We start from the raw sequence: 124,187 nt of genomic DNA, 5'->3' as shown, positions 1-124,187 counted from the left end.
GTCTCTGTCCCCATATCCGTCTTCATCTCCATCCCTGTCCTCTTGTCCATCTCTGTCCCTGTCTCCGTCCCCGTGTTCGTCCCTGTCTCTGTCCCTGTATCCATCAGTCTCCATCTTCATCTCTGTCCCTGTCTCAGTCAGTCTCTGTCACCGTCTCTGTCCCTGTCTCAGTCAGTCTCTGTCCCTGTCACTCTCCACGTCTTCATCCCAGGCTCCGTCCCTGTCTCTGTCCCCGTTTCCATCCCCGTCCCTGTCTTTGTACCTGTCTCCGTCCCCATCTCCATCCCTGTCAACATCTCCATCAGTCCACGTCCCTGACTCCATCCTTGTTTCCATCCCTGTCCCTGTCTCTGTCCCTGCCTTCTTCTCTGTCCTCATTTCCATCCCTGTCCCCATCTCTCTCCCTGTCTCCATCCCCATCCCCATTTCCATCCTCGTCTCCATCCCTATCCCCATCTGTCCCTGTCTCTGTCTTTGTCCCTGTCTCTGTCCCTATCTCTGTCTCTGTCCCTATCTCTGTCTCTGCACCTGTCTCTGTCTCTGTAGCTGCTGTGTGGTTGGAGGTGAGTGCTGTTCTGAAGTTGAAGCTGAATCCTCGTGTTGTGTCTCCTCTTTAAAGCAAAGTTTCTGAATTTTGAAGGAAATCTCTGGAGTTGAGCATGGAGTTGAAAGTAGAACACAAACCTGGTGTGGATTATTAATGAAGGCAAGAGAAGAGTGTGAGCTGAGAGGGAACGGCCTGAAAAACTTGCCCACCATCAATTATTCACAAGCAAGCTTTAGGCGCTGACAGTGCACCACACGCTTTAACCCTCCTCTCTCAGCACCACCCGCTGTCTCCCTTCCTCCCTCAGCCCCACCCACTTTAACCCTCCACCCTCTGCACCACCCACTTTAACCCTCCACCCTCAGCACCACTTGCTTTAACCTTCCTCCCTCAGCACCACTCGCTGCCTCCTCGCCGCCCTCAACACTACCCACTTTTTCCCCTCCACCCGCTTTAACCCTCCTCCCTCAACACACCCTGCTTTAACCCACCACCGTCAGCACCACCCGCTTTCTCCCCTCCACCCTCAGCACCACCCGCTTTAACCCTCCACCCTCAGCACTACCCGCTATCTCCCCTCCTCCCTCAGCACCACCCGCTGTCTCCCTTCCTCCCTCAGCCCCACCCACTTTAACCCTCCACCCTCTGCACCACCCACTTTAACCCTCCACCCTCAGCACCACTTGCTTTAACCTTCCTCCCTCAGCACCACTCGCTGCCTCCCTGCCGCCCTCAACACTACCCACTTTTTCCCCTCCACCCGCTTTAACCCTCCTCCCTCATCACACCCTGCTTTAACCCACCACCCTCAGCACCACCCGCTTTCTCCCTTCCACCCTCAGCACCACCTGCTTTAACCCTCCACCCTCAGCACTACCCGCTATCTCCCCTCCTCCCTCAGCACCACCCACTTTCTCCCCTCCACTCTCAGCACCACCCACTTTAACCCTTCCCCCTCAGCACCATCCACTTTAACACTCCCCCCTCAGCACCACCCACTTTAACCCTCTGCCCTCAGCACCACCCGCATTAACCCTCCTCCCTCAGCACCACTCGCTGTCTCCACTCCACCCTCAGCACCACCCACTTTCTCCCCTCCACCCTCAGCACCACCCGCTTGAACCCTCCTCCCTCAGCACCACCCGCTTTAACCCTACCCCCTCAACACACCCTGCTTTAACCCACCACCCTCAGCACCAACCGCTTTCTCCCCTCCACCCTCAGCACAACCCGCTTTAACCCTCCACCCTCAGCACTACCCGCTGTCTCCCCTCCTCCCTCAGCACCACCCACTTTCTCCCCTCCACCCTTAGCACCACCCACTTTAACCCTTCCCCCTCAGCACCATCCACTTTAACACCCCCCCTCCAGCAACACCCACTTTAACCCTCCACCCTCAGCAACGCCCGCTTTAACCCTCCACCCTCAGCACCGCCCGCTTTAACCCTCCACCCACAGCACCACCCACTTTAACCCTCCACACTCAACACCACCCCCTTTAACACTCCTCCACTCCTCCTCCTTTAATGACACTGTAATATAAACCTGTCCGCGCACTCTGTGATTCTCCTGCAGCTCCCACTCAGCGCCAGACCTTTCACACATATTAAATATTTACATCTTTAAGCAGAGGCAGGGGTAACGGGATGGACCCTGGGACCAGAGCAGAACTGAGTGCGCCATCCGGAGCACACACACACACACCTCCGGACACTGGATGCTTACATTTTCTGTACATGTACACTTTCCCAAAACTAAAACTATGAATCTTTCTCGTCTCATTTATAAAAGTTTACACACGGCACAACTTTCAAGCCTTAAACACATCAGAGGGGAGTTCTTTTCCAGGAAAATATCTCAGACTGTAGCACTCCCTCTGCTGTTATTGCCCCCGTCAATTTCATAATGTCAAGGGTTTACTTTGTCCTGTGTCCTGCATTTATTCTGCTACGGTTTCTAAGGTTCCTTGTGTTTTGTTTGTTACATCCCATACTAGACTCTCTAAGCATTTGTTTGTTTTGTTGTTGTTGTCTCTCAGCGTTTGGTTTATTTCTGTCTTTGTTTGTTATTAAAACACTGTCCCCTCTTAGTGTGGCATGGCTCCTCTCCACTCTTACACAGCACCATTAGCTGCTCTCTTTTTTATGTAAAAGTGACTCCTTGCTCGTTTATCTTTGACGCCTCTGGTTTGAATTGATTCATGTTATTGATTGATGATCAGATAAATCTGTGCAGCAGCTGCTAGTCGTCAGTAGAAGATGGAGCTGCTTTTATGAGCTGTAATTTTGTAAAGAAACCACAAATAAACAATAAACAAACATGTCTGCTACTTACCCCCTCCTCCTTCCCCCTGGCCCTCCCCCTACCCTTTCCTCACCCCTCCACCCCGGAGAACTGGAGAACGCTGCTCAATAAAACATAGCAGTGGTAGTGAATCTTTAATGGCTCTGTCTTGGAGCATTAGCCCACATGAGTGCACATTTAGGCCATCTTCAGTCCATAAGGCAGTACAGCCCCCCCTCCTCCACCTCACTGACATCATCACCTCCATACAGGCTCCACCCACTTGTCAACATCATCACCTCCCGCAGTGACATCCCCCAACTCCCCCTCTAACATCACCACCATAAACATAAAAAGAAATGTGCCTAAGGTCACTGCACCCAATGCCAAGAGTCCACCAGTCCAAAGTGGAACTGTGTTCTCTGAAGAGATGGAGCTCCATACGATACACTGATGTTTATGGGAAGGCTGAGGCCATCAGATCCTCACAGAAGTGTTCCCAGAAGTGTAGAGAATGTTATTAAAGGAACAGTCAGCCATTTTCTCCAGTGATTATCCTTTAGGATATACAGCAGCTGTTATACTCACACCTATTGTCCTACTATCAGAGACTGTAAACAACAGGGTAAATAACTGCTTTCATAAATGTTTGCTGGGACTTGGTATTAAAAACCACAGACTGCACCTTTAATTGCAGCCACTGCAGATTTTATGGGTAATGCTATATTCAGGATTAACTCCACGGCCCGTAGCCCCTGGCCTGAGACAGTGTGAGGGATTAACCCTTAATCTGGCGATGGGGCTCTCAGTAAAAACACAATAAAACAGAACAGAGCTGGTCGATTAAATCAGCTTTCCTCTCCACACAGAGCCCACAGACCGGGACTTTCTGCTCTAATGTGCACTTAAGTACCTCTCACTCCTGAACCAGGCTCCGTTCACTAAGGAGCTTAAGCCTTTCCATCCACTCAGTGAATTACATCCCATCTGGTCCTCAACCGTTCACCAACTTTCACTCCTGAATTCCTCAGTGATGAAGAGGAAACTCTGAGCACACTGAGGGTGGGGGGTGGGGGGGGGATAGTTCTGTTCCTGTTCAGCGTGAGGAAATAAATAAAGCTGGAACATGTTCTGTTTTGTTCATTTGCTGAGCTTAAATAAAGGAAACAAATATTCTTCTTCACTGAGTAGTGCACCATGTTTAAAAACATACAAAATGAAATATACCATTAAACACAACATGTACGGGGCATCATGGTGGAGCAGCAGGCAGTGTCTCTGTCACAGCTCCAGGGTCCTGGAGGTTGTAGGTTTGAGTCCTGCTCCGGGTGACTGGCTGTGAGGAGTGTGGGTTTCCTCCCACACTCCAAAAATAAATGTTGATAGGTGGATTGGCGACTCAAAAGTGTCCGTAGTGAAAAGTGAGAGTGTGTGAGTGAATATGTGAGTGTGTATGTGTGTCGCCCTGTGAAGGCCTGGCGCCCCCTCCAGTGTGTGTTCACGCCTTGCACCCAGTGATTCTGGGTAGGGTCCGGACCCACCGCCGCCCTGAACTGAATAAGCGGTTACAGACAATGAATGAATGAATGAATGAACAACATATACAGGGCATTATTCATCTTTAATACAGGGTAATTCTGCATTATAAAGTGTGTGTGTGTGTGTGGTGTTGTATGGAATTGTTGTATTCTTCTCAAGTGAAAAATCATTTCAAAACAAAAGATGAAAGGACAAGGAGTCTAAGTGACATTCATCACCCGCTCTGTCACAGACAGTAGCTCATCTGTCTCTGCACCGTGTGTTAGATGTAACGTCAAAGACAGTAGCTCAGAGACAGTGTGTGTTTGTGAGTGGAGCTGAGGGAGGTGACAGTGGACAGTGAGGGGACCGAGTGTAGAAACAGGGAGGTGGCTTTAATGTTTGTGGTGTGAAAGAGTGAGGGGATGAGTCCAGCTGTGTGTGTCATTACTGCTGCACTGTTGTATGAACACAACTGCTGCGTGTGAGACTGTAATATTAATAGAAGGGAGGTGTCCAGAGTGAAATGAGCAGTGACCGCTCCTTCGCTCCCTCAGAGGCTGTTTTTAGATGGAGGAGGTTAATAATAGCTCTGCGGTGACTCTCTGACTGATCCTATTTAACTTTCCATCACACACTCTCTCTACGGTGACACAGCATCATCATCGCCATGGTGACACAGCATCAGCATTGCCACAGGAACCACTTCAGCACCAAAGGCAGAGGAGTCAAAGGCTGCCCTCCAATGTCCTCTCACTGCAACATCACCACAGACATCACCAACACATTTACACAGTAGATATACACACAATATCAACATAAACATGAACACAATAACAAAGAAATATGTACACCTGTAAACACAATTATAAATGCAAATATAAACACAAATACAAACACAGTCCCTGTTTCCACAAAAAAAACTTCGCAATTTTATAAACTGCAACAAAATAGCAATCTGTGCTGTGTTGTTTTATTTAACAAAAGCTCAAATAAATGTCCAAAGTTGTCTCTGAACAATTCCACTGTATTCTGTAAACATCAACGCATTCCGAATCCTGACGCCTGCCCAATCCTAAAAGTTATTATTTACTATCCATCCATCCATCCATTATCTGTAACCGCTTATCCAATTTAGGGTCGCGGGGGGTCCAGAGCCTACCTGGAATCATCGGGCGCAAGGCGGGAATACACCCTGGAGGGGACGCCAGTCCTTCACAGGGCAACACAGACATACACACATTCACACCTACGGACACTTTCGAGTCGCCAATCCACCTGCAACATGTGTTTTTGGACTGTGGGAGGAAACCGGAGCACCCGGAGGAAACCCACACGGACACGGGGAGAACACACCAACTCCTCACAGACAGTCACCCGGAGCTGGAATCGAACCCACAACCTCCAGGCCCCTGGAGCTGTGTGACACTACCTGCTGCGCCACCGTGCCGCCCTATTATTTACTATGTTTATTTTAAACAGTTCATGCTTCACAGAGCATGTCTCCCACATGGGGGCGATCATGTTTAATCTAGTTTTATTGCAGAACTTCTGGCACATCCAGTCCACTAGGGGTCAGTGCACTGGCGGCTTCATTACATGAAGAAAATATGTTTCCTTTCCATGACGGTGGAGCATCACTTCATATTCCACAGATTCCTCAGCAGACCCTGACACCCTCTCGGCCGCTCTCGGCTCGTCACAAACTCACAGCTTCCCCAGTGTCCCTTGTCTGGGGTCTGATCTCAGCCATGTTTAGGAATGAAGGGACATGCTGTGTTCTGGTTGCTGATTTGATCTCAGTGGTGTTCGGTGTTAGCACTTCTGAACCAGAAAATCAGTTTCCAGCTGGAACCAGAGAACAATAGGATTCTTAAGCAGGAACTGTGAGGGCATCCGTGGGTCAGTGAAGATAAAGAAGCTCCAGAAAGAGGCTGAAATAAAGCGTGATGGCGTAGTGGAGCTGGGCGGTCTTTTACAGAGGGTTATAGAGATAAATTAAAAGGAAATAAAACAGGAACCTGCTCCGTCTGTGAGGGTTTCTCGGGCTGAGTTCAGTGCCACTCCAGGAGCATCTCATACTTTTCTCCACTGGTTGTGCGTCTGATCTGAGTGTTTTTTCTGTGTGTGGTCTGATCTCAGATGTGTTTGGAAGTGAAGGAAGATATGGTGCTCTGGTTGTGGTTCTGATCTCAGATGTGTTTGGGAGTGAAGGGAAAGGCGGTGCTCTGGTTGCTGAGCTGCTGTTCCAGCAAGGCTCTTTGTGAAAGTGCTGGAAGGTAGAGGAAGGCGTAGATCAGCACCAGCAGCAGCAGAGCGATGACCAAAGGAAGACCCCAGTCCGACGTCATGACGGGCTGCGCACAGCGAGCCTGAAGGAAGGAGCCTGGCATTGTGATCTATCAGACCTGAAACACACACACACAGAGTACAATTTATTTCGGGAAGCAGAGATCAAGTTGCAACTCAACTAGACTCATGACTCAACCCTCACTTTGAATCTCATAACACAACTCATATAATGAAGCTTACACCTTGTAACTCTAACTCAAATCTCAGTGACTCCTGACTCAACTCCAACTCAATTCACAGTGACTCCTGACTCAACTGAGACTTGATTCACAGTGACTCCTGACTCAACTCAGACTGAATACACTGTGACTAAAAACTTGACTCAGACTGCAGATCTAAAAGTTACTAATTCAAATCTCCTGATTTGAGTCATGGAGTGTTATAACTTGAAACGCAGATCTAAAAACATGTGAACTATCTAAACTCAACTAAAGCTAAAGCAGCCCGCCTCCAGAGTCCCTCCCTCCCTCTCCACACCTGACACGAGACTGAAGAGAAGGTGGAACCTGTGCGTCTCTGTTTTAGAGCTCACCTTTTGGTTTGAGCAGCTTTAGAGGGGTCCTTGCCTGCACTTCTCTCTTTTCTCTTCAGGAACTCAGGGACACTCAGCTGCTACCTCAATATTAGAGGTAAGGTTTTGTCTTTAAAATGTCACTGGAAGCACAAAATCACTAAGAATGAGAAATCACCCAGGTTCAGAAGAGACCAGGTTCGTCTCTGTTCCGTCTCAAGGTGCTGTCAGCTGTGCCGATTAAGAACCTGGACAATCACAGACGTATAAGGAGTCCTATTTCACAGCAGAGTTCAGTGTGGCTTCCAATCACTTCTGGAAGCTCTGGAGATGTTCTTACCTCCCAGAGACATGTGGGAACCAAAAATCCTTTGTTTAAACTTCCTCTATTCCCTCCACTCCCAGATTTTCTGTTGTGATGACACCTTTCCAAAATAATCAGAGAATAATTTGAGTATCCCGGTTAGCTCTGGACGAGCCGAGTGTCCGAGTGTGTATCCACATCCCTCTGCTTCCTCTAAACCTGGAACACCTGCTGGCAGTGTGGCACGCTTCCCAAATTCCATCAAATCAGGTCCAAACCCTCACCACTGAGACATCCCAGCGTACAGTTAATCTCTAAAGGTCATTACAGAGTCATCGCTGACCACAGCCATCCTCAGCACAGCGGCAGGTTCCTGGGAGAATACAGCCCACGCCGTGCCTCGTGTTACATAAGAATACAGACTTATCACTCAGAGAGAATTAAAACATCATTACTGTATCACCATCACCTCCAGATTAACACAGGTTACCCTTACATAATACACAAACACAAACCCAGCACTCTCACTGTGTGTGTGTGTTCACTGCCATGGACTAGTTGAATGCGGTGGTCAGTTTCTGTTGTTCTGCTGTGCCCTAATGTACAATACACACTTAACAATGAGGGTTCTACAAGGGTTCTTTATTAAAGGAAATGGTTCTATATAGAACCCTGTGCCTGATTGAAGGGTTCTGCATCATGAAGGGGTTCTTCAGATTGACGAGAATGTGCTGTAGATGGTTTTATAGAGCACCTTTTACAGAACGGTTCCAAAAATTGTTCCGTATTGTGCCGTAAAAAGCTTGACATCATAACAACCGAGGAGCAGTTTTGGTTCCGTACAGAACCCTTTTCTAAAAGGTGCTGTATAGAACTATCTACAGCACATTCTCCATCAATCTGAAAAACGATTTCATGATGCAGAACCCTTTAATCAGGCACAAGTGTATTTTTCAGCTTCCCTCATCAAAGCTTTCTACTTGTAGCTGTGCCTTAAAGCAGCACTAGGTAAGATTAAGTGTTTCCCAACTTACAGCGGCAGAGTGTGTACACTGTCCTGAAATGAAGGAGGAGGGGGAAGGGAGGAGGGGGTGCCACTCCAGTTCCATAGTGCAGTTTCTGCAGTGCTGAGCTCTGATTAGCAGCGACAGAGGCTCTATTCTGAGTTACAGCTCAGTGGAACATCACAGTGATTTTAAAGCTGGAATTTTAAGGTAAGAACATTACCTAGAGTTGCTTTAATGGGGCGTTCTCTATAACTTTGAATAACAGTAAAACAGTGTGTGTACGATAACAAACACAAAAATATGAACACAGTCTCCCAGTGTTTTTTTGTCAGAGTGTGAACTTGAGAACACACACACACAGAGCAGTAGCACCCCATGACTAGGCAGGAATAGGCATCTTGCTCAAAGGCACTTCATCTGTGGATGTTGAGGGAGGAGACAGTGGTGTCCTTTTGCTGCCCCCTGCTGGTCATGGGGATAAAACTGGTGCCCTTCCAGTCCTAAGCACACCTCTCCTATCATTAAACAATTGATGCCCAATTCTGCGTACACCTTTACATTTTACCTACAACCTCAGAAATGATCTGTACATTTATGGGTGATGATAAACTTCTGTAAACATCAGGAGACATTTCCTGAAATCTGTTTCTAACTCCACCGCTGTGTGTACCTTCAGAACGGGATGTGTCACAGGGGAGCGGTGTGAGGTGTTCCCCCGCTTGAGGGCAAGGTATCCCTCTTCCTCCAGGATGGAGGTGTGTGTGTGTGTGTGTGTGGTGTGTAATGATGATGATGAATAGCTGGTTTATTTTCATATGAGTGCAGGGCATTTCCGCTACCCCCAGTCAGTTTCTGTAAAAGCAGCATTCCTCTGGGACTGAGACAGCGGAGAAGACAGAAAACTAAGGAACGCTGTTCCATCACCTGCACTGAGGGAGGTGTGTCCCAGGGAGGACGAGAAAACAGGTCGACTCATGGTGGAGAGTCAGAGAGGACAATGAAACACACACACACACACCATGCAGTGGAAACGTGATATTAGACTAATGTGCAGCTGCTCCTGAGTGCCTCATTTCTGTTGGAGGTGTTGTATAGAGGTGTTCACACTGGGAGCAGATGCAGAGGGGTGGACAGCGCGCGTGTGTGTGTGTGGGCTGTACAAAAACAGAAACATGACTCAGCGTGGGGGGCTTTTTTAAGCAGAACATAGAGAGATCTTAAAAACGGAAGATTACATAACGGCGCTGTTACAAGAAAACCTCATATCTCTAGCTTTCCCTTTATTTTTATTACCGTTTCACACCAGCACCAGCTTCCTTCTGCCTCCTTTCAGCGTTTCATAACAGTGCTGCAGCTCTCAGACAGCTCTCCGCTGTGCTAGCTGTAACTTGTAGAATGTACTCACTTTAATATGAGGGTTCTACAAGGGTTCTTTAGTAAAGGAAATGGATCTAAATAGAACCCTGAACACTCTAACAACCGTTTGCATAATTAAAGGGTTCTGCAGCATGAAGGGGTTCTTCAGATTGGAGAATGGGCTATAGATGTGCACCTTGGATAAAAAGGTTCTATATGGCACCAAAAATGGTTCTGCTATTGTAACAAACCTGACATTACAACAGAAGAACCCTTCAGTAAAAGGTGCTGTATAGAACCATTTCCTTTAATAAAGAACTCATGAAGATCCATCATTTTTAAGAGTGTATCATTAGTAATATTACTAGTGTTTTACATGCTCCACTGAGATGTAAAAGGGAGAAGAGAGTCTCTGTTGCTGCTGTTCTTGGCTCAGCACTACAGAAACTGCACTGTGTAACTTTAGGAGAACGGTAACTTACCACCTCACTTACCAGCCCCTCCACTTGATTTCAGGACAGTGCTGTAAACATGAATTATAAATTTATAATTATAAATTAATAAATGAGCCACACCCACAATTCCTTATATGGGCAAGATATGGGACGTCAGTGTAGATATTAGGTGTATATATATATATTTATATATTAGACATAATCGTAAATATTATCAGTGAGCTGTCGACATAGAGAACATTTTACATCCCAGTGAGGGCTCTCCCAACACGGGGGCTGTCTCAGTTCTCAGACACATTAAATATGCTGCCTAGTGAGATACCTTAATCTGACAGAATTTTAAGGCAGCATCGAACCGTTCCTCAACCTCGAACACATTGCCATGATGCACCACAAGCACAGCTCCAGTCTATTTCTCCCTTCTCTCAGAGCAAAAATAATTAAATTGTGATTAACGTGAAGAGCAGACTCCACTGCGCCGAAACGCTGAGTGGAGTAAACTGTGTGCAGTGGGCGGGAACAAGCCGTGATATTGTCGCTCTCTAACTACAGCGTCTCAATAATCCGCCTCATGAGGACGGACCACCGTTAGAGCGCCGCCAACTTCTACATCCGCCTACGGAGTCACTGCCTACTCAGGGAGCTCAGTGGGGTTTGGGACAGACCCACAGATATTATTAAAGAAATAATAATAAAGGTTTATAAAATAAGCCACTGGTGTTTGTTCGTGTTTGAAACCAAACGAGATGCAAGCTTTAAGCTGAGAATAAGACGCAGCCGAAACTGAACCTGGTTCTTATTTTCACTTCCGTTCTGGTTCAGATCAGGATCTGTTCCGGCTTCACTCTGGTACCATACTGGTTCTGTTCTGGTTCGAGAGAGAGAGAGAGAGAGGGGGGGGGGGGTGAGTGAGTGTCAAGTCCATCTGAAGCATGTCCAGTGTGTGGTGTTTGTGGTTATCCATAATGGTAATGGAAGCTTGTACCCCAGTTATTAGCATGGTGCTAAAATAATTTTATCCTGCAGTTTTTCCAGTTATTCACCTTCCCAGTTTCCCCCATTAGCTCTTACCTCCCAGTGTCAGCTCTTATCTCCCAATGTCAGCTCTTAGCTCCCAGTGTTAGCTGTTAGCTGAACTCTCCTTAGCTGTTATCTGAAGACCCTCTCGTTAGCTACTAGCTAAACTCTCCTATCCCTCACAGAGCCCCAACATTGAAAGGCCAAGGCCCAGTGGGTTCTTTTTCTGAATGCAACTGTGAGGGGGACCCACTCTTTGGAGCGTAAACTGGATCATTTAGGGGTGATGGAGCAGCTAATTCTTCATTTTTAGACTTTATATAAACCTGTGTGAAATAATAATTACAACACTGGTAGATAGGTGTTGAGGGGAAAAGTGACTGATTGCACCATTAACAGTGTGGGATTAAAGCTGAAGTGTGAGGACAGTGAAACAGAGCCGAGTCAGATCACAGCAGCTGCCATAACGTTAACACACACATTTAACACTGCAGCTTTACACACACACACAGAGTATGTTGCCACCTTAAACATTGCTGTGAGGGTCTAATTGCATTCAGCTTTCACATAATCATGACTGATGCCAAGTTAGAGCCTGGTATTACCATGTGCAATGTTAAAGACACTGAAGTTCAAGGTGTAGAGCTGTTCACATTAAAAATAGATACAATACAAACAACACCTAAACACACATGAAATATAGCTGAGCGTCCGATGGGCGGGACAAAGCCCAGCATTTATCAAATGACTCGTCTCGATTCGCTGCACTTCGCTGCTTCGCTATTGAACTCTGTGGACGCTCAGCGTCCGCACTTTTTAAAGAACTGTGAGGCTGCGGATTGAGAGGAAAGCCGCGTCTTTACCAGTGATAAGAAGCTGATTCTGAACAAAAGTTGAGCGCGTTGTAGTGCATATTTATTCAATGACATGTACACCCAACGGTATATATTTGATCACTTATTTTTTTTGACATTTTAGGGGAAGCTGAGCTTCCCTTGCAGTCTTAGAGCAATCGCCTCTGGTCCACACTGGGAGCTGTTCAGTCTCCACGAGAGTAACACAAGTTGAAAAGAGGTCTCTGACTACAGCTGTAATACAACAGCAGACATTCTCTCTCTTTCTTTTACTTTCTGTCTCACTCACTCTCTCTGTCTGTCTCTGTCTCTCTCTATTCACCACTAAGAAAAAAAACCCAAAGAAAATAAAGCCATACACCAATTAAATTGGAAACACATGGATACAGACAAAGGAGAACATGAACAATTAAAATGGTCCTAAAGCGCCACTTGATGGCTTCACATATATACACACCCTCTAATAATCAACAGCCGATGGGCTCTGACGAGATGCTAGAATAAAAGTTCAGATAAAATGCATTAAAGAAGTACTTAAAAATATTAACATGAAGTGATGCAGTAAGAGTGCCGTTATAAACAGCAGATATATATATATATATATATATATATATATATATATATATATATATATATATATATACACGCGTCTAAAGTAGTCATGCAAAATTTGAAGAACAGATCAAGACGATCAGTTTTCTCACTGACCCAGCCTGATCTGGCTCGGCGTTTCTGTGCTCTGTTGGTCTGGTCTGTGCGGTTGTGTTAGCCTTTGCTTTAGTGTTCTGCTCTGGGCAGTAGTGTGTGAGCTCTGTGTTCTGTTGATCTTGTCTGATTTGGGCGGATGTTTTACTTCTGTGTTCTGTTGGTCAAGTCTGAGCTGCACTATGGAGCTGTGTGAGATTCTGTACAATAAAGCGGAGTACATAGAGACTGTGAGTACGGCTTTAATGCTTTATAAACATTTTTTAAACACATTAAACATATAAACATTTTAGAACACTGCACCAGCGCCTTTATCTCACAATCACCGCGCTGCACTCTTCACTCTGTACCTCCTCTACACTCCATTTTCTCTTTGCACCTCCTCTACACTCCACTCTTCAATCTATACTTCCTTTACACTCCACTCTTCACCTCTACACTCCACTCTTCAATCTATACTTCCTCTACACTCTTTACTCTGTACCTCGTCTACACTCGACTCTTTACGCTGTACATCCACTGCCCTTGACCCTTCACTTTGTACCTCCCCTACACTCCACTCTTCAACCTGTACCTCCCCTACACTCCACTCTTCAACCTGTACCTCCCCTACACTCCGTTCTTCACCATGTACCTTCTCTACACTTCACTCTTCACCATGTACCTTCTCTACACTTCACTCTTCACCATGTACCTTCTCTACACTTCACTCTTCACCATGTACCTTCTCTACACTTCACTCTTCACCATGTACCTTCTCTTCACTCCACTCTTCACCATGTACCTTCTCTACACTTCACTCTTCAACATGTACCTTCTCTTCACTCCACTCTTCACCATGTACCTTCTCTACACTCCACTCTTCAATCTATACTTCCTTTACACTCCACTCTTCACCTCTACACTCCACTCTTCAATCTATACTTCCTTTACACTCCACTCTTCAATCTATACTTCCTTTACACTCCACTCTTCAATCTATACTTCCTCTACACTCCACTCTTCACTCTGTACCTCTACACTCCACTCTTCACTCTGTATCTCTACACTCCACTCTTCACTCTGTACCTCCTCTACACTTCATTTTTCACTCTTTACCTCCTCTACACTCCACTCTGTACCTCCTCTGAACTCCACTCTAAACTCCGTACCTCCTCTACACTCCACTCTTTACTTCCACTACACTCCACACCATGTACCTCCTCTACACTCCACTCTTCACTCCGTACCCTCTCTACTCTCCACTGTTTACCCTTTACCTCCTCTACACTCCACTCTGTATCTCCTCTGCACTTCACTCTCCACTCTGTACCTCCTCTGCACTTCACTCTTCACTCCACTCTGTACCTCCTCTACACTCCACTCTAAACTCTGTACCTCCTCTACATTCCACTCTTTACTTCCACTACACTCCACACCATGTGCCTCCTCTACACTCCACTCTTCACTCCGTACCCTCTCTACTCTCCACTCTTTACCCTTTACCTCCTCTATACTCCATTTTCACTTTATACCTACTCTACACTGCACTCTTTACTCTGTACCTCATCTACACTCCATTCTAACCTCTGTACCTCCTCTATACTCCATTTTCACTTTGTACCTCACCTACACTCCACTCTGTACCTATTTTACACTCCACTCTTCACTCTGTACATCCACTGCACTTGACTCTTCAATCTGTATATCGTCTACACTCCACTCTAAACTCTGTACCTTCTCTACACTTCACTCGTTACCTCCTGTACACTCCACTCTTCACTCTGTACATCCACTGCACTTGACTCTTCACTCTGTACCTCCTCTACACTCCACTCTAAACTGTACCTCCTCTACACTTAACTCTTTACTTTCACTACACTCTTTACCCTTTACCTCCTCTACACTCCACTCTTCACTCTGTACCCTCTCTACTCTCCACTCTTTACCCTTTACCTCCTCTACACTCCACTCTGTACCTCCTCTATACTCCATTTTCCTTTTATACCTACTCTACACTCCTCTTTACCTCATCTACACTCCACTCTAACCTCTGTACCTCCTCTATACTCCATTTTCACTTTGTACCTCACCTACACTTCACTCTGTACATCCACTGCACTTGACTCTTCACTCTGTACCTCCTCTACACTCCACTCTTCAATTTGTACCTATTCTACACTCCACTCTTCACATCCACTGCACTTGACTCTTCACTTTTTACCTCCTCTACACTCCACTCTTCACTCTGTACCTTCTCTGCACTTCACCCTTTACCCCCTCTACTCTTCAATCTGTACTTCCTCTACACTCCACTTTTGACTCTGTATATCCTCTAAACTCCATTCCATACCTCCTCTACACCCCAATCTGTACCTGTTCTACTCTTCACTCTGTACCTCCGCTACATTCGACTCTTTACTCTGTACCTCCTCTACATGCCACTCTTCACTGTTTACCTCCTCTATACTCCACTTTTGACTCTGTACCTCCTCTACACTCCACTCTTCAATCTTTACCTCCTCTACACACTACGCTTCACTCTGTACCTCTTCTACCCTCCAATCTTGACTCCGTACCACCTCTACACTTCACTCTTCACTGTTTACCTCCTCTACACTCCACTCTTGATTCTGTACCTACTCCATTCTTCACCCTGTACCTCCTCTACACTCCAATCTTGACTCCGTACATTCTGTACACTGTACTCTTAACTCTGTACCTCCTCTGCACTCCAATCTGTACCTGTTCTACACTCCACTCTTCACTTCCTCTACTCTTCACTCTGTATCTCCTCTACACTCCACTCTTCACTCTGTACTTCCTCTACACTGCAATCTGTACCTGTTCTACACTCCACTCTTCACTCTGTACTTCCACTACATTCTACTCTTTACTCTCTACCTCCTCTACACTGCACTCTTCACTCTGTACCTCCTCTACACTCCAATCTGTACCTGTTCTTCACTCTTTAACTCCTCTACACTCTACGCTTCACTCTGTACCTCTTCTACCCTCCAATCTTGACTCCGTACCACCTCTACACTTCACTCTTCACTGTTTACCTCCTCTACACTCCACTCTTGATTCTGTACCTACTCCATTCTTCACCCTGTACCTCCTCTACACTCCAATCTTGACTCCGTACATTCTGTACACTGTACTCTTAACTCTGTACCTCCTCTGCACTCCAATCTGTACCTGTTCTACACTCCACTCTTCACTTCCTCTACTCTTCACTCTGTATCTCCTCTACACTCCACTCTTCACTCTGTACTTCCTCTACACTGCAATCTGTACCTGTTCTACACTCCATTCTTTACTCTGTACCTCCACTACACTGCACTCTTCAATCTGTACCTCCTCTATACTCCACTCTTCATTCCATACCTCCTCTACACTCCACGCTTCACTCTGTACCTCCTCTACCCTCAAATCTTGACTCTGTACCTCCTGTACACTGCACTCTTCACTGTGTACCTTGTCTACACTCCACTCTTGATTCTGTACCTACTCCATTCTTCACCCTGTACCTCCTCTACACTCCAATCTTGACTCCGTACATTCTGTACACTGTACTCTTAACTCTGTACCTCCTCTGCACTCCAATCTGTACCTGTTCTACACTCCACTCTTCACTTCCTCTACTCTTCACTCTGTATCTCCTCTACACTCCACTCTTCACTCTGTACTTCCTCTACACTGCAATCTGTACCTGTTCTACACTCCACTCTTCACTCTGTACTTCCACTACATTCTACTCTTTACTCTCTACCTCCTCTACACTGCACTCTTCACTCTGTACCTCCTCTACACTCCAATCTGTACCTGTTCTTCACTCTTTAACTCCTCTACACTCTACGCTTCACTCTGTACCTCTTCTACCCTCCAATCTTGACTCCGTACCACCTCTACACTTCACTCTTCACTGTTTACCTCCTCTACACTCCACTCTTGATTCTGTACCTACTCCATTCTTCACCCTGTACCTCCTCTACACTCCAATCTTGACTCCGTACATTCTGTACACTGTACTCTTAACTCTGTACCTCCTCTGCACTCCAATCTGTACCTGTTCTACACTCCACTCTTCACTTCCTCTACTCTTCACTCTGTATCTCCTCTACACTCCACTCTTCACTCTGTACTTCCTCTACACTGCAATCTGTACCTGTTCTACACTCCATTCTTTACTCTGTACCTCCACTACACTGCACTCTTCAATCTGTACCTCCTCTATACTCCACTCTTCATTCCATACCTCCTCTACACTCCACGCTTCACTCTGTACCTCCTCTACCCTCAAATCTTGACTCTGTACCTCCTGTACACTGCACTCTTCACTGTGTACCTTGTCTACACTTCACTCCGCACCACCTCTACACTTCACTTTTTACCTCCTCTACACTCCACTCTTCACTCTGTGCCTCCTGTACACTCCAATTTGTACCTCCTCCATTCTTCACTCTGTACCTCTTCTACACTCCACTCTTCACTCTGTACCTACTCCATTCTTCACTCTTTACCTCCTCTACACTCCAATCTTGACTCCGTACACTGTACTCTTCACTCTGTACCTCCTCTGCACTCCTGTCTGTACCTGTTCTACACTCCACTCTTCACTCTGTACCTCTGCTATATTCTACTCTTTACTCTGTACCTCCTCTATACTCCACTTTTTACTCTGTACCTCCTCTACACTCCACTCTTCAGTCTGTACCACCTCCTACACTCCAATTCGTACCTCTTCTACACTCCATTCTTCACGCCGTACCTCCTCTACCCTCCAATCTTGACTCTGTACCTCCTGTACACTGCACTCTTCACTATGTACCTCATCCACTATTCACTCTGTGCCTCCTGTACACTCCAATCTGTACCTCTTCTTCACTCCACTCTACACTCTGTACCTACTCCATTCTTGACTCTGTACCTTCTGTACACTGTACTCTTCACTATGTACCTCCTCTACACTCCATCCTGTACCTCCTCTGCACTCCAAACTGTACCTTTTCTACACTCCACTCTTTACCTCCTCTACTCTCCACTCTGTATCTGGTCTACACTCCACTCTTCACTCTTACCTTGTCTACACTCTAATCTGTACCTCCTTTACACTCCACTCTTCAGTGTTTACCTCATCTACACTCCACTCTTCAATCTGTACCTCCTCTACACTTCACTCTTTACTTCTTACCTCATCTACACTCCAACTGTACCTCTTGTACAATCCACTCTTCACTCTGTACATCCTCTACACCCCTCTCTTCACTCCTTACCTCGTCTACATTCTAATCTGTACCCCTTGTACACTCCACTCTTCACTCTGTACCTCCTCTACACTCTAATCTGTAGCTCTAAAATTCCTCTTTACCGGCCGTAACATCTTTATTTGAGAAGGTAGAGGGGTCAGTGTTAGGGATTATTCTGTGGTGTAGTAAGTGTGTGTGCGTGCGTGCGTGCGTGCATGTTTCTTTTATCTGCAGGCGTCGGGGAATAAAGTGAGCCGTCAGTCTGTTCTCTGTGGGAGTCAGAACATCGTCCTCAATGGAAAAGTAAGTAAATCTTTTCAAACTCTGGATATTTTTACAGCTGTGGGATGTTCCTGGTGTTCAGTGTTCAAACAGTTTATGCTACTCTGAGAGAACCGGGTCAGAACACATAATAGTTAGAGAGCCATGATGTCACGGATAGTTTCTACCCACTGCACACTTCCAGTGTTTACTTCCCTCAGCATTTCAGCGCCGTTGAGTCTGCTCTTCACTTGTTTCATTGTGTTTCATTTACTTTGCTCTGGGAGAAGAGAGAAGCAGAGTTATGCTTGTGGTGCATCATGGGATTGCCTTCGTGGGAGGAACGGTTCTATGCCACTTTAAAATTCAGCCAGATTAAGGTATCTCAGTAGGCAGAGTATATAATGTCTACAAATTGGGAGAGACACTGGGCGGGAACAAGCTGTGACATCATCACTCTCCAACTACAGCGTCTCAATAATCCTCCTCATGAGGATGGACCACCGTTAGAGACCCGCCAACTTCAACATCTGTCTATTGAGTCGCTGCCTACTCAGGGAGCTCAGTGGGGTTTGGGAAAGTCCCTTTATGTTGTGTGTGTGTGTGTGTGTGTGTGTTAACCACAGCACCGTGCCATCTCTCTTTCAGACCATTGTGATGAATGACTGCATCATTCGGGGAGACCTGGCTAACGTCAGAGTGGGCCGTCACTGCGTCATTAAAAGCAGGAGCGTCATCAGGCCACCGTTTAAAAAGTTCAGCAAAGGGTGGGTACATGTTGTTATAAACTTTCATTCATTCATTATCTGTAACCGCTTATCCAATTCAGGGTCACGGTGGGTCCAGAGCCTACCTGGAATCTTTGGGCGCAAGGCAGGAATACACCCTGTAGGGGGCACCAGTCCTTCACAGGGCAACACAGACACACACACATTCACTCACACACTCACACCTACGAACACTTTTTGAGTCGCCAATCCACCTACCAACGTGTGTTTTTGGACTGTGGGAGGAAACCGGAGCACCCAGAGGGGAGAACACACCAACTCCTCACAGACAGTCACCCGGAGCAGGAATCGAACCCACAACCTTCAGGCCCCTGGAGCTGTGTGACTGCGACACTACCTGCTGCGCCACCGTGCCGCCCTGTTATAAACTTAATTCAGTAAATTCATGACTTGTGTAGTGCACTACAGAGGGAGTATGGAGTGATTTGAGATTAAACCATTCGCCGAGTTCCAAATCCTAGGCTGCAGCTAAGGGAGGGCGTGTCCAATTAAGACTCCTCCTTAGTAACCGAGGTCACAGAGATGTAGAGGTGTGAGGAGGCTGCGTCGTGGCATCACCATACAGGTCTGATCTGTCTCGCAGCACTAACATGTCTGAGTTAAAACAGACTGTGTTTGATTATTAATACTATTTAAAAAGTGTTATTAAAACTCATTATGTGACCTTAAACATTTACATTTCAACTGAGATTAATTATACTATTGAATAAAATGTTTTCTAGTGTACGGTACTATGCTAATAATTTTATTGATTAAATACGGTTAAAAAGACCAGTGTTGTAATTAATCAAATATTTCACACTTTAAAGGTAAACAAACTCTGCTCCTGAAACTTCTGAAGTCTTGTTTATTTTCTCCTTCGGGCTGTATGTGTGCAGAGAATTGTGGGTAACTGGGTGCCATGAAGGATACTGTTGTGTCCCTGAAATGGCTCCGAACGTCGGCTGCATTTCTTGGCTGCGCACAAAGGCTCCTTCACATCGAAACAGATTTCTGTGATGAAGCAGCTGAGCTCAGCCTCAGCCTGGGATTTGCGACACAGCTTTTGTGTTTCTCTCAGGCTTCCTGGTGTTATTTTCTCTTTAAAAGGTACTATGTCCCCCTGCTGGACAGGTGTGAGAATGCACATCAATGCAAATCGTTTTTGTATTCCTCTGGATAGGGTGATTTTCAGAATCAGATGGAGGAACTCAGTTTTTAAAAATATCCAAATCCGTGTGGACCGGGCCTGACTGACACTCCAACAGTGCCTTTTTTGCATCATTTCCTTTTCTCAGTGTGGGCTTCTTCTCTCCAGCTCCACATCTTTTCAGACCCACAGCACTAAGCTGTTCTTCTCACACAGGAGGGATAGACACAGGCAGCTGTGGGTGTGGTCATATCTGAAGTGACATGGAGCTGAACGTTCCCCTCTCTCTCCAAGGGGAGTTTAATTAGTGCTGTGTACCTGATGGGTCAGTATTGGGGAGTGGAGAGGCTGCTGTGTGTTCCACCTTCTCTGGAGCCCCTCAGTCAGTTTTATAACTCTGTCTCCTGAGTTCATTCTGTCTCATATCAGAAGCATCTCCTGAAAATGAAGGACCTGTAGTTATGTTGCGCAAGCTGCTTCAGCAGCGCGCAATATATTGTTCTTCTTAAGTCATATTATTATTATGTTGCGCAAGCTGCTTCAGCAGCGCGCAATATATTGTTCTTCTTAAGTCATATTATTATTATGTTGCGCAAGCTGCTTCAGCAGCGCGCAATATATTGTTCTTCTTAAGTCATATTATTATTATTTTTATTATTCCGCGTTTCCTTGTCCGCCTAACTAGTCCCGCAGCTTTCAAGCTATCGACTCCGTTCCACCTGGAAATCGTGCGTCCTATAGCGACGATGTGGGCTTGTATACAGCTTTCCGATACCCGCACTCGTTCGTCCGCTACACTCGTTTTTCGCTCCGTTTTTTCCCAGTCATTTCTATGGAATTAATTTTCAAACTGCTCTAACTTGGTCAATTTTCAAGCTACGGACACGAGATTTCAGACGGTCGGACCCGGGCGCACCGGGACCCGTCACTTCCGTTTTCGGACCTCTCGCACTCATCCTTCTCTTTCTATCCCTCCTTGAATATCCCTCCATTCACTTGTATGGAAGACATTTACAGTGGGTGACGTCATAGACACTCTGGGTTCACTGGCCAAAACCGTTTTTTCACTTTTCAGCCAAACAATTCGCCATAACGTCCTCATACTTTCACCTAGAAACTTCATTTAAATTTTAAATGGTAGAGAAACTTGTCCTTTCTAAGACCTCTAAATTTGAACATTATTGAAAATACGGTTTTTGAGTTATGAATTTTTGTTCGGCACTAGGGAGGGTTTTGGCTCCCATAGAGTTCAATGTATTTTTGGAGCGGCTCAGAGTGCGGTTTCTGAATTTTTCTCCTGTTTTTAACTCGTCATAACACGGTCAATTCTCACTCAAACTGCTAATTTTTTATACCTGCTTCTTCCTTAGACTCTCCTTGTCGCAACGGTATATGCAGTTTAGTTTGGGATATCTTTTCTGAGCTATAAGCATTTGTTCGGAGGGTGGGTACGCTCCCATAGGAATACATTGAAATGAATATGCTTGTCCTTTTTCGATATTCAATTTTTAGCCGAACATTTTGCCATAACTTCCTTATACATTCACCTACAGACTTCATTTTAATTTCAAATGGTAGAGAAATGTCCCCTTTCTAAAATATGTAGATTTGAAATCATTTGAAGATACGGTTCTGGAGTTATGAAGATTTGTTTGGCAGTAGGACGTTTCGGCTCCCATAGAGTTCAATGTATTTTCAGAAAGCCAAATTTTCTCAAATTTGCCCTTTTTTAACTCATCTTTACACCATCAATTCTCGCTCAAACTGAAAAAATTTTTACACCATCTCGAGCGCCAGACTCTCCTTGTCGCTACGGTATGCTTCGTTCAATTTTGGTTGGGAAAAGTTTTCGAGCTACGGGTCATTTTTTGGAGGGTGCTCCCCGGTCGAAATTCATTGAATCCTGAGTCTGTCTGTTGTGTTCTGTGAGCGTGCGTGTGAGAGAGAGAGAGAGGGGGGAGGGGGAGGGGCAGAGGCAGAGACTGACGGGGAGAGGTGTGAGGGCCACAGAAATACACAGGCAGTCTGTAACACTTTAAAGGTCATTTTTAAGGGGGACGTCTTAATTATCCAGGGTTTCTTAAGGTGGAATTTTTAAAAAAGACCTCATTCACAATATACTGGCTGTCTTTTCAACATTTTAAGACGCGGATCGGGGGACGGGGTTTAGGCGGCGCAACATCTCGCGTTTCCTCCTGGAAATGCAGACCTCTAGTTTAGCTGTGTATTTTCTGGTGTTTGTCCACAGGGTGGCGTTCTTCCCTCTCCACATTGGAGATCATGTGTTCATAGAGGAGGACTGTGTGGTTAACGCTGCTCAGATCGGATCATACGTCCACATCGGGAAAAACTGTGTTATCGTATGTACTCCATAACACTTTGTTTTAGGAACACGATCTCATTTACTAAAATTAAACAAAAACTGGAGATACAAACTTGTCACTGAAAAACCCCACAGCATTACACTCTGTTTATTATAGCACATTATAATCCACTTGTGGATATGTGTGTGTGTGTTTCAGGGTCGGAGGTGTGTTCTGAAGGACTGCTGTAAGATTTTGGATAACACCGTGTTGCCCCCCGAGACAGTGGTCCCTCCATTCACAGTCTTCTCTGGATGTCCTGGTGGGTGGATCTGTCCCTGTGTGTGAGACGTTGTGTTTCCTGGGTTGTGTAGTGGATAACACCATGTTGCCCTTAGATACCACTGATAAAACATAAGAGACATAGTATAAACAGCTCCTCTGTTTGGTACGTGTTCACATTAATGTATGGATCTGGAGCCCACCAACCCACACACAGTGAAACCAGTCAATTTTCTGTGCGCTGTCTAAATCTGAAAACACGGGATAAAATGAGTCATTCTGATTCTGCTCCGCTTCTGACGTCAAGTGCAGAGACTTTAGAATAGCCCCACCCCCTCGTCTGAGTCTGTCCAATCACAGTGCTGGACCCGCATTTATGTGAGACCGCAAAGACGAGGTTAAACTCAACAAAACAGACACAGTGCTTATGGAAAAATAAGAGCACTGAGTAAAAACAGAGAAAACAAGAACGGAGAAGAAAAAGAACTGAGTTAAAAAGGCTAAAAACCAGAGCTTGTGCTCCTCGCCCCTCACTGCTGTGCGCTTGGGGTCTGGGTGAAAAGCAAGTGGCTCATTATCATTTAAAGGAACAGGTGCTGAAAGTGGGTGTTCTGAACAGGGCTGTTTAGACAGGGGGAGAATGCTGCTGTGGGGCTCGTGGGGTTTGGACCAAAGCAGGTTACAGACATTTTATTAAGAAACAGAACTGTGTTCCACTGTGGAGACGAGGGTGGTGATGTGGGGTGGGTATGTGTCCTTTAAAGATTCAGCCCTTTGATGTCTATCATAAGTGTATTTACAGTCAGTGTGTGTTCAGTTATAATGCAGATATGTTTTTTACTGAGGCAGTAAAATATCATTCAGCAGCTCCTGAGCCAGTTGTTGTCCTAGTGGGCTCAGTTTGTTGTGGAAGAGTGAGCTTAAGAGTGAGCCCTCTACTGGACAGAGCTCAAATAGCTTTAAATACTGAAGCTGTTTTCCAATGTTTGGGAACGTTATTGTGGTTTTTCTGATTTCTGCTCTTCAGGGAGATATGTTGCAGTGATTGTCTGTGGCAACTCAGAGCACTTTACAACAAAGATTTGTTCCTTTAATCAGTGTGAACCTGCCTATGATCCTGATTGTGTTTTGTTCCAGGTTTGTTTTCCGGAGAGCTGCCGGAGTGCACGCAGGAGCTGATGGTCGACGTCACCAAGAGTTACTACCAGAAATTCCTGCCTTTGAGCCAGATTTAAATCTGAGTTTCTCTGTCTGAACCAAGCGGAGAGTGGATCTATCCTGCTCAATTTCATTTACATTTCCACGTGCACACCCTCTGTGTACACTTCAGCACTTTTAATCTTTAACTAATGCTGCAGAATGACGGATAATCCAGAGGTTTCTCTTATTTAGCCGAGGGTGTCTAATTGTCTTTATTCCAGCTCGTTATAAAAACAACCTTTTATTTATTTAAATTAATTGAATGACATTAAAAACTAACAAAAAAGGTCAGGATTTACTTTCCCTGCTTGTTTCCACCTCTATGCTGAATAATGTGCTGAGCTTGTGTTTCTGTCCCCCCACCGCCACCACCACTCATTTATGTTCACATGTAGCTGTTTAGTTTCTGTGACACTAAATGTTTTCCCTGTGGAAATAAATATCCACACACTCTACAGGCTGCTGATTGTGTTCATTTACAGATTTTAAGAACACTTTTTATTTATAATATTAACCTCATTCTGTATTCTGTGTAATCCTCCATCATTCCAAGCTAGATCCCTCTACGATAGAAATTGAGGGGGTGTAGTATGGAACCGGATCTGGTTCAGAAGCGTGTTTCCCACAAGACACAACGTCAGAGATGTTCATACACCACATTCATTTCTGTCACAGATTAATCCAGACCACACCCACAACTCCTTATAAAGGCATCCAGACCCCACACAACTCCAATGGGTATCCAGACCACACCCACAGCTCCTTATATGGGCATCCAGACCACACCCACAATGCCTTATATAGACATAAACAAACTATACTGTGTTACATTTATGAAATCAATGAACGACTGCAGAGAAAATGAAATAACATTTGTGCATGCAACAAAACATTTTTAACTCCGAAAATAAGACGCCGGGTTGAAAGTTAAGTAAAATACTCAATGTCTATTTGAGTCATTGTAGTAATGTAAAAAAAACGGCAAACTTAAATTATCCACTGGCAGCAAACAAAAATGCTGTCCTCTCTCTGCGTGCCGTCATTTTTTTACTGGCGCCGTGCAGTCAGCTGTCAAAAGGTTCAAGAAACCGCACACTGGTAGGTGTCGCACATTGAAAGTGGAAACTCTCCACAGTGGGGTGCCACTAACGTTTAATCTCTGCTCCAGAAAGACGTTCTAGAGTCTAAACCAGGCCCTGTTTTAGCCACCCTTTTAAAAATAAACACTGTGTCAGACACATCTCTGGAAAAGACAATTAACACAGTCCCAGGACTATACATCCAGTCTATTCATCTATTTTATCTAATGTCTCTAGTGTGAAGTGTCTCATTGTGTTTGTTCCATGACAGAAAAAATGGAAATCACATGCATATGTTGATTATATTGTGAATTCAGAATAACATATCAGGGCAAGTCTGTGATGCGTTATTCTCTTTAACCACAAGAGCACAATTGGATGTATTTAGTAATTACAATCAGTAAAGGTATAATATTAATTATTTTTTAAGGTGCAATATATATCACACACACCAAAAACATTTTGTCCTGAGAATCTAAGAAAAAAATTATTCTGACTTTTGTGTGTGTTTCTGGACCAACGTTGAAAATTGTAAATAGGACATAAATAAAAAAATATAAAAACTAGAATAAATAAAATATTGAATAGAAAGCCATTAGTAAATCATTAAATATGTCTAAATAATTAAATAAAATATATCTTAGAAGATCAGTAAACAGAAAGGTTTTCTAGTCATTTCTCTGGAAATAATATTCCGGACTCATTCACCCAAGCCTTCGTGTTTCATCGGATTTCTTCGGTCTCTTCGTGCACGTCTGTTTCCGTGAGAGTCACCGTCTGCCGCTGTGACGTTACGGAGGGTGTAGGGAACAGAACGGATTGGGTCGCAGCCCCCGTTCCGCGGCCCCTGCGCTTTCTCGTTGTGTTTGGAAACCCCGTAGCGCCGAGTGTTAGCCGGTTAGCGCCAGCACCGACGCCATTTCCAGCACCGTTTTCGGGACGGTTCTGCTCGGGTTCTGCCGAGAGTTTCTCCCCAGAATCAGGTTCTATTTCGTGCTCACGACGGGACCGGGTCTGCGTGGTGGTGTGTGTCGAGTGTGTGTGTTTTTGGTGTAGTTTCTGTGGTTGTGTGTAGGTCTGAAGGCCGCGCCGCGTTCCCGGAGCCTCGGTACGGTGTGACGGCGAGAGCCGGACTGAAGGAGCCGAGCTTCGGTTCTGTTCCGAACACAACTGCAGGACTCACTCACACGGACCGAGTAACGTTACCTTCCTGTTGTTTTGGACTGTGTGGACTCTGTGTACCGGACTGCGAGGCGGGTTTATCGGACCCGGGACTCTGCCCATAGCCTGGACTCACTTTGGAGGCTCTCGGGCTGTGATTGAGCTCTGGCCTGGGTCTGGAGCTCCGATACCGGCCCAGGTGTGGGACTGGTGCTGTCGAGCTTTGCGATGGCCCGACTCCCGGCTTGCTGCTGATTGTTTAGCGCTGTATAAATTCTCTCTCTCCCTCTCTCTCTCTCCCTCTCTCTCTCTGGGTTTGATTGTGTGTTGGGCGTTTGGCTGAGGGGAAATCTGTGTAAAAATGTCTTGTGTTCACTATAAGTTTTCCTCCAAACTCAACTACGACACGGTGACCTTCGACGGGCTCCACATCACGGTGTCCGAGCTGAAGCGGCAGATCATGGGCCGAGAGAAACTGAAGGCCGCGGACTGCGACCTGCAGATCACCAACGCTCAGACCAAAGAGGGTAAGCGCCTTCGCTTCTTTTAGGGCCTAAAAGACCCATGCTGGGCCTTTCCCGTCTGCGTTCTGTTTTTGTGGGCTCAACAACAACATTACAGGAGCAATCTGTGGTGTTATATCTTCTAAATTACAGCTTCAGTGCAGCATTGTGTGGATCTGCTGCTCTGTCATAGGAAATTAGACCTGTCACAATAATCATGTTATTGGTTTATCGTACGGTATACGGACACGTCCGCAATGACTGCCACTGACCTCAGTGTTTTGCTTTGTGTGTGTTTACAGAGGTTTAAACCTCTCCAATGTTTTTGCCGCTCGCTCTGTTCTGCATTTGCTTAAAAATGGTTTAATTTTATGTTTTAAGTAGTATGTTTAAACATTTGATATTCAAATGTCTGAATGTACTTTTATTTTAAAATTTCACTGCTCTTTAAAGGGATCTATTTGCATTAATAATAGTATTTTCAAGAAGCCAAATCACTTATAATTGTAATAAACAGACAAATTATTATGCCATGATTATCATTATTATACTGATATATGAATAATCTGTGACATAAAATGGTCTTAAAATTGTTTATCACAATTATTTCTGGAACAATACATATACAACTGTTTTAGGCGCCTCTCGGTCTGTTCTGGGCTTGTTTTACACAAAATAATAGATTCCAGATTAAAGCTGGTGTCTCGTGTGTTAATCTGGTAAAGACTGATTTAAAGGTGCCTCAAAGAGTTGGGTTTTGTTTGTTGTGCGGCACAAATTTTACAGAGAGGTGTTTATAGCTGTGCACTCACTGAACCGCTGCCGTCAGTTTTCTGGGTGAAGGGCAGTGTGCGGTTAGAGACGCGGGTGTGCTTCTGTTGCTGTTTGTTCAGAAAGTAACGTGTTTTTCTCTCTGTGTCACGTTTTTTCTTTTAAACCGAGATTAGGACGCATTTGTTTTCAGATTATACTGTATCTGTGTGTGTGTGTGTTAAATCCTCATTATGTTTGTTTCCAGAATACACTGATGATGGAGCCCTAATTCCCAAAAACTCCTCCGTCATCATCCGACGGATTCCAATCGGTGGAGTCAAAGCCGCCAGCAAAACCTTTGTCATGTAAGTTTATTTCTGCTCCATAATCTCCTGTGAGCTCTTTGCACAGACCGTGCTCTCCCAGTTTCTGGTCCTGCTGAATGTATACATACCGTGTTTTTGGGTCTGTTTTAAAGCGGAGGATGTAACTCAGTGGTCACCAAGCTTTTTTTTTCTTTTTTTTTTATGTAGAAGAACCCCTTTTGAAATCTGAACAAATGAAAGATCTACCGCAGCGTAAACACGGCTCAGGCTACAGTAACAAAGCTGTGTACGTGCCTATTGCCTCCAACAACTCTAACGATGTTACCTATTGATACCCGTCCCACAGCAGCTCTGAGCAGGCTCAGACCCACAATTCTGAATGTTTTTGTGTGTTTTTCATGGTAAATCTGTTTTCCTCCGAAGCATCATACAATCTGAGCTCAGGGGTCTATAACAGTATACGCTGAGTCAGATTTGAGAAGAAATTGTAAATTCACAATAAACTATTTATTATCACTGCAATTACCTTATCTTTCTCCTTCTGCTCATACTTATTTTGGGAGCGTGTTCTGATTCTTACTGTTTTATTGAGGAGGCTGTGTTTATAAAAGTACACTGTGGTCGCACCCAGGCAGCGCATTTCGACAGAGCCCCGGGGCACAGTGCGACCCTCGCTATGCTGTAATCTGTCATCCACATGAAATATTTAGTCACTGTCTGATTAAAAACACGTATCTCCACATTTAGTGGTTTTCACTCATTAATCTGCCTGGTCACAGTGGCTAATACCAATGACCAATGAAAAGCTGAAAAATCTGTTTCTTTAACTGGTTTCTCCATTGGCTGCTAGACCTCCATCAAAACCACATATCTCCCACTCCCCCGTTCTCCTGGCGCTCTTTGAGCGATTGTGCTAAAGTTAACAACTGATCTCACATTTACTCTCATGAAATATTACAGTGGTGTGACTATAATTTGTGAGCTGTACTGGGTGTAAATGGCGTTATCTGTGGTTTATCTTTACTGTTATCCTCAGAGAAATGCAGTCTTTTCCCGCTCCTGGAAATATATCTTTTTGGAGATGCGTGTTTAAATCGGACAGCGACGATATCTATAAAATCTCCCGATTTGAACCCGAAACCGTCAGTGGCTCGGACAGGGACAGAGACATAGCACTGGTCAGAGACGCTAATTTGCGCGTCATATTTGCAGACACACACCCTGTGCGACGGTGGCAGTGTATCTCTCTGATTAACTAGGTAACAAACCACGGTGATAACGTAAATGTGATACTGAAGCAGCCATGTTTTGTGGTGATTGACTCGCATGGTCTTGGAGATCGACCTGTGTGTTTTGATCGACTGGTTGGTGACCGCTGCTGTAACTGATGGTGAACTGATTGTTAAAGTGGGGAGTGGTTACTAACGGCCTTCTGTTTGTGTTTGTGTTTCTGCAGCGATCGCTCCGAACCCTCGGGATCTTCAAAAGCCGTATGTAGCACCACCTACATTTCTTTTTGCCTCATTCACATCAACACACACTCTATCCCCTCAGCCCCCCCCTCCCCTCCTCGGGCCAAGGTCCTGCTCATGGCGGGAGGGGTGGGTACTGTTTTACGTTTGTTCACAAAGTGATGAGTGTGTGTTCTGCTCTGAGATCGGTACAACTAAGGGTTCAGAATTGTACGTATCAATATGTTGTTATTGATCATATTGATCAGTCAGGAGCGTTGAACATGATCAGTGTTCTGATATTTTATTTATTTATTTTGTATACATTGTTTGTTTTCTGAATAAAAATGTTGTTAATTTATTTGAACACCTGACATCACACAGCGTCAGTGTCTGAGAGAGAGTGAGAGAGAGTGTGTGTGTCTGAGTATGACTAAATATACACAGCAGTATTATAAATACACAGCAGGTTTCAGGTGGTTATTCCCCAAAACAGGGTTTCAGCTCAAAGTGCAGTGTCCAGTAAAAACACTCTCTACTCTCTCTGCTTTAGGCTTAACTCTGGGCTCTGGTTATAGAAATCCTGCCTTGTGGAATATCCTTCTGTATGTGAGGATGTGCGTGTATGTGTGAGGGGGTGCATTCCTGTGTGTGTCCATTTTAGAGCTGATCATTTTAGGGCCATGCTCGAGTTTTAAATCTGTTGAAGAACAGTGTCAAATAATTTGCAGAGAGTCTGGTGTTTTATCATGTGATGTTCTTCAGTGTATTTTTACTTACTTTTATTTATTTACAGTTTTGTTAGGTTTAGTGCTGCTTTTTCAGACGAGGATTAAACCTAATAATTTCAGACTCAATGGACAATTGCAGTTCTGAGCTTAGGTTTAAGCCTGGACTGGAACCCGGTCTGGTGTTTGGTGATGGTGCCTGGAACTGCTGAAAAATACAGCCTTGTTTAAGTCAGGTGATGTTAACTAAAGTCTTAGTGTTGGTTAGTACCTTGACTGATGTAATATCAGTGTTATTACTGTATTTAACAATGTACTTCCCAATACTAACATTACAGTAGCACAGCTGAACTATTAAATATATTTACATTTGGACATTAGAAGCATTAAAACAAAGCATATTGATGTTTTTGGATGAAAACCTTGTTCTTTTTTTTTTTTTAAGTCTCACTTTGAGCTGACCGATAGAAATAATGCAGAGTTAAACTTAAAACAACAAAACAAAAAATAGAGATTTCAAAATAAACAAGCCTGATTGTTTAGTATAGATAAAAGACGCCACCGCCCTGGTCTGGGGCTACAAACGGCACTTTTACAACAACAAGGAACTGGTTCTGTTCCTGCTCCAGAACCTAATTTGGAACTGTTCTGGGCATTTACACTGACATAAACAGATACCTGAATCAGAAAAGTTAGTTTCCAGCTGGAACCAGAGAACAGTGGGTTCTTCAGCAGGAACCGTGAGGGCATCCATGGGTGAGTGGATATAAAGAAGCTCCAGAAACAGCTCAGCGGCTGAAATAAAGCCTGATGGCGTAGTGGGGCTGGACGGTCTTTTACAAAGGCTTATAGAGAAAAATTAAAAGGAAATAAAACTGGAACCTGCTTCGTCTGTGTGGGTTTCTGGGACTAAGTCGTCCAGAGCCGTGGCTCTGCGTTGGTTACTTTACGCCACTGTTTAAAAGCTCAGCATCACACCTCGGAACTCTGCGTCATTTACACTGTTCTGACGCTTTCTATTTATCTCTGACTCTGGAGCTGAATTCAGACACAGCCCTACAGTGCCCCCCACTAGTTGCGTATACTCTGCTCCTGTGGAAACATGGGGTCGGATCACTTAGAAACAAGGTTGTAAGAATCAGGAACAGAACCAGAGTTCTTTTTGCTGGAAAAGCTTTAATAGAGACCCTCAGGTTAAGAACCCTGGCTTATATATGATATCAAATCAAATCAGTGAACATCTGTCTCAGATTTATACACAGTACAACAAGCGGTGAAATGCTCTGACTGCACCTCACATGAGAATTAAAACATAAAAACATAGAGATTTTAAATTAAGACTGAAGAGTAAGAGTTAAAGCTTTCAAACTAAGATATAAACAAGGAATAGAACTAAGGGAAGTGTGCAGTATGTGAAAAAGTGTGGTATGATTTATAACGTTTCATTAAAGCAACATTAAGTTGTATTTTTACCATCAAATTCCAGCTTCAGAATCATTGTGATCACTGTAATAGGGAGAGCAGAGCCTCAGTCGCTGCTACTTCGGGCTCAGCACTGCAGAAACTACACTATGTAAATTTTGGAGTAGGGTAAATAAGGGTAAATCTTATTTTTTCCTGACTCTGGTTGTAAAGATGAGTTTTTAATCTGAAACTGTGGTTAATTCTCTCCCAGTCTGTTCCCTTTGTGTTTTATCAATAACTAAGTTTTGTTTTTAATGGAGTTTATTCTGATTATTGATAATTGACTCAGTTTTTCAGAGGGTGGGTGAGGTAATGTTCTTAATGCTTCTGTAAATGTATATAAACGTTAATCGCTGTGTACAAGGTATTTATGGTTTCCATAATTAATCCCATGGGTAATTATTATGTCAATTGTGGAAGGCGTGTGATGCCCGATGCTGTATGGTGCACATTTGTGTGAGTTCTGTACAGAAATGTGAAGTATTTTGATATATCCATTTCTTTGTGCTGATTTCCTCTCAGTAATGAAATGTCAATCCTGTGTAATGTACTGTTTGACTAATGTTTGTTTGAAAATGTTATTTTTGACAAATAACTTTGATTTTTGTGATCTTCTGTGAAGCTGAACTGATTTCCCTTCGTTTGTTTTAAATGTTGAAGTTTGCTCGTCCTGAGTTGAAGGTGATTGAGCTGAGTTTAAGAATGACAGTATTATAACTTTCTGAATTGTGCCTGTATTTTGAGGGCATGTCTCAATTCTGTAACGCAGATATTTCACCACTTTTGGCACCGACCTTTCAGCTCCTCTCATTTTTTAAATGAGTGATTTTTGTGACTATGTCACGAGTCTCTCTCAGTATTTGTTGTAAAATGCTGAACACAAGCTTTTGTCAATAAAATCCCTGCGTTTAAAGTGTCTTGACACCATTCACGAGGCCCTGTGTGTTCACTTCTGCAGACGTTTGGTTCTGAGAACATTCTCCAGGGGAAGAATACGATGTTGTTTAGTTTAAGACCCATTTCCCTCATTTTCTGGAGAAAAAAAGGACTGATGTCTATTTCCACGACTCAAGCTGCTTTACAGTGATGAAAAGCTGTTTCATTTTTTGACCCCACCCACTTCTTTCCTATTGGCTCCTGCTTTTGTACTTTGCAAATTTGTGATTTGCACCAAGTAAAACTTTTCACTCTTTCTCCTGCGTAGTTTCTCTTTTGAAGTGCGCTATTTTATTAATTGGATGAGTTTAATTCTTTATCGGCGATGATGCGTCTACGAGGGGCTGTTATTATAGATGAACATATTTTAATAAATTAGGTAATAACATTTGGCATGGACAACTTTTCCTCATCTGAGTTTAAATGTGAGTTACCTGAATTCAGGAGACACCCTTCACACACCTTTGTGTTTTTCTGTCCCTGATCTAAATAAACGTCTAAATGTATGAATATTTCGTGGTAAACTCATGGTAACAGCTTATGCTGCGTTCAGGAGCTCATTGGAAGGTTGGATGTAGCATGTGATGGTTAAGTAGTACTTCTTCACTGCATTCAGGCTCTTGGCTGAAGATCCGCCCGCTGTTCATGCCACAAACTCTTTGTTAGCAATAATCTGATCATAATATTTGACATTTATTTTCAGAAAGTGCACACAATGAGATGATTCCGATGCACATTTGTCGTTTTCTCCTGGGGAAGATGTAAAAGGTGGCAATATACTTCACATTTCGTAAACTCGTTTATCATCTAAAATCCAGAGGTTACCAGCCATAAATACGACTCTGTCCTCCATTTGGGTACAGTTTACAAGTCGGAAATATGGTATTTCCTAGTTTCCGATATCACTCCAACGCAGCATAAGCTATGACTTGGCAGTGCTTATAGCCAGACTTGATGTAAAAAGGGATCCAGAAATATAGTTCCTTAAGCTTGTCTAATATTTTGCCTTTAGCTTCCATGTTAACTACACGAAAAGGGAGATTTTTGAGGCACGCTGCTATTTTGCGACACCACAAATTCTTCATTAATTATCTGATGTATTTTTATTCATTCACAGATTATAGCAGACTTTGGTGTGAATTACAGCAGCTGTTTCAGAATCATTCTGTATTTTTACACTTGATGTGCGCGTTACAGCGTGTGTGAAAGGCTATGCAGACGAAGGTGGCAACGTTCTGCTCACGCAGCGATGTGGCGAACAGTGCTCTAACTGCATCTTGTGTAAAATGAGGGTCAATTTGTGACTTTTTTCCGTTTAAACCATGGAAGCTTAAATTCTCAACGTTTGTTTTGTAAATAATTTTCCGACTGTGATTAAAGCCCATGTGTGACTCTAAAACTGATGTTCAGTCAGTGGGGGGTATAATGCTGTGAAGTTGAATGTCTTGTACAATAAACCCTGTTTGTCCAATTGTGTTTCCTTGCGAACAGATTGATGATTCTCCCTCCATTTCTCTGGCCCAGCTCTCTAAGGTATATATATTCCTGCAAATGCAGCTCCTTCTCCATCTGTGTGTGTTTGTGTGTGCGCGCGCGCTTGGGGTAGAGAGGATAAACCATGCTCTGGGGGTTAGATGTAGCTGATGAACCTGGTTGTCTCTGAATGACATGCTGCTCTCTGTCCTCACCTCTGTGATGTTTAATGTGTATTTTACATTTACATTCATCATTGTGTTATATTACATCTGTAGCTACATATGTTGATAAAAATGTTGTAAATCAAAGGGTCTTTATCAGCAGCCTCCACAGTTTTAGGGCCCAGTGTAAACCTCTGAGCAGCTGATGGCAAATTTTTAGTAGTTTACTGTAGAAATACTGTGTGTACAGTGCAGTAATAGCTTTGTTTGGCTGGTAGACGATTACAGTGACGAATGCTCCGTTTCATTTTATATCATCACCTAGCACAGACCCTAGTACTGGGTTTTATTAAATTAACTTCTACATATATATATATATATATATATATATATGGGAAATACCAGTTGTTTCATGTTTGAATAATTTATTAAGTGGATTTATAGAAAAGCTTAAGAGTTTGACTTAAATTTGCCTTTCAACACGAAGTTCATTGCTGATAGGAGATATATATATATATATATATATATATATATATATATATATATATATATAGCCTCTCCTATATATATATATATAGGAGAGGCTGTTGCCACTGTGTTTTTAAAAGCAGGATGTTCCCTGTAAACACTGCCCTGAGCCCTGACATGCTCTTTTCCACTGCATGGTACCATCTCAACCCTGCTGCAACAAGGAAGGAACAAGCTCGACTGATCTGTCTGAACTGATGACGGAGCTGTGTTCAGTCCCCCCAAAAAAAACAGCAACACGCCAATACACCATGAGTAAACACTGCTTAACATTACCGCCACCGTTGTTGTGGTTCACAAAGCCTACAGCTCCCCTTAGAGACAACACCAGATACATTCCAGGGGGCAGGGTGGGCTGGGGCTGTGGGAGTGAACCTGAGCTGAGGGGAGCAAGTACCATGCAATGGAAAAGCACTGTTTATATATTTTCACCTGCCTTATATTTATATGGTTTAATTCTTGCTGAAAAATCCTCTGTAATTAAATTGACATTGTGATTGTTATCATCTAGTTATGAATAATGAGCTGTGAGATTCCTGGAGCTGTAAAGAAGGCAGTGTGTTCCTCAGTGTGGAGGGAGTACCCCGAAAAGCCTCTTTGCTCTCTCTTGAACCTGATGAAGAACGGAACGCTTTTTAACACTTACTTTTACGGATTTTTCCCCTCGCCCTATGCCGCTGAAGATTCTCGTTTGATTTTTTGTTTTTAAATATTCCAAGATGTGGACTGTTTCCCACTGTTCTCTCATGTTCCCTCTTATGGACATTACGTGGAAGACCCTGGGCCGATCGCAAGTGTGCGGTTCTGTTTCTTTGGGAATGTCTGCTGTGATGTTGTTTTAGTGAGAGTTAATGGAAATGGGTGAATAAACGGACGCAACTGCTTTTATGTAAAATCGACTGACGCCTGTTTTAAAGCTGTAAATTAAACCCAGAACTCCTACAGAACTCTTAGACCCTGAGCAGCAGCTCTGGAAACACTTTTATTGTAGGGGCTTTCGTTATTTTTGAGTAGAATTAGAGTGGAGCCTGTTTTTATTTGAATGTGCTTTGTTTCTAAACACTGTGTGCAAATCACTGATGAACTTTTTTGTTTGTTTGTTTGTTAAGAAGATGTAGGATGCTCCAGAAGTGTCAGTGAGGGGGATTTTGTCTGACAAAGCTGGAATACCCCTGAGCGATTTACAAATATTTTTTGTTGATTTTTGAGTTGAGTTTCCTTCGTTTCCTCTGCGCAGTTATGTTGAGTGTAATACAGTGAGATGAACACCAGGTTTGCACATATCAGATTTCTTTTGATGTTTTAGTAAAATGTTTAGTCAAAAGTTAAACTGGTAAACTGTAAACACCATGTTCAGTATTGTCATCATTATTGTTCTTTTAAATATTATTTAATATTATATATATTAATTCATTTATAACGTGGCAGGTGCTTGTGGTTTTATTTAGTAGTTGTTAGGACTTTGTACCAAAGGGTCTGTAGTGGTGTGGTTACTGAGGTCAGGACTCAAATCCCTTTCTCACGCATAGTAGAAGACTCATTTTAACTTAGAAATGTCACAGAAACTTCACTAATATATTCAGGGATATTCTCCTTTCCTGTGTGCACCTGTGTAATCCCTGTTTTCCATCGTTTTGAGCAGGGCCTAACAGCCAGCAGTGCTCTTAAAATAATAAATTTTAATAATAGTAATAATGGTGATAATGTTTCTGAACAAATTAATACCGTCACAACGGAAGGCTCGCGGTACTCCCCGACCACGAGAGGAACTCCGGAGGAACGCCAGGACGCCATCTCTTTACAGCTTCGGGAAGAGCAGCAGTTGATCCTGACCTGGGGTTTAGACTTTGTGTTTAATCTGTGTTTAAACCCTGTCAAACAGACCGCTAATCTCGCCGAAGCTAACGCCTCAGAGGAAGACAAAATAAAAGCCATGATGTCTCAGTCCAACCATGAGTATGACCCCATCCAGTGAGTATTACATTCACTTCACTTTAGATCAATTTAGCCAGATAAGTCCAGAGTTGAGCTTAACCTTGTGTTTGACTGATCAGGCTAAAAGGAGGAACCTGATAAGTTTCTGAAGCGTGTTGTTTGTTTGTTTGTTTGTTGTTGTTGTGTTGATTGTAATAAGTGTGTGTTATTCATTCCCGTGTTTTAGCTACACAAAGAAGCTGGTGGGCCCCCCCCCTCCGAACTACACCTGCTTCCGCTGTGGAAAGAACGGACACTACATCAGAAACTGCCCCACCAACGGGGTAAGTGGGCTTTCATTACTACCCTCTTTACACTGGGGTTATTTTTAATTCTTTATTATTGTTTTCTTTTCCCTCTTTAGAATGGGTTTATAGACTTTTGTCTACTATGTATTTACTTTACCTTAGTTTTGGACTGTCATATATTTATTGAACCTTTTGAATATTTCATATTTCATAGTTTCTGATAATTCTTCAGTTTATTTATTTATTTATTGGGAGTAATTTAATCCTTTTCCTAAAAAAGATGCTGGACATTGAGATCCTCTGGGATCATTACAGTGATCAATCAATCTATCTATAAAAGAATTAAAAAGATGATTTCTCAATGTGTCTCAGCAGTGCAGACCAGAAAAGTCAGGAGCAAGGAACCAATGGACAGATGTTACATATTTGGAAAAAATGTTACAGTAAAGAATAAAAATAAGACTGCAGTATGTCACTGAAATTTTAGGCAACAACATTAACAAGATTAATATTCCTATTATTTAAATGGCGCAGTACAAATGGGTTGTGTGTGTGTGTGTGTGTATATATATATATATATATATAAGACTATTCAGAGAATAAAGAAGTTTTGTATGTATATATTTGTTTATAGGGTCATCTGATTGTGATTTATTACAGTAAACAGGATCATTTCTAATAGTTTGTGTTATTTACACATGTTGTATACATATTAAAGTGCTGTGTGTTATCTGAGTTATGTTTTGAGAGTATTTTATTGAGGGTGTGTATTTGTTGTTTAATCGTGATTTTTGTTGCTGTTAGCAGGATAAAAGTTTCGAGAGCGCCCAGCGGATCCGGAAGAGCACTGGAATTCCGCGCAGCTTCATGATGGAGGTGGACGACCCGTCTATGAAGGGCGTGATGCTCACCAACACAGGAACTTACGCCATCCCGACTATCGATGCGTAAGACCCGCCAACATAAAAGTCCCTAACACTCCCCCCACCCCCCACAAACACACACACACACACACACACACACTCACTCTACAGCTCTTTTATATAAACACACATTGTATATATTACACTCCCCAAGCATGAAGGCACAGTGTGTGTTTTAGGGGTTACACCTCAATGTGTTGTGTGTGAGTATCTAATTGTGTTTTTCTGTTTTGTTTATTGCATTCACAGTGAAGCGTATGCAATTGGAAAGAAGGAGAAGCCTCCGTTCCTCCCTCAGGATCACAGTTCCTCCTCCGAGGACGAGGACCCTGTCCCTGATGAGCTGCTTTGTCTGATTTGTAAGGATCTGATGACGGATGCTGTGGTCATTCCCTGCTGTGGAAACAGCTACTGTGACGAGTGTGAGTACAGAATCGTTCCTGTGGTGTGTATTACAACTCTTTATACAGCTGCTGTGAGGAGTGTGAGTACAGAACCGTTCTGTGGTTCCTGTGGTATGTGTGTTTTTGTATGGGCTCCCTCTGTCCCACTGGCTCCCTCTGCTGGTATCGAGAATAGTTTGGTGACACTCACTGAACCGAGAGATCACCTGAATCAGGTCTGAGCAGAAAAAATTACTGCCCCCTGCTGGACAGTGCCCATCCAGGGCCAGATTAAATTCTGATATTTATAATAATGTTGTTTTCTGCAGGTATTCGGACGAGTCTGCTGGAGTCTGAAGAGCACGTGTGTCCCACCTGTAACCAATCTGAAGTTTCACCTGACGCTTTAATCGCCAACAAATTCCTGCGCCAGGTGAGACCCCCCCCACACACACACACACACACACACACTCCTGCTGAAGTCTGACTTTCACATCATCCCCACAACCACATTTCCCTGTGGATCATAGAACACGAGCACAATACACCTAAAATGACAATCATCCAGAGTACACCACACTGGACATAAATGTAGAAAGTAAGATTATTTTTTAAGCAATTAATAAAATAATAAACTGTATAATGCAGAAGACCAAGGCCGCGTTCACACAGCAGGTAAAAGCGGCCCAAATCTGATCAAATCTGATTTTGTTATTCTGCTCTTCACACACTATAATGTGACCTATTTCTGACACCATTGTGAACGGATCACACTCCTAAACTGAGCCCCACGCCCAACAGGACCATGCTTCAGGAGCTGAGCAGCAGGAGAGATCTGTCTGTTTCACGCAAAGCATTTCATTTTCAACTGAAAAATAAAAATATACAACTGATAAAGAACTAAAAGAAGCCTCTCTTGTGTGTTTTCTTTTCTCATAACTGAGAGACGAGCCTGGATTTTCATTTCTCAATATTTTTACCAAATGAAAAAGCTTTGACGGGCATCTCCACATCCTGTACGCCTCAAAACGAGTTCACAGATCATTATCAGCACTGGAGTGACATAAAGTCACATGAATTCAGATCTGACCGTTCACACAGGATTAGATCTCAATACACAAATGAAAGTGACTTATTTTAAAAATTCAGATTCAGTAGTCTGATTTGTGCTGTTCACACACCTCACGTCTGTGTCACATCCAAAGAAACAGATCGGATTTGGGCCATTTTCACCTGCAACGTGAACGCAGCCCAACCCTAAAGTGAGTGCACTTCAGTAAATTTATAGCAGTAAGGTAAAAGCCATTAAAGAGTCTGGCTCTGTATCTTCTGCTGCAGTATTTTTTGGCTGAATGTAATATGTTGTGTGGTATTTTAATTTAGTTATTGTAAGAAAATTCCTTTATAAAATATCACTCATACAGGGAATATCAGCTCAAAGTGCTTCACATATTGCCATCAAAATCTGAAGATCTACACAGTAACTGACGATAAACCCTTCAGCCGCCTTTGTTTACAAGTAGAAAGATGTTAAATTCAGTGAAATCCAGAGAGTTTTTTTTATTATTTTAAAGTCCAGCAGCATGTGTCTGAATTAACTGCAATTCTGTTATTTATAAATTGATATTTAATTATTGCTTCATAAGAGTGTTAGTGTCATGGTACTTTGTTTTGTGATGCTTTAATGTTGAAGAAGGTTATTAAGCTGTCACACAGTGCTAGTGTTTGTGTGTATTTTAACAGTAGAAATTAATACAAAGGACGATTAAAATCGAGTCTGAACAATCGTTTATCCTTCTGTATGTTGTCCGAGTTAATGCAGTGGGTATTGTGCTGTTTTTAGGCTGTGAATAACTTTAAGAATGAGACGGGTTACACTAAGAGGATGCGTAAATCTGCTGCCCCTCCTCCTGCCCCCACCGTTCAAGCCCCGCCTCGGCTCCAGCGCCCCGTCCAGACCCTGAGACCTCCCAACTCCCGGCAGCAGGACCCTCTCTTAGCCAACATGCCCCGCCCCCTGGCTGTGGACACGCCCCCAGAGGCAGCAATCAGCCCTGCCCAGACCCCATCCACGGCAGCAGCCACGCCCCCAAGAGGTGGAGCTCCGCCTGGACCTGGGGGAGACAGCCCCAAACTCTCCCCACCACAAAACAACAACAAACAGGACGAACCTGCTGTAAACAAGTAAACAACTGCTCAGCTTTTCACTGCACTTTTACATTACGTTGTTTTAGCATTAAACTTATTTACAGCTTTGGATTGAGCCAAATTTAAACAAAACATACAGCACTCTATTTTAATATTTTTTATATATTATATTTTCTTTAACAGAAGTGTGAGGAAAGCTTAGCTGCTTCTGTCTGATTGTTCTGCTCTGTGTCATCAGGAATATTCTCTAATAAATAAGGATGAATGGATAAATCTGAAAATATTTTTACTGTAGATTTTTGTTGTATTTTTTAAATAATAGAAATGTGTTAAATAGGAATGTGACTTGTTCACCTTATTTGTGAGCTACTAATGAAATAGGTTTGAACCATTAAAAGTGCCTAATTTTTAATAATAAACTAACGATTATTAAGCAATTACAGTTGTAAATTAATTAAAATGACAAAAGGAAGTTTGCATTATCTTTTGGGGCAGTTTTTTCATGATTTGTGTTTTATCTCTTTGCAGAGAGCCGGAGGTCCACCTTCAGACGAGCACGAGTCCCGCTGAGACTCCACACCCAGCTCCCATTATCCCAAAGGTGCACAGTTTATTTTTTGTGCATTTAGTTTTTTAATTTACACACTAAAATCATTAAGATGATCTTCTTATTTACAGTTAAAGTCTTACTAACAGAGCCTGTGTTTCCTTTTTGTGTCAGGGCTACCATGTTCCCGTTATTGGACAACCCCACTCCCTCCCGCTGCCCCTTCCCCGGCCGGGTGAGACACGCTCCACACACTCACGCTGTAATATAACAGTAAATCCTGAGTTGCTCAGAAATTGTCAAAAGTCAGAGTTTAGAAGACATAGCAACAGTTGTCAATAATGGCAATGTCAGCCATTTTTTCCACTGAACTGTTATACTGACCCCCTAGTAGCCCAAGTTGGCCGTCTCCACGTCGGGGACCCGGTCTGTGGAGAATAAACTTGTTCATACAGAGAGAGCAGTGTAATTCTTCATCAAAGTCATTTTCATCCACAAAAATGTAGACCTTTTCTATTGGTCCGTTCACTGTGAAAATGTAGCTGTATGTCTTTTTCAGCGCCACAGAGACCGAGCGGGCAGAGACCGGGCGGATCACGGCCTGGCTGGGACCCGTAAGTTTTCCTGTGTTTTACCCCTTCACTTAAAGATGATTCCAGACCCGGGGTTTTAGGGATGCTTTGGACAGAGCTGGAATATTCACAGTCTGATAAATTTAGCCCCTTCTCTGGACTGATCCCGTTTCACCCAGAGCTTATCTCTCTGTGAAAAAACACTGCTCATGAGTGACAATTGGTCTGTTCCACACAGGCCGGAGATGTACACAGGCTCCACCGGTCTAACATGGTGAGAGACGGTTCTCAGACCTGTGTCTCAGTCCCTCGTCATAGCCCCAGACTATAGTTTCAGGGAGGGTTTGACCTACTGTGTTCTCACAAAGAGATTCAGAACAACATCTAGAAACATCCAAAGTCGTCTTAAGGTTTACATTTTTGATTATAATGATATAGGCTTCCCATTAACATTGATGTGATCTGAAATAGAACAAATGTCCACTAGAGGGAATCGGAGAGCACAGAGTTGTCTAAGTTATGTAAGATATTTAATTGTAAGCACACAGTGAAGGATTTCCAAATAAACATATTCATGTTCTTTCTCCAGGCCCTCGAGCCGTAGTCGGGCCCCTGAAGAGCGGCCACTGAGGCAGCAGGTGACCCAGGTTCAGGCTCCGCCTCCTGTTGTGCCCCAGGTGTACGTTCCGCCCCTGTTCCCCCCCCCTCAGCACACGATGCCCCAGCCCCCCAGTAGTGTACCCCAGCAGTACCCCATGCAGTTTCCTCCGGGGCAGCAGCCTGCTCCTCCCTACAGCGTTCCTCCTCCTGGGTTCCCCCCAGCCGGTGTTCCAGCTAACGTCCCGGCCCCATGGGTTCCCCCGGGCACACAGCCGGCCCTGCCCCCTCCCCTGCCCTCCATCAACCCCCAGCCCTTCCTTTCCAAGGAGGAGTTCTACAGGCAGCAGCGCAGGCTCAAGGAGGAGTAAGTACACACGTTTGCTTTTTTCTTTTTACTCTTATTTATGCTCTTATTTATCCACACGCATTGTGTCTGTTTTGCTGGGTTTAACCTCATTTTTGCGCTCTCCCACAAACACGGGTCCAGCGCTGTGATTGGACAGACTCAGACTTTTGCACGTACTATAACGAAAGCTTATGCATATAATTCTTGTAGAAGAGGGGAACAAAACTGAATTTAAACCACTGCAACATCTTCAAAAATACATTTACACTGTGTGTGACTTTAGTGACAGTAATATACCTGTACAGTACCTTGTTTCTAACATGGGTTGGACATCTGCGAGTGATGGCTGAAACACTTCACTCACTTCACGTCTGCCACATATTAGTGACTGCCGCTTTACTGTCCATTTTATTAATGACCACCACTTCCACATGCTCCCTGCAAACTCGCCAAATACAGCGGCCTGGTCAGGAGCCCCCCACATCAGGAATCGAGGCAATGGGGCTGCATTATTGTACGTGAAATGTAGAGATGTCGAAAGCGGGATGTGCACGTTTGTATATCGTGCACTCATAGAAACATAACTCCAAATACAAGCGGTTTGAATGCATGAAAACAGTATTTTGCAGTGTTTGTTGGTTATTTACAATGTGCACATCACTATTTCCAGAAGCAAAGACTGTAAACAGTTGATTTTATTGGAGCGTCAGGATGAGAAAAACACTGAGTTAAGTTCGCTCTCCTGACTTTTGACGCTTGATAAACCTTTTGGTCTAAGGCCGACTTTAGGCAGCAGTCAGAAAACTGATTTGGAGGGCGGGTGGTGTCTTGTTTCACAGTGTGTGGGTTGGTGGGCTCCAGATCCACATTAAATTAGATCACAGTAGATCTTAGTGTCTACTGACTAAGTCTTTAAAAACATTTTGAGAGATTAAACTGTATAGATTAATAGGTATTATTCATGAGTGTCAGACTCTGTCCTGACAGGCCACAGTTTAGCATTCTTCCTTGTGAAACACAGCATATTCCTCTCCTCGGCTGAGTAGCTTCATTAATTGATCCCCGAGTCTTATTCGTGGGGAAATGCTAACCTCAGCAGAGCTGTGGCCTGGAAGGAACCCAGTTTGGCACCTCTCATGTTTGTCAGGGTGTGCAGTTTTTTTAAAAAGGGGTTTTCTCATTTATTTTACATGTACTTTCCAAAGAGAGGCAGTAAAATCCTTTCTGTATCTCCTTTGAAAAGTTCTAACTTGCAGTGCACACTTGAGGTTTTGAAAAATGTGAAGGTTAGAAAACTGATTCCACTTGCTGTGTTTTAACTGTCAAGTTTTATCTCCTTCCTGTTTTCAATAAATAGTCCCCACTGTCGATTCGTTACCAGGGAGAAGTCGAAGCTGGAGGAGTTCACCAATGACTTTGCCAAAGAGCTACTGGAGTACAGAAAGATCCAGAAGGAGAGGAGGAGGTCCTATTCCAGGTTTGTGTTTTATAAACACCATTTCCTCCACTTTTTTCTCAGCCTTGGTCCTGGAGCGTTGAGGCCAGCGCAGTGTAGTTTTTCCAGATCAAAGGATGGAGAGAATGTGACTGAAAATTCCTTGTCATCTGTTTTCAGCCAGAATGAGAGTTGTGGAAGCAAAAGATAAATATCCCTTTCTTTTTCTGAAACTGAAATCAAGGCAGGTTTGTTTGAGCATAGGTAAGGCCAAGACTCCAGGACCGAGGCTGAAGGCAGTTTTGAAGAAGCACGGCACAGACGATCTGATAATCTCTTGTTTTTTTCCCTCCAGGTCCAAATCTCCATACCGTGGCTCGTCGTACAGCGGTTCGTCTTACTCCTACTCCAAATCTCGGTCCCGTTCCAGATCCCTTCGTTCCTACTCTCGTTCTCTCAGCCGTTCCCGCTCCAGGTCACGCTCTCGGTCCCGATCCCGGTCTCGGTCGTACTCTCGCTCTCCCTATGCCCGAAGGGGTCGGGGAAGAAGTCGAAGTTATCGCTCCAGATCCCGGACGCCTCCTTACCATCGATCACGCACTCGTTCTCCTTCCTACAGAGGACGGGAAGGAGGAGTGAGCGGTATTTATCGCTCCCGCTCCAGATCGCCCCACTACAGAGGCCACAGCCCAGGTCTAAAGGTCCTGCCTGGCTCTCAGATGGAAGTGGACCGAAAATACCCGGTCAGATACAGGGAGATTCCTCCTTATGACGCCAAGGCATACTATGGAAGAGCGGTGGACCAAAGTGACCCGTACGAACGGGAACGCTACCGGCAGTGGGAGCGAGAGTACAGAGAGTGGTATGAGAAATATTTCAAAAACTACGATGCTCCACAGAGCAGTCAGATCAGGGGCCGTGGCCCTGGCAGAGATCAATTCTCTCCTGAGCGCTATGCGCCTCCCAGACCCAGAGACAACTCCCCCTACTCTAGGGGGCGGAGAGAAGATTTCCCTTCTCATGGCCAGGGACATGGCATTGCTCCCAGGGGCCGTCCATTGACTTACCAAGAGAAGTGCGCCGAAAAGTACGGCCACCTCCACGTCAACAATGCAGGAGCCGGCAGAGGCTTGAACAAAGAGCCTCCAAAACCCGCTAAAGACCGAGAGCCCAGCACCGCTGTAGACAAGGGACTGAAGCACAAGAAGCACAGAAAAAAGAGAAAGGGGGAGGACGGAGACATGTTCAGCCATTCCGACTCCATGGATGAGTCCAAGAAAGACGAGAGGAAGGGAGACTCCATGTTGATGAACTCCACTCGTGATGATGCCACTCCCGTTCGAGATGAGCCCATGGACAGCACTGCAGTGCTCTATAAGAGCTCCTCGGACAAAGAGAGAAAGGACAAGACGAAAAGCAAAGCTGAAAAACCTATACGCAAGGCTGAGGGCAGCGTGCCGAAGAAAGACGCCCCCGTGAAGGCCTCCAAACTTCCCAGAGAAAAGGAGGCAGAAGCAACCCGAGACAAAGTCGTGCCCCCAGAACCTGCGATCAAGAGAATCAAGGAGGAGCCAGCTCAGAAGGCTGAAGTGAGCAAGCCACAGTCATCCGAAAAACTCATGCTTCCTCGCAAGCTGATGCAGTCCAGACCCGTCAAAGTCCACCAAGAGCAGAAGCCCATCAAAGATGATCCTAAAGTCAAGAAAGATCCCGTCAGAGACTCCGCCAAACCTGAAAAACTTCTCGTTAAAGATGGGAAACCCAAGCTGGAGAAGCCTGTCAAGGCTGAGGAGAAATCAGTGAACAAAAGTGAATCAAAGCTGGAAAAGAGGAAGAGAAAAGATGACAAGCCACATTTGAAGGAACCAGAGCTCCCTCCCGTCAAATCCCCAAGGGTTGAAGTGTTGGAGATGGTCAAAGGTTCTCCTAAACCCAAAGCGAAGGTGGAGAGCGAGAAGCCGGTTGAGAGAGAGAAGCCAGCCATCCCTTCCCTGATGGACATTAAGCCTGAGCCTGTTAGGAAGATCAAACTCAACCGTGAGATCGGAAAGAGAATCTCAACCGAGAGACTCGCTGATGACTCTGTTCCTGGCGCGGGGAAAATCAGATCAGACCAGAAACCTAAGTCCAAAATGCGCCGGAGGGTACACACCACAGATGGGTCCGGATCCACGCTAGTCGATTACACCAGGTGAGAATACTGTGTGTGATTAGGTAGTAAATTTTCACAGGTAATGCTTCTGATGTTGAAGTGTGGTTAAGTTGGTTAACTAGTGGCACTTTTCCACTGCATGGTCCCGACTCTATTCTCTTGGTCCCTGGTAGGTTTTCCACTCCCACAACTCCCTCTTGAACATTAGGCTTTGGAAACCACAAAATCGGCGCCGGTAACGTTAAGTGCTGTTTACTCATGGTGTATTGGCTGAACACGGCTCTCTCATCAGTTCAGACAGATCTGAAAAGTTGGTGATGGAAAGTTGGTGCTGGACGTCTGCATTGCGTGGCATAGAGTGACAACTCTCTCTGGGCAATCATCGCCCTGTAAGGTTTACACGCCACGGTTTAGTCCCTACAGAGAACAGCGACTAAGCAAGAATCTGCTTCCAGAACCAGGACCTGATTTACCTGATGGAGAAGGAAGGAGAAAAGTCGAGTTGAGACCCTGCAGTGGAAAAGTGCTATAAGACATCCATTAATTTTTAGTGATTACTGCTTAAGAGCTAGTTGGTATTTAGTTCGGAAGTTGTGTCTCTGATGGAGAAGCAGAATGTTCTGTTATACTAACACTTTCTCTTTCACAGCACAAGTTCCACTGGTGGCAGTCCCATCAAGAGACACCAGGAGGAGAAGCTGGATCTGAAGAAAACTGTGGTGAAGACCCTGGAGGAGTACACCAACGACAGCTCCACTCCGGCTGAGGACGAGATCGTTATGATCCAAGTGCCTCGCTCCAAGTGGGAAAAAGAAGACTACGAATCTGAAGACGAGGATTCCAAGGCCACAGCTTCCTCTGTGGATGCAGGCCTTCCTGCTGCTGTCTCTGCTCCTGCCATGGAGAACTCTGCTCCAAAAGCCAGCGACAAAGAGTTGGAGAAACCTGTTCACACCTCTAAAGACACGCCTGCTGAGGCCAAACCTGCCAAAGATCCATCGTCCTGTGAGATGGAGACAGACCGGGAGAAAGAGAGCGAGAGGGAGCGAGAGCGAGTTAAGGAACGAGACCGAAGTGCCTCAGATCGCGACTCCTCGGACAAGAGGAAAACCATTACGGCTAATTCAGACAGAGGGAGTGACCACGGCAGTGAGAGGAGCTCTTCTTCACAGTCCTCCAGAGACAGACCTGCTGAAAGATCTGCTCCTGTTTCCAGGAAACCCCCGAGCAGGGAGCAGAACCCAGTCAGCAGCGTCCCTGAACATAAAGACCATAGGACTAGTACCAGAGACCATTCTGATTCCCGACCGAGAGGCGGGAAACCGAGGGAGCCCCTCAGGAGGAAGGAATCCCCACCGCATCCTCCTCCTGCCAGGGGAAATAAAGACCGTGACACCCACGCCGAACCAACTAAAAGAGCTCCTGCAGTTTCACATGAGACAAAAAGGATGGAGAGCAGCACTTCTTCTTCTGAAAAACGATCCACATCTCAGGTTGTTCCTGAGGCTAAAAGGCCTGCCTCCCAGGATCACAAGGTGGAGAGGCCGGCACAGAGCGCGAGACACGCCGAGGCCCGGTCGGCGAAGGACAAGGAGCACTTGGCACACAAAGCCCCTCACAGGACTCAGTCTCCGGAGCACAGAGCCGAGGCAGAGCGTTCCGGTGCTCCCGCCGATCGAGATTATCCTAAAGCGAAACCTCCGTCAGTGAGATCCACGAGGCTTTCCTCAGACCTCACGCGAGAAACAGACGAGGCGGCATTTGTCCCAGATTACAGCGAGAGTGACAGCGAGACCTCCGACCCCGAGGGAAAGGTGGAGCTCAGGGAGCAGGGACAGGACAGCAGTGTGAGCCCTGCCCACAGTGCCAGCCCCTCAGGAAGCCATGCCCTGCGCTCCTCCCCCAGCTCCCCTGGTAGCCAGGACAGCAAGAAGAGGAAGCGAGACAAGGACAAGAAGGAGAAGAAGAAGCACAAGAAGCACAAAAAACACAAGAAACACAAGAAGCATGCCAGCAACGAGTCAGAGTCTGAGCCCAAAGGACAGAAACACAAACATAAGAAAAAGAAATCCAAAAAGAGCAAGGACGAGAAGGACAAGAAAGACGAGAGGACGGGTGAAGAGCCTAAGGAGAAGCCTCCCATCTGAAGACTCTCAGACTACTTTTCTAATGGACCTTTGTGGTGCAGCAAATAAAAATAAAATACATTTCAGCATCGCAGAGGCCATTCTTCAGACTGATTAACTTCCGCACTGACTCTGTCTCTGTCCGGAAGACAGCTTGGGAGGACACTGGAGCTTTGCCATGTCTTTTTTTTATTTTATTTTATTTTTTTTTTTGTACATTGATTGTGTTGATTTCTTTTTGGTTTGTGATGGTGGCTGGTGTAGTTTTGCGTTGCTCGGCTGTAGATGAGGCACTTTAGAGAAGCGTGGGAAACGAATGTGACGGTGTCCTCTCATACCTCAGAAAGAAACATATCAGAGATAAATGAAGACGGCACGGAGACGTTGGCCCGTTTGTGTTAAACTGGATCTTATGCTGTTAAAGCCTGGGGGCTCATAATGATCTGCACTGTGAATATTTACTCTCGAGTTTTTATTTTACATCACGTTGTCTCAATGGTTAATTTAAGACACCAGCTGGAACAAAGAAATGTTTTGTTTTTGAGAAAATAAAATTCATCAGAAGCGCAGTGTGTTGGGTTTTGTGTCTCTCTTAGTGGGACTTCACCGTTCCCTCACTGTCCGCTCTCTCGGCTGCACTGTCCTCTCTCTCTCTGCGCCACTGTCCCCTCTCTCGGCTCCACTCCCCCCTCACTATCCCCCCTCTCTCTCTCTCTCTCTCTCTCTCTCTCTCTCTCTCTCTGCTCCACTGTTCCCTCACTGTCCTCTCTCTCTCTCTGCTCCACTGTTCCCTCACTGTCCTCTCTCTCTCTCGGCTCCACTGTCCCCTCACTGTCCTCTCTCTCTCGGCTCCACTGTCCCTCTCTCTGCTTCACTGTCTCCTCACTGTCCTCTCTCTCTCGGCTCCACTGTCCCTCTCTCTGCTTCACTGTCTCCTCACTGTCCTCTCTCTCTCGGCTCCACTGTCTCCTCACTGTCCTCTCTCGGCTCCACTGTCTCCTCACTGTCCTCTCTCGGCTCCACTGTCCTCTCACTCTCGGCTCCACTGTCTCCTCATTGTCCTCTCACTCTCGGCTCCACTGTCTCCTCACTGTCCTCTCACTCTCGGCTCCACTGTCTCTTCACTGTCCTCTCACTCTCGGCTCCACTGTCTCCTCACTGTCCTCTCTCACTCTCGGCTCCACTGTCTCCTCACTGTCCTCTCTCACTCTCGGCTCCACTGTCTCCTCACTGTCCTCTCACTCTCGGCTCCACTGTCTCCTCACTGTCCTCTCACTCTCGGCTCCACTGTCTCCTCACTGTCCTCTCACTCTCGGCTCCACTGTCTCCTCACTGTCCTCTCTCTCTCGGCTCCACTCCCCCCTCACTGTCCCCTCTCTCGGCTCCACTCCCCCCTCACTGTCCCCTCTCTCGGCTCCACTCCCCCCTCACTGTCCTCTCTCTCTCTCTCTCTCTCTCTCTCTGCTCCACTGTCCCCTCACTGTTCTCTCTCTCTCTCTCTCTCTGCTCCACTGTTCCCTCACTGTCCTCTCTCTCTCGGCTCCACTGTCCCTCTCTCTGCTTCACTGTCTCCTCACTGTCCTCTCTCTTGGCTCCGCTGTCTCCTCACTGTCCTCTCTGTCTCGGTTCCACTGTCCCCTTACTGTCCTCTCTGTCTCGGTTCCACTGTCCCCTTACTGTCCTCTCTCTCTTTCTGCTCCACTGTCCCCTCACTATTCTCTCTCTCTCTCTCTGCTCCACTGTCCCCTCTCTCAGGACCCCCACAGAGCAGGTGTGATGTTGTGGTGGATCATTCTCAGTGATGCAGTGACACTGACGTGGTGGTGGTGTGTTGTGCTGGTGCGAGTGGATCAGACACAGCAGTGCTGCTGAAGTTTTTAAACTACTCAGTGTCACTGCTGGACTGAGAATAGTCCACCGACCAAAAACATCTAGCCAACTGATGGACTAGAGGACAACTGACACACACTGTGCAGTGACAGATGAGCTCCTGTTTCTGTTATAGCACCCCCTGCAGGATCACGAGATTATTTCAATTTAGATATCAGTGTTAATTGAAGGCCTCTAGTACTAACACTCTCACTCAGTGTACACACACAACACAGCATTACCCCTCCGACACAGACGGGTAATTTTCTCTTGAACAGGTAACAGCAAGTCATTCCTGAAAATTTCAGCTGTCACACTGTGGTGCAGCAGGTAGTGTGTCTGTCACAGCTCCAGGGTCCTGGAGGTTGTGGGTTTGAGTCCCTCCCCAGGTGGGAGGCAAACAAAAAAAATTCAAACAAAATATTTCAAAGTTGCTCAAATTCGATAGGCCAAATTCAAATGAGAGATAATATCTGCGGAAGGAAGCTAAACGTGTAGTTTTTCCACGGTATGGGAGTTGTGTTCGTATTTCGCCATCTAGTGAATTGAATGCAATTAGTGCACCATTTAAGGTAAAACAGAAAATCCAAATTAATCAATTGCTTATCCTTTGTATCCAGAAATTTTTATCTGAATTTATTAACCTTGAATAATAACAGTGAAAACGCGTTCTTGAAAATTCACGAGTTCAGTTGAAGAGCAATTATATCCAGATTGTGAAGCAAATTATATAGTTGGAAATCTGAACACTTAAATTCAAAAGCAACAAAATTCAGATACATAATTTCAGTGTAAAAAAGTTCTGTGCTACAAATTCAAAGGTGGTAATATTTCAGTTTGATGAGAGATTTGCTTCATTAGTGCTCCGGTTTCCTCCCACACTCCAAAAACACATGTTGGTAGGTGGATTGGAGAGTCAAGTGTCCGTAGGTGTGAGTAAATGTGAGTGTGTGTTGCCCTGTGAAGGACTGGCACCTCCTCCAGGGTTTGTTCCTGCCTTGCGCCCAGTGATTCCGGGTAGGCTCCAGACCCAACGCCACCCTGAACTGGATAAAGGCTACAGACAATGAATGAATGTACAGAAAGTGAGGTGTAAGGGATGAAACCTGATTCATTTGTGATAAAAGTTAGAAATAATGGGGTGTGATGTTCCCTGGTTTGTGAGTTTTAAATGAAATTGTCATATATTCCTATTTAAAGTGGAATAGAATTTTCAAATAAGAATCTGGCCAATAAATGTTAGCCTGAGCCATTTAAGGTGGAGCTAAATGTTTCATAGCAAAAAATAAAGAAGCAAATGTCTGCCTCCTGAAATAACAGGTAGAAGGGAAAAATCAGGATAACAGCCTCATCAGTGGAACCATTTAATGTGGAAATGGAACGTGAAAGGGAAGCTGATAAGAACAGGAAAAACAGCAGCTTGTTGCAGCGTCGGAGGTTTAATGAGCACTTCTCTGAGTAAATATGAAAATGGCATATTGTTTTTAGCTGAAAGTCCAGAGGTCTTTAACATGTCTTGCTCTCGTAAGTGTAGTTCCTGTTTTCCTCAACCTGGCAACCTTGGTGGTTTGTGAGTGAGAGGGGGTGCAGAAAAGTTTCCATTAATGCCAGACCGCCTATATAGAGAGAAGGTGGCGCTACTACACCGTTTGTTAGTTTTGCCATATTTCACATTCCAGTTGGGGAACTAAATCATTCGGCGCGTTTCCACCGTCATAAACTGGTTCATGAAACAGAAAAAACAGTTCCCAGGTGGAACCAAAGACCAGTAGGTTCTTCAGCGTGAACCGTGGCTGAATCATAGGAAGTAAGACAGGAACATGCTCCGTTTGTGTGTGTTTCTGGGGCTGTGTTTGTGTCAGCAGGATGTCTCTAAACAGTGTAATATCTCACAGAGAGGAGCACTGCTGAATTTATTGTGTTTCACAAGTGTGTGCGTCTTTGCCTAAAATATTGTAAAGGGAAGCGTTGGGGAGACATTTTGTGGCATTAGTGTTTATAAAACTCCAAACAACAGCCTCCTCCTACTTCACCTGTTTTAACCTGTTTCACTGAATAAATAAGGTAATTGTTAAAATCAACACTGTTCTCGGTCTTTGTTCTTTGGTGGTAGATTGTCTAGTGTTTATGTTTAAATAAAATGAAGAAGAAAAACACTTACGCCAGTGTTATACTTTATGAACAATACTTTGTGCTCCATTTCTGCATTTATTACCTGCTCCACATTTTCTGTAAAACACACACAAAATAAAAAATACATGTAATGCAGACATGAATATATGAAGCACCAACGCTTCTCCAGACCTTTGAATGATGAGGGGATGGACTTTGGTCATTTCTTGATTTTGAAACACCACAAACACTACTGTGACACTGGCTACACTAGGCTTGTCTAGATTCTCTTTCCTCTTGTTTTGAAAGGGGAATGCAGTACCCATTTTAAACACTTGCTGTCAGTTTTTCAGATTCCTCCTTTAACTCCACCCGCAGCAACCCATCTTATTTTTTTTTAAAGTTCCTGTAATTTGTAAAAGCTTCATTTTATTTTCTCTCATATCTGTATAATTCATATCTATATTATTTGACTCTAAAATAATTAAAAAAACGTTTGCCTCTAAAAACCGTGAAAATTTACTGGATGTTTCTCCATCACTCCAGAGAATAGAGAACAGGTTTATTCCCCTGCAGAGGTCTGCTGAGACAGACTGATATGCAGCTGCTCCAGAGCGTCTCACTTAAGATGGTCTTCTAAAGAACACTCTCCTGGACCCCGCTGTCCACTCACTGAAGGTGCTCTATTCAGGGTCATGTTGTAGTCCAGGTCTAGTCTTAATCCTCGTCTCGTCATAGGCCTTCACGGTCAGTGTTCCTGATGACCAGTAGGGGGCGGCAGAGGAGAGTGGGTTTGACCACTGGGGACTTATTTTATTTAATATTTAAATAAATCAAATCATATCAAATTTATTTATATAGCGCTTTTCACAACTGATGTTGTCACAAAGCGGCTTCACAGAATTCCAGTATAACAAGATTTGACATGTAAAAACAAAATGTAAAACCCTCAAGTGAGCAAGCCAGGGGCGACAATGGCAAGGAAAAACTCCCCCAGCTGAGGAAGAAACCTTGGGAGGAACCAAGGCTCACAAGGGGTGACCCATCCTCCTCTGGTCAATCTACTGGTGATAATAGTTAGTAGTCCGTGAGAACTTCAGTGTAGGGGCAGCTTCAAGGCACTTGGTGGTTGCAGGAGCGTGGGCAGCTGATCTGAAGCGTGGAGGAGGATCTCGACAGTCATCCATCAATGTCCAGACAGACAGGTGGGCAGTCGTTTACTCGGAAAGATGTAAAGGGATGGAATTAGTTTTGAACTGTTTTGTGTTTGTAAAGTAGAAAATATGAAAATTTCCAGAGTGTGGCTAATGACTCCGGCAGATCTGACTATGACAGCTTTAACTAAAAGGAGAGAACCAGGAGGACACACAGACACGGGAGCATCCTGAAACACTGGCATCCCTCCGCTCCATCATCAACAAACCTGAGTGATCGCGAGAAGCGCGGGACGACAGCACCAGCGTCTCAGTTTACTATAATTCCCTGTGTCCATACACCCCCCGGATCTGCCGCCTTTATCTATGGGGGAGCATTAGCTACCAAATGATAAACTAAACAAATGAGTTTTTAGCCTACATTTGAAGATTGCGACTGTGTCTGAGTCCCGAACATTTTCTGGAAGATCATTCCAGAGTTTGGGGGCTTTATAAGAAAAGGCTCTTCCCCCAGCTGAGGCCTTCTGAATTCTGGGAACAATTAAAAATCCAGTAGTCTGTGATCTGAGTGAACGTGGAGGCTCATAATAGGAAATTGTATCTTGAAGGTATTCAGGAGCAAGCCCATGTAGAGCTTTATATGTTAATAACAAAATTTTGTAGTCAATGCGGAATTTAACAGGCAGCCAATGAAGTGATGATAGAACTGGGCTAATATGTTCAAATTTTCTAGTTTTAGTGAGGACGCTGGCTGCAGCATTTTCAACTAGTTGAAGTTTTCTTAAATTGCTGCTAGTGCATCCTGACAGTAGTGCGTTACAGTAGTCAAGCCTTGAAGTAATAAAGGCATGTACTAATGTTTCTGCATCCTGAAGGGATAAGACATTTCTAATCTTAGCAATATTGCGAAGATGTAAAAAAGCTGTCCTAGTGATACTGCCTATGTGTTGATCAAATTATAAATCTGGGTCAATTATGACACCAAGATTTTTTGCTGCTGAACCAGGTTTAACTGGAAAGTCAGCGAGATTTAAAATTAAATCTGATAATTTATTTCTTGCCACTTTTGGACCCAAAAGCAGGACCTTTGTTTTGTTGCTGTTTAGAAGGAGGAAGTTACGCAACATCCAGCCTTTCACATCTTTTACACAGTCCTCTATTTTCTTTAATCTGTGTTTGTCATCGGGCTTGGCTGAAATATACAATTGCGTGTCGTCTGCGTAACAGTGAAAGTTAATGTCATGGTTTCTTATAACTGTGCCAGGCGGTAACATGTATAATGTAAACAACAATGGTCCTAAAATAGAGCCTTGTGGAATTCCAAATCTTACTTTAGAATAATTAGAATTTAGATTGTTTACTTTTACGAATTGGTAACGTTCCGTTAAGTAAGATTTGAACCATAATAGGGCTGTTCTTGTGATTCCAACCATGTTTTCTAACCTTTCTAGGAGAATATTGTGGTCTATTGTATCGAAGGCTGCGCTTAGGTCAAGAAGCACCAGCAGGGATACGTGGCCTTGATCAGAGGCAAAAAGAAGATCATTTGTTATCTTGACTAGAGCTGTCTCTGTACTATGATGTTGCCTGAATCCAGATTGGAATTTTTCATATATATGATTCTTATGTAGATATGAACTAAGTTGTTGGGCCACGGCTTTTTCTAAGATCTTGGACAGAAATGGCCAATTTGAAATAGGCCTGTAATTAGACAGTGTACTAGCATCAAGATTTGGTTTCTTGATCTATGTTTTAATAACTGCTAGTTTAAAAGCTTTGGGTACATGGCCCAGGCTAAGGGATGAGTTTACTATAGTTAAAAAAAGGATCGATAATAGCTGGTAGTACTTCTTTGAGCAATTTTGTGGGAATTGCATCAAGTGTGCAAGTTGTACAGTTTGCGGAAGTGATAATCTTCTCTAGTTCTATATTAATTATTTTATTATTAATTACAGAAAAAACAGAATGTATTTAATTAAACAGCCCCTGTTTCTAAGAGAGGACAGTGAAAGGTTGTTATGCAAGTGACTGAGCTAATTTGGGCTGCATTTCTGTTGAGGATCAGCATCATCTGCATTTTCAGTCTGTCCCATTAATATGAATGTGTGTGTGTAAAACAGGTTTCACTCTTGTTGTGGGGACCAATATCTATTCACAAACATTATGGGAACTTGTCTACTTTAGAAATTTTCTCAGAGCCTGAGACGATACCCATAGCGTGGCTGATTTTTTGGAGGGCATTTTTACCTCCCGGTGCTGCTTTTCTAAAACCTATCTAGAACACTGTTGTGTGCTTCACTGCAAACTCCAGGAGGTGAAAGCAACCAAGTAAAATATTAGAGAAGTTTATGTTCATGCTTTAAAATGTCTGATAAACTGTTTATTTTTCGTGTTTGGGGGCAGGACAGGGCGTGATGGTCTCTGTGGGTAATGCCCCCCTCAGGATTGGGTATTTTTTACCATGCTCCTCCAGAGCTGAAAGATTTAAAGAATGTAATGAGTGGAAAGTTCAGTCAGAGCACAGTCTGGAAACTGCCCCAGCGTCCAGCAGCTCTCGAGGCTTAGTGACACAACCAGAGAGAAACCGGCCCCGACAATGACCACACACACACACAAAGGCTTCCATGCATTGTTGGGACATTACAGGGACTGACCCTCACTCTGATCATAGCCCTGACCCTAACATTGACCCTGACCGTATACTCAGCTTCAGTGTAATGACTGATGGGGGAAGACCAAAGAAGATAAGTCCCCACAACATGAGTGTGTCAGCAGTTAGGTCTCCATAACATGAGTTAAACCTGGTATACCCCCCCCCACACACACACACACACACATTCAGTATCTCTCTCATATACTCTGTACACTAACTTTACACACAAAGCACACACTCAATATACACACATTTTATGCACAGTGCACATCTTTCACACCTTTTCACCAGAGAAATGTTATTGTTTGGAATTTGACACCAGCAACACGTTCCAAAAAAGTTTTGGTAAAGTTGGGTAAAGTTGTGCTAATAAATCGGTTTAATTGGCAGCAGGTCAGTGATGTGACTGGATTTTTAAAAAGTGTCTAAAAGCGTCTTTTAGAACTAAAGATGATGAGGAGTCACTCTGTGAAAAACTGCACTGTCAAATACTGAAATCATTCAAGAATAACATTTCTCAACTTAAAATAGAAAGAACTTATGGATTCCATCGTCTACATCCCATAATATCATTAAAAGATTCAGAGAATCCAGAGAAATCTCTAAATACAGGAGACAAGGCCCAAAACTGCGGTCTTCTAGCCCTCAGACTGCACTGAATTAAACACAGACAGATTTCTGTATGAAATCATTGTATGGGTCTGAAGCACTGAAATTCTGTTTGGAAATCATATACACTGTGTATTGTGTATAATGTGTGTGTGTGTGTGTGTGTGTGTACTTTGTCAGCTGTCTCTGACCACCCATTGTTGTCTCTGTGGTGATAAAGGTGTGAAGACACTCAGATCCAGACCTAAGTGACAGGTGTTATGAGGTCAGAGGTCAGAGACTAGGTCAGTGTCGGCCCTCAGGAGTCTGAGATAAACGCAAACAGTCAGACAGAGCGGTCGCTACCTCGGGTTAAGCCCTGATTCTCTGGACGCTGCTGTCCTTCACCCGGCTGTGTTCTGGTCCTCAGACTGGTCCTGACCTGCTTAATTTGCATATCAAAGCCCTGAGTGTTTGTTGTTATGTAAATGACCGCCCCATCCAGCCGTCCGATTGGAGAGTAGCTCTTTAGCCTCGTTCAGTGTAAATCCTCCACACTGAGGTCTTTATTTTTAGCGCGGTGCTGTTGAGCTCGGTTTGATCTTCACTCTTTCTCACGTTGTGTGATGTATTTCTGGCTCTTTTCTCACATCCTCACACTGTTTCTCTGGATTTCTCGCCTCTTCCTCTCAAACAAATGCACAGTCTGACTCCTGAATCTATGAGGACTATTTATAACTTCAGCTCTGACCAAAATAGTTAATTAAATCTACAGAAACAGCTGCTGGTAAAAAGCTTCACCTGTAAACACAGACTCACAGCTGGAGACTTCGGATCAGCTGATCCGGACTTTACCCAGAGGAGCTGTGTGTGTGACACTGTCCCGGACATTCCCTGGACTTTATCCTGCCCTTGGTGCACAGTCCGGGGAGTGTCCGAGTGATGCCTGTGTGAACAGAGCTTCATGTTCCAGAGTATTGTGCTTTATCTCATGCACTGGCTCCGCCCCCTGTCTGAACCACACAATGCACAAGCTCCGCCTGTCAACTGTCCAGCATGTCCACTGTCTTCTGATTAAAGCTAAGAGCTTGTCTTTCTTACATTATCTTGGAGTTGGAGCAAAACCTCACATCTCCAAAACAGTAGAAGGAAAAGCAAACAGCGTAACACAGATGTGTTTTAAAGTAAAACAATTTAAATATTAAACTTAATTGTGCAGTGGAATAACAGTCAGTTTTATAAAATCTGAACCTTCTCCGTGTTTATTGTCTCATGCCGTCTCTGTGCCGTAACATCTGCTGTGTCTCACCTGAGACTGTGTGAAAACTCACCTGTTCCCTCTGAGTACTGCCCTCAGGACTCGCCTGTTTAAGGTGGAGGATAATTAACAAACATTTTAAAGAGAGCACAGAGCAGGTGTGATGTGTTGGTGGATCATTCTCAGTGCTGCAGTTACACTGACGTGGTGGTGGTGTGTTAGTTTGTGTTGGGCTGGTGCGAGTGGAACAAACACAGCAGTGCTGCTGGTTGATGAGAATGTTTAATGTTAAATTCTCTATTTATTTAGTGACCTTTTTAGTAAAGATCCTATTCACATTCACTCCCTCATCTAGAGAGGAGGGTGGTAACGCACTACAGTTGCTCCATTACTGTTACTTGAGTAACTTTTTGGAAAATTGTACTTATAATAGTAATTTTGCAGCATACTTTTTATTTTACTTGAATAAGAAGCAGTGCTTTAACATTACATTGAGCTATATTCTGCTCGCTTCTTATTTTTTTTTATCAATTTGTCCAACGCATGTCTTTGTTTTGTTTAGTTTTGTTGAGACTTTCTGCAGAGGCTCTGTGACATGACGGCATCTCACCAATCAAATGTAGACACTACCAACATTTGACCAAACAAACAGCCAGGCCGTCACATGACGGCACACAAAATCCCCACCGCAAACACAGGCAGAGACGAGCACAGAGTCACAATGCAAAAGCAGAGACAACGGTGTGTGTTTCACATCAACAACCAGAAGTAACACACACACACACACAGAGTTTATGGTTTATGTGCAGACTGCCTTTTTGTTCTTGTTGTTATTTTTTGTAACCTCTACACATTGAGCCCATTATTATGAAGTTATTATGGCTGAATTTAATTTGTTGTTTTGTAAAGATTCAATTTGTGATTTTTTTTGTTGTTTAGGAGATGTTCTCTGGCTCTGAACTGGTTCATTGCTGTTTTATATTTGTGTGCACTCAGGTGTATTATGTGACTTCCTGATTATTAACAGGTTAAGAGGTAAGATTAAGAGGTTACTCCACAGTTACTCAGTGCTTTAGTAGTTTTTTCACTTAGTAATTTTTACTTGAGTAATAAATTTTACTTGAGTCATATTCTTATTTGAAGTTTTTTGGTACTCTATCCACCTCTGCTTATCTAGAACTTATAGAAGGTTCTAGAGTGCCATTTATTCCCACGCTGATGAGTTGATTCCTCTGTCTCTTAGTGAGGTCTATAGTTAAACTACGGGTTAAGGGCTTCAGTCCAGCCCCTGACCAATGGGAGAGGAGCTCAGCACTAATCTGCCCAGATACCACAGAGGAACCATCCTGATTGGACAATTTCCTTTTTAACATTTCAATCATTACTCTGTGGACAAGGCTAGGGGCAGACAGAGGTCTCTCAGAGAATAATCCCGGTCTGAACCTGTTCTAATCTGATCTAGGCCAGGACTGAGATCATTTGAGTGATCTGAATATTTAAATATTTTAATTAGTGAAGCAGCATGTTTACAACTGAGGATCTCACTCCTGTTTCAGAGGTCTAACACTCTATGCCGTAAACACACACGCACGCACACACATACACACACACACACACACCCTGTTGCTGTAATATGATGCTGGGTGCTGGCTGCTGTTGCCATGGTAACAGCTGTCACCAACTGGAAAGAACTGCACTCACCTTCTGGAGTAATGAGTATCCGGCACACCGCCAGAACAACACAAACACACACACACACACTGGGTCACTGCACTCTGTGAATGCTGATGTGTTTTAAAGTCACCATAAAGAGGCTAATAGTCTGTCTGTGGGAAGAGTCATGCCCATATAAGGAGTTCAGCCCCAGCAAAGTGAAACTGAGCATGGCCCTGACTGATAGGGATTACTCCAGAAATGTGACATAACATGGGAGAAACTAGGCGTTTCACAAGGCGACACACACTCACACATTCACTCACACACACACACACACACACACACCTACAGACCCTTTTGAATCTCCAATCCACCTACCATTTGTGTTTTTGGAGCGTGGGAGGAAACTGGAGCACCCGGAGGAAACCCACACAGACACGGGGAGAACACACCACACTCCTCACAGAAAGTCACTCGGAGCAGACTAGAACCCACAACCTCCAGGACCCTGGAGTCGTGACAGAGACACTACCTGCTGCTCCGTACCACCTACTATTTAAATGCTGTGCTGCATAAATGCGTATTAATGAGGCTGGTGTAAAGTGTGAGGACCTTTTGACATTTATTTGCATCTTTTGGATCTTCAGTCCATGTGAAAATCAAGAATATGGCCAAAGGTTTACGGACACGGGTCATTCAGCATTTCCTCTGAACTGAAGGGGCTATCAGGAGTGCAGTGCTCTTCAGAGAAGGCTTAACACTAGATGCTGGCACATAGCTGTGAGGATCTGATGGTGTCCAGCCTCATAATCACCAATGTGGGTCAGGTGCTGGGGATCAGTTCTGGATCACACTCACCACTCAATCAAATCAAATCAGAATCAGAATCAGAAATACTTTATTGATCCCAGGGGGAAATTGCAATTATTACAGTAGCAACCAGTTGTAAAAGAATAAACACTCTAATAAAAAGTTTAACACAAAAGGGAATTTACAATATGTACACATCTATAATAATAAATACAGATATACTGTAAACAGCAGTAAGAGTATTGCACATTTGAGTTGTTACACTCATAATTAAAAAATTTGTTCTATTGTTATTACTGTACATGTGAAAGGTGTCGTGCTTTAATGTGGAGTTATAAAGTCTGGTAGCCACTGGTAGGAATGACCTCCTGTGGCGCTCTGTAGTGCATTTTGGCTGAATGAGTCTTGCACTGAACGTGCTCCTGTGTCTCATTACCATGTGATAAAGAGGGTGAGAGCCATTATCCATAATAGCCTGCAGTTTAGACAGCATCCTCCTCTCAGACACTGCAGTCAGCGAGTCCAGCTCTACACCCACAACCTCACTGGCTCTACGGATCAATTTATTTAGTCTGTTGGTATCTGCCACCCTCAACCCGCTGCCCCAACATGCAACAGCATATAGGATGACACTGGCCACAACTGACTCATAAACAATTCTCAGCATAGTTCTGCAGATGTTGAAGGACCTCAGACGCCTCAGAAAATAGAGACGACTTTGGCCCTTCTTGTAAAGGGCGTCAGTGTTTTTAGCCCAGTCCAGTTTATTGTCAATGTGTACACCCAGATATTTATAGTCCTCCACAATGTCCACACTGACCCCCCTGATGGACACAGGGGTCACCGACGTTTTGTCCCTCCTCAGGTCCACCACCAGCTCCTTTGTCTTTGTCACGTTGAGCTGCAGATGGTTCAGCTCACACCACGCAACAAAGTCGTTCACCGTCTCCCTGTACTCATCCTCATCACCCCTGCTGATACATCCAACAAGTGCAGAGTCATCAGAAAACTTCTGGATGTGGCAAGTCTCTGTGCAGTAGTTGCACGGTAGAAATCAGTGGTGTAAAGGGTGAAGGGGAAGGGAGAGAGGACAGTTCCCTGCGGGGCTCCAGTATTGCTGACCACTCTGTCTGACACACAGTGCTGCAGACGTACATACTGTGGTCTGCCAGTCAGGTAGTCAACAATCCAGGACACGAGGGGGGCGTCAACCTGCATCACGTTCATCTTGTCACCCAGAAGAGCAGGCTGAATGGTGTTAAACGCACTGGAGAAGTCAAAAAACATGACCCTCACAGTGCCGCCTGGCTTATCCAGGTGAGCATACGCTCGGTTCAGCAGGTAGATGATGGCATCCTCAACCCCCAGACGAGGCTGGTAGGCGAACTGGAGGGGGTCTAGAAGTGGCTGGACCATGGGCCGGAGGTGATCCAGGACAAGTCTCTCCATGGTCTTCATGATGTGGGACGTCAGTGCCACCGGCCTGTAATCCTTGATGTCACTGGGCCGCGGAATCTTTGGCACAGGAACAATGCAGGACGTCTTCCACATCACCGGGACCCTCTGGAGACTCAGGCTCATGTTGAAGACATGCTGCAGGACTCCACAAAGCAGGGTGGCACAGGCTTTAAGCACCCTGGGGGGAACACCATCAGGGCCTGCAGCCTTGTTCGTGTGGCGTCTCTGTAGCTGTCTTCTCACCTGGTCAGCTGTGAGATTCATTGTAGGTCCCTGGTGGGGGAGGAGAGGAGGTGTGACGTGGACTATCACAGGAGGGGGGGAGGCTATCAGGAAGGGGAGGGAGGGGGAGTGGAGTGGGCTGTTGAGGCCCGACAACAGAGGAGTCAGGGAGGGGGAGATCAGGGCTCACAGTGTCAAATCTGTTAAAAAACAAATTTAACTCGTTGGCCCTGTCCACACTGCCCTCTACTCCCCTGTCGTTGCTGGACCTTAAGCCAGAGATGGTCCTCATACCACTCCAAACCTCCCTCATGTTGTTCTACTGGAGTTTCTACTCCAGCTTCCTCCTGTATCTTTCCTTAGCCTCCCTGATGGTTCTCTTCAGTTCCCTCTGAATCGTTCTCACCTCCTCCCGGTCTCCAGCTCTGAAAGCCCTCTTCTTCTTGTTGAGGAGTGCTTTAATGTCTTTTGTTACCCACGGCTTGTTGTTTGGGTAACATTTAACAGTCCTGGTTGGGACAGTGGATTCTACACAGAAGTTGATGTAATCTGTGATGCACTCTGTGAGCCCATCAATGTCCTCTCCATGAGGCTCATAGAGTGCTGTCCAGTCTGTGGTCTCAAAGTAGTCCTGCAGCACTTCAGAAGTCTCCACTGACCATCTCCTCACTGTCCTCATAGTCACAGGCTGACTCTTCACCTGAGGCCCATACTTTGAACTAAGGTTGACCAAGTTATGGTCAGATCCACCCAGAGGGGGGAGCAGCTGTATGCCTCCTTAACATTAGCATACAGCAGGTCCAATGTTCTCTCCTCTCTGGACAGTCCACATACTGAGTGAAGTTTGGTAATGTCCTGGCCATAGTGACATGGTTAAAGTCACCTGATATGGCAATGAAGGCAGTCGGGTGTTGAGTTTGGAGACGCGCTATGGTGGAGTGAATGACGTCACACGCCGACGTCGGGTTGGCAGAGGGGGGATGTACACAGCGACCACAACATGGGAAAATTCCCTCGGCAAATAATATGGCCTGAGTCCAACAGCCAACAGCTCAATGTCTGGACAACAGATACGCTCCTTGATGGTAATGTGACCAGGAGAGCACCAGCGGTTGTTAACCAACACAGCCAGCCCTCCCCCTTTACGCTTACCACTCTCGGTGCGGTTCCGGTCGGCCCGAACAGTCTGAAAGCCAGCGATTGAAACATTATCATCTGGAATGTCCTGGTGTAGCCATGTCTCCGAGAAGCACATTAAACTACACTGCCGATACTCCTTCTGACTCATGGCTAACGCTGTTAGCTCGTCCATCTTATTAGCCAGCGATCTAACGTTGCCCATGACGACGGTGGGAAGACGCGGCTTATATCCCTTTTTCTCCATAAGCCTCCGTCTTTTTGCCCTCGATTTCCCCAAGCGCTGGTTCGTTCCTCCTCTACATCCCCTGCGCGTCCGTCTCCAGAGCTCGTCTGGGATGTTCGCGGCCCTGATCTCCATACCGGCCGGCTTCAGCGCGATCAGCTGATCCCGGGTGTAAACAAAGGGACCATGCTCCTGCGCCGCGGTGCACCATGAAAGTAGAACTTTCACAGCGAAAAAACTGACCAAAACTCTCTCTACTAGCATGATTCGAGAGGGCAAAACTTCGCTAAGTTACCTTGTAAAAATAAATAGATATTATTAAGATAAAACTATAATTAAAAAGAAAAAACGAATACACAAACGGGAGCTACCGTAAAGACTGCACGCACTTTTCGCGCATGCGCACATAAATGTAATTTATTTAGCAATTATATTACAAAACTGTTTTACAGAGATCAGGGTCCAAGTTTCCTTTGAACCGAGGACAACAGCGGCAGGAAAAACTCACTCAGCATGATGAACAAACACTGAGAGGAACCAAGACTCATAAGGAACCGGTCCTCCTTGTGTCGGTGAAAAGGTAGGTTTTAGCCTGGGTTACAGACTGAGAGTGTGTCTGAACCCTGAACAGTAACAGGAGGCTACTTCAGAGCTGAGGAGCTTTGTGAGAAAAGGCTCTTTCTTTTTTCCTTTTTTCCTAAAGCGAGGAACTAAGAGTAGACCAGCGTCCTGTGAACCAGGTGAACGTGATGGGTGAAAGGGTATGAGAAGTTCATTGAGACACTGAGGGCCCAAGCCATTTAGATCTGGAGGAACTCCAGAGAACATAGTTCCACCGTGCTGAGGTGGAGATTACACCCCTATAGCCCAGGCTTGGCATTAGACCTGGTGAAGTTAGGCTCATGTGCAGCTGCTCCAGACCTAACCTTCCAAACTCTTTATGTTCCTCACTTCTGAGAGGAGCTTTAAAAAGAGGCAGCTGGGTTCCCTTCGCCTCCACTGTCCATTGTTTTGAACCCTGCTGCTGGGGAATGACACTTTAACTGGGGTCAAGTTTAGAGATCTAATCAATCCCAAACATCTGGAGCTGAGGCCAGATAAAGACAGCAGTCTAAAGGGGACAGAACCAGAACTGTGCCAGCTGTGTGTGTGTGTGTGTGTGTGTGTGATTGTGATAAGAGTAGAGGAGTGTGTGAGACTGATAAATTCCCACAGTGCTATGAAAGATGAATGAATAAATACAATTAGGTATGAGCTGTGTCAACATTTATACCAGCAGTGTGCCCAGGTCTGAGTTTCTGTACAAAGATCTTTCATTCATTCATTGACTGTAACTGCTTCATTCAGTTTCCGGGTCATGGTGGATCTGCAAGACAGAACACACCCTGGAGGAGAGCACACCCTGAAGAGGGCTGTAGAGATATCTCCCCCGAGATAACCCCAGTAATCACGCCTCACTTGGAACCGGACTACACTCTAATCTCTTGGCCAATATTCCGTCAACACAAAACACATCCATTAAATTCCAACTGAAATGAGAAATGAGGATAGTTCTGGTGCTGGTTCTGATTGATTATTGAGTGATTGATTGATTGATTGATGGTGTGATTGGTTCTTTTTTTGCCAGGTCTGTGGTAATTGTATCAGGTGCAACAAGATTTAATTCCACTGCTGGAGCACAGCACATTTAACAAACCAACTAACAGCAGAGAAACCTGTACAAGATCAGGGTCTGAACTCTGCTACAGTTTAAACTACAGCAGGTTGTTGGTTATTGGCCCAAGTTTACATTCAGTACATCTGTATGCTTTCTGTGTAGAAACTGCTACATTGCAGCATGTGGCACACGTCAAATATAGAACTAGAGTCACTTTTTTGTTTGAACCAAGACTAATAACTCGTGACAACATTAAACACGGCTGATTTTATTTTAACTTCAAAAAGCTTTCTACTGACCCCTTCACACCAAACAGTCGAGACAATGGGAACTCCAACAAGACTCAATTGATTTTATTCCAACTTTGTACAGTGATTTTCTTCTGAATTTTGGCAGTGAGATGTTTGAAGTCGTCTGGTGTGAGGCTGGCATTAGGCTCTTACCGTACCCTCCAGAGGTCATGTGAACATTGTTTTTGGGCTAAATCTGGTCTTTGAAATTTGGGCTCTGCTTGGTCCATCTGATTTGGTCCAAATTTACCACAAGTTAGACATCTTTTTTCACATCATTCACATTTCAACAAATTTTAGACATAGAGGGACATCTTTTTTTAGAAGTCTTTTCACTTTTAATTTTCAACTAAATATAAACATTGTTTAGATGTCTAAGACATCTGGATGAAACTTTTCAACATTTTTCAGTTAGTTTTTGCTGGGTGGGTAACCTGTGCATAATACACTACATATCATACAACATTTTGTAAAGCAGAATCATAGAGAGTTCTTGTATTTTACTCTCTGCGTTCTTTCAAAGGCTGGAGTTCTACACAAAAACTATTCTACTTTAATGATCTTAATAACCTGGAATAACCTGTTTCTGAAGGTTGTCTTAGACCTTTGACAAGAAGAATCTCTAATAGTTCTCTTTGCTCACTGAAGTCTGCGCTGAATGTAAACAGAATCAACTGAAGGAAGCGATATTCCAACTATCTCTGGAGCTTTACTAAGAAGCCCCTGCAGTTTATTATGAGTTTGAATGTATCTGTGTTCTGTAATTCTGCCCGTATGGAGTAGAGGTCACTTTAGTCATTTTAAAGATGCTTCTTATTCATCTTTAATCCCAGTGCAGATGCAGATGTGTGATGACCTCAGCCAGAGCCTGTGGGCAGGACAACTTACACAAACCAATCATATCACTCCCCTCTAAATTCATCCGCTGTTCACCATCCAATTAAATCTCACATTTGTTCAATTAAATCTCTCCATCTGTTCATCTTCTTTTACTCAGACACATGTCACCTTACAAATCACCCTGGATTTGAACGAGCACCCCCCCCCCCACCCCCACCGTCGAACTGGACAATGAAAGTGAAGGGGTGGAGCTGAAGCTTGTGAGGGGGCGGGGCAGCCACAGTGATGCAGCGCAGTGGAGGAGGGGCTGCCAATATTAGTTAAAACACTAAATTCTGATTTGTTTTTGATTACATTACATTTGCTGTGTAAGGACATTTAGAAAACAAGCAATAACACGCAATCTATAAAATAGAACAAAAGAAGATTCAGGGTGGCACGGTGGCGCAGCAGGTAGTGTCGCAGTCACACAGCTCTAGGGGCCTGGAGGTTGTGGGTTCGATTCATGCTCCAGGTGACTGTGAGGAGTTGGTGTGTTCTCCCAGTGTCCGCGTGGGTTTCCTCCGGGTACTCCGGTTTCCTCCCACAGTCCAAAAACACACGTTGGTAGGTGGATTGGTGACTCCAAAGTGTCCGTAGGTGTGAATGTGGGTGTGTGTGTCTGTGTTGCCCTGTGAAGGACTGGCGCCCCCTCCAGGGTGTATTCCCGCCTTGCGCCCAATGATTCCAGGTAGGCTCTGGACCCACCGCGACCCTGAATTGGATAAGCGGTTACAGATAATGAATGAATGAATGAAAAGAAGATTCAACAAAAGTCCAGAAAAAAAAGACTGACTACTTGCGCTCACAAATGGACAGTCACTCACAGTCACCAAACATTATTAAAAAAGACGTCCAGCACCAACTCTCCATCTGTAAAATCTCCAGGGGCAGCAAAGGTCACATTTGTTTCTATCCGACTCATGACGGCAGCTTGTAAAATTACGCTGTGGTCTTTTGAAGAGGTTCAAATGGATTGGTGGTCGATGAAAGAATCCAGTGAGAGCTGGATGCTGCAACAAGGAAGGAACAAACTCTACTGATATGTCTGAACTGATGACGGAGCTGTGTTCAGTCCCAAACAACAACAACACGCCAATACACCATGAGTAAACACCACTTAATGTTACCGCCGCCGTTGTTGTGGTTTCCCACTGTTCCACTTAGAGATGGGGTCAGAGACGACACTGACTACATTTTGGTGGGTAGGGGTGGGAAATGGACCAGGGACTAAAATGCATGTAGAACTGAGCTGAGCCGAGTCAAGTCCATGCAGTGGAAAAGTGCCACAGGGGTGGGGCAGAGCAAGGGCAGGAGGAAAGAACAAAAGCTCATTGTCAGGCAGAACTACGGCATGGCACAGGCAGGAAGTTACAGATACAGCCCTGGGACTGCAAACGCATACCTTGGTGTTTTACTCTTTAGATGATGGAAATACATTCTAATAGTTGTGCATTCTAATAGCGCCCCTTGTGGGAGAAATTTAAGATTGCTTCACATGCTGTTGTTAACAAAGATCCAAAGCCTTGTCCAGTTCATATATCTTACTTTTCTGTGTTTCATAAACACACTATATAAAAAAAGAACTGATTAATTAGGAAGTAAATAGACACAGTGGAAGTGTGAGTGAAAGAATATTTGTTTCCTCAATAATTAACTTTTAGAGATGTTATTAAACTCAGGAAAGTAGAGATCCATGCATAGTATAAATGAATACTACAGTAAATATAATTACTACAATATTTATCTGTCTGTGATCTCTGTGACCTGATGTAGACACTGAAAGTAGACACTTTCAACAGGGAACTGTGATGTAGATAAAAAATATTTTGACTGCCCTTATACCCCACCCCCCACTCTCTCTCTCTCTGTGGTTCTGCCTCTGTCTCTCTCTCTCTCTCTCTCTCTCTCTCTCTCTCCCTCTAAGTCTGATTATTATGTGTGGTGAGGTTGTGTTGGTTTTTTGCTGAAAGCCGGGGCTTGGATCAGGTTTTTGTGATGCAAAGCCGTTCTGCTGCAACACAATAGAGCCGGTCGCTTTCCCAGGACCTTCTCTCACTCGTTCTACACACACTGACCTCTGTCCCTCTCTCTCTCCTTCCTTCTCTCCCTCTTTCTCCCTCTCCTGTCTCGCAGCTGCCCCTCTGCCAATCATCAATATTCATGCCATCATACAAAATTCATCCTCAGCTCATCCTTCTCTCCGAAGCAGGGAACTAAACAGATGGAGCTCTTAATCTGACATGGAGTTTATTTTCAACAACTGACTAAATATTTTTATGTTAATGTGCAATGTTTCTTTCTAATAATGCCCAGTACTTAATTAAATAAACTTTAAAGGTCTATTTTTAATACCTTCATCTTAATTCAGATATATTATTTTGAATGATTTAAGCTATATGCTGATTGGGTGGAGCTGCACTGTTATATTCTATATGATTTGTAGTGGGCAGGGCTAAACTATTGTAGTTTTAATTGGGTGGGGACAAAGTATTATCGATGAATGATTACACTGCTGTAGACCGAATGGGCGGGGCTACACTGCTCTAGACCGGACGGGCAGGGCTACACTGCTGTAGACTGAACGGGCAGGGCTACACTGCTGTAGACCGAATGAGCATGGCTACACTGCTGTAGACTGAATGGGCGGGGCTAAACTGCTGTAGACATAATGGGTGGGGCTACAATGCTGTAGACAGAATTGGCAGGGTTAAACTCTGAACAGTCTCTAAAACACACAGCTAGTCAGACAGCCAGGGTTTCATACTCGGTTTCATACAGGGTTTCATTACATACACACCTATCTTGTCAACTTGGGGGAGGGGCTTTTGCATTACAAGCAAAGTGTGGGTGGAGATAGAGGTGGGGACTAATTGCATATTCATATATCAGATCATACTAAATGAAGGTGGAAAGTTAGAGTTACTGCTATAACTGTTATCATGGATATTACTTCAACATCTGTAAGATGTTGGAGATTTGGGATTGAATATGATCTAGGGCTTTTGGAGGTGAGGGTATAACAGTGTAATAATAAAAATGATGGCCTTTAATGAGGTTATAAGGTGTATCTGTGTGTATAAAAAGTAGTTCCCTGTTCACTGTCCTTAAAAGAACCCCAGAGTGGAGGCCGCTGGCTGTTTTTTTGTCCACGTGCTGATGCTTTGTTCCAAACTGAAGCGTCTGCAGATTCCTCGTCCAGCCCGGACAGCACTCATATTGTTTCTGATTTGTTTGGGGTTTTTCTCCCTCTCAGACGGCCGGACACTCGCTCTGAAAACGAGACTCACACAAAAGCCAAATACACCTCGCTGTAAACAAACAGTAGAAAAGAATTGCTGCTGCGTTTAGAAACTCTGAACACACCCCGAGTTAAGAGCAGCACAGAAATCCTGAGCTCGGCGTTCACCGAAAACAAACCCTGAGACAAATCACTCTGCAGTGTATTTACACTGATTTATCAGGAGCCAAACAGTCACTGCCACCACTTCCAGACTGTTCTGTTTGTAGACGGCCCACTTTGTACAAATTTAACAACCGTCGTATTCCTTCTGAAAGCTAGGATTTCATTCTCGAAAAATCTAATATTCTTTATGACATTCTTCCTCCTAAATGATGGAATCCTAAGAAGAGAAATTTAAAATAGAATAACCCACCTCTAAATCATTAGCAGAACAGGATGATGTTAAAATAAATATCTATAAGAGACAAAAAGGCTCCACGGTGGTGGAGGACAAGAGCAGACTTTCCATGAGTGACATCAACAAACGAGCTGTAAACATCAGCTTTGTTCATATTAAATAACAATAAATACTATCAACTCATAGTGAACAAATAATCATATTCATGAATGTTCTCGGAGGAGAACACTAACCTCCAATCATCAGCTCAACATGCTCGGAGGAGAAAACTAACCTCTGAGTCTCTTTAATCAGTTTAACATGTGGTGGTTATGTTATTAAAGATGTGGAATATTATGAAAAATGCAGAGGACTTATAAGCTGTTAAAACCTGAACATTTAGAATGTTTGAATAAATCATTTGTAGGTTCTTTTTTGTTTGTTTGTTTATTGTGCCTTATGTTGTAAATTTAATTCATTCATTCATTCATTCACTGTCCGTAACCCTTATCCAGTTCAGGGCAGTGGTGGGTCCGGAGCATACCCAGAATCACTGGGCGCAAGGCGGGAACACACCCTGGAGGGGGCGCCAGTCCTTCACAGGGCAACACATACTCACACATTCACTTGCTGTAAGTTTGATTGTGTTTATTATGTTTGAAAATGTTCCATTGTTTGTGTACTCTTTGTATATTCATTATATTATATCTGTCCTATCTATATTTTAAGTCTGGTTTGGACCTAAAAATAGAATTGAAAGCCAATTCTGTCAGGGTTAATTTTGTGGATAACATAGAAATATTATTTTATCTCACATTTCTATAAATAAACAAACACAATTATCAGATCCACTAAAAATGCAGCTGCTGCATAAATTCTGTTGTGGTAAATATAATATAAAGGTTAAATTAAGACTGTTCAGGGTCCTTTGTTTTAGCTGTGAGTTTATTTGGGTGAGTTTTTTTATGAGTTGTTTTAGCTGTGTGTTTTTGCCAGTTGTTTGAGTTGTGAGTTTGTTTTGGGCGTATTTTGTTTGTTTAAATTGTGAGTTTCTTTGGGGGTCTCTGAGTTGTGAATTTGTTTGTTGTTTGAATTGTTTCTGTTTGAGTTATAAGTTTGTTTGTTTGTTTGGGGTATTTTGGTTATTTGAGTTGTGAGTTTGTTTGTTTGACTTGTAAAAGTATTTGTTTGCTTGAATTGTGAATGTGTTTGTTTGGGTTCTTCTAGTTGTTTCTGTATGGCGCCATTTCATAGCGGAAGTGGGCTCCGTGCGCGTGCCCGAGCTCTTGTGTGCGGGAGCGCGCAGTGAGAGAGAAGATGTCCGCGCGCGCGGAGCGGTGATTGTGCAGAGAGGACAGAGTCCACCGCCTTGGCTCCACCTTAAACCCGCACTTTACTCCGCTCGGTGAGTCCGCGGCGCGGGGTCCCGCGGTTTGGGGCTGCGGTGGGTTTTTAATGCAGTGTGTTTGCGCGTCGAGTCTCGAGCAGCTGTGGGCTAGCGTCTTCTTCGCATTCTCGCGTTCCACCTTAAATATTGTTGTTATTTGTTGTGCTTGCCGGCGTAGTATTCGACATTAATAAATTCCACATTAAATCCCAGTTTTAACGTTATTTTGCTTAAATTTTCCGTTCCAAATTAAATTGCTTCGAACTTTAACGTAGATAAAGGCTTCGTTTTTGCCAGATACTTATTGAGGTTTACATGTGATCTCCACTTCCACCTTAAATAATGCTTAGGTATGTTTGAATTGCCACCGTATAAACGTCTTTTAAATTGCTTAAGTTTGTTGCGAAGTCGGGTATAAATAAACAATTTAATGTCCACCTTAAATATTTGTGAAGCCTGCTGTGTTTGCAAGCCTGTTATTTGTTTTTTCCATCGACCTCGAATTCCTATTTAAACCCCGCTGGAGTTGGCTGCCTGTTTCCTACATTCTTGTACGCATATTTTTCCGTTCCACCTTTAACGTGCTCTAGTGATAGTTTATTATTAGAATTTTCCAGACCACCTTAAATTTGGCTGTAACCGGGGCTGAACCGTTTTGTTTCCGATTAGACGCTACTGCGGTGTTTAAGGTGGAACGGAGACTGGAATCGGAAACTGGTGAATAGTTGTTTTGTGCTTGATTTTGCTTACTCCGGTTTATTTTGTTTGTATGTCACTTTATTTATGCCCGGAATTCGTGTTCGAGCTCGGTCCCTGGAGCCGCTGTGGGGCTGGGGGGACCTCGCTGTTTCCCGGACTCTGTTGTTCTGGAGCCGCCGCTGCAGGCGGAGCCGAGACATGCACGGTTAGCTTCGCTTAGCCTATCTCAGCTTTTAGCTTAGCTTAGACTAGGCTACCTCGCGTCCTTCAGACTTGTTATTGATACATTGTCAATGTTAAACTTCCACACTCTTGTTAAACCCTGACATCACAAACCCTCACAAATACATCTTAATCTACAACAGATTTGATTGTTTTTGCTTTTTATTTTTTGTAGCTCCTTTTGCCGACGTTGGTCGCAGTTACAATTTAATGCTCATTCTCTGCTTGGTTCATTTACAACCAGGGTTGACTTGCGTTTCCCAACATTTCGCACACAGCAACAGCGGTATAAATGAAGTGAATTTACCGAATGTTACATTGTCCATTATCTGGCATATATAGCATAAGTGAGTGGTTTTATATTGTTAGCGATACGTTTTTACTAGTAGCGTTAGCTGAGAGTTAGCTTTGGCTAATACCTTTCGCGGATTAACGTTACAGTTTAAAACGTCGTTTTTTTATTTTTCATTTCTTATTTCGTGTTTGTAAAGGCCGTTTTTTGTTGCGGCGACTTATCATTTGTACGAACACTGCACTAAAAGTATGTTTCTCTAAGTTCTTTTTCTCTAAAACCCTCCAGCCCCTCAGAAAACAACCTGATTTCAGATGTGCATTTCACAGATTATTTCATTTTGATATAAAATCCCACCTTTCCTGGACCCACGTTAAACTGCATTAATTGATGGAATTGTAAAGTGTTCAATGTATTGTATTTCATACTGTTTTGTGCCGTTTTATTTTCACCTTTACGTTTGGGACCAGAAAATATGGTTAATACATCAGAAATACAGCTGATATAGCCCTGCGTTAAACCGATAAACATATGTCCATTAGATAACATAAATGAAAATGTTACTACTAGTTACAGTAGATAATTTGTTTTTGATCGTGTTAGCAGAGAGTTAGCTCTGAGGCTAAATCCTTTAACATTTTACCTCAAAATTACACCACAAAACTAATCTTGCAGTTTTCTACGTTTTTTTAATACGAACCTGACATAGTTTTACAGACTTTGTGGGAATACTTTTAAAAACAATGTATTTTACTGTGCTTTATGGCATTTAAAGCGATTTGAGTAAATAGATGTCGACTGAAGTGGTAGCTTTAGCAATGCTAACAACTATCGCTGCTGCAGGAAGACTCTTTCCAAAGATTGTTCCACAATATTGAGCTTTAGTTTGGTTTTCTGGCAGTGAGAAGGTGTAATTCGTCTGTCTGTGCGGCTGTATACAGTTGTTGCGAAATATTTAATAAAGGTGATGTTTGAGGCTGGACTTATTAAGAGTTAAATGGTTTGATTCTGGGTATTGTACGTGTCCGGCGGGGGGTGTTTTTAGCCAGTTTTCTGGATGTTCAACAACACTCGGACACTTCATCAGATAAAAAAGTTTAGATTTTTACTGGATAATCTTCACTTTGTGTTAGTCTTGTGTGTGGGTGTTTTTTTTCCCGGTCTGATTGTTCAACAACGCAGTTTCATTTGTGAAATGTTACATAGGATTTTGTCTATTGGATTTGACTGTTCACATTTGTCTCAACATATGGATATAATGTTTACTCAGTTACTCAAGAAGTAACAAATAACTTTGGGAACTCTGTCAAATGGTTTTAATAAAGCAACTGAATTTTAAATTTGTCAATTATAAAATCATAACTCATCCAGGGCATAACAAGTGGTTGTTGATATGCAATAACAATAGGTTTAAGACAAAGATGAGCATTAATTTTTAGAATAATGTAGAACTTTGAATATAGTGATTTTATTCATCATTTCAGAGGGTTTAATAAATCTAGTTCAGCTGGACTGCTTCTGATGTCTGTGAAACACTGGGTGGTAGTTCTCCTTAAGGACCCATATTGGTAATAGACATAGTGCCTTTATTATAAAATATAATTATAAATATGTAGACAGGACACACCCAACCATAGGCCTTCAAACTATAGTTTGTGTTTATGCTGAGTATGACTGGGTTAACACGTTGTTTATGTCCAGAGCAGCTGAGCTGTGTGTAATTATTTATTCATTATACTTGTTCTAATTGTCTGTGTTGATGAAGGCAATCTGAGATGAGTCTAACTGTATCAGAATCACTATTTTGCCAAGTGTTACACACGCGATACATTAGGATTTAATCAAGAAAATATACTAACTAAATAATATAAACTGGCTAGAGGTGGCAGAGGGAAAGGGTAAGGGAAAACCTTCCAAATGTCGACCGATCTTGTTTTAACATGTACTCCTTATCTAACTAAAAAACTCCTGATCTTTAAAAACTTTTGAAAGGGTTTGTCTCTTCAGGTGCTGACAAAACAGAGAAAAACTCCTGAGAAAAACATCAAACATCACAGAGAGGAGGAGGAGGGGGAAAACATTTTATAATTGAAATATCTGAGCAAAACTCTAAGATTGCGTTGGATGGGTATTTCTTGTAATAAATGATTGTTAATTTACTTAAGGTTGTGCTTTACGATGAGATTGTGGTGTGTTTGTAGGTTGAACCTGTAGCTTGGAATATAGCGCCACCTTCAGTCAGCTACTGTCGCTTTGATATATTTAATGCGCTGTAAGTGTGGGGAATTTTAAAAATCAGCTTCACCCAGTCATCTGTCAGATCTCTGGATTTGAGAGGCACAGCTTTCTCTCTTAACACCAACAATGGTTTATTGGCTAATAGGTCTAATCAGAAATAGGGTAGGGCCTTGTGTCTTGGTCAAACGGATTGAAGTCCAATGTATACTTCTGCGTTGAGCCTACACTAAAGCTGTGGACATACGCTGTAAAGCTGTTTATACTTCTGCATTGACTCGGCGTAGAGCCTACGGGCTGATTTATACTTCTGTGTCAAGTCAGAGCGTTGCCTAAGGTGTATATTTCTGTGTTTGTGTGTCCATGACTCAGCATCACTCTGCAGTTTAAACTGTGACGGCAGGCATGTGGATGGGAACACGAGGCTCGGCAGACCAATCACAGGTGCCACGTTGTGTAGTACATTTCTGGAGAGGTGCGCATCATGCTACGGCGTAGGTTTGATGCAGAAGTGCAAGTAAGGCTGTAGCCTACACCGCTGTCTGGTGCGCTCCTTCCCAGAAACATAACTACGTGACGCAGACCACAGCTGCTGTGATGGGTCCGTCGAACAATAAAACTAAAGACCAAAAAGACTATGTACAAAATCTATATAAACTTCTGAAACAGGCGGAGATCAGAAGGGTAAGGGATATATGTCACAGTACATTATGCAAGTAGTCCATTGTCAATTTCAGTTTTTTGTTGCAGTAATCTAAAGGCTCTTACAGTTGCTAGAGAACAGATGAGTAAGGTCCATTTAGAGCGCAGTTATGTGAGAGATTCTTACTAAAAGATCGTCTTTCAGCTCGTTTCATTCCGAGCCTGGAGCGAACGCTGATGTTCCCTGGTGTATTATTGTTTTAAGCCTGTTTTATTGGCGTCAACTCATTTGTTTTTCGTTCTTTTCACAGAATTGGATGCTATTGCCACCAAAGACAGAGAGACAGAAGCTACACAGGTAAGTTCCCCTTTTTGCTGCTTTTTTTTTCTCTCAACCACATGCTTGTGCTTCTCTGGACATTTCCACATCCAGTGCCTGCAAAAAGCTGGTGTAAGCAGCGTTTGAATTTAAACACTCTGCGAGTGCTGAGTAAGCTTTACTGTTTTTAACACGTTAAACCAAAACAGTGTTTGTGAAGGTCTTTGTGCCTTCGCTTTATTGAAGTAAAGAGCACAACACAAAAGAAGTCTTTCACCCAGTGTTTGCCGTCTCTTTAACTTGAACAGGGAGAGAGGAAAAGCGCCTGTGTGTGTTAGACCTGTTCTAAATTCCCCCATAATTCAGTGGGAGAGCAGTAAACACAGCAAGGCAGTATGTTTAGGTGTGAGGCGGCTGATTGTAGAAAAACTTGTGAACTCTACAAATGGAACAAGGTGTCGTATCTGCAACGCACACCGTGTAATATTTCATGTTCAACTTCTGAAATATTTTAGTAGAATAATACATTACAATCTAAATGCAAGTCATTTATATCAGCTGATATCTATTTCTCCTTGTTATGTAATCTTTTAAGAGTAGCTATACCAGAAGCCTGTGGCCTCGAGCAGCTTTGTCCTTTATCACTCTTAGGTCCTGTATTTACTCCATAGTAAAAACTTGTTAAACCCTGGAGCCTAGTTCTGAGGTGTTTAACATTCCTCCAGTTCCATTTTATGTGAGCTCTGTCCTGGACAGTGAAAACAGTTTAATGGATATTCTGTTGCTCTGCAGTTACTGTCCCTGGAGACTGCATTTTCCTCCAGGAGATGATTCGAGGATAAGGCAGAGGGTAGAAACACTGCTGTGATTGTTCAGGAAGGAGCCCTGAGTAGCACTGTTTCATATTTACAACCTGTTGTTAGTCACACTGCTCCTCCTTTTGAAGATGGAGTCTTGTGACACAAAGCAAAACTGAAACTGATGTGATTAGATTTGATGGTCATTGTTAAAGCAGAATGAAAACAAACACAGCAATAGATCATTGTTTTCTTTGATCTGGACCAAGTAAACCCAACTACAATTAACAACAAACTCCAGCTTTATCCTCTAATGCCTACAGCTGAGATTTTACTCATTCTCCCAAACCTGGAGCTGGTTTGTCTGGTGTCTTGCTGGGAGTGGAGGAGTGTCTCAGTGTGACGGCTGGAATGAAGCATCGTCCACTCTGTTAATGACAGTTTAGTTTCTGGTCACTCTGAACCACAAGAGAACAGCGACTAAACAAGAACCTGCTTCCAGAACCAGGACCTGATTTACCTGAGGGAGGAGGAGAAGACGAGTCGGGTTGATTAGGGAAGCTGTTTTTTTGGAGCAATGAAGTTCCTCTGGTGTGTGGAACTGGGTTCTTTGGAGTGATGGAGTTCCTCTGGGATGAGTTGGAGTGGTGAGTTTGATCCAGAACTAATCCCCAACACCAGCCCCTGACCCTCACTGATGATTGAGGCAGAGCTCCATCAGATCCTCACATCAATGGGCCTCTATATTCTGTGGAAAACGCTCTCAGAAGGGTAGTGTGTGTTAATGCAGTGAAGATAAATGTCCTTCAAGTGTAACCGTGTGTGTGTGTAGTGAGAGGTGTGTTTGACCCACAGAGGCTACTAGCTGTTTATAGAGGGGTAATTTACCACAGTAATCCTGTAAGGAGATTATCTCTCGCTCTCACTCTCCCTCTCTCTGTTCTCTCGGCTTTTGGAGAATCCCGGGGACGTCCTCCGCTGCGAGACACTTCCTGTTTGAAAGTGTGTGACATTGAGCTCTGCTCTGATTTGCAGGTGATTGGATGAAGCTAAGGGACGTTTGATGGACGGAAGGACGGTCCGCGGCTGAAGAGGGCGCTGAGGAAAAGGTGCGTTTGTTTTTAGTTGAATGCCCTGTCAGTGCATAGTGCTTATATTTTGCTATACAAGGGCTTTAATTTTGCACAGTTTCAGCTTGTTCTCTGACACAGGTTTAACCCGCACACAGATTGGCATTAAATCTCTGTCCCCTTTCTCGGCTCCACTGTCCCCTCACTTATTCCTTTCTGTGCCTCTTGTAATCATGTGTAATGTGGTGGTGGTGTGTCTTTAGTGGGTTTGGTTTATAAGTGTTTATCTGTATGGATTCTGGGGCTAGTTTTAAATCTTGGACTAAACTGTACTCAGTAGGTTTTTTTTTAAATTTTTTTAATCCAGGTCTGATTTCTGTTTGCTCTCCCAGTGATCCAGGCATCTATTATGTTTATTATTCATAGAAAAGTGTGTGAAAGTCTGAAACAGGAAGAGCACAGGATGGTAGTGTGTGACCTCTAAGTGAGTGGAGACGGTGCTGAGGGTGAAGTTTCTGTCTGATTCCTGTTTGTTAATGAATCGAACCCCCTCGCTGTGTTTATTACAGCAGGGAGTGTGTGTCAGTGCTGTTTACTGTATTGCATCTGTGTTTAGTTAATGTTTATAGGTGTGTGTGAGAGGGAGAGAGAGAGAGGAGGAGGAGACTGGGTGGTGGGAGAGGAGTTGTGTTCTGTAGAGAACAGATAACAGTGAAGAGCAGAAATCAGGCTATCAGGGATCTGCTCTCTCACTTTCTCCCACTTTTCTTTCCTTCCATTCTCTCTCTCGTTTGTTTCCTGAGTGTAGGTTAGTGTTTTTGTGGGTGTTTGTTTTGAGATGAGTGTTTGTGTTCTGAGTGTAGGTTAGTGTTTTGAAATGGGTGTTTGTGGTGTTCTGACTGTAGGTTAGTGTTTTGGGGGGTGGGTGTTGTGTTTTGAGTGTAGGTTATTTTGAAATGGGTGTTTTGTGTTCCGAGTGTAGGTTAGTGTTTTGAGATGGTTGTTTGTTGTGTTTTGGGGGGTGTTTGTTGTGTTCTGAGTGTAGGTTAGAGTTTTGAGATGGTTGTTTGTTGTGTTTTGGGGTGTTTTTGTTGTGTTCCGAGTGTAGGTTAGAGTTTTGAGATGGTTGGTGTGTTTTGCGGGGCGGGGTGTTTGTTGTGTTCCGAGTGTAGGTTAGTGTTTTGAGATGGTTGTTTGTTGTGTTTTGGGGGTGTGTTTGTTGTGTTCTGAGTGTAGGTTAGTGTTTTGGGGGGTATTTGTATTAATGGTGCTGCAGTGTCTGTCGTTGTTTGTGGTGTAGTCGTGCTGTAGAGGATGATCTCAGGATCAGATAATGAGGCTGTTTTTTCCAGTAGTGATTAGTGATGTCTGAAGAGTTTTGTTTTGTTTAGTCTCTCGGCTGCTGCTCAGAGCACAATAAGACGATAAATAGAAAGAGACGGAGAGAATGGATTCGGCCGAGCACATGTTGTTGGAGAACTATTACAGAAAGTTGATCCTAAATCACAATAAACCTGTGCTGGATCTTTTAAATGTTTAAAACTTTCAGCTAACATCTGTAGTAGTTCTGTTCTGCTTCACTTTGCATAATTAAAAAATCCCAGGTTCACATTAAAAAAATCCCAGAGCATGTTCACATTAAAGTGTGAATCTGGAGTCAACCAACCCCCACACTGTGAAACAAGAAAAGACAACAAATCAATCAGTTTTTTATATTGCTGTTTTCACAACAGAAAGTTGTCACAAAGCAGCTTTACAGAGATCTGGGTCCCTGCCTCCTATGAGAGAGCCCAGGGCAACAGTGGCAAAGGAAAACACTCTCAGTGAACGAGGGAGAAACCTTGGAAGGAACCAAGACTCATACGGGGAACCCTCAAAAGTGAACTGATGAGATAGCTGATCTGTTGTGGTTGAAATACCAAACTGATTCTACATGCTTGGAGGAGAACACTCTGCCCATGTCCCAGTATCTTATGTGTCTTAGTTCCAAGCCACTGTGACTCAAAAGAGAAATACCTGATGGCGGAAGTGCAAGGATGTGTCATGTGTAGCTATACTAGACTTTAGCCTGAAAGGGGCGCTGCAGAGCTGAAACTAACCATACTAAAGTTTGGAAATGAGAGAGAGAGATTTTAATAAATCAAAGCAACACAATTCAGCTGTGGAAAAAAAATGTAAAAGTAAGAGCTCGAAGAAAACGAGAAGGAAGAAGAAAGACCAGAGTGAAAACAACTAAAGCCCAGAGCTTCTGCTTCTCATTGCTGTGTGCTCGGGGTTGGAGTGAACAGCGAGCAGCTCATTAATCATTTTAAAGGAACAGGCGCTGAAAGCGGGCATTTTGAACAGGGCCGTTTAGACAAGGGGAGTTTTGGTCCAGAACTGTGTTCCAATGTGGAGAAAAAGTAGTGCAAGTTCAGGTTGTTGAGTGTAAACAGGGTGTTTACTCTCTGGTTTTTATGGTGTGTATGAAGAGAGGCTGCGCTTGTTGTGAAGTGAGTGGTGGTTTTATCTTGAAGTGACATGACCACCTTAACCTTCTGACCAAGAGAAAGAGCTCCACATTAAAAATCACTCTGCTTTATTTCCCATCCTGTCCTTTGCGTTAATCCTTCTGTGTTCCTCTGTGTCTCTTCAGTGTCTGTTTCACACTGAACACAATCACACACTGAATATGAACAGAGCACAAACAGACAACACCTTTTAATACTGGCGCACAAGCCTCGTCAATGAACTATGAGGCAACAAACAACAGCTAAATCATCCTTGTTGATCTTAATCAAGGTAAAATGTTAATCATGATATTGATTTGAGGATGATATCGCCCAGCTCTAGTTTTGGACCACAAACCCTACTCCACCTCATCCATAGGAGCTCCAGAGAACACTGTTCCACACACATTTGCTGTTGAGCATGGTGACTGCATGCTCATATGTTGCTGCTTCAGAGAACTATGACTGTAGTGCAGGGCAGTAAATTGTGATCTGATATTATCCATGGTGCTGTGCACCAATCTGTCCAACACGTTCTGTAGGAATATTCTACATGTTCTGAAAGGAATGTTGATTGTTTAAAGTAATACGACGTAACTCAAGTCTCTGCTACATCCAGGCCACTAGGTGTCAGTAATCCTCTCTTTACAGGTTTCTGACCACCTGTTTCTCTCCCTACAGTGCCGGAACGTATCCAGTCCTGTTCCTGCCTCAGTGCCGATCAAAACTGCAGCAGGTTCTCCGGGTTTTGCGCCGCCAGCGATGCAGAGAGGGCTCGACCCGGCGGCCGGCCCCTCCCCCTCCTGCTCTCAGGAACACAGCTGTTGAGGCCTGAGCACCAGAACACTGTTCTTACCTCCACTTGGAGGACCGCACAGCGCACGGAGAACCAGACACGCTCAAGCAGAACTGCTCCAGTCAGAACCAAAGCCCAAATCTCAGGTACCTGCTACTGTGTGTAAACACACAGACGCACTGGGCTCCCACCCTTTTGCTCGTTGTGTGTGTGGTGCAGAATGGGATGGAGTGCAGAACAGGGTTTCTAGGTGTTTGTGTTCTAGGGTAACAGAATGGAACGCGGCTAGTGGAAGATGCGTCTGAGTGCATACACACGCTGCATTGTTTTACTGTATTTAGCAGGACCTGGGCCTCTATCTGAGCAGAGGTTAATCACTGAGGGTAGGAGGGTTCTAACCCCAATTGGGGAGGGGAGGCTGGGGGGTTAGTACATGGTTCTAAGTATAGGTTCTAGATAATCATTTATGGTCAATGTATAGGAGGGTAATGAGTGTGTGTTTACAGTCCTTCACTGTGTGTGTGTGTTTGTGAGAGAGAAGCTGGATTCCTGAACATTGTGGTGGTGTAGCTGCAGGGGATGGAGGTGGCTGTAGGAGTTGGGGGCAGATGTAGATGGAGATTGTGCCTGTAGGAGATGGAGGTGGGTGTAATAGATGGAGGAGGAGGGTGGAGGTGGTTGCTGTAGATGGAGGACGGGGGTGGAGGTGGTTGATGTAGTTGGAGGAGGCGGGGGGAGGTGGCCGTAATAGATGAAAGAGGAGGCAGGTGGAGGTGGCTGTAATAGGTGGAGTAGTCAAGTGGCGGTGGCAGGTGGAGGTGGCTGTAATAGATGGAGGAGGCAGGTTGAGATGGAGGTGGGTGTAATAGATGGATGAGGCAGGTGGAGGTGGCTGTAATAGATGGAGGAGGCAGGTGGAGGCGGGTTTAATAGATGGAGGCGGCAGTTGCAGTTGGTGAGTGTGGACTGGTGCTGTGTCCAAAGCTGTGCCCTATTCACTATGTAGTGCACTATTTTTGGGGTTCTGCCATTTTATAGTGTCTGAAAACATAGTGGACAATTTTCAGTGCACTCCCAACAATCCCACAATGCACCCATGTATACTAGTGACTAGTTTAAAAAAAAAAAAAACAACCCTGCTTGAGGATGTCAAAAACCATTCACTACCCCCTTGAACTCCCTGTAATAGTGCAATACACAGTGAGCGATGTAGGAAACTTTGGTATGTGGCGAGTTTTCAGCTGATGGTGGCAGTGTTTGATGGAATGTGCTGTTTGTTTCTCAGGCATGGCTCCCATTCGGGACTCGGTCAGCCACTCCTCTAACCAAACAGGTGACTTTATCTCTTTTTTCTTCGTGTGTGTGTTTGTGTGTGTTGTTGGTGTCTGTGGTGTTGTCTTAACAGTGCTGTGAGGGCTGTGTAACACAGTCTTGATCATCGATCGTTTACTGAAGGCGAGTGTGAAACAGGGCCGGCGCTGACTGTATAGACTCAGATCACTCGTCCTGCGGTGGACACTGGACTCGGCCTGTGTTTGAACAGAGTTCAGACTTTTCAAGCCACAGCAGGAGCCTCATTCAACCCTGGCACTTCCAAAAGTCTTACTTTAACCACATTTTACCCAGAGTCTCGTGTGAGCCGTGGACACGGCGCTGCCCAGGGCTGTGGTTTCTGTTGGACGTAAGGCTGCAGTGATCTGGAAATCAGAAACAGGTTTTTATTCTGGACCGTGGTTTAATGTTTCATATTTAAACGTGTATTTAATCTCAGATGATTCCAGATAATATTCATCAGATGATTTGAACACGTAAATCTGACTAAGCTCTGCTTAGGTTTATATCCCAGTGCAGTGTTAATGTGTAAATTCTGACAGAAGCCACTTGTCGCTTGTGTGACTCGTTACTCACCGCATAATCAGCTCTGAGTTAGTTTTAGTCACTTCCTATCTCCCCCCCCCCCCCTGTTCCTTCTCTCTCTCGGGTCTGTGGTGTCCTGGGAGAGCTGAGGAGTTGATCATATCGAGCTGTTTTTTTATTTTTATGTCTTTTAATGAATGTTTGTTTGAATGAGTTTTGATGAATTTTGTAGGTGTTTGTTTAGGGATGCAGTGATTATGGCGTTATACTGAGATGTTTTTTCAGACATAAACACCTAGACGTTGTAGACATTGGGACTGAATCCACCTGAATGAATCTTGAGCTTCCATCTGTTCTCTGTTCAAACACTGATGATGATCAGCCAGACTCCTGCATCCCTAGAGTTGTGTGTTGCCTGCTTGTTTGTTTTTCTGTGTTTGTGATTAAGACTTTCCCAGCTTGTGGTTATCTAGGCACAGGGAGTTAATGTAGTAGTAGTAATAATAATAATTAGTCCAGTTTGTATAGTGCCTTTCACAATCCCAGGGACCCATTATAATCAGAGTTGGGGGTAAAATTCTAAAGGAATGTAACTGCTGTCAAAGGGGAAATATTATGAAATCTCCCCTGTTCAGTGCATTTTCACATTAAAGTGTAAATCTGCAGCCCACCAACCCACACACTGTGAAACAAGACCCCAGTCATTCTGTGCGTGCCTACGTCAGAAAACACGGGATAAAATGAGTGCTCTGCTTCTGACGTCAAGTGCAGAGACTTTATAATGGCCTCGCCCCCTCGTGTCTGTCCAATCACAGCGCTGGACCCGTGAGAGCAAAGAGATGAGGTTGAACGCAGCAAAACGGACATAACAAGTGCGGAGAAATAAGAGCACTAAGTAAAAACGGAGAAAACGAGAACAGAGAAGAAAGAACCAAGCGAAAACAGCTAAAATCCAGAGCTTCTGCTCCTTGCTCCTCACTGCTGTACGCTCAGGGTCGGGGTGAACAGTGAGTGGCTCGTTATCGTTTAAAGGACCAGCCGCTGAAAGCAGGTGTTCTGAACATGGCTATTTAGACAGGGGGAGAATGCTGCAGTGGGGCTTGACTGAAGCAGGAGAGTAATATGTCCTCTTAGACTCTGGTGACAGGATGGTGATCTGGGATTATTCTCTGAACTTGTGGTTTCTTTTTGTGTTCTCCACAGGTTTGGATCACGCCGGTCTGGATGCTCAGTATGAGAATTCTCCCTGGAGTTCTGGCTCACCGTGCAGTGACTCGACTGGCAGCTGGGGCAAAGTGATTGTAGAAGGCTGTGATAAGGGGGCCTGGCCCTCCATCGCTGCTAACGACGCAGAGTTGGCGTCAGAATGTATGGACGCTGATTCGTCCTCCAGCTCCGGCTCAGAGAGAAACCTCAGCGTGATGGCGTCCGGGACCACCGGTGACGGCAATGGCAATAGACTGAGTTCTCATTTCATGGTCTCGAACGGCAGCAATAACATGGCTAATGGCGGTGCGAAGGGCCCCTGGGGCGTGGTGAATGGCACCGTGCTTGGCACATGCCCCGGAGAGAAGGCTCTGACGGACGGGAAGATGAACGCCTGGGGAACCCAAAGTCCCTCGGCAAACGGAGGTATTAATCCAAGCACTTTGAACCCAAATGCCAACCACGGTGCCTGGCCTGTTCTGCCGAACCCCCACAGCACCGTGGGAAATGGGAACGGCGACGCCAACTCTCAACGAAGCACCGTTGCTCAGCCGCCCGGCATGCAGAGTGTTGGCTCAAAAACGTCCTGGGGAAGCCTGCCGGAGAATGCCTCGGACTCCGAGGTCAACGGTACAAACAAGGTTCTAAGTGGGCAGCCTCAAAACCTTAACACTGAATTTAATGGACCAAATAACACTACTAACTCCATGACCTCTAGTTTACCAAACTCTACAGGTTCAGTGCAGATGAGCGACCGAGCCTGGCCTGCGAGCTCCCAGCTCCAGATGTCTATGGTCTCTAACGGCACATCCATCTCCCAGCACGGCGAGGGAATGAGCGCCGGTTATGGCTCAGCATGGGGTGCTGGCACCAACTACTCTGGAGAGAAATGTTCTGTCCCTAAAGGCCCCGCTGTGGGAGACACTGTGAATGCAACTCTAATGCAGTCTGGTTCCTCAGGGGCCTCCTCCTCTTCTACTTTCAAGAATAATAACAATAACTGTAATGGGATGGGCGTCCACGGAGGAGGCTGGGACTCGGCCCCCTCTCAGAGTTTGTCCTGGGCAGCAGGGAACGGAGGAGGGCCGACAGGAGTCCCTCGTCCCTGGGGTAGTGCCTCCTCCTCGTCTTCGTCCTCCTCATGCTCTTCAAACAAGGTCTCGAATGGTGAGTGGAACGCCTTGCCCAGCAACAATCAGCATTCCAGCGATGGCGCGAATGGCAGGAAGGGAACAAATGGATGGAAGTCCTTGGAGGATGACGCTCTTGGGCTGGGCAGCGGAGGTCAATCGTCTCAAGGCAGCACATATAACAAGTCTACAGGCAGCGAGGGAAGTGGAGAGAGTTTGGCAGGTCGTAGTGACAGAGACGGACAGAGAAATGGTAACCGAAGGAGAGGAAACCAGCACAGTATGATACAAGTGGCTCTATCTAGAACCGACATGGACCCCAGGGTGCTTTCCAACACGGGATGGGGACAGACTCCGGTTCGTCAGAACACAGCTTGGGACGTCTCCAGCTCTGAGAAAAAGGCTGTGAGTGGGTCTCAAGACTGGGGTAACCTTCCCACCCAGCAGCTGGCCTCCAGTGGGTGGGGGGACAGACCTAATGCCAACAGCGCCGACTCAAACTGGGGTGAGAAGCAGAACTCCGGATGGGGAGAGGGCTCCAAAACCTCAGGCCAGAATGGTTGGGAGGAATCATCAGTGGGAATGAGCAAGGGTACGTCATCCTCCTCGTCCTGGGGAAACAGCAAAGACGACAAGTCCTCATCCTGGAATGGCGGGCAGAAGGCAAAGCAAGGGTGGGGCGGCTCCTCCTCCGGAGATGGCTGGGGCACTGAGAACTCCAGGGGGAACCACTGGGGAGAACCCCAGAAGTCTGGATCTGGAGGTTGGGATAGCGACAGCGATCGTTCCGGTTCTGGTTGGAGTGAAACTGGACGCTGCAAACCCAGCAACACCTGGGGAAGCGGCGGAGGAGCCGGTACTCCGGATCAGGGCGGTGGATGGGGAGATCCTGTGAAAACTAACAATCAGAATCAAGGCTGGGGAGAACCGATCAAACCGAGCCACTCCAACTCTGGGTGGGGCGACTCTGGAAAATCAAACAACTCTTCCGAATGGGGCAAGTCCCAGGAATCTAGTATGAGAACCTTCAGGCCAGGGAACGGATCCCAGTCTCAGGATTCCAGCATGGGAACTTACAGGCCAGGGAACGGATCCCAATCCCAGGATTCCAGCATGGGAACTTACAGGCCAGGGAACGGATCCCAATCCCAGGATTCCAGCATGGGAACTTTCAGGCCAGGGAATGGATCCCAATCCCAGGATTCAGGCATGGGAACCTTCAGGCCAGGGAACGGATCCCAATCCCAGGATTCCATCATGGGAACCTTCAGGCCAGGGAACGGATCCCAGAGCAAACCCACCGGATGGCTCGGGGGTCCAATTCCAGCTGCTTCTAAAGAGGAAGAGTCCACGGGTTGGGAAGAGCCATCCCCGGAGTCTGTTCGCCGCAGGATGGAGATCGATGACGGAACCTCGGCTTGGGGAGACCCCAGTAAATACAACTACAGCAGCGTGAACATGTGGAACAAGAACAGTTCTGCGGAAGCAGAGGGAATGTCTGGATCTCAGCCTCCTCCCCCTCCATCTGCGTGCTCTATGGGGCAGAAGGAGAAGAGCTGCAGCTCAGGTGGGTGGCTTCTTATTCTTTTTGTACGTTCCTCAGGGCCTTGGCCTAGACTCCGAGGCTGTGTTTATTTATGTCCGTGGAGTCATTTCTCAGGAATTTCTCCATTCGCTCTCCTCCTCCTCCTGGACTTGCTCGGGCAAAGGCTCTGGCTTCTCTCTGCCTTTACCAGCAAGCACTTGGACCAGCACAGAACCGCAGAGAGGTTCTAATGTAGGTCAAGTTGAAAGTGCTGCTTCTGGTTTATTGAATTGCAGCCTGTTTGATTATAGCAGAATTGGCTTGGGTTTAAAGTTTAAGCATTCCTCAGTAGCAGTAACTAAGCTGTGACATCCAAACCTGAATAACTAGCAGTGCTCATATACTGCATTCAGCTTTCTAGCCTGAACGAGTGGCTCCTAAGCTCCTGACCAAACTAAGCAGGACTAGATCCTAACATAGGAGCAGAATTAGGGATTAAATGGTCAGTGTTTGGTAAGAGGAGTCACAGCTCACCCAGAGCCCCTTTCACACAGTCACAGTAACCCTACACCTGGCACAGAAATAATGGTGATAAATCAAATCAAATCAAATCAAATTTATTTGTATAGCGCCTTTTACAACTGACGTTGTCACAAAGCAGCTTCACAGTTTCAAAACAGAACATTTAAATCAAAGCCCAATGCAAGCAAGCCGAAGGCGACAGTGGCAAAGAAAAACTCCCTCGAGGCTGGAGGAAGAAACCTTAGGAGGAACCAAGACTCACAAAGGGGACCCATCCTCCTCTGATCAAACTATAGTTTGAATTTTAAATGATCACCAATGAAGTGTCATTATGTTACATAATAATAATAAGGTGAGCAGCTGGTCTGGTCTGCAGGAGAATCCAGCAAACAATCTTCCATCAGTGGGCCACCATTCTTTCAGAAAACAGTAAAAGGGAAGCGGTTAGTTTAGTTGAGTGCAGCAGAGAATAAGAGTATGTGAATATTTTCTTTAGTGTAGTGAGGGATCTGACTGTAACAGACTGGGAGTAGGGAAACCAGAAGGAGCTCAGGCAAAGACATCCTTTCTTTCCAAGCAAGAGAAATTGTGAGCACATCATCCACGTTTACCCTGATTCTCCATGTCCATGAGTTCCTGAAACGACAACCTTAAACTAGACAGAGGTTAGTTGCCAAAGGCTAAACTGAACAAGTGTGTTTTGAGCCTAGACTTAGTGACTGTGTCTGCGTTCCGAACAATAGCTGGAAGATTGTTTCAGAGCTGAGGGGCTTTGTAGGAGAAGGCTCTCCCCCCCCCCCCCCCCCACTGAAGTCTTATGAATTCTGGCTACTAGTAAGAGGCTGGCGCCCTGAGATCTGAGTAATCTTGGTGGTTCATAGTGTGTGATGAGGTCTTGCAAGTATTCAGGGGCGAGACCATGTAAGGATTTATACGCAAGTAAAAGAATTTTGTAATCAATACGGAATTTAACTGGAAGCCAGTGAAGGGCCGATAATACTGGGCTGATATGATCAAATTTTCTAGTTTTAGTGAGGACCCTGGCTGCAGCATTTTGAATTAACTGGAGTTTACTCAAGTTTCTGCTGGAGCATCCTGATAAAAGTGCATTGCAATAATGTAATCTTGATGTAATAAAAGCGTGAACTAATTTTTCCGCATCTGGGAGGGATAAGGAATTTCTTAACTTAGCGAGGTTCCGAAGATGTAGGAAAGCTGTTCTTGTAATGTTACCTATATGCTGATCAAATGATAGATCTGAATCAATTATAACACCCAGATTTTTAGCTGATGAGCTCGGGAGAACAGGGAAGTCAAAATTATGTATTAAGTCTGATACCTTATTTATAGCAGGTTTTGGACCTAGAAGGAGAACCTCGGTTTTGTCGCTGTTTAGCAGAAGGAAATTGTATGACATCCAATGCTTCACTTCTTTAACACAGTCCTCCATTTTCTTTAGTGTAGGTTTTTCATCTGGTTTGGCTGATATGTATAACTGTGTGTCATCTGCATAACTGTGGAAGGTAATGCCATGCCTGCTAATAACTCTGCCCAGTGGCAGCATGTATAATATGAATAGTAAAGGTCCTAAAATGGAGCCTTGGGGAACTCCAAATCTCATTTTTGTATGAGTAGAAGAAACATTATTTACGTTTACAAACTCATAGCGATCTGTGAGGTAAGACTTAAACCATGATAAGGCTGTTCCTGTTATTCCAACCATGATTTTTAATCTTTCTAGCAGAATAGTATGATCAATTGTATCGAAAGCTGCACTGAGGTCTAGTAGAACTAGCATGGATACGCAGCCTCGATCAGAGGCGAGAAGAAGGTCGTTTGTTATCTTAACTAAAGCTGTTTCGGTGCTATGGTGTGGCCTAAAACCAGATTGAAATTTTTCATATATGTTATTCTTATGCAAGTATGACCTAAGTTGTTGGGCCACAACTTTTTCTAAGATCTTAGATATGAAGGGAAGGTTAGAGATGGGTCTGTAATTGGATAGTACACTAGGATCAAGATTCGTTTTTTTGATCAGGGGTTTAATAACTGCTAGTTTAAATGCTTTGGGTATGTGACCTAGTCTAAGGGACGAATTTATAATTGTTAAGATGGGATTGATTATGACTGGTAATACTTCTTTAAATAGTTTTGTTGGTATTGCATCAAGTGTGCAGGTCGTACAATTTGACGAGTAGATGATTTTCTCCAGTTCTAGCTGTGGTAGTGGGTCAAAGTCCTCTAGTCTTTCTTCTATGTTTTGTTCTATATCATCCACACCAGATGACAGACAGGCTGGATTTAGTAATATGGTATTTATTGTTTGTCTAATATTTTCAATCTTATTGATAAAAAAGTCCATAAAAGCATTGCTGGTGTGAATGGCTGGGATCTGTGGATCAGTAGCTGCCCGATTGTTTTTAAGTTTAGAGATTACATTAAAGAGTGCTCTAGGATTGTGTTTATTATTTTCAATCAGTGAGGACAGATGTGCTGAACGTGCATTGACGAGTGCCCTTCTATATTGGATAAGGCTGTCTTTCCAGGCAAAGTGAAATACTTCCAGTTTATTCGACCGCCATTTCCGCTCTAATTTCCTTACGGTTTGTTTTAGGGTGAGTGTTTCTTCATTATACCAGGGAGCGAGTTTTTTCTGTTGTAGCTTTTTACGCTTAAGCAGTGCTACACTATCTAAAGTTGATCGAAGAGTGTTATCTAAGTAGTCCGTTAGTCTGTCCAGCTCCAGTGGGTCTGCTGGACTACTGACTGAGGTCAATAAATCAGTGATGTTTTCAGTAAATTTAGGGGCTGTAGATGGGGTTAGTGAGCGCTTTATATAGTAATGTGGGCATGTACATTTTTTTAATATCTAAACTCAGTTCATATGAAATTAGGTAGTGGTCTGAGACCGTGGAAGACTGAGGGAGAATAATTACATTTTTTATGTTCATGCCCAGGGTCAAAACCAAGTCTAGTGTGTGATTACAATAATGAGTAGGACCTGATACATTTTGTGTGAAACCAACAGAATCTATGATTGATGTGAACGCCTTTTTTAGGGGATCATCACTTTTCTCAAAATGAATGTTAAAGTCTCCTACAATTATTAACTTATCACATGACACTGCTAAATTAGCAGCTAGTTCACCAAATTCTTTTATAAATTCTGAATAGGGCCCTGGTGGTCTATAAATGTTTAATAAGGAGATAGTGTTCTTATTTGTGGCGGGGTTAATTATGTTAGTGTACATAATTTCAAAGGAAGTACAGTTGTAACCATGTTTTTGGTTAATAATTAAATTATTTTTGTAAATTATACATAATCCACCCCCTTTGCCTGTCAGTCTGGGGCTGTGTACATATTTATAGCCTGTAGGAGTGGCTTGATTTAGTGCTAAATATTCATCATTTCTGACCCAATTTCACTAAGGCATAAAACATCAAGTTTCTGATCCATTATTTCATGTATAATGACTGCTTTAGAGTTAAGTGCTCTTATATTGAGTAGGCCAATCTTTAGGTCTGTGGGGATGATACTACCCTCTGTTTCTGATGGTTTAATAGTGATTAGGTTATTGGGGCACGCTGTTTGATATTTTCTGGGTTTAAGTTTGATTCGGTGGACAGACACAGTCTTGATACTGTAACAAATTTTTTTATTTCTTAAAGCAAGCTTTGTAGATATACCCTTACTATGGGCAAACAAATGGCCATTATCTGTAAGTGTATCCTTAAAATCACTTACCTGTTCGCTGTGTAATCTACTTGCCTGGTTTGTGCTGGTGGGTGGGGTTAGTCAAGCCTGGCGAAGAACATCCTCGATGTTCCCAGAGAGAACTGCAGAACCTAGACGACTAGGGTGAAGCCCATCCCGGCGGTAGAGGGCAGGACGTTCCCGAAAACACTCCCAGTGGTCGACGTAGTCCATGCCGACAGTGCCACACCAAACCCGGAGCCAGGAGTGGAGTGCGAAGAGCCTGCTGTACGCCTCACATCCTCGTCTGTAGGTGGGTAGGGGGCCGGAGACGACGATCCTGGCGTCCGTCTTCTTCCGAGCGGTATCCAGAAGCGAACGGTAGTGCTCCTTCAGGACCTCGCTGCGGCGGGCGGAAGTGTCGTTCGTCCCCACGTGGAGAACGACGGTGCCGAGATCCTCACGCTGCCGCAGCACCGAGGGAAGTCGCCTGGCAACATCCAGGACACGAGCACCTGGAAGACAGGACACAGTAGCGTTACTCTTTGTGCCTGAGACTCTTAAATGTCTGACTATAGAGTCGACGATGATAAGAATACCACCCTGTTTAGTTCTCGGTGCAGGTGAGGGCCAGGAGCTGAGCACCTCAAACCGGTTAGTAGAGGTGAAGACTGGCTGCGGTAGAGGGGGAGACGACCTCGGCTTCCCACGCTGACGCTCCCAGCTCGGGGCTGGAGTGAAGATGGCCGTCCTGGGGAGCCGTCGCCACGGAAGAGCTGGCGTGCCAACGGCCGCGTAGGAGGCATCGCGGGCGGCCTCGAGCCTCGTCTTCTCCCGCTGGAGCTCCGCCTGCTTCTCCAGGAGACGCTGAATTCGGCGGCCCAACTGTTCGAGCTCCGTACTGAGCCTGGAAAGAGATTGCTCCTCCGCGGTCGCCATAATCAGGAGAGAAGGAGTTATTAATTGAGAGAAGTTATTAATATGAAAACAACAATAATAAAATGGTAGTGGTATTTAACAGTGCACAACTAATAAGGATAAGTTAACAAGGTATTAACAGTAAAGTAAAGACTTTAAGTAAAGAGCTTAGGAACAGTACTAAACCGCAGCAAGCAAACAAACTGAGCGTGCGAACTGTCAGCCGGAAATGACGACACCAATCGTCACCAATCGTCACCTCCACGATAAACAACATATACATCAGTATTTGATCGTAAATGATGATTTGACAGTAAATTATGTTATTGTTGTTTTTAAGACCACTGTGTGCTGCTGATGTAATGATGTAATATTTAATGCAGTTTCACACCTTTTCAAAGAGTAATCAGCTTTTAGCAATACTGTAATTAAGCACATTCAGAAGTTGGAATTGGGCTATAAAAGATGTTTAAATATTGTCGCTGTCTGATTTAAAACGCGCATCTCCAATATTTTAGCATTTATTTTCTCACCCTCCCCACTTTTTCCCTCATGTTAAATGTGATATATATATATATATATATATATCAATGAACAATGAAAAGCTGAAAAATCCCAGGCTGCTAGACCACCATCAAAACCACATATCTCCCACTCTCCCATTTTCATTGGCACTGTCTGAGTGTCCACGCTAAAGTTAACGACTGATCTCATGTTTGCTCATGTGAAATATTAGAGCAGTTTGACTATAATTAATCACAATAATGGTTAAATAATCTGATGTGGATCTTGTTTAGTGATGACACTCTGCTTTTGCTGAAACATGGATTGACAGCGGTGTTGTACGTGAATACGCTGCAGGACTGTGGTCACACGGAAGTAGACATAGTTCATTGGAGTCCACTAAAAGAAATCTGTTTGTGTCAGTATTTACTGTCTACAATAGACACAAGCCCATTTTACATATGAAACCTTTGAACATGCTCCCAATAAATATATTTTTAAATTTCTGAGCTGTACTCTGTATAAATGGTGTTATCTTCGGTTTATTTTTACTGTGACCCTCGGTCTTTTCCTGCTCCTGAGGAGTTCGCTTTTTGGAGATGTGTTTTAATCAGACAGCAACAATATCCATAACAAACATAACATAAATAAAATAAACATAAATAAAACCTCTGTTTTTAAACAAAGCCACACAATGGCTCCAGAGCAGAGAACAGAACAGAACAGAGCAAGTGGCTGAAACACTGGAGACGTTTATTCACAGTGGATAACACTGAGGACAGCAACTGTGTGATTAAATCTATAAATTATGAATGTTTTGAGTTTCCCCACTGTGGGACTAATAAAGGATTCTTATGTAATTATTGTGACTTTAATTCATTCAGAGCAGTAATATTTGACCTGGACATTCCCTGGACTTTATCCTGCCCCTGGTGCACAGTCCGGGGTATGTCCGAGTGACCCCTGTGTGAACAGAGCTGGGAATGTTCCGAAGTATCATGCTGAATCTCCTGTGCAGGCTCCACCTCTTGCCTGAGCTGCATGCTGTAAGGCTCCGCCCCCTGCACAAGCAACTTACAGCACAGGCTCCGCCCCCTGCCAGAACATTTCCAGCTTGGTGCTGTGTGAAAGGACCACTCCAGAAAACGCCCAGACCCGATTTCATATGCGAAAACGGTTTGACTCCCAAGGCTTCCAAGATTCCAACAGCCTCCTGATGATAAAGCAGCTCCTAGATGTGTTATTGTCCCTTTGCATGTCATTCTGTTCATGGAACATCTTAGAGAAGTAGCCATTTGGACTCGATTCACCTGAGTTAATGCTTTATAATTTTAAAAGTTTGATGTGCAGTCAGAGGCAGTAATCAGGTTGATTTTAACTCGGGTGAGGTGCAGATTTACTGTGGGGGTCGGAGGGTCTCCACAGGGTCCGAGGCTGCTGGTTGGCCGTGAAGGAGCTGTGCTGTGGGGAAAATGTTCTCTGGTTTCTCTGTAACTGTGTACATGAGGTGCAGTCATGTGTCTGCAACCTGAGCAGAATGACGCTCGTGAACACGGCTATTTCCGGCAGAGGAATTCTGGGTATGTGGTGGACGGAGAAAGTGCGGAAAGCCTGCAGTGGTCAGATGTAAGATGATCCGTGGACGGGAATTTCAAGTAAACACAGCTTACGTAAGTGTGTTTATACAGGGTTTAATCTGGGGCTGCGGCACAGCTCTCGAAGGGAAACGTTTCTAACGTCAGAGCTGCAGCCAAGTGAGGAATCGAGTTCACTTCCAGTCTGTGACTGATACTAACCTTCTCTGAAACTTAGTCAGGACTAGCGTTGCTGACGTGATCACGGTTTTCAGTTTTGTTCAAATGTAGAAAAAGGTTCAAAAAACACTGAATAAGAAATGAGCAGCACTATGTACTTATTTCTGTAAAGTTAAAAATGGCCCAAAATGAACAGAAAACGGCACTCGTTTTTCTGTTTGCCTCCTGTGCAGCTTTAAAAGTGGAGTGAGATTAATCTGAACTTTACAAGAGAAGGAACAAACTTGGACTATCAGTGGAAACCAATGTATAAAGATTGTGTTTGGAGTAATTATGGAGTGTTTCTACATTAAATATTCAGTGTGAAGAACAGCTGCTGTGTTCAAATGATGCAGTAACTACACACACGCACACACAGGGTTTTCACTGGACAGAAACGATAGATTCCTCTAGATTAATAGTTATTGATCCTAATTTGAGTATTTGCATGTGTTACTCTGGATTAAGTTATGGATCCTTATTGGATTGTGTGTTCCAGGCTGGGGGGAGTCGTACGGTGGTCCTCAGAAGATGGACAGCTCTTCATGGGGAGATCCTGTGGATAACGGGACTGCGGCCTGGGGCCAGCCGGCTGAGAGCAGTAACAGCTGGGAGGACCCGGGGCGGGAGAGTAACACCTGGAACAGCGCCACCATCAGTCAGCACAAAAACGGTCAGTCACTCAACAGGGTCACCTGTGGGTAACTACAGCAGGGAAGCAGAGGGTAGCGTCAGGTAGTGAAGGGGAGGGGAAGGTAGCGTCGGGTAGTAGAGGATAGGGTAGCGTCAGGTAGTGGAGGAGAGGGGAAGGTAGCGTCAGGTAGTAGAGGATAGGGTAGTGGAGGGGAGGGTAGCGTCGGGTAGTGAAGGGGAGGGAAGGGGAGGGGAGGGTAGCGTCAGGTAGTGAAGGGGAGGGGAAGGTAGCGTCAGGTAGTGAAGGGGAGGGTAGCGTCAGGTAGTGGAGGGGAGGGTAGCGTCAGGTAGTGAAGGGGAGGGGAGGGTAGCGTCAGGTAGTGAAGGGGAGGAGAGGGTAGCGTCGGGTAGTGAAGGGGAGGGGAGGGTAGCGTCGGGTAGTGAAGGGGAGGAGAGGGTAGCGTCAGGTAGTGAAGGGGGGGGGTAGCGTCAGGTAGTGGAGGGCAGCGTCATTTAGAGAAGGGGAGGGGAGAGGAGGGTAGTGAAGGGAAGGGGAGGGGAGTGTAGTAGAGGGCAGGGTAGTGTCAGGTAGGGTAGTGTCAGGTAGTGAAGTGGAGGGTAGTGAGGTGGATTGTAGTGTACTGTAGCGTAGGGTGTGCCACTGAGGTCAGGAACACCATGCGGTACCTGAGAGTCTCTGCAGCTGTAACAGGACTAAACTCTTCTAATATCGCGGCCAATGTGAATGTTTTTCAGGAGGTCAGGACTGGGTTGGAGACGAGGGGACGGTGTCCGGCGTGTCTCGCTGGGAGGGTGAGGACGAGGTGGAGATCGGGATGTGGAACAATAACACCTCGCAGGAAATGAACCAGACCGGAAACTGGTCCTACATGAAGAAGATACCTCCCAAGGTGAGTCTGACTCGTCTTAGCCAGGTTTATTTATCCTCAGCTGAACTCGGGATGGAGGCTGCAACCGTGGGCAAGAGTTCCAGATTTACTCACAGCTGCTATGTGCAGACGCAGGGAGCCGTTTGTCAGTGTTAGAGCAGTAAACTGAATTCTGTTTCTCCAGATGAATAAAGGCCCTGGAAAGCAGGACGACCCCTGGATGAACCAGTTTGTGAAGCAGTTTAACAGCATGAACTTCACTGTGAGTCCACTCTTTCTCCTCGTCTTTCAAACTTCATCTTCTTAAAGCTGTTTGTGTCAGACCTAGATCAGGAGTCTTCTAACCCCACCTGCACATCAGCTGCCTGAAAATTATGTCCGTTCATTGGTCAGAAACCACTTAATGAAGTGTATTACAATGCTTCAGTGTGTGAAATAAGATAAAAAGAAAATAAAGTAGTGTTTAATGAAAGTAATAGAGCTCATTGTAAACTGCTCACTCATCTTGTTCGGAGGTCAGTGTCATTTTCACAGCAGCATGGCTGTATTCTTCAGGAGTGAGTGTGTTGATGTTTGTGTGATGTTTTACAGAGAGACTCAACTGAGGACTCCATGAAGAGCAGTAAGATGGACATGTCTGCAGGTAACATCATCTGAAACTCTCTTCTTTATCAGGCAGCTTTTAGAAGGCATTGTTCATTGATTGTTTGAGTTCCACCTCAAATCCCGCTGAGAGTTTGTGTTTGTCAAGAAACTAGAACAGTGTTGGTAAATGGAACCAGACGTCATCCTCTAAAACCTCCTCGCAATGTGATGTTTTGTCAGCATACACGGTTAACAGATAAGATCCTGACTGGAGCTGTGTATCAAATCTCTCCGTTTCCTATGTAGTGCACTGCAGGACTGCAGCACAGTTAGTGTGCGATGTGTTTAAGGAATTTGGGAATCAGTTGTGTGCACTGTTCCACACTGGACAGGGCTGTGTTTAGAGAATATGCCAAGACTTAACTTGGTGTATGAACTGGCCATTTAAAAATAAATAAATAAATAAATAAAAAATAAAATAAAAAAAAAAAGAAAGGGAAAAAAAAGGTGGAGTTCATCAGGGATGATATTCTTTGGGAGTAATCTCTGCTGTTACTCTTGTGTTCCTGTTTCACATCAAAAACCTATTCTAATATTGAAACCCGTGAAAGTTCAGGTGGTGTTCCTGATTATTAATTAGTTATTAATGTATTAGTTCTTTACATGGAGAATGTCATTTCTCCGCAGGGATGATGGGGGATAAGAGGATGGATGTGGACAAACACATTTTGAATGTTGGAGATTTTGGAAAGAGCTCTTCTCGTCATCAGCTCCACAAAGATTCTTCGCTGGAACGTGGCTCCTACATGGAGAAGGTCAGTAAACACACACCTTTCTCCTTCCTGGACACACTGTTGCTTGCTAACACTGCTCTAGCATCACTTGCTGGATATACCACTCCACCTGCTTTTATTTCCTCAGTCTCTTCCTCTGGAGACTGATCTGGAGCTAAACTTTCAGAGCTGCGTCAGTCTCGAACCTTCTGCACCACATTAACTCTTTCTGACGGATGGGCTCTGCTCCATCATAATCCTGTCTCAAATCCAGAGCAGAAATTTATGAAGCCCTAGTTCAGGGAGAAAGTGTCCAGTTCTTGTCCTGGACATCCTGTAGTGGGTCAGGAGGGGTGTGTGTGGTGTCTCAAGTTTGCTTTGTTAGTTGGAACTGGAACTAAAGGGTTAACCTCCTACATTCCTTAGAGCTGGAGTTCTAAACCTTTGGGGCACAACTGTTCTGACACCAGTGTGAACGGATCACGCTCCTAAACTGAGCCCCACGCCCAGCAGGACAATGCTTCAGGAGCTGAGCAGCAGGCGAGATCTGTCTGTTTCACACACAGCATTTCATTTTTCAATTGAAGGAATGTGAGATGACACCTGTCTCACCACACCGCCCTCTGCTTTATTCCACATGAGCTCTGTGTTAAATTAATGCTTCTTTCACTCTAAGCGCAGGTTTCTGAGTCTCTCACGAACACAGGTCTCCAAAGAGAACGAGACTAGCGCAGACAAAATGAATTTACTAACAATATACAACTGATAAAGAACTAAAAAAGAAGCCTCTTGTGTTTTCTTTTCTCATAACTGAGAAACAGGAGCCTGGATTAAGAAGTTTCATATGGTTTTCATTTCTCAATATATTTACCAAATGAAAAAGCTTTGACCAGGGTCTCCACGTCCTGTACGCCTCAAAACGAGTTCGCGGATCATTCTCAGCACTGCATTGACGTAAATCACATGAATTCAGATCTGACCATTCACACAGGATTAGATCTCAATACACACATGAAAGTGGCCCAAATCTGATTTTAAAAATTCAGATTCAGAGTGATTTGTGATGTTCACACACCACACGTCTGTGTCACATCCAAAGAAGCAGATCGGATTTGGGCCACTTTCACCTGCAGTGTGAACGCTGCCATAGAGAGGTTTGTTGCCTGAATGAAGTGCTGGGGTGGAAGAGTGTGGTGAGTAGTACATAATGAATTTCAAATAGAGAGCAGTAAAACTTCAAAATGTTTCGGAAACACTCTAAAATGAGACCGGGAAATTAGAGAGAAATTGCTGTAAGAGTAAAAAAACACACAGGACAGTGACCTAAAATCCAGCTCTTAAACACATTTTCATAATCTGATGTAAATGCACGCCGTATTAAACTGTATAGTCACTGATAACTGATAACTGTTTACTGAAATACCCAGTTTCTTTATCTGCTCTGCTTAAATTTGAGCTGCATCTAGTGGCCCGCATGTGCATCAGTATCTGCTTCATGGGGTGTGTCCTGAAAAATGCCCTGTGTACTTCATGTAGGTAATAGTGAGTAATGGGCCTTTTCAAACACACCTATGATATCAGCGCCCTCTGTAGCCTACCCCCCGTCTGCTGCTCTGCTCCTCACAGCAGGTTCTGCTAACAGCCTTCTCTTTGTCTGTCTCTCTTGCTTTCTTTGTCATCTTCTCATCTCTCTTGATTTTTTCGTCGTCTTCTCATCTTTGTCTGTCTCTCTGTCTCCATGTGCTTGGCCTGTGCTTCAGTTCTCTTCCTCTGATTGCTCAGTTTCTGAAGAAACTCCAAACACACACAGCTTCAGCTTTCCCTCTACCTCCCTCCACCCTCAGTGCCTTGGGTCCAGCCCAGGGTCCAGCTCTTCCTCCTCCTCCATTGCTGCCCGGCAGGTGAGTCCCAGGACAGCCCCCCCCTTCCACCGGCCGCCTTCTCATGCTTAAACATGCACAGAGACACGAGGAGTGTAAAACAGATAAGAACATGCAAGTAGTGCTTTTATAATGTCCCTGAAAAGGTGAGCTTTAAGAGTTCAGATGAGAACAGTGTCAGTGTGAGACGACTCTCATCAAAAGCCTGTATCTGTTGATCATGTGTTTGTTTGTTTACAGAATGTGAACATGTTCGGGGGCGGCGCTAATGCAGCACAGAGCCGTAACGTCCAGCAGCCTCCAGCACAAACGCTGAACTCCGCTCAATCCAATCTCCGCAACCAAGTGCCTCCTCCACTGCTCCACTCTCAGGTAAAAACACCTGGAACCATAGAGTGCACCCCAGCTGACCAGTTAACTAACACACATCATCCTGGACCTGCACTCCCAGGGTCCTCTGGAGCTACAGGGCCTCATCAGAAGTCATTTTGCACAGTCTGTATTTGTATTTATACACTCACTACTTACAGCTAGTCGTCCTCTAGTCCTCCATCAGTGGACACAGTGAAACAGAGGGGATTGTGCGTATGCCCTTTTGTCTACTTACACATTGTTCCTCTTTGTCTCTAGGTCCCACCGTCCCTGTTGAAGTATCCTCCCGGTAATGGTGGTCTCAGCCCACTGTTTGGACCCCAGCAGGTGGCCATGCTCAATCAACTTTCACAGCTAAACCAGCTCTCCCAGCTCAACCAGCTCAGTCAGCTCCAGGTACTGCTCACTGCTTCTGCTCCTGGTTTGGAGTGTGCGTAAAGGTTCATGTTACAGGTTACATGCTAAATTATGACCTGTCTGTGTTGACATGTCTCACGTCTCTGAGACCAGACGTTAGCGTCTGGTTTAGTAGAGAACGTATCTCACTCTGCTTCTTTTTTTTTTTTTTTGTTTTTTTCTTTCTTGGCAGCGTCTCCTCATTCAGCAGAAAGCTCAGAGTCAGAGAGCGATGCCTGGGAGTGGACGCCAGGTCCAGGAGCAGCAGGTCAGTGGATACACTTAGCTCTGTCTTGTGTTTACATCATTGTTAACTTTCTCAGTACCCACAGTGAACAGACGGGGTTAATTCCTCTTTGTACAGCAGTGCTCAGACCTGGACTGTGCCCCTAGTGGTGGGGTGAAGGAATTGCAGGGGTGCTGGTCGATTAGAGAAGGATAGGTCTCCTTGGTTCCTCCCAAGGTTTCTTCCTCAGCTCTGAGGGGTGTTTTTCCTTGCTGCTCTGGCCTCGCTCTGGCCTCGCTCTCCTGGGGATTTTTATATTCTTTACATTTTTACATTTCATGTCTGCACTTTGTCTTCACTGGATTCTGTGAAGCTGTCTTATGGCATTATCAGTTGTAAAAAGTGCTATATACAAATAAATTTGGTTTGATGATTTACAGGTGAGAGCCAGTCTTTATTTTCCACTGCCTCAGTGACACTGGTTTATTTTATTTTGTAAGAGTCGGGGGAACATGAAGCATGGTGGAGTTTGGGGGCTGTTGGACCCTGCTGTTCACACAAAGCAGGATTTCTCAGTTAAACCAGATAACTTAAGCCTGAAATCAAGCCTGTCCATTAGAACAAAGCTGAGAGATCCCTGTTGGACACTCCTCAGTTTGGGCTTAAGTTATCTGACGAAGTGAGAAATCCTGCTTTATGGCGCACCCCCATGGATGAGGACAGAAGCCTTCAGAGCAGGAGTGTATTCTGAGCAGGAAAGAAGCGGCACTCTTATTGTCAACTGCTGCTTTTATTGTGAAGGGTGGGCCATTTATATGGATACACCTTAATAAAATGGGAATGGTCTGTGATATTAACTTCCTGTTTGTGGCACATTAGTATATGGGTGGGGGGGAAACTTTTCAAGATGGGTGGTGACCATTTTGTAGTCGGCCATTTTGGATCCAACTTTTGTTTTTTCAATGGGAAGAGGGACATGTGACACATCAAACTTATTGGGAATTTCACAAGAAAAACAATGATGTGCTTTAACGTAACTTTATTCTTTCATGAGTTATTTACAGGTTTCTGACCACTTATAAAATGTGTTCAAAGTGCTGCCCATTGTGTTGGATTGTCATTGCAACCCTCTTCTCCAACTCTTCACACATGGATAGAAATAGAGCAGGAGAAATGCTAGCTCAGGCTTCCAGTATTCGTAGTTTCAGTTGCTGTCCAGCTCGTATCTTCACAGCATAGGCAATTGCCTTCAGATGACCCCAAAGATAAAAGTCTAAGGGGGTCAGATTGGGAGACCTTGGGGGCCATTCAACTGGCCCACGGTGACCAATCCACTTTCTAGAATACTGTTCATCTAGGAATGCTTGGACCTGACATCTATTCATTGATGAAGAATGGCCCCACTATTTTTGTACCCCATATACCACGCCATACCATCAAGATGTCCCCCTTCCCATATACTAATGTGCCACAAACAGGAAGTTAATATCACCAACCATTCCCATTTTATTAAGGTGTATCCATATAAATGGCCCACCCTGTAGTTTTTTTATCTGTTACACAATAAATGTCCTGGTCCTGGATAAAGCCTCAGCTGGACGCAGTGAACAGAACTGGGTCTGACTTCACTCCTTCACGTGTTTGTTTCCAGTCTCGAGGTGTGGGTCTGTCTCCAGTGGTCTCGTCTCCTCGGCCCCTGGACCCGTCCTTACTCAAACAGAACCCAGCTCTGCAGCAGCCGGGCCTGAAGTCGTACATGGAAAACTTCATCCCCCCTGGCGCCACAGAACCGCACAAAGAACACAGTTCCCTCAGCCCTTTCAACAACTTCCCTTTAGGTAGGACCCATCCCCACACCCCAGCTACGCCCCCCACCCCAGCCCTTTGTCGTCCTGTTAACCCTCTCCCTCTTTTCTCTCTCTAGGCTTGAACTCTAATCTGAATGTAAACAGTCTGGATATCGGAGGTGTGGGCTTTAAAGAGCCTCAGTCCCGGCTGAAGAAGTGGACTGCGATGGACATTTCCGTTAACTCGCCACTCGATCAAAATCCCAGCAAACCTGGTGAGTGTCGGAACAAAACCTCGTATTTCCAGTTTTCTCACAATAACATAGTAAGTTCCTGATGAACAAGTCTCAATCTGAATCAAAACCCAAATTCAGAACTAAGTTTGACCCAAAATCCTGCAACTATAAATGCAGTAGCTGACGTTTAGATAAACACACATCCACCATCACCTTAAATAGTGCATCAGTCATATTCTGACACCTCTGCTTTTTAATAGAACCCTCTGTTCCACATTAAATGATGCCGCAGGCACAGACTGCTTGTGTGAAAGTTGACGTGTTCTCACTGTTTTCCAGGTGCTATGTCCTCTGCTCTGAGGCTGGAAGACTCCCCGTTTGGTCCGTATGATTTTATGAACGCCAGCAGCTCTCCCCTCAGCCCCCCCGGCTCTGTGGGGGACGGTTGGCCCAGCCGTGCCAAATCGCCTCATGGATCCACCAATGTCAACTGGCCGCCAGGTGAGCAGTGTCCCAGGGTCGTTTAACGCCTGGGTTCCTCTGGGAAGTAGGTAGCTGTATATACAGCTACAGGACTGAGGAATAAATTACTGTAACAGAAATGTCACTGGGTCCTCAGACACCCCTCTGTAGTAGAGAGAAAACACACACACACCCTGAGCTGTGAGCATCCAGCCACAGCACCACCCCGATGTCTTAAGGCTTTAATCCCTCATTGATCTTAAAGTGGACATGAATCTCACCAACGCACGCACTGTGAAAGAAGACCCCAGTTATAAAACACGGGATAAAATTAGCTGTTCTGACTCTGCTCTGCTTCTGACGTCAAGTGCAGAGACTTTAGAATGGCACGGCCCCCTGTCTGAGTCTGTCCAATCACACCACTGGACCTGCGTTTGTGAGAGCACTGAGACGAGGTTAAACACGGCAGCACTGAGTAAAAATAGAGAAAACGAAGAAGAAAGAAATCTGAGCTAAAAACTGGAGATAATGCTCCTCGTTCCTCACCACTGTGGGGTCGGGGTGAACAGCGAGCGGCTCATTTTCATTTAAAGGAACAGTTGCTGAAAATGGCTGTTCTGAACAGGGCTGTTTAGATACTGCTGTGGGGCTTGATACAATCGTACTCATATTTAAAGTGTGTGTGTGTGTGTGTTTGTAGAGTTCCGTCCTGGTGAGCCGTGGAAGGGTTACCCGAACATTGACCCTGAAACGGACCCGTTTGTCACTCCTGGAAGTGTGATCAATAATCTGTCCATCAACACTGTCCGGGACATGGAGACCCTCAGGGACAGGAACAGTGGTACACAGCGCTCAAATACATCTCTCTATTACCCCCTTCCTTCTGGGTCTCTACTGTCAGCCTCCTCTTTTTTCTTTATTCTTACCCTCCTTCTCATTCTCCTTCTCCTCCTCCACCTCATTCTCCTTCTCGACTTCTTTTCCTCTTCCTCCACCTCATTCTCTTCTTTCACCTCCTGCTCTTTTTCCTCCTACTTCTTTCTTTTCCTGTTTTTTATTGGAACATAATTGTGGCTAAAACGTTAAATGTGCACTTTGAATCTGAATCTTCTTCAGAGATAATTTACTGTTTTATGTTGTTTCTGTAACGTGTATCTGGCACGAGACAAAGAACTACTTCACCCCTGAATGAACCAAAGATCTGTAGGAGTGACCATGTTAAATATGGGTACATCCAGGCCTCTAGGGGTCAGTTTCCTAACCTGGAGGATCAGTATGGGTGGAGGAAATGACGCAGAGCGGCGGTCTCAGCCCACTGTTAGTCCAGTGTTAGTGAAAGCAGTGGAGGTGCGGTTGTAATGTCCAGTTTAAATGGTGGATGATATTGTTTGTGAAGAAATGATTCTAACCTGTTTGTTTGTTGTTCTCCAGGGCCATCCTCATCACTGAACACCACGCTGCCTTCCAATAGTGCCTGGACATCCATTCGTGCCTCCAACCACAGCAGTTCCCTCAGCAGTACAGCACAAAGCACTTCAGGTGCAGCACATTCTCCGTATTCTGTCCCATGTTTAGTTCACTGATACAGCGTCGGTCAGTGCATGGTCAGCAGTTACCCCTTCCACATGGTGGGGGCTAGGGACCTGACCCCCCTCTGTTCATATCATCAGACATGTCTGACTTATCTGTAAAAATATGGAAAAAATATTAATGCTGTATTTGCATATATTTTAGCTTAGTTTTATTTTTGTTCTTAACCAGTTTGTCTCCTTGGCTGCTCTGCTGATTTAATCGGAGCCAATTGGACACAAGCTCCCGATTTAGGACCCGTCCACCGGCTCCTCTCTTAATACCCAGCAGAGCCAATCAGACACAAGCTCCTGATTTAGGAACCACATACCATCTCCTTCCATAATGCCCAGTGGATTGTGAACTATAACGATACAGATTGATCAAACCCTTGTGTTAATGGATTATATAGTGCGTGCAACAATGTGGGAACTGGTTTTTGATTGGCCTTGATTGACCTGTGTGTTTTTGTGTGTGGTTTTCTCACAGTCAGAAACAGTGACTCTAAGTGGTCTCCTGGATCCATGGCTAACTCGTCACTAGCTCACGAGCTGTGGAAGGTTCCCCTGCCATCTAAAGGAGTTTCTGTTCCATCCCGTCCACCTCCGGGTCTCACAGGCCAGAAACAGCCTTCATCCTCCTCGTCATCCTCCTGGGAGAATGGGGGCCTTAGACTTGGAACTTGGGGTAAGCGCGCACACACACACATTAAGCTGCTTTGTGCTGTCTGGCCCTCTGTGGCTGAGCTGTTGGCCTAATGTTTATGGACTGGGGCAGCTCTAGCAGACGGCAGTGTGCCTTTTTTTAGATTCATTTCTGAATGTGTTTGTCTGGACTGTGAATGTTTTCTTCTTAGGCTCCAGCTGGGGAGACAGCAGCTCAGGGAGAACCACTTGGCTCGTTCTCAAAAATCTCACGCCTCAGGTAACCACACGCCATGTCACTTCAGTGAAGTTTAGAACCACTTTGTGTCGATTTTATTCCTGTAGCTTTCCGCTCTTTAAATAACCCCCCCCCTGCCTGGCTGTCCCATGTGTGTGTTGGGGCTGATGTCTGTTATCTTGTCTCTGTTTTAGATCGATGGCTCCACTCTGCGGACTCTGTGCATGCAGCACGGTCCTCTGATAACATTCCACCTTAACCTTCCGCACGGGAACGCCGTCGTCTGCTACAGCTCCAAGGAGGAGGCCGTCAAGGCCCAGAAGTCTCTGCACATGTGAGTTACCAGCGTTTTACCCCAAAGTCATCCTGTGTTTTCACAGGCACTGTGCACACAGCCCACACTCACTGACCTCTCACTCATCTACACACGGCCAGCTTCACCTGCGCACACCTCCTCACACATAGCAACCATCTAACAACATGTAGCAGCCAACTGAAATAACACAGTAACTACTTAGCAACACATGGCAACACTGGGGATTTCTAAAGCAACTGTACATTTCTAGACATATTTGTCTCTGTCTCCCCCTGCAGGTGTGTTTTGGGGAACACTACTATTCTGGCTGATTTTGCCAGTGAAGAGGAAATAAACCGTTTCTTTGCACAAGGTCAGTCTCTGGCCTCTTCAAGCTGGCAGTCTCTTGGCCCTTCGTCTCAGAACCGGATTGGAACCACAGAGGGTTCTCACAGCTTCCAGAACCGAATGGGAAACAGTGAGGGTTCTCACGGCTTCCAGAACCGAGCAGAGCCGGGTCATTGGGGCGGAGACCTGCCCGGATCGTCTCTCTGGACTCATGGCTACTCTGGCCTGTGGGGCAGCTCGGGAACCAGCGACGGACCCCAGATCGGTTCCAGCTCTATCGGGTCTTTCCTCTCAGCCGGCACAGCTGAGACCATGTAGAACATGCGCTTGCGCGCATACACACACACACACACACACACACACACACACACCCCTCCAGAACCAACAACGGTGCTCAGATCAGCAGCTCCAGTCTGATTGGGTCTTTATTCTCAAAAGAGTCTGTTTAGAACGAACACACACACACCCCTCCAGAACCAACAATGGTGCTCAGATCAGCAGCTCCGGTCTAATTGGGTCTTTATTCTCAAAAGAGTCTGTTTAACACACACACACACACACACACACACACACACACAGATAAAAAAGAGAAAAACTCAGAAAAAATGTAAACTAAAATCTAAACTAAAAAAAAAATCCCCAGAAATAAACCTGTGACCTCAGCGTGGAGAGTTAATCATAATCATACGAGTATATGACTATATTCTATGAGAAAAACAAATCTAATGGCACTAGTTGGACTTTTTCACTTACGAAAACAAAAAAATAACATAAGAAAAAAGGCGTAAGACGGGGTCACCCTGTGGAAATGAGTTACTTCTGTTTTCTCTGCACATAAGTCCACTTTGTTTGTTTTTAGCCCAAAAAAAACATATCAGTTGGAATACTTGAATCATTGCAAGGCCAATACTTCTTATAATGTGAACGGATGTATTTAAAAACCCACCTCCAGGTGGAGCTCCTGGTGAGAGAGGAATAATCAGCTGTGTGTCGGGGTTGGGTTTCTGCATCATGTTGATCTGAATTCCACTTTTGTTTGTTTGCGTTTGCTGACGATGTCGGAGCTTCTCTTCCTCGTGACTTTTGTTTTAACTTTGCACTGAATGTGGTTGTTCTCAGTCTAATCTGCAATACGGAGGGAGCGAACCGTTCCAGTGTAGATGTTTACTCAAGGACACTTCTTCTTAAAGTTAAAAACACAACAAAAACCCAAGTGTGCGCTCTACTATGCCTTGACGTACGCCTACGTTCTCTGTGAGGTGGAGGAGTCTGAGACGAGTTCTAGATGCTGACCTAGGAGTATGAGTATGATGGGGATATTACAGAACTAAGTATTGCACCAATTATTCTTATTATTTTATGTTTTAAAACTAAAGAGTTTAGCGTTTCTGCAGTCGTCTATTAAAAAATAAAAACTGTAGCCACAGCTGTGACTTGCAAACCCGGTCTGCGAAACCAGGGGGAACAGCACTTTCAGACAGGCTTTCGGTCCTTTTTCTCTTTTGTTTTGGGTTTCATTTTGTCGTTTGTTTGTGTTTGTTTGTTGGAGGTGTGCCCTCTTGTTTACAGACTTTTTTGAGGGGGAAAGAAAAGGTGTGGTCATTCTTCCTTCATTTTAAATGAAAAATGCTGAAATAAAATGCACAAAAAACAAAAGCTTAAAAAAAACTTAAAAAAAAATTAAATAAAATAAAAGTTAAAAATGAAATAAAAAGCCTAAAAATAAATAAAAATAAGAGTTAACCCTCTCGAGGATGAAGACAAAGCGGTCTATCTCTGGGAAATCTGATCAGTGTTCGGCCATGGCTCTGGTTATTTTTAGTTTATTCCTCGTCTGCTAAAAAATTGAGAAGTAAAAATAACCAGCATGGTTCTCAGGAAATAAAGCCAGTTTCCCTCGCTCCCTCCCTCGTTCCCTCCCTTCACACAAACTCCCTCATTTGTAGGAAAGAGAATCCAACTTCTAGCACTGAAACCACTTATCGCTCTGTAAGTCTTTCTGCCAAATAACTGCTTTAAGCTGGAGACGTTCCGTGCCGCGTCTGATGCTGTTTTTATTACAGAGTGGGTTTGGATTTTGCTGAATCACTATATTATTCATTATTAATATTACTATGATGAGGCTTATGGCCTTCGAGTGGCTCAGTGTTGGTTTCCGCTCGTGGGTGAAACTGTTTGAGGAGAGAAAAGCAGAGATCTGTAAAACTATGCACCGTGAAGCTGCGGCTCACAGAAACCGCTTTTTCTTCCTGGAAAACAAACCTTTTTACCTTTTGACCTGTTTGTTGTTGTTTTGTTTTCAGAAATAATCGCGAGTAGACCTTATTCTGAATCTTTACATTGCCAGAGATGGTGTTAAACACAATCCTTCTGTTGTTGTTGTTGTTGTTTTGGGGTTTGTTTTTAAACAGAAGTAAAGAGTCGTCCACATTTCATTCATTGCCTTGGATTCAGAATAATAATGTGTCCGAAGATGCAAACGAGTCAAGTGGCTTTTTAACTGTTTACAAATAGAAAATGATTGTAACGTGTACAGTAACTTTTTTTGCTGAAGTTCATTACAATATTAAATCTGTTTTTATTTTTCTTGGCTGCTTACAAAAGACTCCCCCCATTTTCTCATTTCTTGTTTTATTTCTTCTGCCTCTTCTCTCATTCCTTCTCTCCACCTTCTGCCTCCTCCTCCCCTCCCCCTCTCCTCTGGGCTCTGCTTTCACACGTCAGGTTCGTTAGTGTCTCGGGTGGAGGTGAATGTAAATCTCATGCTGTGTTCAAACGGAGCTGATCTGGTGTAGTCAGAGAGAGAGGGTGGAGTGGGTTCAGAGCACAGCATGAAGACATGGACCCTAAAGGATGATGTTGTTGTTGTTGTTGTTGTTGGGGGGGGGGGAAATGTTGAAGCGCTCTGAAGCTGATGTAAGTATTAGCCTGGTGCCAGTATTTGAATCATTTACGTAACTGCTTTACCAAAAAATCCTTTAATCAGAAACATTCTGAGCTTAATTCCACGTGTGTGTGTGTGTGTGTGTGTGTGAGAGAGAGAGAAAGACAGACAGTGAGAGAGAGAACCTAAAGTGAAAGCCTTGGAGTTCATGTACTGATTTAAACAGATTTAGCTTTGGTTTGAGACACTCATATTTCTTTTTTTTTTTTTCTTTTCTTTTTTTTTTTTTTCTTCTTCTTCTTCCTGTCTCACTCTTTCCTCGTCTACATTAAGCTCACTGCAGGAAACCCTTACACATGACGAGAGTGCTGTGATTATTTTTATTACTACTCAGTTTCTCCCTCAGATCTGTCCAGTGGGAGTTTCTCTTTAATGTGGTGTTGTGTGTGTATGTGTGTGTGTGTGATCTAATACAGCGCTTTGGCCAAAAACGTATTTTAACGCAGGTACGTGAACTATCCGCACCATTTTGGATGTAAACAATTGCACTGAAGGTGTTTTGTTTCACACTGCTATTACGGCACACAGCTAGAGCTCAAATAAACACTGTTGACCGTCACCATCTAGAGGTGATGCTCAAAAACCTCAACTAAATAAACATTGCTCAGAACCAGATTCTGGAAATGTGAACACAACACGACCCCACTTATTGCTGCCTTCTGAAGGTGTTCTTAATCACTGCACCATTGGCCTCTAAAGGTGTGAACACATCGCTGAGCACCACCCCCTAAAGGTGTTAAGTGTCAAACACTGCCCTCTGCTGGCCTATGATGTTGCAATAAGTTTTTCTTTTAGAATAAACAGAGGTGATGCGCCCAGTTCTCTTTCCATTTACACATCTACAAGAGTCACGGCTTTGACTGCAATCTGAGTGTTAGAGCGAGGGGGCGCTGTAGAGACCGTCAAGGCTAGTTAAGCTATCTTGTACTGTACGTTTTAATTTTCCTCACCTGTTTATTCCAGTAGAACGACTGAAGTAGCTCACTACGCAACACTCGCCCACGTGTAGTTGTACTTTTCCTGTTTACACATGCTCTGATCTGTCCTGCAGCGCCCCCTTGAATACAGAGTATTGTTCGGTTTGCGGCACCTAATCCGGACGCTAACTCTTTGCTTACTTGCGTTAAATTCGTGTTTTGGCCTTTTCCCAGCTTTAAAGCGAGACTGGTTCTAGCTGCTCGTTTCCTTTTTCTCCGCTTTGCGTCTGAATCGATTGAAAGCGAAGTGGGGGCCATCGCCAGGGGACTTCCACTTTTAGTGTTTTTATGGTAGCTTTTATTTTGATAATTTTGTGTGTTTTGACCTGATTGTTCTCTTAAAGCTGTTGTGCGCGTGGAGGCCGTCAGTAAAGTGTCTTTGTGAACTCATTGTCATGCCAAATCCAGAGGGGCGGGGTCAGAAAGGGACAATTAATAGTTTTTCTTTTCTTAGTAAAACCTGGACAATGTTAACGCTTAATGCCTGCTGTTACAATTTTAATTACATTTTTTTTTGGGGGGGGGGCGAATTAACAAGCAATGTACAATCCCCATTTTTAAGGCCAGGTGAAAGTGGAGGGAAAAACAAACCCAAACTTGGCCTGACATTCTGACACTTTTGTATTTTTTCAAAATTGATCCTGTGAGAATATTTAGCCGCGTCTTTTAATGGTTCCTACTGTCGAACAATGTGCTAAAGGCAATTGACTGAAACTGTGAGTATCGCTTTCCTGTCCTTAACGTATTATTACAGAATTAATAACTAAAAAAGCTTTAGAAAACCAGCACAAAGAGACGAGCGAGAAATCTTCCACCGGAGGAAAACTCTTAGAACGTCTATGCAGTGAAGGGTGAAGCTTCCATGTCTGTGTTTGCATAATAAAAGTCCTCATCTAGCTTCAGTGGCGGGATTTTAAAAATGAAAAAAAAAATAAAAAATACGATTCCTAAAATGTGCCATGACTGAAATATTAATCAATATCTCGTTTTTCTCTTTTCTTCAAATGAAATAAGTGGGCCAGTTGTAGCAGACGGAGCATTATTATTCTAACGTTATTTTATTATTATTATTATTATTCTACAGGTTTTAGCTTTTCACAAACACTCCTCGGAGAAGAGAGCTGTGAAAGGGCCGAGACCCGTCTCCGCTCCCGAGTTTGATTTGCATCTGGTTTTATGCACACGCTGCTTCGGTCGACTGTTTGAAAAACGATTGATTGGGAAATAATCATCAGTAGGTTTTTAGTGTAAAAGAGCAGGGGGGCTCTCTGCGTCTTCTTGGGGGGGGGGGGGGAGTGGTCTCAGAGCTGTATCTTTGAGGAACTGCACTTTCCGAAGGACAATCCTTGTTAGTAAAGGTGATGGCGAGCCATGCGGCTGTTTAGTGGAGTGATGAAAGCTAGGTTTCCTCTTGTGTAGTGATGAATGTTTCCTCTGATCCTGTTTTCTTATTATTTCTCTCTGTTGCTTGGTTTTTGATCTTTAAGAGCTATATTCTGAAACGTAGACTAGTTTTAGGTCTTTTATTTTGGCTGTAATCGTAGACTGATAACTGTTTGTAAACGTTCTGTTCTTCAGAACAAAGCTGTATAACTCGGGTACAACCCTCAATAAAAGTCTAACAGTGACCAGCCGTGTGTCCAGCTCTTCACTCTAAAACTTCTGTTGAGTCAGAAATTATAAGATCTGTTTTATTACAGAATAGTCTGTTTTTTTTAAAAACTGCAAATGAATGAAACCACTTCAAACATCGTTTCAAAGTTGTTTTCAAAGTTCAGACTAAAACTGGAGCTCGCTCCACACTCCTCAGACAGACAGCAACCCACTCAGGAGGAGGACACCCCGGACCCCGAGACCCTGCACTTCCCCTTCAGTGAGAGCTTGGTGAATCTGGTAAGTCACTCAGGACACAGATGATCTCAGACCTGCTCCCTGTGGACTTTACAGAATCCCTTGCTTCACACACAGCTGAACCACCTTATAAACTCATTACATTTACAGTATTTAATAGACTTATTTAGAGAGACTCAAATTGCTCAGTGTTTAGACTGTGTGTGTGTGTCCTCGCTTGTACAAATAGGTTAGAGTGTAAACTCCTGCTGAGCTCGGACACGGCCAGGGCCAATGCTGATAGAGAAAGAACTCAAGGTGGCACAAGTGCAATACACAGCATCTACATTTAACAGTGAGTCTGTTACAGTGTGGACCTGGGTCAGTGCTCACTTAATGTGCAAGTATTTGTCATTGTACAACGAAATGTGTCATCTGCATTTAACCCCTCTGTGTCAGTGAACACACACACACACACTAGTGCACTAGGGGCCGTGAACACACACCCAAAGCACTGGGTGCTATCCCCTGCGCCCGGTAGTGTTTGGGGGTTCAGTGCCTTGCTCAAGGGCACTTAAGCCATGGATGTTCCTACTGGTCCTGGGGCTCAAACCAGCAACTTCCTGCTACCAAGCCCCATCTCTATTAGGCCACGGCTGCTCCAAGTTGGTCAAAGACGTACAGGTGCTCAGTCTGCAGTTAACTGCAACCCCTTCCTGAGTTTTAGAGCAGGGAGCACATGACTACGTCCAGCTCAGTGGTGCTCCAGGATCGAGCTGCTCTAAAGAATTCACCCCTGAAAGAAAAAAAAGCGGTAACTGGGAAATGGGACAGAGCTCATCCCTTTCAAATATGATGTTGATCCTGAAAAGCTTAGCCAATCAGAACGCTCGCTGTGAGAAGCAGGTATTTGGACCAATGTGGAGATGATGGCTCCCGGAGGAGAGGAGGAGGACCATTAGGAAGAAGCAGTAGATTTAAGAGATTTAGGGAGCACCCTGTATTTCCTTTATGAGACAGGGCACGTGAAATGTTGCATTAACACTAACAGCATTTGAGAAACAGTACGCTCACTCTCGGGGTGTTTTGGACTGAACACTTACTGAGGATTGTACGGCAGCCGATGGCAGTCTGGCATAACTCTGTTTGGCGTTCTTTCTGCTCCCAGAAGCTGTATGAATAAATACATTTGAATAAATTAGCTGATAAAATTGGGTGTAAACGAGGAGAAATGGCGTCAACAACGTATGCAGAGCAACAGACTACGAGAGGGGGCGGTGGGGGTAGTAAAAGTAGATACTTTGAGGTGGTTGTAATGTTGAGGCTGATCGATGTGTGTGCAACGGACTGAATGCTGTCGGGAGGAAGGGGCTGAGTGGGACTGAGTGATGTATTTTGGAAATAATCTGGGTTTAAACTCTGTCTTTACAGAGACACATTTTTTCACTCTGCTGCTCTGAGACGGACAGAGAGCGAGGGTTCTGGGGTCGGTTTCGGACACAGCCTTGGTGATGATACAGGACTCTTATTTTGAAAGAGCTGCCCGGCAGTGTGCAGTGGCGCGAAGCTAATGCACGCTCCGATTTTATTTCTTTATTTTATGATTATTATTTCTTCTTCTGGAACTCTCTCCTTCTCAGAGTCAGTGAGTACAACTTTATACACATTTACACACATTTCACTCTTTTATACAGGTTTATACATAAGCACACACAACCAGGTCAACGTCTTCATTCTGTTTCACTTTTAAATTTCATTATTTTCTTCTCTCTCTATCTCTTTCTGTCTTTCTTTATCTCTGCCTCTCTCTCTCTCTCTCTAAAATGTAAACTTTTAGAAGGACCTTGTCTTCTGTAAAAATAAAAACACACTAGAGTCATGAGTGGAATGTTGTGTGTGTGTGTAGGATGGAGGAGGCGAGTGTGGAGAATTTGTGTGTGTTGTATCACAGCGCTGATTTCCTGGTGATTAATAAACACTGGGACATTCGCATCGACGGGAAACACTGGGCACTGGAGAAAACCGTCCAGAAACAACTGCAACACCACTTCCCCCACCTCGCGGATCCCCACACCTATTACGGCTTCAGGTACACACACACCTCCAACGTCATCAGCAAACAACCTATAGCTTCATATTGTTTATTGGTTTGTGTGTTTGTTTGTGTATGTTAATGCGTGCATGCTTGTGTGTGTGTGTGTATGTGTGAAGGTTTTGTCATCAGCTGGACTTCTCCACCAGCGGAGCTGTGTGTGTGGCGCTGAATAAAGGGGCAGCGGGCCGAGTGTATCACTGTTTTAAAAACAGACTCGTTACCAAGGCCTACCTCGCTCTGGTACCGTCTTACACCTCACCATAGCAGCCACACAACACCCTGCCAATCACATCCAGTACAATACCAGACACATACCAATACCCTGGCAACCACATACAGTACCATAACAACCACACAATCACACCCTGGCAATCACTTCCAGTACCATCACAACCACATAGCAACACCCTGGTAACTGCATCCTATACCATATCAACACACTGGCAACCACATTCAGTACCATAGCAATCACATAGCAAAATTCTGTCAACTACTTTCAGTACCATAGCAACCACAAACAACATCCTAGCAACTACCATGAGTACCATAGCAACCACATAGCAACACCCTGGCAACTTCCTTGTTGTTCCCGCCACAGGTGCGAGGCTCAGTGCAGGAGGGAAAAATGAAGATTGATTTTGCAATTGGGAAAAACACAGCGGAGGGGAAGACTCATATGATGTGTGTGGAGGGAACAGAAGGTATTAATGCTACTTTTAACACACACTTTCACTTCACTGCTCTTTCGCTCTCTCTCACTCTCACACACACAGACACACCAAGGTTTCATTTCATTGTCTAAGAGAAACACAAACAGCAGCGCAGCATTTCCAGCAGAATTGACCTGCACATTCTGCCCTGACCCCACTGCAGGCCGTCGGCTGAAAACCTTTCAGTCTGAAAAACCCACTCTTTTTGTTTCGCTATTGAGATAATGAGCCTAATGTTGCTAACGAACACTGGGGATCAGTAGTCACCCAAGTAACCCAAACCTTTCCCTTAAGAAAACAGCCCCACACTCGTCCGGGTTTTAACTATGTCCCAGATGAGGGAACGGCTTTAGGATGCAGTGCGACTGAGGAGTGAAAGTGTTTTGGTAAATTCCAGCCGATTGCTGTCAGTTAAACTGGTGTTGATCAGTTCTGCTGCTCTAGGTTGGTGCGACGAGTATGGGATGGAGGGGTCCCAGGTCCCGGCTCCTGAGGCAGTCCGTGAACATGGTGTGTTGTCGACTAAAGTCAGAGCACAGTGTTCTGCTTCACGGGGCTTTTATCACTTTCTCAGTTCAGAGAGAGTCCCACTACATCCTGGAAGACACCCCACCCTCCCCGAGACTGGCACGAGACCAGGACACGGTTTGAGAGAAGTTCTGATTTACAGATAGGGTTTGGGCTATTTGGGTGACTATTGACTTCCAGTGTTTGGTAGCAACGTTAGCCTCACAGTTTTTATTCTAAACTCTAAAAGCGGACTCCTCACAATCAACAGAGGCTGGGCTCAGTGGAAAATCACAGATCTGATTTTTCTCCAGACTATCACTTTAACAACACTCCAAAAACACACGTTGGTAGGTGGGTCGGAGACGCAAAAGTATTCATAGGTGTGAATGTGTGAGAGTATTGGTTCCTACTTCTCAGTGGATGCTTTGATATGCTGTTTGTTGTATGTTGTTGAATGTTTTGGACGATTAACGGATACTGAATGATGTCCCATGTGTAATATCAGGATGTGAAAATCCCAAGCTGAGTGAAACAGAGTTAACTGTGTTGGAGTACGGTGAATACAACGGAGATCTGGTCACTAAAGTCCTGCTGCAGCCTCGGACAGGTCAGTAACACACACACACATCACTAGTGATGTTCTGTTTCCATGATCGCTATAGACAACTGTGAGATGGGATGTTTTGGAGAGTGTGAGTCCCCCCCCCCCACCTCTGTCCTGCTGTTCATATGTTGATCCTACAGGTGTCAGTAATGTACAGAAATTAAAGCAGTGCTGTCTTAAATCCTGATGCCTGGATCACACACTTAAGTATAAAGTATATTTCTGTTGCTCTGTTCTGCAGGACGCACGCATCAGCTGCGTGTCCACTGCAGTAGCGTGGGTCATCCTATAGTGGGCGACATCACGTATGGTTCACAGTCGGAGAGTGGTCCATACAGAATGATGCTCCATGCTCACCTCCTGAAAATTCCCCTCAAACACGAGCCCCTCCAGATCATGGCTCCTGACCCTTTCCTTAACACAGTTGACCCAAAGTGGACCCCACATAGACGAGTCTGGACTGTAGAGGGCGCTGTGGAGCAGCTGTTAGCCACGCAGCTCACTGTGGAGCCAGAAACCTCTAAGGAAAAGAAGTGTGAGGAGAGGAGGACTGTCACAGAAGAGACGGAGGAGATGAAGGTCCAGTGTCAGCAGTGGCTTTTGGAGTGGCCAGAGGACTGAACAGTGTTTTATTATTTTAATGTTTAATATTTAATACTTAAAGCAGTGCTGTGCAAGTTTTAGGGGTTTGGAGCCTATTTTAGAAGAAATATGGAACTGCAAGGAAGTTAGACCAAGTTTGAAACCATGGACAAAAGACACATTTATTTCTGTCATTCATCTTAGAACCAGAACTCCTTATAAGGGCGTGATGCCCAGTGTGGAGTGACCCCTTGTGTAGTGATTATTTCTCGTCCTGTTGAAATCCCCTTTAATGACTGGTTTAGAGGGGGTCTGAGAGACTGCAGAGGGAAGCTGAGGTCTGTCTCAAACCCAGCAGAAACCGTGTCTGCCGCAGCCTGGACCTAGGGATGAGACTCAACTGCTGTCCTCACTGCTCTGGACAGAGTATCGTCTCCCACTGAGCGTCCACTCCAGCCACCAGAGGGCGATGACTCTAACATAAACAGAGTGTGAGACCCTGGACCCCAGGCGTAAGGTTGTGGAGTGTCTGAGGCCACACTACCCCTACACACACACACACACACTTCAAATGTGTGTGTGTGTGTGTAGGGGTAGTGTGTTGTGCTGGTGTGAGTGGATCAGACACAGCAGTGGTGCTAGTGTTTTTAAACCGTGTCCACTCACTGTCCACTCTGTGAGACACTTCTCCCTCGTTGGTCCACCTTGTAGATGTAAAGTCAGAGACAGTAGCTCATGCATACTTTGTGCTCTGCATACTTTGTACAGGACCCTCAGATACACTTCCACTTCTTCAGGAAAAACTCAGCTGACTGCAATGGATGTCCAGAAGGGGGCAGCAGTCTCACACAAACACACACACTGCACTGCAGCCTCAGCACAGAATCTTCTTCACTCTGAATGTAACCGAACCTTTAAAGGGTGAGCTCAGATCAGGAGGCTTAGGGATTCTGTGATAAAGGCAAAATGATGGAGAGTCTCTGTTTAAACTCAGCCTTTACCACATTCCACTGTGAAACTAGGGGAATATTTCCAGTCATTTTTTTATGATAAAAACAATATTCATAACAGAGGTATGAGCAGTTGCAATAAAAGCATATTAGAAAATAGACAAAAACCATAACATTTTCTTGTAATTTCCTCACTTGCAGAGGAACCAAGACGTGTGAAACATGCTCAGGAATTTCTGAGGAACAGTGTTCTTCAATGTTTAGTATAGAATCTTTAGACTGTTCTGTGCACACGGGCGTTAGAACCTGCTTCAGTTCAAGATGTTCACTAACGGGAAACGGAGAAAAGACTGGCTGTGTGTTTACAGCGTGTTCTAATGAGATCCACGACAGTGTTAGGACACACACACTCCCCTCTCAGCCTCTCTCTCTGGGGCCGGGCGGAACCAGGTCCCAGTGTATGATGAAGGCTAGACCCACCACCAGAAGTCTGGAGTCCAGCGGGAGAATCACATGCCTCCCAGAACTGACCCGGACTTTCCCCAGAGGAACTGTGTGTGAACATTAACGTCCAGAACTTCTTGTAGTCCTGGACATTCAAGACCACATGTTGCATAGGCTCCTCCCCCTACCTGGACCACACGCTGCACAGGCTCTGCCCCCTGTATGGACTACATGCTGTACAGGCTCCGCCCCACACCTGGATCACAAATTGCACAGGCTCCACCTGCTATCTGGACCACACGCCCTGCACAGGCTCCGCCCCCTGCCTGGACCATGCCGTGCACAGGCTACACCCCCTGCATGGACTACATACTGCACAGGCTCTGCCCACTGGATGCAGCTGCTGAGGATTCTGGGTAATTATCTTCAGCTGGTTTGTGTTTAATGTTTGTTTTGGCTCTGGAATTTAGGCTTGTGTGTGTTTTAGACTGTGTGCGTGTTTGAGTGAGTGAGTGTTTCTATCACAGTTTATCAGTCTGAAGCTGTGAATGGTGTCTTCTAACCTGTGCCAAACACTATCCCTCTCTCTCTCTCTCTTGCTCCCCCTCTCTCTGCTGTAAATCCTTTAATCCTAAACTCTACTGCAGTGAAATGTGGGTGGGGTTGCACTGCAGGTTATGAATATGTAATTAATTTATGCACAAAAACCTCAGTTTTAATTAAAAATCACCCTCCGCTGCCTCTTTATTTTATAAGAGTGTTTGTTGTTAACTTTGCTGTGTTGTGAAGACAGGTGATGGAAAAGAATCTCCGCAGACACGGTTAAGGGTGTAAATACATCTTTATTTACAGAAACAGTGTCTTACAGGTTCTTACGGATCCCGTGAGAGGAGTGTTCAATTCAGCGCTCAAATTCTCTCTCTCCCATCTTGGCTAGGACCCTGATCTATATGTTCAAGATATTGCGAAGATGTAAAAAAGCTGTCCTAGTGATATTGCCTATGTGTTGATCAAATGATAAATCCGGGTCAATTTTGACACCAAGGTTTTTTGCTGCTGAACCAGGTTTAACTGGAAAGTCAGCGAGATTTAAAATTAAATCTGATAATTTATTTCTTGCCACTTTTGGACCCAAAAGCAGGACCTCTGTTTTCTTGCTGTTTAGAAGGAGGAAGTTACGCAACATCCAGCCTTTCACGTCTTTTACACAGTCCTCTATTTTCTTTAATCTGTGTTTGTCATCGGGCTTGGCTGAAATATACAATTGCGTGTCGTCTGCGTAACAGTGAAAGTTAATGTCATGGTTTCTTATAACTGTGCCAGGCGGTAACATGTATAATGTAAACAACAATGGTCCTAAAATAGAGCCTTGTGGAATTCCAAATCTTACTTTAGAATAATTAGAATTTAGATTGTTTACTTTTACGAATTGGTAACGTTCCGTTAGGAAGATTTGAACCATAATAGGGCTGTCCCTGTGATTCCAACCATGTTTTCTAACCTTTCTAGGAGAATATTGTGGTCTATTGTATCGAAGGCTGCGCTTAGGTCAAGAAGCACCAACAGGGATACGTGGCCTTGATCAGAGGCAAGAAGAAGATCATTTGTTATCTTGACTAGAGCTGTCTCTGTACTATGACGTTGCCTGAATCCAGATTGGAATTTTTCATATATATGATTCTTATGTAGATATGAACTAAGTTGTTGGGCCACGGCTTTTTCTAAGATCTTGGACAGAAATGGCAAATTTGAAATAGGCCTGTAATTAGACAGTGTACTAGCATCAAGATTTGGTTTCTTGATCATAGGTTTAATAACTGCTAGTTTAAAAGCTTTGGGTACATGGCCCAGGCTAAGGGATGAGTTTACTATAGTTAAAAAAGGATCGATAATAGCTGGTAGTACTACTTTGAACAATTTTGTGGGAATTGCATCAAGTGTGCAAGTTGTACAGTTTGCGGAAGTGATAATCTTCTCTAGTTCTAATTGTGGGAGTGGGTAAAAGGTTTCAAGTCTTTCTTTTACAGTTACATTATATTTTATATCATTTACATCGGGTGGCAGCCAGGATGGATTTAATTCTGTGGCTTGAGTTTGTTGTCTAATATTCTCAATTTTATTATTAAAAAAAAGTCCATAAAATCTTTACTGGTGAGAGTTGCTGGAATTAGTTGTTCGGAACCTGCTTGATTTTTTGTAATTCTAGAAAACACACTAAACAGTGCTCTCGGATTATTTTTATTATTGGAGATCAGCGAGGCCAGATATGCTGAGCGAGCTTTAGTGAGGGCATTTCTATACTCTATAAGGCTGTCCTTCCAGGCAGAATGGAACACTTCAAGCTTGGTTGATCGCCATTTCCACTCTAGTTTTCGTAATGTTTGTTTTAAAGTACGGGTCTTATCATTATACCTTGCTGCAAGCTTTTTCTGTCTTATACTTTTATGTTTAAGTGGTGCAACCTTTTCTAAAGTAGATCGACAGGTATTTTCTAGGTAATCAGTTAGTGCATCTAGGTCCATTGGGTCTGATGGAGTTGGAACTGGGGTTGATAGTTCTGGGAGGTTTTCTATAAATTGTAGGGCGGTAGATGGTTTTATTATACGCCTTGTAGAATAACGAGGGTTCTTACATATATTATGGCTAAGACATAGCTCATATGAAATTAAGTAATGGTCGGAGATTGCTGAGGATTGCGGTAAGATATTCATTTTGTCAATGTTAAGACCTAGTGTCAGAACTAAGTCTAAAGTGTGACTGCAGTAGTGTGTAGGCCCTGTTACATTTTGCGTAATACCAATAGAGTCTAATTGACCAATTGAGGTAAATGCCTTTTACCTTTTTAACTTACGTAATTTAACTTTAATCACAGTCTTCAAAGGGCATGGCATTGTTGAAATTATCAAAGGCACTAGTGTAGTTAGATGTGATCCATTTACCCCCTTACTAAATCTCTTTTTTTCTTTTCTGAAACGTATGTGGATATTCTTTTATGTAAATTAGCTAAGTATGAAACCTATGCCCGCATGTCATCTTCTAAAAGGGCTAAACTTGGACCTTTCCCACTTGTACGCAAACATGGTGTTGGCATTCGTCCGCCTGTCATCAACTCATGAGGAGTCATGTGTAAATCATGCAGCTCACTTGAGCGACACACCATTAATGCTAATGGAAGTGCTGCTATCCAATTTAAACCCGTGTGCTGACAGATTTTAACAACCCGATTTTTCAAGACACCATTCATTTTTTCACAAATCCCTTGACTTTGCGGATGGTACACAGCTCCCAGACGCTGTTTAATTCCCAATTTTTGCTAAATTAATTTCACTGTTTTATCCACAAACTCTTTCCCATTATCTGAGGATATTTGATCTGGATGTCCCCACCTGCTTATGACTTCTCTACACAAAAACTTGACAACAGTTTGTACATCTTTACACTTAGTTTATGACCTGTTTCCTCATCTGGTGCACAAAGAAGAATATCATCCATGTATTGAATGACAGTACTTTTTAACTTCTGATCTACCCCAACTAGATCATCTTTCAATACTTTATTGAAAATGTGAGGACTATGTTTATATCCCTGTGTTAATCTCTTATACTCATAGAATTGCCCCTTGTATGTGAACCCAAATAAACCCTGACTTTCTATACTTAGTGGAACACTAAAAAATGCACCACATAAATCTAATACTGTGAAATACTTTGCATCCGGAGGAATTTGGGTTAACAAAACATGTGGATCTGGCACTTCTGCTGGAAAGTCTGCTACTACTTCATTTACTGCTCTCAAATCATGTACTAAATGATAAGAGTTATCTGGCTGCTTCACAGGCAACAAAGGTGTATTACTCTGCGGATTCTGTGTTATCTTCAGAACATCTGCTTTCACAAGACCTTCAATTTGTGATTCGATCCCTTTGATTGCTTCTTCATTCAAAGGATACTGAGGCTTCCATGGAGGTTTTGTTCCTGGTCGGAGTTCAACTTTCACTGGTTGAGCTGACTTCACAAATCCAATGTCAGTGCTATGTTGTGACCATAAACATTTTGGACCATATCGCAGCATTTCCTCTTTCAAAGAGTTTGAATCCATCTTCTCATTGCAAAGTGATTCATGTGTCATCCTGACGACTTGTGGCTGACCTTGTCCTTGTGCAGTAATCATAATCTTAATAAATCGCTGATCTTCACTCCTCCAGATGGAAAGATTCTCTTTTAGCAGTTTAAAGACAACTTCTTCTGCTTCTGCCATCATTTCACCTATTTGTTTCTGCTCACAATCTTCAGACACCAGCAAAGTCACATGTGGTACACTTTTTCCCATATCAAACTCTTTATGTAAGTAATCGTTCATAGCAGCTCATTGTGGTCCCAAAATTATGCAACAGGAGCGTAAATCAACTTGCTTTGGTTGATGACCCAACTATTCTGCATCTGATTGTTCAGCATCCTTAAAGTATTTCAGTGTACAATGAAATGGATACTCTGGAGTCTTTGCATCAGGCGTGTTTGCTACAATAACATACAATAGCTCCCACATCTTGGCTGGTTCCAAGAATTCTTCACTAAGATTTCCAATCCAAAATACTGAAGAAGCTGTAGTGTATTGGGCAATGTTTTGAACTTTGTGGCTCTCCCTAGTGCCGTTCAGGGAGAGTAAAAGATGATGGGTAATGTAGTCTGACGGGCTGGTTGGAACAGGTTGAAGGAGAGCTGGTGTACGTTTTGTTTCCTACTGCAGTAAACAGATTATTCGTTCTTCCGTCTCTGTGTGGGTTAATTTTTGTTGTGGATATAACATAAAACTGGCGACGAGGATCGACGAACTTGTGCTGCACTCTGCTGCTATCGTCACTGAGTGAAACTTGTCGGCTGGAGCTGTGAGTGGCTGCCGCTAGCTGCATAGGTACGAGACAGAGACTCGCCTGTGTTTTACGGGGAGGAAGATTCCATACGAATTTACGCGGGTGAGAAAGAAAGTAACAAAAACGGAACAGAAGGACCATTTGAGGAGTCAGTGGAGACTTGGGGAGCTTACGCTGAGAGATTTGAATTCTTTGTAGCAGCAAACAGCATCAAAGATAAAGTGAAGGTTGCAACTTTCCTCACTGTGATGGGAGCAAAGGTATTTAGCCTGCTGAGGAGTTTAGTCCAGCCACAGAAACCAGGTACTCTTTCATACACCAACATTGTTAAAGTTCTAGACGCACACTTCTCACCCAAGCCACTGCAAATTGCAGAGAGGTTTAGGTTTCACAAGCGGAACCAAGAAGATGGGGAAACCATTGCACAGTATGTTGCAGTACTGAAGAGGCTTAGTGAACACTGTGATTTTAAAGATAATCTGGATGATGCTCTACGTGACAGGTTAGTGTGTGGGTTGAGAAGTGAGGCAATACAGAAGCGGTTGCTCACAGAAGCTGGCCTAACTCTAAAGACAGCTATTGAAATAGCATTGTCAATGGAATTGGTGGCAAAAGAGGCACAAGAGCTAGGTGCTTCAGCCAGAGTGCATAATGTGACAGCTGGACATGATAGGCCGACGACAAAGCAGTGTTATCGGTGTGGTAAAACAGGCCATTTACCTACTGGGTGCTGGGCAAAAGAGCTCATTTGCCATAAATGTGACAAAAAGGGCCATGTTGAACGAGCCTGCATGAGTTCTAAGCACAAGAGTGGAACTCGTCAGAATAAAACTGAGAGTGGGAAACAAGCAAATTTCCATTACAAAAAGAAAAATGTGCACTGTGTATGAGAGACACGGAGAATGCGCTGCCCATAAAAATACTGACAGTAAAGGGGGGCTCTGCAGCCTATGGCACCACAGTTCTAATAGAAGGGCATCCCATAAGGATGGAAATTGATACAGGAGCTGCTGTCTCACTAATATCAGAGACACTTTATTCAGAGAAGCTACACCATGTAAAACTGAAACATTCCAATATCCAGTTAAAGACCTACACGGGTGAGACAGTACCACTGCTTGGCAAAGCTCAAGTTAAAGTAGAGCTAAATGGACAGGAAGCAATTCTGTTGCTTTATGTGGTCAAGGGGGACAATCCAGCACTTTTAGGAAGGCCTTGGCTAGAGAAATTGCGGTTAGACTGGTTAAAAGTACAATCAATATCAACTGAAAAATCTAGCCTGACAACAGTGCTAAAGCGACACAGCTCGGTGTTCAAAGATGAACTGGGGTGCATGAAAGACATCAAGGTGAGACTCCAAGTAAATCCAAATCATCAGCCAAGGTTTCTTAAAGCAAGAAGTGTTCCATATGCTCTCAAGCCAAAGGTTGATGCTGATATTAACCGTCTGTTGGAACAAGGTGTGATTGTACCTGTTTCCCACAGCGACTGGGCCACCCCTGTGGTTCCAGTCCTAAAACGAGATGGTTCAGTTCGTTTGTGTGGAGATTTTAAGGTTACTGTTAATCCAGCGCTAGTAACTGAACAGTACCCCCTGCCTGTAATTGAAGATCTCTTTGCTGGGCTGGCTGGTGGCAAGAAATTTAGCAAAATTGATCTCTGCCAAGCATACCTACAAATGCATGTGGACGAAAGCTCTCAGAAGTATCTCACAATTTCAACCTATAGAGGATTGTTTAGATACCTCAGATTACCATTTGGTATTACTTCAGCACCAGCACTATTCCAACGGGCCATGGACCAGATTCTAAGTGGTCTTCCAGGGGTACAGTGTTACCTTGATGACATTTTAGTTACTGGGCGTAATGACACAGAGCACTTAAACAACCTGGACAGAGTACTGGGGCGACTTGAAGAGTATGGTCTACGTGTACGGGAAGACAAGTGCGACTTTTTCAAGTCTTCAGTGAAATATTTAGGCCATGTCATTGATGCTGATGGCCTACATACTGCCCCATCAAAGCTGAAAGCAATTTTGGATGCTCCTGTCCCAGAGAACGTCAGCCAACTTCCTGGGTCTTCTGAACTATTATGGGCGATTCATACCCCAGTTGGCTACCTTATTGAAACCAATGTATGAATTGTTGTGTGATGGCAAAACATGGAAATGGTCCAAAGAGTGTGATAGGGCTTTCAACAAAGCAAAAGCCGCACTCACAAATGAGACAGTACTGACACACTTTGATCCCTCTTTGCCCCTTCAGCTGGCGTGTGATGCATCTCCATATGGGATTGGGGCTGTAGTGTCTCATATCTTACCAACTGGAGAAGAGAGACCAATTGTCTTTGCATCAAGAACTCTGAGTAAGGCAGAGACAAAATACCCTCAGATCGAAAAAGAGGCACTTGGAATAATTTTTGGTGTGAAGAAATTTCACACTTACATCTTTGGACGCAAATTCACTCTGTTAACAGACCATCCACCTCTGGATGTTTGCTGTAGGGCACGCGTGTGATAATTCCACACA

The 124,187-nt window shown here is 44.3% G+C and overlaps 4 protein-coding genes and 1 long non-coding RNA gene across 10 annotated transcripts; all 5 read left to right on the top strand.

Moving 5' to 3' along the window:
- Positions 1–11,130: 11,130 nt before the first annotated feature.
- dctn5 (dynactin 5) lies at positions 11,131–24,560 on the top strand. Of its 2 annotated transcripts, none has more exons than XM_066642144.1 (7): positions 11,131–11,182; positions 13,079–13,139; positions 18,375–18,443; positions 19,050–19,168; positions 22,567–22,678; positions 22,841–22,943; positions 24,041–24,560. In XM_066642144.1, exons 2-7 carry the CDS (start codon positions 13,092–13,094, stop codon positions 24,136–24,138), a joined length of 549 nt encoding a protein of 182 aa, XP_066498241.1. In that variant the 5' UTR covers positions 11,131–11,182; positions 13,079–13,091; the 3' UTR covers positions 24,139–24,560. The 2 variants fall into 2 exon arrangements, with proteins under 2 accessions (XP_066498241.1, XP_066498242.1); XM_066642145.1 differs by lacking the exon at positions 11,131–11,182 and adding an exon at positions 11,277–11,301.
- A 1,494-nt stretch (positions 24,561–26,054) lies between these two features.
- rbbp6 (retinoblastoma binding protein 6) lies at positions 26,055–48,686 on the top strand. Of its 4 annotated transcripts, none has more exons than XM_066643049.1 (17): positions 26,055–26,870; positions 27,865–27,964; positions 29,382–29,415; positions 33,996–34,037; positions 36,552–36,640; positions 36,831–36,927; positions 37,699–37,838; positions 38,064–38,236; positions 38,527–38,630; positions 40,041–40,381; positions 40,874–40,946; positions 41,067–41,127; positions 41,452–41,506; positions 42,054–42,428; positions 43,792–43,887; positions 44,201–46,036; positions 46,647–48,686. In XM_066643049.1, the coding sequence occupies exons 1-17, from the start codon at positions 26,705–26,707 to the stop codon at positions 48,142–48,144; spliced, it is 5,280 nt and encodes a 1,759-aa protein (XP_066499146.1). In that variant the 5' UTR covers positions 26,055–26,704; the 3' UTR covers positions 48,145–48,686. The 4 variants fall into 4 exon arrangements, with proteins under 4 accessions (XP_066499146.1, XP_066499144.1, XP_066499145.1 ...); XM_066643047.1 differs by having other exon boundaries at positions 43,768–43,887; XM_066643048.1 differs by having other exon boundaries at positions 37,696–37,838.
- Positions 48,687–70,994: 22,308 nt separating this feature from the next.
- On the top strand, positions 70,995–80,733 carry LOC136665302 (uncharacterized). Its single transcript, XR_010795221.1, has 4 exons — positions 70,995–71,117; positions 75,501–75,547; positions 77,341–77,414; positions 80,546–80,733. It is a non-coding gene; the product is annotated as an uncharacterized lncRNA (long non-coding RNA).
- A 3-nt stretch (positions 80,734–80,736) lies between these two features.
- Positions 80,737–109,566, top strand: LOC136665301 (trinucleotide repeat-containing gene 6A protein-like). 2 transcript variants are annotated; one of them, XM_066642867.1, is made up of 20 exons: positions 80,737–80,806; positions 81,946–81,993; positions 83,721–86,420; positions 94,309–94,482; positions 95,199–95,353; positions 95,517–95,594; positions 95,924–95,975; positions 96,605–96,732; positions 98,811–98,942; positions 99,201–99,338; positions 99,532–99,606; positions 101,216–101,402; positions 101,489–101,626; positions 101,927–102,088; positions 102,750–102,890; positions 103,481–103,588; positions 104,108–104,305; positions 104,475–104,542; positions 104,695–104,834; positions 105,095–109,566. In XM_066642867.1, the coding sequence occupies exons 2-20, from the start codon at positions 81,948–81,950 to the stop codon at positions 105,459–105,461; spliced, it is 5,187 nt and encodes a 1,728-aa protein (XP_066498964.1). In that variant the 5' UTR covers positions 80,737–80,806; positions 81,946–81,947; the 3' UTR covers positions 105,462–109,566. The 2 variants fall into 2 exon arrangements, with proteins under 2 accessions (XP_066498964.1, XP_066498963.1); XM_066642866.1 differs by lacking the exon at positions 80,737–80,806 and having other exon boundaries at positions 81,879–81,993.
- Positions 109,567–112,267: 2,701 nt separating this feature from the next.
- On the top strand, positions 112,268–117,515 carry rpusd1 (RNA pseudouridine synthase domain containing 1). Its single transcript, XM_066642309.1, has 6 exons — positions 112,268–112,539; positions 112,801–112,983; positions 113,106–113,229; positions 113,588–113,690; positions 114,715–114,816; positions 115,055–117,515. Exons 2-6 carry the CDS (start codon positions 112,802–112,804, stop codon positions 115,432–115,434), a joined length of 891 nt encoding a protein of 296 aa, XP_066498406.1. The 5' UTR covers positions 112,268–112,539; position 112,801; the 3' UTR covers positions 115,435–117,515.
- Positions 117,516–124,187: the final 6,672 nt, after the last annotated feature.

This window comes from Hoplias malabaricus, chromosome 13 (assembly GCF_029633855.1).
Source record: "Hoplias malabaricus isolate fHopMal1 chromosome 13, fHopMal1.hap1, whole genome shotgun sequence".
Lineage (NCBI taxonomy): Eukaryota > Metazoa > Chordata > Actinopteri > Characiformes > Erythrinidae > Hoplias > Hoplias malabaricus.
This window is presented reverse-complemented; position numbering and strand designations above follow the sequence as displayed.

Coding starts and splice junctions, on each gene's coding strand:
- dctn5 (XM_066642144.1), top strand. CDS start 13,092: ATGGAGCTGTGTGAGATTCTGTACAATAAAGCGGAGTACATAGAGACT. Junction 22,679..22,840: donor TCGGGAAAAACTGTGTTATC/GTATGTACTCCA, acceptor TGTGTGTTTCAG/GGTCGGAGGTGTGTTCTGAA. Junction 22,944..24,040: donor AGTCTTCTCTGGATGTCCTG/GTGGGTGGATCT, acceptor GTTTTGTTCCAG/GTTTGTTTTCCGGAGAGCTG.
- rpusd1 (XM_066642309.1), top strand. CDS start 112,802: ATGGAGGAGGCGAGTGTGGAGAATTTGTGTGTGTTGTATCACAGCGCT. Junction 113,230..113,587: donor CCAAGGCCTACCTCGCTCTG/GTACCGTCTTAC, acceptor TTCCCGCCACAG/GTGCGAGGCTCAGTGCAGGA. Junction 113,691..114,714: donor GTGTGTGGAGGGAACAGAAG/GTATTAATGCTA, acceptor GTGTAATATCAG/GATGTGAAAATCCCAAGCTG.
- rbbp6 (XM_066643046.1), top strand. CDS start 26,705: ATGTCTTGTGTTCACTATAAGTTTTCCTCCAAACTCAACTACGACACG. Junction 38,237..38,526: donor AAACAGCTACTGTGACGAGT/GTGAGTACAGAA, acceptor TGTTTTCTGCAG/GTATTCGGACGAGTCTGCTG. Junction 41,128..41,451: donor GCTGCCCCTTCCCCGGCCGG/GTGAGACACGCT, acceptor TGTCTTTTTCAG/CGCCACAGAGACCGAGCGGG.
- LOC136665301 (XM_066642866.1), top strand. CDS start 81,921: ATGGAATGTGCTGTTTGTTTCTCAGGCATGGCTCCCATTCGGGACTCG. Junction 95,976..96,604: donor TAAGATGGACATGTCTGCAG/GTAACATCATCT, acceptor ATTTCTCCGCAG/GGATGATGGGGGATAAGAGG. Junction 104,306..104,474: donor CCTTAGACTTGGAACTTGGG/GTAAGCGCGCAC, acceptor TTTTCTTCTTAG/GCTCCAGCTGGGGAGACAGC.